The 144179-nt window shown below is 40.6% G+C and overlaps 2 protein-coding genes across 7 annotated transcripts; one reads left to right on the top strand and one right to left on the bottom strand.

Moving 5' to 3' along the window:
• Positions 1-13419: 13419 nt before the first annotated feature.
• Positions 13420-14313, top strand: TSSK6 (testis specific serine kinase 6). The gene has a single exon (XM_030488930.1). The coding sequence runs from the start codon at positions 13480-13482 to the stop codon at positions 14311-14313; it is 834 nt and encodes a 277-aa protein (XP_030344790.1). The 5' UTR covers positions 13420-13479.
• A 15274-nt stretch (positions 14314-29587) lies between these two features.
• On the bottom strand, positions 29588-143939 carry MYO1B (myosin IB). 6 transcript variants are annotated; one of them, XM_030488923.1, is made up of 32 exons: positions 143811-143939; positions 127333-127473; positions 112847-112962; positions 93575-93669; positions 90039-90143; positions 87107-87153; positions 84405-84468; positions 75092-75190; positions 74641-74744; positions 73883-74030; positions 73096-73214; positions 72232-72318; positions 71850-71915; positions 61780-61785; positions 60223-60327; positions 58691-58753; positions 57729-57929; positions 55263-55489; positions 54901-55101; positions 53389-53482; positions 52795-52944; positions 50596-50664; positions 48872-48958; positions 48486-48572; positions 45695-45781; positions 42538-42612; positions 41996-42130; positions 40981-41087; positions 37835-37967; positions 36145-36297; positions 35087-35214; positions 29588-32585 (listed from the first exon to the last, which is right to left on the bottom strand). In XM_030488923.1, the coding sequence occupies exons 2-32, from the start codon at positions 127465-127467 to the stop codon at positions 32462-32464; spliced, it is 3417 nt and encodes a 1138-aa protein (XP_030344783.1). In that variant the 5' UTR covers positions 127468-127473; positions 143811-143939; the 3' UTR covers positions 29588-32461. The 6 variants fall into 6 exon arrangements, with proteins under 6 accessions (XP_030344783.1, XP_030344786.1, XP_030344784.1 ...); XM_030488926.1 differs by lacking the exon at positions 48486-48572; XM_030488924.1 differs by lacking the exon at positions 61780-61785.
• Positions 143940-144179: the final 240 nt, after the last annotated feature.

The raw sequence follows: 144179 nt of genomic DNA, 5'->3' as shown, positions 1-144179 counted from the left end.
CAGGTCTCCTCTGCGCTGTGTTGGCTTTGAGTGCTGAGGAGCTCAAAAGTGCAAAAAATTTTGTATTCTGAGACAGATTAGAGAAAATGCTATATTCCAGTATTAACATCAGCAATGTTGATCTGTTCAGGTAGTAGCTATGCAGTTAAGCAGTGGTTAATTTTGAATTAGGTCTACACCTCATGAAAAACTGACTAACGCACACCAAAAAAACAAGTGTCACTTGAATATTAAAACACAAAGCAGAGGATACGAGCCCTCTTCAGTACATGCTTTGCCAGTGCCCTTTGCCAGTGTGCAATGAATGCACACCAAGGGCGGTGTTTTCTCTCTGCTGGGGCTGGATCCATCACCTGCGGCTCACACTGTTGATCCCATCCCAGCAGCTAGTCCTGGAGGTGTGCAGTGCTGCTCCACCACCAGCCTGACCACACCTTTTGGGAAGCTCTTAGTCACTAGTGGTGTCTACTTACTCACTGTCCCTCAGGGGCTTTCGCAGCTGGTGTCAGACCAACTTCCCATATAGATATGGCACACGGGAAAGGAATCTGGCTGTATCAGTGGTCTAATTGTGTCATTGCTGCTGTGCAACGTACGTGGGAAGCCATTTGAGGATCTGGTCAATGACCAAGATCTGAAGTGTCTCTGGGCTGCTACTGCTGTATACCCCTTGTGACCAACCCACCCATCTTGGCACCCGCCCGCATCTGCTAGGTGCAAACTGGATGAAAGACACTGGAGACACACAAGGGTCATTTTGACAGAGGCTTGTTTTAGGCCTTACTGCTTCCTTTTGCTGCCACCATTTCTAGTTCGATGCACCAAAAATGGGCTGTTGAAGAAAATAAACATACCACAGCCAGGGAGGATATGGATCTGGGAAGACACAGGAGCAAGCAGGTTATGCATTTGATTGCAGTGGAATAGAGACATTAGAGAGAGTGATAGGAAAAGAGGAAACAGCCTCAAGCTGCACCAGGGGAGGGTTAGACTGGAGATCAGGAACAATTCCTTCACTGAGAGGGTGGCCAGGCAACAGAACAGGCTGCCCAGGGTAGTGGTGGAGTCACTGTCCCTGGAAGTGTTAAAAAATCACATAGATGAAGCCCTTAGTGACATGGTTTAGTGGTGGACTTAGCAGTTCTGGGGGAATGGTTGGACTTAATGATCTTAAAGGTCTTTTCCAACCTAGATGATTCTGTGAGGCCCTGGAAATATTCCTGCACACAAGCCTGCTCCTCCAAGAATACAAGTCAATATTTGCAGAAAATTCCCCTGCTCTACATGTCACAAACACACCATGCTGGTCCTTTTCATGGAGCTTTTCCACCACTTTCCCAAATGCCCTTTAGCCTATTGTAGGGTGCAGTCTGAGGCTTATGAGCTATGTGGCTGGTGAGGCAGTTGAAGCTCTTTTCGCTCTTGGGTCTTCATGCCCTAGTGACCAGCGTGACTAGGCAACCACAGAGTGATTCAAATCCCAGGTGGATGGAGAAAGAGTCACAAGGGTCATTAAGACTGCTGCCTCCAGATCACTCTGGGGCCTGGACACCCATGCTGGGCTCAGCCCCATACCATGAAGATCACATACCGTGTTGGATCATCACAGTCATGACCTATATATGGCCCTTAAACTGTGCCAGGATTGTTGCTAGTGTTCCCACATAGGGCAGAAGGACCCTAGAGACTCTTTCATGTCTGCATCCTATAGCAAAAACCTATCTGGGAAGTGATGAGAAAGTTTTTATCAGTTGTTTCCGTGACTGCACATAAGGCCTGCCCAGCACTGTGGTTGTTTTTGCTCTAGAGCTCACAAAGGCTCTAAGGCTATTTTTTCCCTTGGGAATGAAAATAAATCACTCAAATCAGCTGCTTTTCTTGAGATGCAACAAATCAAACTACAGTGGAAACGTTATCACTGGTAACAGATTTAGCCTGCAGGACCGTGTGCTCATTTAAATTTTAACATTTAGAAGAGTCTCCTGTGGCACCACGTAAATAGAAGGTATGGCCAGCACAAGCAGATACAAATTGAGTGAGGTTACATTACTTGGATGTTATTTATTTCTGCATTTGACAGCTACTGAAGAAACCCTGCCTCATTGCTCCTCCATGCCCGCTGTGCAACTCAGGACACTGGAGTGACTCTGAGGGAAGGAAGAGCTTGCAGGAGACATTGCCATCGTAATGATTACACTGATGCCTCTCGCTGTCACACCTACCTGCCATCCAAATACCTGTGAGGAATAAAACATTTACTATCTTGACAAACTGATTCACACTGCTGCCAGAATTAAAGCAGTCCCTAAGAGCCCAGAGATGCCATCATTGCACTCCTGCTGTCATGTCACAGCAACTAAGTACCATGCCACCACTTGCTCACTTCCCCCACCCCACAGTGGGATGGAGAGGAGAATCAGAAAAGGTAACACCTATGGGTCGAGATAAGAATAGTTTAATAATTGAAATGAAGTAAAATATCATAGTAAGGGGACTTGGGGGGAAGACAGGAATAAAACCCCTGAAAGACAAGTGATGCTCATCACCCATTGACTGATGCCCAGCCCAACCCGAGCAGTGATCGGCAGCTCCCAGCCAACTCCCCCCAGTTTATATACTGGGCTTGACATGCTGTGGTGTGGAATACTCCTTTGGCTAGTTTGGGTGAGGTGTCCTGTCTCTGCTCCCTCCTGGTTTCCTGTGCCCCTCCTCATGGCAGAGCATGAGAGACTGAAAAGTCCTTGATCAGGGTAAGTGCTACTGAGCAACAATTGAAACATCAGTGTGTTACCAGCATTGTTCTCAGAGTGAAGCCAAAGCACAGCACTGCACCAGCTACTAGGAAAAAAATTAACCCTGTCCCAGCCGAAACCAGGACACCTGCTTACCATGCTACCATTACAACCTGCTGATGGAGGCTTGATGGGACAGCAAAATGGGTTGAACCCACTGTCTTTGCAAATGCAAAGAAAAAAAAATTCTCTGGAAGCTGTGAATTGGAAGGGGGAACCTGCAAATATTTTCTGTCACACCCCCCCCCAAATAAGCTTTAAATACACCTGCTCAACTGAATAAGTAAAGCAATGGGGGGGGGGGGTGTGTGAAGACATGCAAGAGAGGCCTCTTGTCACCCAAAATTCAAAGCTTGCTCCTGAGGTGGAGCATCTATGTGCCAGAGACTTTGAGTGCTGCGGCAGTGGCTGGAGGGCCACGGCCAGCGCTGTGGGAGGAGATTCTGCTCTCGCTCACCCCAGCCCCACTGCCTGGAACCACTGCCTGTGGGGCAGACCATCAGCTGGGCTTTGCTGACTATATGGTCTTAAAGCTCACAGGCTGGCCAAAACTGAACAGATCTAAGCCGCATCCCTAGCAGAAGTTACCATTCCCCCAGATGCCAAGGCCTTGCCCTGTAAGAATATCACAGCTCCTCATATAACAGGCTTTTCCTCCTCCTCCCTCGTCCACAGAAATGATACTTTCCTAAAATACAGATACTTTCCTAAAACACTCAGCTTTAGTCTTGCCTGGCACAAACCAGCTCAGGCCACGCAATTAAATCTTGCTGAACTTACAATAAGCTGAGAGTGAAATCCAGTAAGTAGCAATCAAACAACTTGCCCCCTAAAACATAGCCACTAAAAAGCAAAATGAAAGCAGCCAATGCCTTTATACAGGCTGAGGACAAGCAAGAACCAAGGAAACAAAGACAACACAGAGGAGATGCTGCTTCCTACCTCATGGAAACTTAGAAAGCAAAGCAGGGAGTTAGAAAGGCCAAGAGTTGTCTTTCAAAAGAAAAAAGCTTCAGCACAAGTAGCAAGGTGTGCTCAGAAATACAGGGATTTCTCCCCCCCTTTCGGAGTAACAAAGAGGCACCTGATCAAGGAAAACAGGAGATCTTTCTTAGCATTTTCCAACAGCACCTCATTGGATAAGTGCTCTTCACATCATGATTTCTTTGCCCACGCTCTGTCTTCCCAACTGATTGTGCTGCCTGGTATAGCTGGGTGACATCCAAGGGCTGCTGCCCTGTAACAGCACCATTATGTTTAGGGAGATAATGACACAAGAGGAGGGAAGGGGAGAAGCAGCAACACAAAAGACTGACTGTCAGAGCCCAGAACAAGTTTTCAGGCCTGGCATTTAGGAACACTCTATTTCTGATGTGAAGTAAACTACATCTAGAAAAAGATATATAAGCCCTCATCATCAATCTTAAGAGGCTGGCTGTTAAGAGAAACCAGATTTTAGGGTCATAGACTCATCTGCCAGATGGCACATCTTTTTCAACTGAATCCTTACCACAGATGGGCTTTTTTTTAAACAATTCAGGTAAAACCCAAACCAAACAAAACTAAACAAAATGCCACCCCACTCCCCATATAAAACAACTAAAACCAACCCCCAAACCCCCACATCCAGTCTTGTATGTGTGCATGCAGGAAAAACCACTACAAATATCAAAGGCTTGTCATTTCATATCTTCCTTAAAGCAGAGGTTCTTTCATAATCCTACAAACATAAGGAATCAGGGCAATTATAAGTCTATATTACAGCAAAACTTTCTGTCAGTTAGTTTGCCTATTTTTGTGAGTCAGAGTGGCTATTGAAACACAGGCAAAACGTTTGGTCTTAACCGATATTCAGAGCATTAACAGCAACAGTAGAGCATCAGGAGCTGTATTAGCTGTGACAGAATTACCATGCCATAGGATCACCCCAGATATTTGCTGGAAGTTACGTTTCTTTCTTTTTAACATTTAACAAAAGACAGCACTGCAAAAGCCAGAAGAGAAGAAAGCAGTCACACTCCCCTCCTCTCCAGGCTGTTCCCGCAGCCAGCAGGGAATTGCCATGTCCTTATTTAATGCTTCAGTCATTCTTCACACTCCTTTGCAGGAGACGCCAGGGCTTTCAGACAGGTCTACCAGCAGGCGCACCGGGACTCAGGCACTCCGTGAAGGAATACAAACACCAGCTAATTAAATCTATTGTTAAAACAATTTGTTTCTTGCTGGGGCCGAGTCATCTGAAAGTGTTTAAACGAGGCAGGATTCATTTCTGAGCACAGACTGCCATCTTCACTCAGGAGCAGCTCACCCTCACTTCTGTGATTTTACATTTAAAGTACAGATCAGCAACAGAGAAATAATAATGAAATAAAAATCCAAGTCCAAAACTCTGAGCTTTGCCTTAAAAAGGGCAGCATTTGGAGGGAAAATCCATGGTTTAGCTATGCAGCATGGACTCCTAGAATAAACAGTGGCAAGCAAGGATATCTGCAGCACATAAATCATAAAGGTTTATTTCCAAAAAACACCTGCCCCCAAGAGGGCACTGTGATATTATATATACTTCATGGCTTGTGAGCACCCACCATCCAAGCAGTGGGGCACAGGCATGCCCACCCCTCCACCGCAGCCCAGGCTGGCAGGCCTGGCCTCCATGCTCTGTGGTGACTGACGGTAAATCAAGGGGAACGCCTGGTTTCTGCTTTCAATGGTTGTATTTCCCTTTCAGTGAAACACACAAGCAGGAAAGCAGCAAAAAGCTCAATTTTCTGGAAAGCAAAGCAACAAATGTAACGCAGGGTCATTGTGTTCTACTTGTGTGAGCAGAGCCATATTCACTGCTACCCAAACCACCCGTCCTTTTGTCTCTGCATGTGATATGCCTCAGCTTGCTTTGGCAGTTTTCTTCTCAGGGTCACAGCTAGTTTCTTGCTTGGTTTCTCAGCAGTTTCTTCAGATGCCACAAAAGCCTGTCCAGTTAGATGGTGGATGGAGCACACAGATGGAGTCTGTTCAGCAAACAGACCTTCAGACCCTGTTAGCCATGTCCAGCCTTGTTCCCAAAGCGCCTGCCTCCCTCCCTCTTTGATATGGGCATACCCACACCAACTATCTGGTCCAAGAGTATCTCCTTCTGCCACTTAGAATTTGTCTTTGCTGTCTTTCAAATCTCAGCCTAAACTTCCTCATCAGTCTTGAGAGCTCTGAAGCTTTTTGGTTTGCATGGCTAGCCTGTTCTCTCCTTTAATTCCCACCCTGCCAGGCTCTAATACAGCACTGCCTCTTCCAGGGCCAACCAGACTTGAGGGGAGAAGCCATCTCAGTGATTAGTTGGACACCTTCAGGAAGTGTTTTAGCACATGACTCTAAGAGCAACTCATTAAATCAGCCTCTGACAAAATCTATGCTATTTAAAGGCATTTAAACATCTGCTCCATAGCTGTAACACCTTGCCATCAACTTTCCAAATCTGTGTACCATAGGCTGTCATACCCTAATTACAGGCCAAGTTCTGCAGCCCTTAATTGACCGCAAATTAATTACAGTAGGTGCTAGACAACTAAATCTCTGTTTGAATACATAATGCTTTGCAATGAGGTTCTCCACAGACAGGTAACTAAATCAGTGTAAGGAAAAAATTTAGGTATTGTTCATTTGGGATAGTTAACCACAAAACTTACCTGATTTTCCAACTTAATTATATTTGGATTTGATAGGCATAACTTGATGCGTTAAGAAAAGCTTTTAATTTCCCAACCTTTCTCTTGGCCCTCATCACCACCCAATTCCACTTCCATTAACCCAAGAGGCACTTGCTGCAGCTTTTGGAATCTCTGCTTTGCTTAAAGCCTCACCTGAAGCCCTCTCCCTCCTGTTTGACAGCCAGCCGTGGGAAAACACCAACTGGCTCTACCTAAGGACAGAGGTAGAAGGCACTCAGATACAGTAAGCAAGTCAACAGCAGTGGAAGGCATTTAATCTTTCAGCTGTGAAAAGATTTGTTGATGCTGAAGCAACAATGAAAGCAGAGAAATGTTCCCTGGTCTCAGGAGATGTGCTGCATGGAGCCCCAGTTCCTGTCCTCACCTTTCTTACTGGCTGCCCAGTGCCAAGGGGGTATCTCAGCAGTCTTGCTGGGCTCCTTCCCTGGCCTCAAGAAGGGGCAGCAAGAGCCAGCCTAGACACTTCTCTCGACCTGGCAGCCCATCAGCACTGCACAGCCCTTCCCTTTGGCTTTCGAGGGCATTTGGAGGACCATCCTGGTAAGAGCACAGGAATCACTAGAAGGCCAAGCCAAGTGTCTGCAGCACAGCCCAAGGAACAAAAAGCTTCCCAGCTTTCAGAAAGGAGGTGGTGAGAAGGAGCCATCTGGGCACAAACAGGGAGATCAACACCTCCAACCAGGAAAAAGTGTGGTGAGCTCCTGAGGCTGAGACCCTCCTCTGCTCCCAGCTCTCCCCACACCATGCCTCCTCCTGCTCAGTGGGTATTCCAGCACCAAACAGGAAAGCTTACTTCCCTACACAGCTCTAACAAGCCAGGCATGACTTTCCACTTACCACAAGGATGGAAGCACAAGACTTCACTCTTCTTCCTCCCTCTTTCCAAAGGAGTTTTGGTGCAAAGCCTCTCAGTGGCAGACCTACCAGGGAAGTCCTCCTGCTCCTGAAGCAGCCAGCCTGCCAAAGCCTGTTTAGCCCCTTTTGTCTCTTACTCCACTCTAGTTTATTGCCTTCAGGTTTGAGATTCTTGGCAGGTGTAGCCTAGCAATGCCAGCTGCAAAGTCGTGTTTGCACATCAGCCCATTAGCCCTTTCCATCCTTCATCTCCTTTGGCACCTACCAAAGCACTCACAAGCTGCTCCAAGAAGTGGTGGTATGGCCCGTTGCCATATATCCATTCCCTCTGATGGCTCACAAGCCCATTTTATGTCCCTCACATGGTTTAAGTTCTCATTTACATGAAGAGACATTTCTGGCACACGCGGCATGCCAGTCTCAGGTTTTTTTAATGGAGTCTGAACAACCTTGGTTAATCAAATGGGCATCCACGGAGTTTTCTCTTTGGTGTTCCTCTCATCCTGCTGAATTTCTAGGAGACTTCTTACTGGTCCCACAACCAGCTTCACTAGTTTACTCTGTTTGAACAAGAGGCTGAAGGCAAGATCTGATGACGAGCAGCTGTGGGGATCACAGCTGCTTCTGAATACCAGGAATGTGAGGTCCCAGATCTCCTTATCTGCCAAAGGGATGAAAAACCCAACATAGCCAGAGTATTTTAAACAGACACCAATCCTTAAAACATGGGAGGGAGGAAGAAGGAAAAGCAGCACATTACCAAGCACAGCTTTCTGACTACCTGTGATTTTGGTTTTCTCCGTTGCCAAAGCTGGTGTTGCTGCCAGTAAGGAGCCACAAGACCATGGCCAAATTTAGGCTGCAGTTGTACGCACGCATGCAGAGCTTTCATCAAACATTCAGAGACAAGGCTTTGCAATTAGTTTTGTACCTTTGGCTTTCCAGTTCCTTTTAACACCAGTGCCTAAAATAACCTCACAAACAGCTTGATTTTGCAGGAAAGGATCTAGGGCAATGACAGCAATTCAGCCTCTGAGGCAGCTTGGATTCAGTATGCTTTTCATGGGATCTGCCCCAGTTTTCCAACTGCACAGATATCACACAGGCCAGCGACCAATTACCTTTGAATAGCTCACTGAACAGTAAGTGAGCTTGGCAAGTAAGGGGCAAATAACATCACCAGAAAAATTAGAGTACTTGCCAATAGTGTCATTTCCTTTACTAGCTATGCCCTATCTAATGAGTGGCTGTGCCTCCTCACCTTGGCTTGTTGGCTTTGGTACTTGTACCAAGACAGTGTAGCATGGCTCCATGGGACTACAGAAGAATGATGCTCTGCAACATTTTTACCAGCTTTCAGTACCTGCAGCATCCAGATGGATGGAAAAGAGTGCTACAAGCAGTGGGTTCCTTTTCAGGACAGTGCTCTCAGTTTCATTTCAATCATTTCAGTATGATCGAGAGTAAGCCACATAGGATAAAACATGGGAAGCTTTTGTTTAAAGAGGTTTCTTTACCCGTTGCTGGCAAGATCTTGGTGACTTCAGTATCTGCTAGGAAAAAATGTGGTTACCCTTTGTGCTATCTACAATGAGGTAGTCAAGCAAAAATAGTAACATTAGTTATTTCTACTTCTTGTGCAGCTCTTTGCCCCTTCCCACATTCACAGGGTGCTAAGCAACAAGGTCTGGCCATAGGCTGGCCACAAAGTGGGCCACCAAGGAGTTACTTGGCTGCTCTTGAAAGTTACAACTCCTGGGCAAAATATTTCTGCTTGTTTGGAAATAGGGGTATTTAAAGAAATCTCAAGAGCTCTGTGCCAGTACAGAGGTCGTTCCACACATTGTAACTTACAGCTTCATGGCATAAGGTATAAACCCATAGTTTCTTTTGGCTTTTAGGACGTCTGCGTTAAAAGAAGTTATATTTTGGCATGCTTGTGCCAGTAGGACCCACATTACGCCCGACAGTGAGTGAAATCCCTGCCCAGAGGTGTCAATCTGCCGTCAGATCAATGACAGGCACTCTGAGCCTGTGTGGCTGCTCTGCCCCTTCTGCCCCAACACCAACAGGACTCCCTGCAACCCTGCCACCATGGATCAGGTCACAGCATGGGGCACTTCGAAGGGATCACAGGGGGAGGGAGACGTTTCTGAAGCGTGCATGCTCTAGTGGCCTTCTTGTTAGCTCGGTTGTTTGCCTTGCTGCATAACAGCTGGTGTCTCAGACCAGTAATTACACTGATGTAGTACTGCTTCTTGTTGAGGTTTGGCAAGAGGGCAGCCACTCAAAAGGCACCACACGGGCATGTTTGATGAACCCTGGTATTCAGAGAGCAGATTGGTGATTTCCCAGCTATCAACTGACAGGATCTTTTTGCAAGAGAAGTGAAAAAAAAATATATCTATGGGATGACACAGAAAAAAATATAAATCCTACTTCGTTACACCTCCTGGCTTGTTTGGTCTTCTCTGGTCGAAGGCAGCTGTGTACAGTACACAAGGTTGGAGACCTTCATATGCGTTAACTTCTCAGCAAGGTTGAGTTACCCCCAGGGAACACCATGCTGTATAATTGTAATGCACCCAAGACTCAGGCAAGGTTAACTCAGAGCTCCTCCTGGTTTTGGTGTGAAGTGATGCCCAGCACAGCTTGGTCTTTGGTGAGCAGTCCAGCCCTGGGCGATGCAGGACTCACCTTGGATGAACTTACCCAGAGAGGTACATTAGCTTATGCTAAATTTGGAACAGGCGAGTTGCTTCTGGGGCACCTGGTAGCTCTCTGGTGTCCCTGCATTGCACAGCAGCATGAATGGTCCTTCAGGAGTTGATCAACCCTTTGGCAGAGGAACTATCTGCTTGTCAGGCTTGTGCACAGCCACGCTGCCAGAGTCGGAAAACATCCCCATAATGAAAACCCTGGTAGTGAGCTCCAGTAATTTATACCTCTGCAGACCAGCTCCTCGGGCTCATGTACCAGATGTAACAGACTAGTAATTGCTGCGTGATTTCTAATTGCTGTCGTTTATAAGAGCAATGGAACAAGTCAGATCTACAAACACAGCTTTGATGCAAAAAAGGTACCAGAAAGCTCAGAAGCTCAGCATCAATTTATATGTTGGTACTGAGTACCCTATATTGGGTATATTGGTGTGACCTAAATATTTATATCACAAGTACATGAGGTGGAGGGATTGAAAGCAAAAGAGATTCTTCTGTGCATATTTATACCAAAAAATGTTGAGCCAGCAGCTAACGAGGCAAAAAGTCTGTTTCTCTGAGATTTAAGCACAGCGTAAAAAGCTGAGCTGAGACACTTCTCGTCCTCCTCTGCCTGACAATGTCCTGCCAAGCTGAAACCTTTCATTCACGCTCTTGCTCTTTGTCTCTGGAGCCTTTTGCAGCAATCCCAGGCCATGCTGTGAGCAGCAGGTCAGGAGCATGCAGATGTGCAGTAATGATCCCTGCAAAGCCAGCTCGCAGAGGTTTAGCCTGGAGCGTACAGGAGGGGGAGTGTTTGCTGCGATGTTTTCATAGCCAGCAAAAACCACTGTTTTCACCAGGGTTTTCTTCCTTTCTTCAGCTATAGCTGAACCCAGGACAATATCTTATTCGAGGCACTGCTCAAGCCCTTCAGCCCCCAGGATGCTCCTGCAGCATCGAACTGCAGAGTGATGTTTCTGGGCTTGGAGGAGGGCTTACTGAGTCTGAAACTGCCCTCTTCAGCCAGGCTTGCTGAATACCTCCCAAAAGCTGCAAGCTCCCTCAAGCAGATGGGCTTACCAGCCACGTGGGACTCCACAGCATTACTCCTTACCATCGCAGCATGGTTCGTAGCCACCAGTTCAGTTTTTCCACTGCAGATCGATCAACACCTCTTCTGGTTATGTTATTACTGGGGCTTTGAAGAGGTTTCCCTTAAATGAGGATTTGGGAACATGTCTATAACGTGAACTCCTATTCCTGTTTTAAAAGATGAGCTGAGCATCAGCCAAGCCCCTTACAGATAGCTACATGCACATCTTTTGGTCCATCAGAGCTTGCAACAGTGGCATTTTCCAGAGGTGCTCTGGTAGTAAGTGGGGAAGGAACTCCTGGTCTAAGCATTTTCCCTTGTAAAAGTGCCCACATTGGCTCAGTTATGTTTAGCCATCTTAGAGTTCCCAGCTACCGTGAAAAGTCCAGCTCAGACCTCTGCTGAAGTCACTGTGGTTATGACTCACAGACTAAACAGAAGTGCCAGGAAATCATGTGTATGCAGCAAAATGGCTTTCTGCATCTGGCCTACTGATTGCTAGGTGGGAGCTGTTTAAGTAACAGCAGTTTCTGATCAGGAACTTATGGAACTGGCTTCTGATCTGCTTCAGAAGTAAGAAATCCGGGGGCATTTATTTGATGTCCCATACAGAAAGGGAGCATTGGCTGCACCTCTGCATGTGTGTGGGATTCCTTGCACTCAATCTCCATACAGACATCAGCCCCTTGCCATCAAACAGGGCCTCCTCTTTCTTTAGAGGACATTCCTCAGTGGCCAGCACAGAATCACAGAATGGCTTGGGTTGGAAGGGACCTTTAAAAGTCATCTAGTTCCAACCCCCCTGCCATGGACAGGGACATCTTTGACTAGACCAGGTTGCTCAGAGCCCCGTCCAACCTGGCTTTGAATGTGTCCAGTCAGGGTAGCCCCTGCACAGGAGCAAACCTTCCACCATGCAACATACATGCCACTTGCCTGGCCTTTTGACAACATGCCTGACGGTACATGCCGGATGATACATGCCTGGCAAGTGCGCTTCCGCAGCACATTGAATTCCCGCACTTCCAACTGGCCTGTAGAAATAGCATCTGAAGTGGGAAAATGGTTTAGTTTTGACCCACAACTTCTCCAGCAGATAAAACTCGACATGATGATTACATTACTTGCCCTTAGGAGTCAGGGCAAAGCTCCCCCCACAGCACATATAGTTTTGAATTAATTTAATTTCCTCAAGTGACTTCAGAACACTGACAAGATGGACTCACAAGAAAGATTTTCTTCTCTCTTCATTTGAGTCTTATTCCTCTTCAGAAGCAATTTGCAGAAAGAAACATATATTCAAAAATCAAAAATAGCATTTGGGTTGGTATTTTGGAAGATGGTTGTTTTGCGGTCCTGGGCTCTTTTGTACAGCTGTAAAGGGAATGTGGGCTCCACAGAGAGGACAGGATCCTCGAGCAGCTTAAAAAACCCATCACAAACCAGGAACAACTGTTTGTGAGAGCCAAGGATGTAGCACTTGGAGGAAGGAGCTGATGCTACCCTAGGACGCAACATTCAATAGGCAGGACGCTTTGCTCTGGAGTGGATGTGGGACCCAGCCCAGCTCCTGCCTCCATGCTTAATTTGACTGTCACTTTTATGGAAACTGAATAAAAGCATTTAAAATCTAAATTGCAGAAGCTCTCCAAAGGACCTCTGGTCTCATTTCTTTGTAAATATCCAAAATATCATTTTGATAAAAGTAGAGGGAGAGTAATTACAAGTTTAAGAAACTGAAAAGCTGTTTCTTCTGAAAGATGCATTTAAAGTTCCCCATACACATCATCCTAAATCAGAAAACCTACCTAGCAGAATATCTCCCTGCACCAACATAATGAAAAAGGAACTATTTACAACCAAGGTGGTATGCAGTCAGGGACAGTAGAAATCACTCCTTTGTACCACTTTGTGCAGTTTGATTTTAATACAACTAATACCGTGCAGAAATCTGGTATAGGTACCCAAATGGACTCTTCATCTCTCATCATCCAAAAAGCCCTATTTTGAAGAGGTGGAAAAGGTAAAAGCTCTAAAATATCACCTGTGGGAGTTCTCCCCTGGCATGTGCATGGGCCTGCCTGGGACACCCCTGAGCTGAGGGCACACACCAGACACCTTTTTGGCCTCACAAAGGCACTGCCATAGAACACTCCACCCCATCACAATACCCAGGTGCGCCCCGGAGCCCACAGGAGCACCCACCGGACCATGGAGGAGAGTGAAGGTCATCAGCTGCCACACACCATACATTAAAGCTTTCAAATCCCGGAGCAAAACACCAGCTTCGATTAAGACCATCAAGATCACACATCATGCCAAAAACCGATGCAGGAGAGAAGGTACTTCATGACCTGGGCTATAGCCTGGGTCACACAATAGGGGAAGGCAGCTTCTCCAAGGTGAAAGCGGCCACCTCCAACAAACACAAGGGCCCCTTAGCCATCAAGGTGGTGGACCGGCAACGAGCACCCCACACCTTTGTGTACAAGTTTCTGCCCCGGGAGCTCAATATCCTGCGCAAGATCCGGCACCCCAACATCGTGCACGTCTTGGAGCTCATCGAGGTCTGCAATGGGAAGCTCTACATAGTGATGGAGGCTGCAGCCACTGACCTGTTGAAGCTGGTGCAGCAGCTGGGGAAGCTGCCCTGCGTCCCCAGGGCCCGGGACATCTTTGCACAGGTTGTGGGTGCTGTGCGCTACCTGCATGATCGCAACTTGGTGCACCGGGACCTGAAATGTGAGAATGTGCTGCTCACTGCTGATGGCCACCGGGCCAAACTCAGTGACTTTGGTTTCAGCAAGGAGACCAGCAGCTATCCAGACCTGAGTACCACGTTCTGTGGGTCAGCAGCCTACAGTTCTCCGGAGGTGCTGATGGGCATCCCCTACGACGCCAAGAAGCACGACGTGTGGAGCCTGGGGGTGATGCTCTACGTGATGGTGACTGGCTGCATGCCCTTTGACAATACCCATGTCCGCAAAATACCCCAGCAGCAGAAGAAAGGAGTGCTGTACCCGGAGGGGCTGCCCCCACTGCCAGAGCCCTGCCTAGCCCTCATCACCCAACTGCTCCAGTACAACCCAGCATGCCGGCCCGGTGTGGGGCAGGTGGCCAAGAATAGCTGGTTGAAGGGGGACATCTGAATGGGGAAGCTCTCCCCAGAGATTGGGGGAGAGCAGTAACATGTTGGTGCAATCAGTTCTGTGGTAGAAAAGCTTTCTGTGGTTTATTGATCATTTCGAGCCCTGGGGTGCCACTATGTGGAGCTGGTTGAACTTCCAGCACCTCCAAGACCATGTACTCCCAGAAGGTGGTCAGATCCTTCCACAGAGGAGAGCCTGCTGTGGGTTGGCTTTCAAGATACAATGACCATGCTGAGCTAGCAGTACAAGCAAAGTGTGGGGCTGCTTACACCAGCCTGATCGGAGGGGGACCTGCACCCCCTGCCAGGTAGGTCGGGACTGCCCCATGGAGCCAGATGGCCAGGGCAGGGTGGTGAGGTGCGATGTGCAGCATCACAGTCCTTTATGCTGCCTGCTCCCTAGTACATGTAATGAGCGCTGAAACTCCCATGCAGCTCCCCCTCTCTGCTGCTCCCCACCCTCTACTGTGGTATGCACAGCGCCCTGCCCTGCACTGCAGGAGGAAAGCTGTTCTCACACGGGCCTTGGCTTGTCCTCAACCTTGTTTGCCACCAGACTGTATTTGGGCTGGTGCAAGGGGTGAAGTAGTGGTCCTGCAAATCACTACTGCAGAGAAAATCTTACGGGTTTTGTATGCCAGTGATATTTGTAGCCCAAATTCACAGCGGGGTCTTTGCAGGCAACTGGACAGCATTACTGAGCCAAAAGTTTTGGTGTGGGTTTGAGATCTGCTGCGTCTTTCAGATACTGATTCTTACCAACATTTAAAATCTCTGCTAAAAGATATCTGATGAGAAAGAAATGCTGCTGGCCACGGAGAACCTGAAATGGGAAACAGATAAAGATATAAAGGAGAACTGCTTTGCTAACAGCTGCTGTCCAGCTTCAACATAGAAATTACCAATGACCACAAATGCAACCCCCAAAATCTACTACAGATCCCTACTGGCAAGTCCCATTTTCAAAGGGTTAATTAAAGGTAGGAGCTGGCATCTGACATGAGACATTTCAAACCCCATTTAAACAATCTCTGATCTAGCTTCCACTGCAGCTGAAGTCAGGAGAGCTCCCGCTGGGTGGTCCATCAGCCTCCACCGTGTTGCTGGTGCCACGTGAGGAAACACAAGGCAGCCCTGGCAGCAGCTCTCGCGGCCGGGCTCGGTCTTACAGGAACACACCAGTGCACATGGAAACACCTTTGGCAAAGCAAACATTCTGGGTCTATTAAAAGCAGCAGTTTAAGTAGAACAAGATGTGGCAGCAGAGCCAGCCCCAGGCTTTCCAGCACGCAGGCTACAGTGAATTTTGCCACCTCCAGAATGAGGATTTATTTTGTTCTCCTCCTTGCAGCTGCACAATAGAACTTCATAGCGGCAGCGAAGTCCAAAGTAGATGGAGTAAGGGATAGGAAGAGTGTCTTGGAGCCCATCTGTGGCTGGAGAAACAGGCTTGGGAAGGATCAGGAGGATTCTAGGGATGGAAAAGTAGGAGAGAGTCCATAAGGGTGCAGGAAGTGAGGAGGCGGATTTCAGGGCAGTGAGATTTTCAGCAAGGCTCCACTCTCCTTTTCCTACTCGCCTTCCAACCACCCTGTCAGCCTCATCCCAAAGCCACCACCTTCCTTTGGGAGAACTCCCTGATCCATACCCCAGGATTTCCAGGTAGCTTCTCACCTCCATGCCATGCCTCACTCCAGCCCTTGCATACCTCCAAGTACCTCCCCACAGCCTGGGAAGCAGAAACCTGATGCCAGTCCTGGTGCTACTGTATAACCTCTCCTTTTGCTTTCCTTTGGTTTTCTGTTGTTAGAGGCAAAGCTAATGTAAAATGAGTTGCTCTAAACCCCAGATCCTATTAATCTCCCCTCAGCGCCATGTTCTCCTAAACAATTGGATCAGTTGAGAGGACATGAGTAGGGATAGATGACTAATGTTTTGCGAGGATGTACCCCCTTAAGTGGCTTGGGAAGGCAGCTGGGGTTCAAGTAGGAAGTGATTTGAATGAGCCACAGGAGGCTCGTAAGGCTGCCCTGCAGCCCTTGCCTTCTCCACGCAGATGGTAATCTCACAGGGCCCAGCACTAATGACCCCAGAGCAGTCCCCAGACTGTGAAAATAGCCCATTACAAATCTAATTATGCAGATTAAAAATTAAAATCACAATTAAAGACTCTGAACCAATTCTTATCTAATTTGCACCAATGGGAAATCAGTGTTGCAGGAGAGCAGAACCAGAGCGGGTGAGAGCAGGCTGGCGAGGAGGCTCCTCGGCCATGTCTCAGCAGTGGGGCTGGGGCACACTCTGCGTCCTTCCCCTCCTCTCTCTGCACTGTAGGGACTCCCGAGGTCGCTGCATGTGCTAAGCCAGCCGCTTCCCTGGGCTCAGAAGGGTGGAAATGCTTCTTAACCTTCCTGGAGATGCGCAGTCAATGGATGTGCCCCTTCCTTGCTGCTGGCAGGTGAGCCCTGCTATCCCAGCCATGAATCATGGCGCATTGCATTTATGGGAGAGCCCTTGATCTTTGAATGAGCACCCATGGGAGGCATAAACAGGCACACTGGGTTATCAATACCCCGATCAGTCCCACCAGCATCATTCTGCAATGTGACTCTGTCCTCCTTGGGCTCTTTGTAACGTACTGGTGTGATATGATCTGGAAATGAAGGGTCCTAATACCAACACTGGAAAAATAACATTCAGTGGGGGAGCTGATCACCATGAATGATACACAATAAATTATATTTATGTTTATATTTATATTTATATTTATATTTATATTTATATTTATATTTATATTTATATTTTATCCTTCCTCAAGGATAAGAAAGGGAACATTCAGAGACTGTACAAGTCAGCTCTGTGGTATGCCACCATCTAGCTCCTGTTAGCTTACTACATGGTCTGAGCGTTACCCTGTCCACAGCCCTGTCGTGGGCTGTTGTCATGCCTTATGTCACCCAACAGGCTCACTGAAAAGCCTTCCAGATTTTTTAAATCAGCTAGAGGGACTCTCAAAAGGATACTCATCAGAATATAGTGTTCAGTATTTTCTCAGGATATTTTCTAAGCATCTTGAAGCAATTTGATTTATTTAATCTGAGAAGAGCGTTAAAAATATCAAAGACATCTCCCAGACTCCAAGTATAGCTTTCCTCCCACTGCTCTTTTGTCCAAATTCAGCATTATCTCGCCTGAAATACAGTGTTTATCTCAGGCAAATTAAAGGAAGGGACATACTTCATTGCACGGTGACATTAAAGCTCTCTCTTCATCTGAGCGAAATTTGCTTTCAAGATTTTAGGTCACAGCTGATGTGCCTGATAAGCTTTAGGACTCAGCTATTTGGAAGTCTACATGTTACAAAACTGGAGATAAGGATATTCATGAATTGTGGGAGAACACTCCTGGGTAATCAAACGCCTCATGTATCCCTGCACTAACTCTCAAACCAGCGCTCTCAGGGCTGTACATTCCTGCCTACAGCTAAGCTGGGCTGCCCAGTCTTCAGCTAATGACCTGCTTCAATTACCCTTGGCCAAGCCAGCGCGGGCAGGTTGGGTGAGACACACACCCAGGTGACCTGCCTCACTGGGAAGGCAAAGCTTTCAACAGGCAATTTAGCAAATAAACATACCTCGCTCTGCTTGAATGCATTAACCTTTCCATAATTGCAGTCTCCAGTGCTCGCAGCCTTTTATCCAGCCACCTACCATTCTCCTCTCTCCTTTCAGACCCCACATTATGGGTCTCCGTGCTCTCGAGTGCATCTCAGTCCTTCTTCAGTCTTCAGAGAGTCCTCCTCGTCTCTTTTCATAGTCCATCGCTCTGCGGATCTCTACACTTACTTGTCTGTTGGAAGAGATAGGGAGGGAGAAAGGGGGGAACATTTTTCTGTCTTGAGCCATTTGCTTATATTAAGCATAATTAAGCTAATGAGAGGTTCTCACCAAAGGACAGCATCCAAAGGCTCTTTGTGCACATCATTTTCCTTGTAGACAAGAGGGCTTCTATGAAGAATATTTTCATTTTCACAGCACCCAGCACACATTAATCCTCACACTAGCACCAAGCAGTAAACATTGTTCTCCCCCTATTATAGTGAACAGACTGAGTGGCTTATGTCCAGCCGAGAGGTTTTCATTTTACATTACAGTTCCAAACTTCCCTAGCCTCCAGTCTTCTGGTCAGATCATGACTATCTTGAAGTGATAATAAATTCAACAATATCTGATGGCCTGGAAAGACACATGAATTCCCTCTCCCAAAACTGCTTCCAAATCAATCTGATTTTAATGCATAAATGAATGAAAGGAAATTCGCTACAAAAGCAGATGGCTGAAGATCCTTTTCCATGCTCTGAATAAGGGATCACAATTTCTTCACTGCATTTAACACTACATTTTGGTTATTACTGACTTCTCTTATAGGTGACAACAACATAAGCACCAAAAAAGACAGAGCACAGGGGTATGCATTGTTGTTAGGTGTTTCTCTTTGAAGAGCTGCACAAGGGTAGTTAAGGTGTCTGTTCTCCTTCCTGCCTTCTCACGTTATTATCAGCCACAGCGGCAACCAACAGATTCCTTGAAAGACATACATGGTGTTATTTTTTTCTCTCAGCTGACAGATGTTCATTATATTCAGGTAACACCTAAATGTCACAGGAACCCTATTGGGAAAGGTCCTGTGTAGAGATGTTGTTATTGATTGTCTCTGCCTCAGATATCTCACCTCTTAAATGAGAGGCACCTTGGCCACAGGAGAGGACCTTCTCCTGGACCATGCCATCAGTAGATGGCCTCACAAAAACCAGGCAGTAGGACACCATGGAGATCTGGTTTGCCTCATGGCTTACTAGCAGCAGAGAAGCATTCCTGGACAGCACAGCTCACAGTCTGCTTTACAATACAAGTGATTCCAGCAAAAAAAAAAAAAAAATAGAGAACTAATTAAATGCCTCTCAGCAAACCAATTTAACACCAATAATGAGACAAGGTCAACAGCAGCATCATCGGAGTCCACATGGTAGCTGACAGGTTCACAGATCACCTCGCACTCTCATAGGAGTGTGTTTACAAAGGGGCTGGATCCCACCAGATGCTGAGAGCTCTCAAGTCCTACTAAATGGTTTTAAAGTAAATAGTAGCTGAGGGAACTGAGCACGTCCAGACAAGCCCTTCAGAAATCCCTGACTGCTCCTTCTCCATATGGTTACTTTGCTTATTCTCCATGTACTGTATTGACCCACTGGAAGTGTAACTGGCAACATCATTTTTTTCATAATGCTCTGCACAGCACAGTCATATCAGTGTGTTCTCCAGAGAGGGACAAATGTGCCATTTTCATTAAAACCTTCATTAAAAATACAGCAGGAGCATTTACTGCAGCTGACTTGGCTTTAGCTTTAACTCAGACACTGGCATCCCTAGCCTGAAGGTGGGTAGGCTGTTGGAGTTCCACCACAAGCACAAGGTAGGGCTCGGTGGGGGGAGGCAAAAGAGAGTTTGCAAAGAGGAGAGGCAAGGTTTGTGCTGCTCCTGGCAGAGCACAGCAACCAACCAACCTCACCCAGGGGACACCAACCAACCAGACAACATTTGCATTAATTACAAGCAAAACACCCCAAAATACGCATTATTGTCTCAAATATAATGATAATCCTTAGCTCCTCATTTGCATGTTCATTAGCTTGTTAATAGGATGCCTATTATGGAAGACCCAAAATATGCCATCATGTACCCAGTCATTTACTGTAACAATAGCTTCCTCTCTTTCTATTTAACATGTTTCTCCCCTGCCCAGAAAATGGTTCAAGCCGAGCCATGCAGGGCAAACTATAATTGATGAATAAATCCTGAGGAAAGCAATTTTGCTTTTTGTGCATTATACAGCTAATTATCTTTTCCAATACTGAGAACTGTGTTTACTTACTCGGGATGGATCCAGGGAATTGCTGGAGGAAGGACCCATGGGAGAGTTGGACCTACTAGCAACCTTCAAATAAATACACATAGCCTTCAAATAAATACACACATTCTTATAAATAGGAGGAGAAATATCAAAAGCAAGTCCTCACCAAAAACAGGGCTTCAAACCACCACGTCAGAGTAGAAGGAAACTACTACTTGCGAAGGAAGCACCCATCACACAGAGGGGTTGTCCAGACACAGCAGAGGACCGAGCTCTGAAGCCCAAGAGGGGAGGATGGGAAATGATGTGCAGAGGGATGCAGTGCAGCAGCAGGCAGAACAGCGGTGGTGGCACTGGTGGGAGCTAGGGACAAGGAGGACTTTCTGATTCAGCAGCATGGTTAACTATGAAGATGTGAATGAGAGACATTACCAGGGCAGAAAAATACCCAGGGCATTCCATGAGGAAATTCACGGTGGTGACTGTAGCTTTTCCTGCTGCCACCACGTATTTCATTCCATCTTCATGGCAGAAAAAGAAACTTCAGTTTTCTATCTTTTGTTAGACTATTTCGGGCAGTGTCTGGCAGGAAGACATTCATGGAGACAACTGTGCTGGTGGTTTTGGGATGGAGCATCAGTCTGTCAGCAGATTAAATCTATTACAAATGCTATTCTCAAGACATCATGCAGGATTTGAACTTCAGACCAACAGCTCAGCACAAACTTAATTTCATTATGAAACTGGAGTCTTTTTTGCGTTTTGTCTATAACACTTGTAAAACATCTGTGTTTTCCATTGTACCCTGCTCCATTTCGTTGGTTTTACTCTACCCCTACATTTGCTGCGTGCCTCAGATATTTACATGGGAAAGGAGCAGCTGCATCTCAAATGCTTTGCTAGCAAAACTCCACAGCCACACAGCGCTCAGAGGGGACACCAAAATGGGCATCAGCTGATGACCTGCCTGAGAGCAGCAGAGCAACAGAGGTCTTGGTAAGGGGGTTGGTGGGTCTGTGAAATTTCCCATGGAGCAAGAAGCATCAGAGGAGACTTTGGCATGTAGGACCAAGACTTTAACCGAGTGCGTACATTAAAGTGCTGACTGGCTCAATTATTAACTCTGCTGAAAGTTTAAATATTGCTGGTCTCCAGAATGAATGGTCGGATAAAACAAATCGTTATACTGAGTTATGGTTGAAATCATCACCCACAAAAATGATCATCACAGTGCATTGCTAAGGTTGAGCTCATGTTTCCGAGATCTTCCCCTAGATTTATTGGCAGGAAAATTTGAAGTAAGTGTACATGCCTGCAGAGCTGCAGTTCATGCCAGAACAGGGCAGAATCTATAGCTAATTCCAGTGCCAGAAATCTATAGCTATTTCTGGTATCAGAGCAATAAAAACAATAGCACAGAGAACGGTAGTTTTTGCAATTGTGACATTTTTTTCTAGACAGGCTCAGGTCACTTCTATGCTTTCAGTGCCTGTCAAATGAGACGGGCTGTTGCCAGCTAGCAGAGCACATGCAATCTCACTCTGGGCACACCAAATGTTTCCATAGCTTGTCATTGCCCATGGCTTTCACCACTTCTGCCACCAGGTTTGCAATTCATTACTGCAGCATAAGCAGACTAGCAAATCTCCTCTCACCATCAAAAAACACGCTTCCACTCATTAAACTATGAAGTTCTCATGAGGAACCTGACCTCACTGAGCACTGTCCAGAGGACAACACACAGAGTACCAAACCCTCGTGTGGAGGTTGCCCATATACTAGGGAAGATCAGTGCTGCGCCTTGTAGTGCCGCAAGCAGGCAACCTTGGGAAGAAATCAGTGGTGGCATAGGCTGGGCATGGTTAGGAGAGGACTGCTGCAGTTGAGGATGGTCTATTGCATCATGGTGTTATTGCTGTGTGACTTGTGAGCTAGCTTTCCCCACAGTTTGAAACAAAACATTCTACAAAGACAAGCTCATAAAACCCAGCAACACTGGGGAACAAACTATGGGGTTTAAGGAGCACAGGAGACCGTTTTTGGTCAGTTCAGTGGTCAGTTCAGCTGATGCAGGGATTGGGGAGGATGGAAACGTGGCTGCTTGGAGCTGGTAGGAGGAGGAAGGGTCATAAAAAAAAATGCCGAGAGACCCATGGAAGGCTGAAGAACATACACACAAAAAAAGAACACGTTGTGTCCAAAGAAAGTTCAACAATTTTCCCAGCTCATTGGATTGTGGGAACTTTGCTTTTCCAGGGAATAACTATGCTATTTTCAGCATTTTTATTATTCAATTTGTCACGAGCCGTCTCAGGAGACTATCAACAATCGGTTTCAAGCAGCATCTGACCACAAACACTTCTCCACATGTGATTTAGAACATCTGGAGCGAAGGAGTCGGCTTTCAAAGCATGCCAGCACTGCGCTGCCTCCCCACATTTCTTCTCCTTCCTTCTGTCTTCACGTCCATTGTCAGACTGTGCATAGAAAGTGGGATTGAGGAGCTGAGACTGGAGGACCTGTGAATAGGTCGTCACTCTGTATTTGCTGTAAGCACATGGGGAGAGCAGCCACGGCCTGCTTTGAAGAGGAGCATGGTCAGGGATTGCTGGTGGCACATTCCCCGCATCGCTGAGCTGCAGTGATTGATACGTCATGTCCCCTGAGGATGGGAGATGTGATTCGGGGCCTGGAGGCAAGCCAGTGTGAGGACTCGTGCCAAAGCGTGCACGCTGCATGTTGCATCCACACACCCAAAAAGGAGGCACATGCTTTGCTCCCTACCAGCCGTAGGCATGAGCTCTGTATTGGATGAGCACCTTTTCACTGGAGCTATCTGGCCAGGTAAACTGTAAATTCACAAAGCAGTTCTTCAGCAAGCCCAAGGAGGGAATGGGAGCATATGAAAAAGGAATCCAGGCAAGTAGCAGAGGAAATGACATTATGATCCCAGCTGGAAGCTCTGTAATGATCTGCTTGATGTCTGCGCAGAGACCTGCATGAGAACGAGGAGAGGCTCTGGCCCCTGCAGAGCCGATGAGAATTTTATCATCAGCTAGAGGGGGGTGAAGGTTTCACACAGTCATTAATTTTGTGTTCATCTTTAATTTCTGTGAATGATCCACACGGATGCGGTGCAGTCATGCAGTAGTCTGCACTCACACCATCTTCTGCATTGCATGTCTGGCTTCCAAAAGCTGTGCTCTTTAGGACGTATGCTGTGGTGCTGCCAAGTGCTCCCCAACCAAGTCCTCGTTTGTAACAACAAAGTCAGTGCCAGGCGAATAGAGAAAATCTGGAACTGCACTTTGTAAAGAGCTGGTGACATTGCAGCAGGATTTGTATCTACCTTGTTCTCCTTTACATGTTTTCAAAGAACAGTTAGAAAAATTCGGGGACATTCGTCTGTGTTAAGGTAGAAAACCTGGGATTTTGGCACACAGTGTCTTTTAAGAGAGCTCATGAGGTTCTCAAAACCCGTTATGACCACCGAAAGCACAACTGCTATCCCAGCACATGGTTTTGCACCACACTTGAGCTAGAGTCACAGCTCCCCATGTCCTCTCTTCCCGTCCAGCCACATGGGACTGCACAGGGACCTGCATCCCCCCAGTGATTGACTTCTTGCCCTTGTTGCCTATGGCCCTGGCTCATGGCAGGGTCAGGGTAGCATGGCCAGAGCAGGAAGGACTCCCTGGTCCCCATACGCTGCTGTGGTGGCAGGAAACGCACTGGTTTGGCTCATGCTGGAACGTGAAACTAGGCATTTCTAGGAAAGAAAGGGCTGTAAGTACAGGTTCATTTGTTGTTGCTCAGATCCATTTTGGTTTGTTGGTTTTTTTTCAATACTGAGAACTGTTTTCAACTCCATTAGTTAGGGATGGGGCAGCCACAGCTTCTCTGGGCAACCTGTGCCAGTGCCTCACCAGCCCCCCAGTAAAGAATTTCTTCCTAAAATCTAAGCTAAATCTCCCCTTTTTCAGCTTAAAGCCATTCCCCCTTGTCCTGTCACTACATGCTCTGATAAAAGTCCCTCTCCAGATTTCTTTGTGGTACCTTTAGGTAACTTTAGGTACCACTAACCTACTATTTAGGTATCACTAACGAACTCCTAATGTCTTGTATGTCAAGCACCTTTTCTGGATGCCTCTTCCCCATACCCTGCTTGCCCTTCAGAAAAGATTTCCTGCTCCCCCTTACATCCCAGCAGTCTCTAGAAATTCCTTCACAAACGTGACCGAGCCCTGGCACAGATGAAAAGAGACGTCTCAGCACAAGGACATGCTGGGGTAACGTGAGAGAAGGGAACATCTGGCAGTGCAAAACTGAGCATGAGGAGAAAGCCACACCAAGGGAATCCTCTGAATAACACCATGGACCAGGATTAGCTCAGTAACACAAAAATAGATCAAATCTGCACCAGGCTTTGCTCCACCCTGACTGGAAGAAGACACAGCATAGCATCCCCACCCACAGCATCCCAGGGCCTGGCAGCTGGAGAAGACACTCTTCTCGTTTTGGAAAGAGTTTCCTCACCCCCTTTGTAGAGAAGAGCCTGAAAATGGGACTGAAACTTGAAGCATGGGTCTGGCTCACAGCCATCCTTCCTTTTCCAGTTTGTTCTTCTGTTTGTTTGCTGGTTTTACCCCAAGAAATCCTACCTCAGCCTCAACAGAAGGGAGAGAACCACCCAGGTAGGATCGAAACCCACATCCCGGGTCCATGCAGTGCTTGGGAGCGAAGCACGTGTGGGACATCATGTGCTGTCAATAGAGCAGCACTTTCTACATAGAGCATTCAAATAGAGGGTGGTCAGGAGGAACATCTCTGTGCCAGTAATGGGATGACTGTGAGCTAGAAAAAAACTTACATTTATGTTGCAATGAGTTTGCTGTTGGTTTAAAATAAACACCTTTTTCCTATATCAGAAATAGCTGATTTTGTTGGTTTTTTTTTTTGCGTTATCCCCAGAACGGCTCATGAAAACTCAGGAACCTGCCATCACAAGGCCACGATCCCCATATAATATTAAACATGGGATGCAATCAACATTTAGGATCTCCCACTGCAAGCTCATCCACAACTTTTGGACTTCAACATTCACTTTTTAATCATAATCAGTAGCTTAGAGTGATTTTGATCAGACAGCATTGCTTTGAACACCTGCAATTGAAGCCTTCATGGTTAAACTTGTGTCAAGTTCCCTTCTCCATACCTATAGCAGCATACAGTCAAGTAAAGCACATGTAAGTGTATTCACAGCTATTTAATGCTCCTTTACATCTGAATATAAATGAATTCCCTCCTTTTGGCACCACAGTTTGAAACTACCTGTTTCATATTCTGATGGATTCCTTTTTTCAAGCCACAAGAAGCGTGCACAGCAACCTTGAAGGCTGTGTGCTGTGGATCAAGCCAGCAGGGACTTCATCACAACATCACTTCAGGTGGATTTCTATTCTAACAGGAAGAGACAGAGCACATAGCAACAGCAGCTTTTCATGTTCCAGGCTTCAGTTTTGCTTTTTGTCAGAGTTTTGGGAAACACTGGTGATACTGATACAGCTAGCAAGTTAACTTGAAAGGGAACAAAGCATCTTTCATTAAAAACAGCTCTTGGTTAGAAGGGAAATAAAACATTTCCTGTATGTTCAGCTGAAACCAAAGTGCCAAGACGCAGTGGTAGATAATGGAAGAAAAAAACCCTAGAATACATTGCTGCTTTACCCTGGAGATGTACACCTCCCTTTATCACTGCAGAGAATGTCAGAGGAAGGAGGGAATCGGAATGTAATGAGAGCCAGAGTGGGAAATGGCACCCAGCATCTCTGAGACCACCCAGCATCAGGACAGTGGTGCGGAAAAGATGCATAACGTCCAGATGGGACATTGCCAAACCAGTAAAAATTACCATTCTTTGTGGCAAAAAGCATCATCTCCCACTTTCAGAGAACAGCCTACAAGGCATCTGATGTTTCAGAGGGTGAAGGAGAGCCTGGGCAGTAAAGTCCCATGGGCCTGGGCAGGGACTTGAACAGAAGGACTCCATGCAGATCCCCAGCAGTTTGCCATGTTTCCAGGGAAGAAGATTCCCTGGCCAGAGGAATATTTAGTTTCTATATTTTCTCTAATAACTAAAGACCATAAACAGTAGAATGTTATACAGCAAAGAGATCCTTACCTTGGGGTAAGTGCAGCTTTGGAAATCAGTTGAATTATAAAGAAGAGATATTCAGATTCTTTATATTTTCTTTTCATTCATGTATAAAGCCTTTTGTGCTTCCTACTTCAAAATGTTGCCTGGCCAGTTCATCATCAGATGTGCATGTCTTAGAAGTTTAGGATGAAGGAGAGAAGGAATCTGTCTCTAAAAATCTTTTAGTACTCAATTTCAGCAATTGATCGTAATCAAAGTTAACTGCAATGGCCTCAAACTGTCCTAACTCTCATTTTAAGTTAAAGCCTGAATATCCAACTCATCCGTGTGCACAAGGCAACAGGAGCAGAACTGGTTCTAGCTGGTGACTGTGATACTCCTCTTGCAACCGCAATCCTTTAAATAGCACTAGTTTACTGTAGACAAATACAGCCAGACATGAAGTAGTGATGTGTTTCTTGAAAACCAACACATTCACAGGAGCACTTTTTTTCTCTTTGCATTCCAGCTAATATTTTGAGACTGGCCAATGCAAATCTGCCCCAACCTATATAAATACATTTTTATAAAAATTATTAACAGCAACTATGAATTCACCACAATCCTCCACCCTCGATAGTCCTCCTCTTTCTTCAAAAGTGTGGAAGAACAGAAAGAATCAGTGCTGCTGAATGAGCAGTGCTGTCAGTTTTATCTGACAGATGGGAGCAGTCGGTGGATAAGGAATTGGCTGGATGGTCACACTTGAAGAGATGTGGTCAACGGCTCGATGTCCAAGTGGAGACCAGTGATGAGTGCTGTTCCTCAAGGGCCGGTGTTGGGACTGATCCTGTTCAACATCTTTGTCAACAACATGGACAGTGGGATTGAGCACCCTCAACAAGTTTGCTGATGACACCAATCTGAGCTATGCAATCGGCACACTGGACATAAAAGATGCCATCCAGAGGGACCTTGACAGGCTGGACAGGTGGGCCAGCGCAAACCCCATATTCAACAAGGCCAAGTGCAAGGTCCTGCACCTGGGTTGGGGCAATCCCAAGCATGAATACAGGCTGGGCCGAGAATGGATTGAGAGCAGCCCTGAGGAGAAGGACTTAGGGTGTTGGATGAGCCGGCAGTGTGCGCTTGCAGCCCAGAAAGCCATCTGTGTCCTGCAGTGTCACCAGCAGGTCAAGGGAGGTGATTCTCCCCCTCTGCTCTGCTCTCCTAAGATCCCACCTGGAGTACTGCGTTCAGCTCTGGGGCCTCCAACAGAACATGGAGCTGTTGAAGCAAGTCCAGAAGAGGCCATGGAAATGATCAGAGGGCTGGAGCACCTCCTTCATGGAGACAGGCTGAGAGAGTTGGGGTTGTTCAGCCTGGAAAAGAGAAAGCTCCGAGGAGACCTTAGAGCAGCTTCTAGTGCCTGAAGGAGACCTACAAAAAAGCTGGAAAGGGGCTTTTTCAATGGACAGGACAAGGGGGAATGGCTTTATACTGAAAGCGAGTAGATGTAGATTAGGTATTAGGAAGAAGTTCTTCCTTGTGAGAGTGGTGAGGCGCTGGCACAGGGTGCCCAGAGAAGCTGTGGCTGCCCCATCCCTGGCAGTGTTCAAGGCCAGGTTGGACACAGAGGCTTGGAGCAACCTGCTCTAGTGGAAGGTGTCCCTGCCTGTGGCAGGGGTTTGGAACTGGATGAGATTTAAGGTCCCTTCCAACCCAAACCATTCTCTGATTCTATGTGTTTCCTGCAAGAAAAAACATGTCTTTTCTGTGTAGTATGTATTTACTGCATGCTTAAAGCAGTGACCACTCGTACCTGTGATGTTTCAGCAGCAGCAAGTGCTGTTCTGCCAACAAACTCTGGTAATTATTTTTTTTTTAATACACTAAACCTCCCTTTACCTACACCTTTTGGAGGAAGCACTCCTGTTAGCCATAAAATGGAAAGTCTCACTGTACCTGGGAGTGACATGCAAATACTGTTCTTTTGGAGGGAAGATGCTCCTGCCTGAATAAAGTCTCCTGAAACTACTTAACAGATCACACAATTTCAGAGAGACAGGTCTGTAATGCAAATCAGCAAATATCGTGCTGGAAGGCCTACAAGATCATGCTACATGCCAACAACCTTTAGTTACGTTTAACTGGAAGGTCATGGGACACTGACATAACATGTAATTATTTTAAACCACATTATTAAAAGCAGTTTCCAGAGAATTTTGATCACTCTGAGGGGTTTTACAAACATTGGTAAAGATTTGTCCCTTCCACTCACAGTAGGGTGTGTCTGTGTAAGCTACAAAACACTCCAGTAAGGATGGAAGCTCGATAGGAGGAAAACCAGACCTCATCTGTTAGTGATGCCAGAGATTACATAAAATTCATGCTTCTCTGTAGTGTTATAAATTGGCAGCAGCATCATAAAATACTTACAGTTCTGTCTTTGAAATGTGTGTTTGTTGGTAAGTTCTAATGTCCAAAGAAGCAGAGGTGCGTGTATCTCCCTCCTCTACGCTACACCCACACTACAGTGCAACCTTAAAACAACCATGACCATTTTCTATAGAATATGAAAAATATGTTGTTCTTCAAGATTAAGGCTCTAAAAGCTTAAGAATTAACAGTGAAACGTACACCAACTGGGGAAAATATTTCATGTCAAAATTTTGCATTAATTCTTCGTTTTTCTTCCCCAGAACTGTTTAGGAAAAGGCTCTCATTTTGGCAATGAAAACAAACCTGGATTAAAACTGAAAATGCTTTTTCTGATTTTACATTTTAGTTTCTTTCGTCCATAATTTGTACGATGAACAAAAATATACATAATTCAGGGCAAAACTGCTACACACAAAAAAGGAGAAAGAGATCATGAAACAAAATGTGGAATATGATAGGTTTGGGGCTCAAAGCTATTTTTCAAAAATCAGGTTAATCTGGTTTTTAATACGGTTCTTAGAGAATCAGTCCAAATCCTGATATTAGAAAAGTTGAGTTTGCAGAATTTTCAGAGAAAACTGTTGAGGAAAAGACTTGCACTGAAGATTTGCACTGAAAAAGGCTACAGTGATTCACTGAGGAAGACATTCCTCTTAAGGAATCACATACAAAAGAGAAACTTCTCTCTCCAAGTCACACACCAGTGTCGTGCATCGTTAACCTAAAACCCAGTCACCTGCTCTTTTCAGATTTGATGTCAGTAAGGAAGATACAGATATAGAGAATGTATAGGTCTAGAACAGAATTTTATTTGATTCTAGAAAGATTCATGCAACAAATCTCATTTTCTTTAATGATCCTTGCCAAGCTTTCAGATGACAAAATTCACAAGTAAAAGGACGTGTAAGGTTAGCACCATAGTAGGAATAGCCTGCTCTTTACAAGATTATTTGATAGACAGTTATAAAAGAAAACAGAGGAAAAGAAACCTACGTGACCTTGCATTTTCATTTTCAACATCCTAGATACTTCAATCTAAACATCAAGATACCATGACTCTCCTAGCATATCTAAATAATTCATGTCCAGCAAAACTTGCTCTGTACATTGAGAAATATTTAAGTGTCAAATAGTAACTATCACAAAGTGCTGGCTAATATGCAAGCTAAAAATTGTAAAGGTCCAGAAAAAGAAATGAAAGAAGAGAAACCAAAGTGAGGAATTTATCCCTCTCCCAGTCTTTCGTGGATGTGGCTATCATGACTTGCTACAAAGATCAAAAAATGGAAGGGATGTGTACTGGGTCTGGCTTGGATGGGTTAAATATCCTAACATCATCCTGAAATACCCTAATTTAATGGGCCACATATCCAGATGTACTTGCTCTAAGCTCTCCCATTTCCTACCTGCAAGCAACTACAGGATTACATCAGACTTCAAATGTTTTTCCTTACTATTGTATTAATTTTCAAAATTTGCTCCTTGTGGTCCTTACTGCAAGGTTTTCAAGATAGCAAACAGTTTTACAAACCCTCCGATGTTTACAAAGCACAGATTCTAACACAAGATTCAGGAGTTTCAAATGCCATGTTATTATGTGCTGGCTTCTTAAGGCAATGGAGTAATTCCTTTGAAGTATCCTAATTTTGCATTACAAATCGATAGTAAGATTTCCTTCATAAACATCTCTAATACATGTAAAATTATTTAAATTTTATTAAACTATTAACCCAACTCAGTTAGTAAAAGAAGGGTTCAAACCATGATCATAAGGAAGAGGCAACTTGTTGTTATAGTTTGGGAGATGTATCTTTTGCTTACTCCCACCTTTGAAGGTCATGTACATGGGCTTTTAACAGCAACATTAAAGCAACCAGTTAAAAACAAGTATTTTGTATCCAAATAATAGAAAAATATGTACTTTAATCCCAAAGCAAATCATGGTATAAGCCAACCCAGCTGTTTTTCTCAGCCCAATAACTGTTAGCACTACAACATCTACTGCAATAAATGCCATTTTAACGCAGCCACACAATGTTAATGCTGAACTACCCAGAGGAGCCTTCACAGCCAGGAGCACTACATCACTTTACCACCAGGAGAGTAATGAGACTCTGAACTTTTCTTTATCTTTCCTTTATTTATGCTTGGACTTCCAGCACTGCACATCAGATACTCAGGGTCTTAATCTGTCCTATATCAGACTGCAAAACTACAATGCTTTCTCAACTGTCCTTGCATCAACAAATCAAACAGTCACATCCAACAAACCCTTCACTTGAGTAGTTACTTCTATCTAAAAATGCATCTCTCCTCTTAAGGATTTCAGCTAATGCTTCTGGCTTATAAAAGATTAAGTGCAATCAGTTACACTGAAAGTTTATAATGCAGCTCTTGATTGTATTTTCTGTGCACACATTTACATCAGGCACACAAGTTATATAAAATAGTTTGGAGTACAAAAATATGGTTATAACATAGGAGTACCAAACAGCACAGAATTAGAACCGTTTTATTACCACAACACCAATTTATATACAGTCCCCAAATTAAGGATTTTTTAATTCTGAGTATTCTTCCCAAATTGACAACTGTAGTGTACACTCTAAAAAACTGCAAATTAACAACACAAATCTAGTTTAACCCTTACACTGTTTATGCAGCCTGCACCAATCCTCTTGCACACAAAAATGTATTATAAATAATTTTTCACAAAATGTCACGTATGTTTTATTGCACATTGTACATGCCAATATCTAAAAACCTTTCGCTTGATAACTAACTGTTTAAATACCTAGCATTTACTTGTGGTATGAATACTATTGCATTTTTCAGGCTCTAATCATAACTGATAATTTAAAAGAAAAAAAGCAGAACAGAAAATATGCCTCGAACTGTATAGCCTTTGTGAAAGAAGCAAGCTTTTTTAATTTTACTGATTTCTACTGTATAAAGTCATTAAAAATATCTGACCCGATTAAAATTCCTGTTTCAAAATTTTGAATTTTTTATGATAAAATTATGCATACAACTTCTTGTATAATCATATATTCCTTCAGTTTTGCAGAATTAGATGTTTCTGTGCTGTACTGACTAAAAGGTCTAGTTACATAGGTCCTAGTGTTAACTACAGGAGTTAGTGTGTCAGTCTCCATTCTGCTGGTCTCCCCAGCAGTGACAAGCAAGGAGCCCATCACACCACCACAACAGGAACTAGATGATCTTAAGGTCCTTTCCAACCCTAACCATTCTATGCTTCTATGACACTGGGCACAAATGGCCACCAAGCATCAAGGCCATGTATAGTTCCTGTTAAGCAGATGTCTAGACTAAGGAATACGAGTAATTTAGCATTAATATGTAGGTTTATGGTATGCCGCAGTAAAATATGACCTCTAAACAAAGAGAATGATTTGTGTATGACAGGTATGTGCCAGCTGGTAAAAATGCCTCACTGGGTAAAAATCTGCATTTTGAGGGTTAAGACTCTGGCATGAACAAAAAGATTAAAAGGTTGACTGATCGAATGTTTTGCCAAGGGCTTCCTTAAGCTATTAGCCATCAACAGCTCCAGAAAGGGATAAAACCAGTAAATCCAAACAACTAAAATTGCACTATTACAAAGAAACAAGTCCGTGAAAGGGAGAGCCACCAGCAGCAGTTAAGGGACAGCCACTTCAAGAAGCCGATTGTTTTTTCGCTTGCAAGTTGGGATGTTGCCGTTTTTCTGGCTGCCTTGTATGAACTTCACACACACTTTGTCTTGTCTGAACTGGACCAGGAACCTAGGAGAGGGAATAAGATATGTTTTAGTTAAAGGTGGATAAAACCACATAAGGAGTAGAAGTCTTTTCCTGTTGGTTCGGAGCATCGCTCCAAAGATGTCATTTTCAGGTCTGTATTAATAAATGAAAGTTGGAGAATAAAAAAAAAAAAGCCATAGGTTATGGAATGGCTTGAGCCTCCTTCAAGTAGTATACCTTAGTTACTGCCTTTTGCCTGTAACTGTGGACCTTTTACAACAGTTGGTATTCCTTCAGAAAGAAGGCAGTTTACAACAGAATTTCTAACGTACGAGAAATGCAGCAAAGGCTATTTCCAACTGCTTCACCGTCACCCAAAGGGACTTTTCTGTTTTCACAAAAAGAAGCTAAATGCTTCTATAGCAGCATTGGGAGCACTCTTCTTCTCCTTTGTGCTTAATTTAGTACATATCTGGTATTTTAGCAGCTCTCGTATTTCTAATCTACAGCCTCCTGCTCAGCAACTGGGAAAATACACTTCCCTCCCAGCAATGTCCAAATTTAGGTATTTCCTACAGTCTAGGTTAAATTAATTTGGATTTGACTCTTCACTTTTTTTACTGGAAGAGAAATTTCATTGAATGTGGAGAATGGCTTAAAAAATTGTTTTAAAACCCCCATGAGGCCCCTGTGAAGCCTCAAACCACTCACTGATCTGGATAGCAAGATTAAAAGCAGTGAACGGGGCAGCACTGCCTCTCAGCTCACATGCAGCGGTTGCTGACCTAAAAAGTCCTTTGTAACACAGCAGATTTTCCCTTTCAGCATCCTTTAAAAGTCCTCCAGCAGAGGCCAAAAACTTCAAAGAATTTGTTCTGCAGCCGGAAACCACAAATCAAGCTGACAGCAGACCTCAGGGGAGGAAGTGGCCTCTGCTGTGCCGAGCTGCCCTTCGGTCCTGCTTTCCTGCTACACAGCCCGGACACTCAAAGATTAACTTGTTCGTCACTCCCAGCCATGCAAGCATCCAGAAAACATAAGTAGGTCTCATAGCCAGCATCTCTTGTCACCAGGGCTGACATTGTTCCAGTATTATATATATATATAAATGGTATGTTTATATACTAGACATACCCTAATGAACAGCATTTTTGGTTCTATCAGCTCTCTTCCCAAAACTAGTGTAGATTAGTCAAGATAAGGCCACGTTTTCTCCTCAGTCTCTAGCTGTGCTTGTATCTAAACTTCAGCAGGGAGAAGAGAGTACTGCCTCACCATTAACAGAGATGGAACTGCTAACAAAATTATTTAGTCTGGATAAACTCAACAGCAACACACACTTGAATGTTTTTAATCTGCAAGACAAGAGACAAAACCACATCCCAAAATGCAAGACACTCAGAAAGCAGACTGTTTTCCAGACCTAAGGCAGTCAGTCAGTCTAGACTAGCACAATGCATGCTTAAACTTTCTTTTAGTAGTTTATGCCTTTGTAGCCTTCATTAAACTAGAAACTTCCTGGAGATGGCCATGCTCTTGTAGAGGCTAAAAACACACACCCTTGAGCAAATTAAATCACATCTGGTGACAGAACAAAGGAAAATGGCAGATGTCATTTTCAAGGAAAGAGCAAAATTAGCCTTTATATAAAACCTCAACTCTGAACAGATACAAACTGTACTTGCCATCGTGACTCTAGAATATAAGCAGTGCAGTGCAGCCACAGAAAAGGCTCAGTTTTTTCCCACAGAAATTTTATTTCACTATTGTTAAAGGGTTCCAAATTTTCTTTTTTATTCATAATGAATAAAGCCACCAAATCAACACCGCTGAAACCAGGGGACACTTCACACAACAAACTGAGAACATAACAATAGTGGACTAAGTGAGGGACTCTTACTCAGCGGGCTTTAGGAGTTTACACACACACAAGCATTTTTATTCCATAGCTATAAACACTGCAAGTGCAGTCCTTATTAAGGCCAGAATACGAAACTGCACCAAGCAGAAAGAAATATTGAGATGCAAACTTTTTATCAAACAAAGCTTTTTAACAACCCAAAACCCCAAAACAACAATAGGTGGTTCTAACACCATCAGCAGGAATTTTAAGAATACATTTTTCAACTTCACAGAAGGTAAGGCAGAGCTTTATAGAGCTACATTACTAGCACCATCATTATGTGTATTTGAGGAGAAGCTTTTCATTCTGTTTATATTGTTTTCACTAGAACTTGGCACCTAATGTCCATTCTAATCAATGAACACCTCATAGGAATATGTGAACTTTTCAGTCACACAAAACACTTCTCTCAAATGTAATTCTGCTTCATAGCCCTATTCAAAACTACCTTAAGAAAAGCACGTTTTCTCTAAGGACTTTAAAGGAAACGAGTACACACTGAAAATTGGATCCTTATTTACAAGTATTCTGTCAAGAGAAAAGAACTATAAGTTATATGACAGCGTTTTGTTTTTCTAACATTAGATACTTGACTTTTTAACGTGTTGCAAATGCACTTTTAAGAAAACAAGAAACATACTCATCAGATATCTCGATGTTGAGCTTCTGTTTGGTTTGGCTGAGAGTAGTGCGGTAAAGTTTGGTGGCCATTTCAATAAGGTGATCACTGCTTAGCAGGAAATCTCCTTTACCAGCTGCTTCTGAACCCTGAAACAGAAAGGGAAGTAGTTAGAACTACCAAAACCTAGAATATGGAAAATATTAAAGGCCAGCCAAGCAGGAGGTTTTACAAGGACTTTTCTCTCCCCAGTGCAACGAAGCAACAGTCTCGTCTTGTAAATTAAAAAGAGATGCAGTGCAGTGTATAGGATCAAAATGCAATTTACTCTCAAATAAACCACAAACCTGGTTTAGAAAGTTAAAAAACCCTTCTGACCATAAAGGATGGTCACCTTCATTTGTCCTACAAAACCGTAGCGTTTCTGTATCCCTCTTCTGCTTACACCCCAGCAAGCTCACAATATTTTCAGAAAGGAACAGAAACCAACTACCAACACCAGTATTAGGATGAAGGCAGTCAGTATGAAAAGACATTACATATGATGTTCTTCAAATCCATTTAAGCTACAATACAAATGCCAGCTTAATGATTTTAGCAGAGCAATGCTGACAGTGCAGTGAAGCAAATATAGCACTGAATTAAGTTCTTTAGAACTTAGTAACTGAATTAGCTGTGCCATAACATGGATTTCTTGGCATCCCATAAAGAAGAGAGAGATATTCTGCCAGTGTGTCAGGAAGAATTATATGAGCAGCTAAAAAGGAAAACACTGCCACAAAGTTTCTGAACCAGATTAAAGGCCTGTATTACCAATGGAAAACTCCAATCCTGAAGAGGCTACAGTGAAATATGAAGTCTGATTTTCACAAGTAAATGATTGTTCCTAATGTAGTAACTGTTCTCATTCGGCTTCGGTAGTTTTAAATCAAAGTTTCTGCAGATATGCCGAAGTTCAATAAACTTCTCAGCCTACAGGCTAATCACTAAAATTTAATGACACAAGGTAATCAATAAACATTTTTTACATCACTGCATGCAAAACAGTCATATGATTTTATTATAAAGTTGTAATCAACCTCCTTGAGGTGCACTGCAAAGAAGCCATCATTTTGGGAGCTCATGGACACTTTGGTAACATCTCCCAGTGGAACCTCTGACTTGATATTCCCAGATTTTTGATCCGCAAGAAGAACGTTATTTTTGGTTAATAAGAAAATTCTGGATGTAGCCTGTGAAAATACAAAAATACAAACCATTACCTACACAGAGAGAGAACTAGTCTTTATTGAGCAGCTACTAAGACTACAAGCAGTTCACAGAGTTAATAAGCTTGGCCCACGTTTGTAAATATGAACATCTGATGTTCAGTAAAAGCTGCAAATCAGTTAAAATCAGGTCAAATTTATTTATGCATCTAATAATAGATTGAGAAGCTTAGCTCATTTTGGCACCTATGCTCAGGTATAAACAGTTCCTTTAATTTCTAGCTTATAGTTATAGAATCCAGAAACTGAAACTCAGAAACCATGTAAATACGTAGAAAAAAGGATAACCTAATTTCTTATGCTCTGTCAATCCCCAGGAAAGCCAATTGTACCTTTTCAGTGATAGGTAATTCACGACTAAGCCTCACTATTTACTGTTATTCACCAAAACTCTGTTGCAGAACACAAATGATGTAGGTATTTTCAATGCTATGTTCTCCTCCCTTTGTCTATTGGAATTATTCTTTAGGAGGATAAATATTCATATTTTCAAACAATAAATATTTGTAAAGCATGAATGTGTATTCTTAAATTTATCTTAGAAAGTATAAGAAAGAGAAAAGAGAACACGGCTTTTTCTCCTGTAAAATTTTAAATAATAAAATCTTAATTACTTTTACTAAGAAGTAGTTGTCTTAAGCACATAGAACCATAGCTCATTACTATTGTTATTATTTTTTAATCTTGAATGCCGTAGCCTATGCAAGTACAGGAAAGATACTGTCTTCACTTAATTAGTTTCTTCTAAACCAGAAAATTAACTTGGCATCAACAACAGACAACCTAATTTCACTCCTACAAAAGCATATGACATCTACATCTGAGAAATTGAGATCTACTACTTCTAATATTTAGACAGATATGGGGAAAACAATTACATTTACTAAGGGAGGATAATACTTCCAGTTTTAATAAGTATAATTTAAATGCAAACCAAGTTCTTTGTTGGCAGAATAAAACAGTACCCAGCATACTTAACAGCTTTATTCAAATGATACAAGAAACTTGCCTCTTTATTCCAAAAAGCTTTAGTTATCAATCAGAAGACAGGCAAAGCTAGCAGAGTATGCCACTCTCAACTTTAAAACCTAATAAAATGTGATAACCAGGAGCTTGAATGACAGCGTGAACTTTGAAAAGTTAAATTTTCTAAATATTTGAACAATATTCTCTAAATATTTATTTTCTTCAATTGGTAAATAGAAGATCTAGGTTTGTGAATCGGTGCAGTCTGTTACCAGTTGAGAAGATGCTCTTTTTGTTTGGAAAAGTCACTGAAAACTACAAACCCAAACAAGATTTTAGTAATATTTATATAAACATAAACCAGGTGTTTAAAATCACCAACTTACATAAATCCAACATTTCCAGTCTTGCCCTTAGAAAGAGGCATTTAAAAAATACCCTCCGGCTATTACGTGACCGAAACAAAGTCTCCCTCTTCGTTTATTTACAACAAAAATTAGCTACTGTTCTGCATAAAGCAATTCAATTTTATTACCTTCCCATTAGCTCTATTGATCTTATTCACAACTTCTGCAATGATGATCTTTTCATCCACAGCATCTTTAAGTTTTTTGTACTTGGGGTTCTTGCTGATTTCCAAGTAAGCCCCTTGGAACGGCTGCCCAACACTGCCCAACAAAAAAAGATGAGGGAAACATGAGTTAAATATGAATCTCATGGAAAAAGCAAACCTCATTAAACCCTCATGTTCTGCTTCAGGCTTCATGGGGCCAGGAGACACACCAAATACCATTTTCCATGACTCTATACTGTCAGAAGCTCACTTAAACTTTAATACACTCTCTGCCAGGAGAAGTAATTTGCTGCATCATTTTTAGCAAAAGAATACTCTGAACAACCCAGAAACCTCTACTCACGATTTCTACCTGTTTTAAATGACAGCAATGCAAAATAATTTGCTATTGTCTAGCAGAATAATTAGAACAATACATAACTGAATGCAAACAGGGCTTTTAACATGCTGTTTGTTTTTGCAGCATAATTGTCCTCCATCCTGCTGAGAAGCTGAGAACTGCAGTGCCCTGCTCAGCCCCAAGACTCTCCAATTCAGTACCACTGTTCACTCAGTGAGGTGGTGGTGGCATTAATCTGTGCCGTGCAGCCATCCTACATCAGCTGAAAATAACCTGAGAATTGCTACAGAGTAGTGTGGATATAGCTCCCAGCACATTATCCCAGGGGACAGGAGAAAGGAGGAGGGGTAAGAAATGGTATGTGTATTGGACACAGAATCTTGCATATATTTACAGCACAGCGATAGTGAATGAAGAGAAATTTATCACCAGAGACAGTAATAGGATTTTTTTTTCCTTTGCTTTGGAAACATTTTCCAATTAAATGGGCCAGATTGCTATGTGTATAAGACACAAGTACATCCTTGCATATGCAATCAATTTTGATTTAAAATCACCCAATAACTTTCTCTGTGAAAGCAGGAAATAGTAGGACTGACGCCTCTGCTCTTTCACAGTACTTCAGAGTGACAGACAAGAACTTGCCTTCAAGATCTGTTTGTTAAACGTGTACCAGCTATTCGTCAAGACTTGCTGTGCCTGCAGTTCACCCCACCTTTATCTGCCTCAGGGTTATTCAGTAAGAGCTTTGCTATCAGTTAAGAATTGTTGAATACAGTTGCTGCTCGCTTTGTTTGGAAGTCACTTTAACTAATCACTTTGATTAAATTACAATCAAAGCACTAAATGCAAAGTGCTTTGATTGTAATTTAATCAAAATTACCCCAGATTGTCATTTAATCAAAAAAATCCATGACTGGAGCCCAAAAGGAACCAATATATTACGTGGAATAGCACTACCTTTGTAATTGCATCTCTGGCTCACAGCGAGATGGGAGAGAAAAGAAAGGGTATTGGTATTTTAGTACTCATAAAAAGTCCCCTTCTGTTCTTAAATAATTATATTATATACAAAAATTATCCCCATCCTATGAATCATTATCATACTAACTACTACAGTAATTTCCTCCACCCTTAGGCTGATAAAAAACCTCAACAAGAGCTAATCAGCTCTGAATACAAGGCAAAAAGAGATGGAAATGTTTCCAAATTAGTGCAGGGTGGGGAAAGCATTCTAACTTTCTACCATGTAGGAGCTTTAGGGTTTTTTTGGTTTTATTAATTAGCATTATGAAACCATAGCCACCAAAACAGTAGATTCCCTGTGGATTTTTTCCCTAATCAAACTATGACGACTTACAAGCTAAAACTGAAATGAATCAACAGTTACTATCATATATACCACTTAAGAATGTCTTGGATAAGAGGATCTCAGATATATCTTCTACTGTATAATGTTTCATTGTTCAGTCTTGGTGTAAAAGGTATCAAACCAGGGATATAAATAAAATTCCTTCCTTCCCAAGGAGCTCTACACTGATCAGACATACACTGACTCACAGCAAAAAACCCTTGCTCCTAGAAGAGTCCAAAGGCAGCATCTTTCTCTCTTCCCAGCAGCATAAAAAGATATCCCAAAGGAAATAAGGAGCAAACCACAAGCTAACATATACAGCCATTAAATAAGCTAGCTACTGAAAGAAAGAAAAAGAAACATACACTGAACCCATAAGAGGAAAAAAGGAAGTACCTCAATAAAAAAAATTACACAAACCAAAACCAATAAAATACACACACCCAACCAAGCAGAGCTTGTCCATGCATGGAACTACTCTCATCAACGCCTGCAAATTCCTGATCCTCTACTGAATCTTGCTTCTTACTCTACAGTGCCTTGTTCCTGCTCAGACTATGGCTTCTGGAAGAAAACTCTCCTGAGATGGACAAGACCTTTGTTTAAGAAAAACACAATTCCTAAGCTCATATATTTGTCAGTTTTATTGCATGCAAAAAAAGTACATTCCTTATGTAAAATCAGATACTACTGCACTTTCTTGAGTAATGTTAGCTCTGCAGACAGCATTGACAAGAATTTATCAGTTTTCAAGAACTCAGTAATCTGAGAAACCAAAAAACTTATTTGCAAAGATTTCACATTTTTTAAGAGCCCCCCAATAAAATAAAATTTAAAAAAAATTTCTAAAATGGAAATGAACTTCTAAGCACTTTATTTTTGTAAGTATCCCTTCAAAAAGATATACACCAATGATCTAACTCTTAAATTACCTAGTCTGCACATTAGAGCATTATAGTGAACGTACTCAGTTTGAACACAAGAGAGTTCCCTGGCACGCCTCATCTGGGAGTGACATGGTCACTTACAGCCTTCCAATTCACTCTACATTTATTGGCTGCAGGAATCAGCATGATGGAAACTAGGGGAAAGGGTGAGATTTATTCCCTTCTGCAAGTCCTCCAAACTTTTACAATGTGAAGAGGTCATGGAGGGTTAGAACAACAGAACATCATGGCTTCTGGACAGAAGTGCTCAGTATCACAGGATTAGTAGGCTGCAACAACATCTGTGTTAGAAGCAAACTGAGGTCAATTTTGCAGGATTGTAAAGTAAAATGATGGAGGCATATCGTCAAACAAAGAAAATGCACTTTCCTGCTTAAGATAAAAAGCAAAACCTTGCTTGGTTTCCTAAATCTATGTAAGGATATTGACTTTATTGTACACTGGAAGCAGCAGAATAAGTCATTACCTGGCTGGATATAAAGCCTTCTTGTCCTTGAAAAGTTCACTTGCTTCCAGTTTTTCTTCATATATTAGCTTCTGCTGATCTGTGAACTGGCCTCTGTACTTTTTACACTAGAAAACACAATATATTAAACAAACCAAAAAATCATCCTTCCCAATCTGATCTGAAGCAGCAGCACCACAGACTCATGTTTGCTTATTGCTCAAGATGCACATTCCTTGTATAGTTCTGAAGTGACTCAGCTCCATTCTACATGCCACTGTAGCACCATAACATGCAACAGAGGTGTTTTTCTCCTCACCCATTTTAGATAGTTCTGAATTACACCAAAAGCAGTATCCAAACCATTTAAATTTAAGCATGTTGCATTTGAGCACAAGCTTAATATATCGGATACCAGTCACTGGGAGACTGTGCTAAAAAGGTTCACAGAAACATATATATATAGTTCTACCATTGTGGAAGTTTATGTAAGAGAGAAAGAACAAAACACAGCTGAGAGGATGAATTTTGCAGGCTCAGGAAGAAAAACTGTTCCTTGACAATTCACAGAAAACACAGCCCATAGGACCAGTAAAACGAATCCTCAGCACTTCTACAGATTCCCGCTGTTCTCTCTATCCAACGATCCAAACCGAATCTCAGCTAACCACAGTTCATAACTAAAAAATTCCACCCGGTACTTCCAGTGCTGGTCTAAGAGTTAGTCCCAGTCCTGGCCATGGTCACAAGTATTATAAGCTACCAATTAACAGGCAACAGGCATACTGTTTTACTATTAAGTTCAAAGCTGATGCCAGGAAGCAATCCTCTTTCCCTAGCCCCAGAAAGGAGTAGGCAGGACACTTATACCCCTTGCAGGCCGAAGATAATGATCAAAAACCATACTTCTTCCAAAGAAATAAAATCATCCTGGCTGGAATGGGAAGAAATACATCCTAAAAATAGGCCCTTCATAAACAAAACTACTGAAAATGGCGATGAAGTTCTGTATAGACTGAACCAGGATGTGTCCTACCCTCCACAAATGGAAAATCCTCTTTAGTTCCTTGTGAGTTGAATCCAAGAAAAGGTAAGGTCTTGCTGGCCAGTTCTTATCTATTGGTGATAAAGAAGGCATCTTATTCTTCATTTCCAGGAAGTATTTTTGCATCTGCGATAAAATTAAAGCAAGATGCTTTATTAATGTTCAAATACCAGCGTCACTGAAATAAGCAAGGAAAAGCAGATGCTCTGTGATTAAAAGCACAGCTACCAAACTGCAAGTCTCAGCTTTCATAAACCTGGATATGGATTTAAAAAGCCAGGTATACTGAGAACTGCAGATTTAGATACCACAGAAGTGTGGCAAATGCTTAGTTAGTACCATTTCTGCACCTTCAAAACACTATCACTATCCTTTCCTTGCAACATCAGAATATTTGTCAGTTTTCCATATGCTTAGCTTAGACATTTCCTTACAAAGGCTATCAATGCCGTAACACAGCTGTTACTTTTGCTAGCAAACAAAACTTTAAAACATAGAAAATGTAATGTGCTTTGTAGGGATATAATACATACAAGTCTCTGAAGGGTAAATTCATAGATTTTTCTTCCAGCATTGGCTCTGAAGAATTTCCTGTACTCTCTACGGACCTGAAAAATTAAACAAATCCTCAAACTGAATAAAACAAATGAATTTGTTTGCACAGGTACTGTTCTATAAAGCTCTATGGCAGAAAATACTAAAAAGGCATACAAACATGCAAAGAATTCCCTGAAATAGGAACAATAACTGGGTACACTTAAAATATATGAACCAGACTGTGGACCAAGTGGTCAGAAAGTCACCTCGGCTGAGTACAGTCATTTGCAAATTTAACAGAGAATTTGAAAGGCTTTCCTCTGCAAAGACAACCTATTAAAATGTTGTTGAATTCACAGCATGAATCATTTTCATAGGCTTTTGCATAAAGCTGAACTGGAAAAGGTGAGGTATCATCAGTTATACATATTTTATTGTGTCTGAAGTGACAGTGAACTGATGTTAATTGCATAGTTGACTGATGAAATATTTCTGATTTTTTTCCTTTGAGATTCTTAATACACAGAGTTTTCTATACTAAAAAAGGGTGGGTTTTTTTCCAGAGCAGACTGATGCATGAAAAAACTCTTTTTGCACGAGTAGTCTTCATGCCAAAAGGACAATAAGATTTTGGTGCCAGGTAAGAGCAAAGAATCAACACAAATGTTGCTTGATATCATCAAGATTGATATTTACTACTAAAATTTATTTAGAACAAGGAATCACTGAGAACCATTTTGCAAATGACACTCATTTTTAATACATGCTGGTAAATCCAAGTTTTGGAACACTTGTTTTGCCCTTCATATTTCTAAGAATGCTATTTAGCAGAGTTTCCATATTCCTCCCTGCAGAAAATGCAATCTGAGCACAACTGGTTTGCAGTTTTATGTGGAGCCCAGACTCACATCAAGTTAGCTGAAACATCCCCCAGCTTTTTCCAAACTTTGGCACAGCAGCAACACACCTGTTACAAGTTTAGAGCAAAAACCAAGGAAAACATCGTGGCTTTACTTCATTTACCCCAGAACAAATTTAGCGGTTTTAGCTACTCACCGTGTGTTGCTGAGTTCACTGTAACCAGAAAATAAAGGAAAACCCATAGAGGAAAAACCCCATATCAACTTGTAAGAAAAAGTTAGCTTGGCTTACCCTGGCACACCTTCTGACCCATACTGAGTGTCATGCATTTTAAGGTAAGCCAGCATTTTGAAAGCAAGAATCTGTCACCGTTCTGGGATTAAACACACCCCCCCCCCCGCCCCGATAAATGGCTTTTGTTTAATTACACATTAAGATGCACCAACACGACTGGCATCATTCAGCTGTCATCATTCTATGCAAATACAGCACATAATTTTTTCCTCCTCACTTTATAAGAAAAAATTATGAAAGTTCTTATTCACTGATTTTCTGTAAGGTTTAGTGCTCTATAATTAGTGTACATCCTTTACTACTTATTCAGGGATGGAAATTAACACACTTAAAGCCACTCCAACCACAATCATCCCAAATCTCACCGTGTTCTCATAGTGTCTCTTTAATGATGTTGCTTTATATTATTCTTCGTGAGCTGCAAAGTGTGCAAATTAATTTGGAACAAAGGGACTAATCTACACCCACATGTCCTATTGGCGCTGCAGGGAAGCTGCAAAGCAAGCGCTGAAAAATGCAAGCCGTTCCAGAAAAGCCTAAATCTGGAAAGTACCACAAGTGCTATTAAAATACACTTATCATACCATTAAAAAAAAAGCCCTCAAGAATTAATAAGAAATAAGAATCTTATTTGCCATCAAATAAGAACTGTGGCAACAATGATATATTGTAACTACAGACTATGTTCTCATTCAGAAAAATCTGCGTTTTTAGGTGAGATGGTAATGATGCTTACACTACTAAAAAATACATTGAAAAACCACACCACAGACAGACAAAAGCATATTTCTGCTGTAATGTGCCTTAAAGGTTTTGGATTCATCAGTTTTCATTTAAAAGCCGCTGTTTGATATGAAACAGCCTCTGAATTCTCAGCAGGGACATATTCTTGTTTTAGAATCATAAAACCAGACCCGCTTTGGCAGAAGTACCTACAGTGTGATTCTGATCTGCAGAATGACTTCTTAAAATGGCTCCTTTGTATTTCCAGCTCTGGCTTCCATGTATGTATTGTAATGGATGTTTTTATATACATAATATACATACATATAATTACATGTTTCGTAACTATTTTTCCCATTCCAGCATTGTTAGAATTAGTATGACAGTATGAGAGCTGGACTTTTTGTTATCAAATAAATTATTCCCTTTAATATTTCTAAAGTCTACAATATCACTAATTAGCAAAAGTGACACCCAGCCAAGCAAAACTGATTTAGATTTCCACAGTTCTTCAGGATTGCATCTGTCAAACTATGTTTGAAAACTGTATTATGTAAATCATCTGGGCGCAGACCTGAAACATCTCAAGATGCCATTTTCATAGTCTATTTACAGACCAGAACTATACTTTTCCAGATTACAAACATGTTTTCTTTTGCCAACCAGTCCTTGGAAGCAAGGGATAAAAAACAAAAGACTCTTGTACGTCTCAGTTTTTCTGGGAATTCATGGCTGCCACAAGCCATAGGTAACTGCATGCAATGCCATGCTCTAAAAAGGTTGATGGAAGCAACAGGACATTATCAATTGCTTTACACCATGCCCTTGACACTGGGGTCAGGGGTCTAACATGAGAAGCAGTGAGAGTCAGACAGCTCCACCCTGCTTCCCATTCAAACAAGCAGAGGTCACCATAAGAAAATACATCCTTGTAATCTTTCCGCATAGGATCTTTGCCAACGTAGGTCAGGTTTATAAGTCAACAACCGTGACAGAGTCCCTTTAATCTGCCATTTGTCTTTCACTTGAAAGCTGAAATTCCTCATTCTAAATGAAATTCTTGATTCTAAAACCCCGATGCCTAAATACTGCTGTAAATGAGGCATTTTCAGCTTTTGAATTTTTGGTGAAGTCCATGACAAAATTAAACAATGCAATTCTGTGTAAAAACCATCCCTACGAGTGAGCCCACATAACTGCTTGTTTATTAAGTGTTAGTAAGGTGCCACGCTTTATTGAGTTCAAGTTGACAGATGGGAGTGTTTGAGAAAGTACCTTCAGTCCAAGCCAGTAAGCCCAAATGACTGCAACAGCATGCTTACGCCTAGCCTCCTCCTTCAAGCGTTTCAATTCCCTTCGAGCCTAAAAGGTTTAGATAGTGAACAAAAGAGACAGCCCGATGCAGATAGCACAACCACCAGGAAAAAGCTTCTCCCAAATAGAACAGCCAACTTACAATCAAGATATGGAAAGATGGAAGAACAGCATTTAACCTTTAAAACCCAATGTGTCAGTGTGAATCGGCGTGAAGCCACACAGGAGGTCAAAAAAGCCTACACGGCTGCTTAAGTGGCATGTATAGATAAGAATTTTGTCAGCCGCATTATTTGCTATCAGTGTTTCCATCTTCTCTTCTGTGCACACCTCACAATCAGCGGTAAGTATCTCTAACTTGATTCTAATGGAGACCTTTGCCTGCAGTTGTATGATCAAAATGATGTGTAGAAGAATCAGGGTTCACTAAAATCTCCCTATCTGGTAACTTCGACTGGCAAGCGCCTGGGCAGAAAAGAATCAACTCGGAAACTATGTATGTAATGATGAATTACCAGCGCTCTATTGCAGGCTTTTATTCTGGAGGTTATTTTTTATTTTGATCTCTATGTACTAAAATCTCCGGTCTGATAAATTATGTCTGTCTCTATGGAACGAAAGGGTAAACCCCCCCCAAACCTAGTGCCTTCCGCATGTACAAAGAGATAGGCACCTACCTACAACTTTATCTATCATTCCCATTTTAGGAAAGCAGTTTGCAAAGTATTCTAAACACAAAGGCATGTGTGGACAACTTAATGGAATCTCACATTTTAGGAGACACCAGTACACTTGTTATTCAGCTATCTGATGATAAAAGTCAAGTAAAACAAAGCGTTCCAGTATTAGAGGATCAGTCAGAGCAGCTCTAGCCATGTATTTGCACTTGTCAAGTTCTATGTTGTCAGACAGACTTGTGCAACAGCAGTTCCAGCCTGTGCCAGTTACATTTCTCTGATGTAGCTAGGAAGGTTAATTGGCATTAGGTGTAGGCCAAAGAATATCATATCAAAGAATATGTTTTCACTCATCTGCTTGGAAAAAAAACTCCTACTATACGGTACTGTAAAAACAAGGACTCTGCAAAGCTAAGTGTTTGTCTGTCTCGTGAAAAGGAAGGAAACTGAGTGCTTGAGGTCCACAGCTTTTTTGCCTTTTTCTTTTTTGGTAAAGAAAACAGTCTCTGATGAAAACTTTCAGAAACTGTTGTTTTAAATATTGCCTTGGGAAAAGAGGAAACATCACACCAAGCACAAGTTTTATCTCTTATCAGACACAGTAATTATTTTTCCAATCTTAATTCAATGTAATTATTTAAGGAATATTTAAGGAATAAGGAAGCAATTTTTCATTAAATTCCTGTGAGCCAATTGGTAAAAATAGCTACTAAAACATCTTTAAAATTATCCAGATCTTCTAAATATTTAAATGAGAAGCTCTAATACAGTTAACGCTATTGCATCCACTTCCTGGATGTGCCCTTTTTAATGCTAAAGAAAACCTTAAACCCATAAAAAAAAAACCCACTTCTGCAGCACTGAGCAAATGTTTTTTGGTGAAAGCAACTCTGATTAAAAGTAAAATCAATTATCAATATACCGCATTTAAACAAACATAGTGGAAACTGTGTGTGTGTCCAATTACATAGCTACCTAATTACCAAGCTAGAACTGAAAAGTTTCAAAGGCTTTCTGATATGAGGGAAATTCCGTACATGTTTGTTTGGATTCCCAGGGCTGCCATTTCATTAGAAATCGAATAGATTTATATCAAAATAGCAAAGGTCAAACTCAGCATTATATTCCCAATGTAACTGAAGCACATTTCTCCATCTTGATGGCAAGGTGTTCTGACAACACACCACCACCACCACCCCTCCAACCTAAATAATATCTGGAAAATGTTTTAAACTTCATGTATTTACTGATTATAGTTTTAAACTAAATTGTGAATTTATTAATTGAAACCATTAAATTTTTGACCGCAAGTGAACAGCATTTCAAATGTTCACATAACCCACAACTGCAGGCTGGGGATTAGCAAGAATCTTTCAGTGGGACTTTGCTTCTGAAAACAAACAGCTGATGCTGGAATTCCTGGGATTTTTCTAGGGCTGTAAGTTTAGAATTGCAAACTAACATAATTTTCTGCTAAAAGATCAGGTCATAAAACCGTGCTTTACTTGTACTGACTGAAATTTTCTCACTGGTTCAAATCACAACCAGAGAATCAATTAAACCAATTAATAACTAAAATTTGGTAGAACTTGATAGCATTGGTTTGAACTTGTAAATGAAGTCTGCCCAGGGTGCAGAATATAGAAGCTGGTGAAAATCTCAATTGGATCACTAATACAGTGTCACTGAAAGCACTTGTTAAGGGCAGGGGGAACACACCAAAAAACACAACCTTCTCCCCCCTCCCCCAAATCATGCTTTGCATATTTACATGTAGTTAAATGCATTTCCTAATTTGAGAATACCCTAATCTTGTCATTTTTCATCTAGTCTAATGGCTTGTTAGTGCAAATCACTACTTGGTTGCCATGCAAAGAATTTCCTACTCTACGAAAAACTGATATACAGGATGTTGTCAGGTTTATGAAGTGTGGCGTGGATGGAAATGGAAGGAATCAATGATCATGCTCTTTTCATGTCAACTGTATTAGTCATTAATTCTCACTATCTACTACTGATTAAATGTTGATATTGTTGGGTAATGGAGGGGGGCATGTGATATGTGCATGAAGTACCTTATATCCAAGCCAGTAAGCCCAAATAACAGCAATAGCATGTTTATTTCTAGCCTCCTCCTTCAGTCGTCTCAGTTCCCTTCGCGCCTGTGATGCATTTGAAAATGGGATATAGAAAAGCTTAGGAAAGAAAAGGTTACTGCAAGTTCCCAATGGTGCAAGAAAGAGAGAAAGAAACCAGTCACTAAAACCAGCAAATATTAAAGCATGTCCCAGCTTCCCAGATTGCACCAGCTAGAACATGTTAGGAGCAAAGAGAAGCAAAAGTAAAAAAATCAGCAGTTTAAGCCACTGAAAATATTCCCAGATAACTTTACCCTGAAGAGCCTTCTTCATTCTATCTATCTAGAGACAATTAAATGCACCATTTGTTGCCATTTTCTTACCTGGGTACCATGCCAGTAAGCAGCAATTACTGTGGCAGCCTCATTACAACGCTTCTGATGCTTAAGCTCCCGGAGAAGTTTCCGAGCCTGTAAACAATTGAAAACATTATTTTATTAAAAAAAAAAAAACGATTTTGAACTAAGGCACTACAACCTATAAATCTAAGCAAAGTCAAAAACCAACACCTCCAAATGTCCAAGCAAATAAATTCATAAATGCTACGCAGCCTAACATTCACTGTTCCAGAGAGGATTCTGTTCGCAAGGGAGAGTCTGGGAGCGGCAGTTCAGGGGACCTTAACTCAACGTTTAGATTTCTCCCAGATTTGCTGCATCACCTGAGATATCTGTATGTCTGGCTGCACAGTGGCAACAATGCTTTTCCTCCACACAGTAGATGTCTTACCCATTTAGACTGCAATAAAGAATAAATCACAAGTAAATTGCCTGGCTTTAGGTCACACTAAAGGCTGCTGCCATACCAGGCTTTTCTCCATGGCAGTGCTACTGCAGAAGAGCGTGTTCTCCAATAGCAAACAGAAAACCGTAACTCGAGATGATGCTTTTACCCAGTTTTCTTCAAATAACACTCATGGGAAAAGACAGTAGGTCAATAGTTAGACTGAAAGGATATTTTTAACATTCAAACAAAATAATAAAGACAAAGTAAAAATCAAGAAAAATAGTAAAATCAAATTATGCTAGCTTATTGCTGGCAAAATTTAAAACCTTCTGGGCAGGAAAGGGCTGTTTACACCTAAGCTAGTAACTGCAGCCCCTTCCTTCCCTGTCTGACAGGAAGGGAGCTGACTTCAGAATTAAAGGCAGTTCTCTCTTCCCTAGAAGAGAAAGCCAGACTTAGTGGGGTGGAGAATGGTTAATAAGGAAACAGAGGAGCCCAGGGACATTTTTTCTGAAGCTGGACAGCAGTAGTTGCTTTGAGCACTGTGGCTGCTTTCATGTGAGCTGTTAACCTCATTTTTACCTCTTATTACAGCATCACTCCGTAAGTCTTTAATATGGCTGAGGGATTATACCTTCACAAAATACAAACTTCTCAGAGAAGAAGCAAAGTTGTAGCAAATTGAGGCAGAGGACAAGAAAACAGCAATAAAGTACTTGCTCAACACAAGCTGAGTACAGTACTTTCACCCTCCATGTACACACACAGAACTGAAGACTTAACCCAAGTAACGTACTGCTCAGGTGACCCGAGTTCTTTATTTTAAGCCTGCTTTTATTTTGTTCATTCTTTGAGAATCCTGTTAACTGTAAAATAACCTCCAACCACAACTTATTTCTACCAAACCAGTCCAATGCTATAGTTTTTGCATGCCCAGTGGCAGAGTCCCAGACCATTCCACTCTGGAGCTGCTGGAGTGCCTGGTTAGTATGTAGATTCACTCATTCACACTCCAGCCCATGTAAAGAGTGCACCTCCCTCCAAATCATCTGGCAGAAGATGCCCCAAGGATAACAAGAGTAGTTTGGTATTGTCCCAGCCTTCCACTTGCACTGTTTACAGGGATTTATAGCCCAGGTTGCATGCAGATCTCCCAGAGTCACCATTTCTATGGCAAACATGAGTATTTAACAACAGTTATGGCACAGCCACAGCTCAATGGATAGAAGACATGAAAGTCAGGAGGCTCAGTGCATTTGGAATGGGTTTTCTGACCTGCTCCTTACCTCACCATGCAGACACAGTAACAGAGAACTCTCACCTTCCATCCTCTGATGTAAGATTGTACTATAATAGCCGAACTCTTTATCTTCTGATACTTTTTTTGTTGCTGTATTGGAAATAAATGTGTGATGCTTAGAATAGAATATTGCAATTGTAAAACATTGTATAATAAAACTTTCATTACTAACACTTGATAGTACGATTAAGGATACAAGCACTAAATGTAAAAAGTGAACAATTTTTGACCAAGCAGATTAGAGCGTAGATTCTGTGTTCAACTCGAGGGGAAACAAAGCACATCAACAATGCTGCATGGACAATGCCACTCTGTTTACAGAAACACTAAGTTCGTGGTCAGCAGCACAAAAGTGACATGGATTAACTACTAACAGTAACAGCTTTATTTGTCTTTCCCACCAACAGAGTTGCACATAAACCACCACAAATACTCAGGTTTGTTGGCTAAGCTTTTTACCATTTTTTCATAGACCTGCGCTGTTCCTATCACCCACAGTCCGTTTATAATACCAAATGCCAACGATAACTTAGGAACTGGAAAAAAGAAAACCCATGGATTCCTGAATGACATGCTGGAATATTACCCAAGTATGCCAGTTTGAACAATAAATTTCCTGGACAGCTGAGTGTTTTCCTTCTAAAAAGCTCAGATCTCCAGTAGTCCAGTGGTTAGTGTAATACTAGGTGAACAACAATTGACAGACTTTGCAACAAGGCTTTTAGCGTGACACTCAGCTCACTCAATTACAGTGAACAGCTTTGCGAGAATCCCCTCTAGGCCACATTCATGCCATGACTGATGTGTCATGCCTTGCAATGGAACAGACAGGCAAGTGTCTGCAGATCCTTCAGTGAAGCCCCCAGCACAAGGAGTTGTCAAAAAGCTTTGTTCATGCAAGGGATTCCTTATGAATCACAGTGCATAACAGTCATGTTGGGTTAGGAGAATGGTGCCCTACATCTGCCTGAAGAGGCTGAGGAAATATCACTATTGTCACCTGTAAGTAATTCTGAGGGTCTTGCTATGACTTCATCCTGCATTCAAAGACAACTGCTGCCATGTTTCACCAGTGAACCAATAAAGGTCTACAGTTAAGAAATCAACAGCAGTGTGAACTTGGTCACACTTTTTTTTGCATTTCTTTATATCAAAATTTGTACCAATCTAGCTGTGGTAACTCCACTTTTAGTTCATTAAGACTGTATGAGACCATAATGAAGCCATATGGGCACAATGGAATTCTGTAACGATGATGTTTGTAGAAATAGTGCATACAGTCACAGAAGTTCAGAAAAAAACCACCATTTATTCATACTTTTTCCAAATTATCTATACTTCTCTCTAATTATCCAAGATAACTGAACCAAACACTAATGTCTTTCAAGGTGATAAACAGAAGTGCTTGTCAAATGAAAAACAGCGATTGTCAATTCTGCAACTTGCAGTTTAAGATGCTGTCTTTCCATATCATATATTTTATCAAGCTTTCTGATATGCACACAATACAAAATACAGCTGAGATGCTCAAGAATTGTTTTGAAACTTAAAAACAATAAAACTTTTTATATCATGTAAGACAATCTTATTTACTAACTGACAAAAAGTCATTAAAGAGTCATATAACAACACTGTTCAGTTCCCCAGTGTTCTGTACAACAGATTCTGTACAAACAGATTTGAAACTGGTTTAGAACTGAATCAATAACAATACTGAACTACAAGGCTTATGAGCTATAATTAAAATAAGTCCCTGGGATCCTCCCAAGCAGCATTCTTGAGCCTCAAATGCAAAGGTTCCAAATAAGGCAAAAATACAAAAAGCCTTAGGAATGACTGAATTCCACAGAATTGCACATGTATATTACTGAACATTTTTTACCCATTAACCATATGTTTTGAAAGCACCATAAGTGCCACCATTTTAGCTGAATGAGACAGGCTTTTCCCAGCTGGGCCACAAAATCCTGCTCTCCTGAAGCTAAAGGAGCTCTGGTGAGTTTTTTAATTACTTAAGCACAAGCACAATGTAAACACTTAATATTGGCTTATAGAAACTAAATTGTCTTTATTACTGGTACTTAAATATTAACATAAAATTGAATTCTTTCAACACTTCCCCATATATATGATATGAAATATCCTATCAAGGTTATAAAAAAAAAAAAATGTATTAAACAATGAAAAGAACCCCCCCATTTAGTAAGGATAGGATCTTACTGCGTATCTCCTGTACCAGGAAGCAATCACAATCTGGCTTTTCTTCATTAACAAGAAGCGTGTACGGCACTTCCAACCTCTATAAATCTTCTCAATTAGAGTAGCCAAGTCCTCCAACCGCTGCTTTCTCAGATCTTCTAGCTTGAAGAGCTGGGTGTGAGGTTTTTTTTAGGGGTTTTTTTGACATTGGAAGAAAAACAGCAGGGGAGAAGAGACCAGAGAAAAACCCATAAGCACAGTTATTCTAAGAGAAATCTCTCCTTTATTCAAGTCCCCCTTCAGACATCTTTTGGTTTATTCATCTCCAGAGCTATAGGCAGATACATTTGATATCTCTCTTGATATCTGACACAAAGTTTGTGTCAGATACACTGTCACAAGTCAGCACACAAAAGTAACATTAAATTCAGGCTGACAACTATTGTAGAGTCTTGATTCACTCCAATTTTAATGGGTCTAACATTAAAAAGTTCCTTTTTTAACGCTAAATTCCACAGCACCATATCTCAAAGCACTGTGTCTAGAAAAATCTGTTTGTAACAGGCTACCCTCATGAAAGATGGCTTGATTTTGCAGAAGACATTTTTCACTTACTGTTCTTGGGTTGCGGATGAATATCTTTGATCTACCAAAGGAAAATTCTTCTTCAGGGATTTCCAATTCATTAAACAGTACCTCTACTCCAGCCCTAATAAGAAGCAAATGAGCTTAACAAACATGACCTCCAGCTCTAAAACTTCTTAGTTTACATATTCACAGAATAATTTAGGGAAAGTATATGAAAGTATATTTTAAATTCTCAAATTGTGCTTGACATAAGAAGATTGAAAACCTAACTCATTTTCTCACTGGTTACTTAGCTAAAGGCAAGAATAATCACTGTAAAGATTCAAAATAATTTGATAAAAAAAAAAGCAATTTTATAACAGCATCAGAAATGGCCTATTTTTTCCTCTTATATCTATAATAATTTTATTTAAAAAATAAAGGAAAAAGGGAGGCATCTCATACTAACATCAAAATGTGAAATAAAGACTGACGAATTTGACAAATGCTCGTGTTCCACACTCTACCAACTCATTTTTCTAACAGAATAGGTTGCCCAGAGAAGCTGTGGCTGCTCCACCCCTGGCAGTGTTCAAGGCCAGTTTGAACGGGGCTTGGAGCAACCTGGTCCAGTGGAAGGTGTCCCTGCCCATAGCAGGGGGTTGGAACTGGATGAGCTCTAAGGTCCCTTCCAACCCAAACGATTCCATGATTCTATGAACTGCACTGATCTTAGGGACAATTGTAACAATGCCATGGTTATCAATACTGCACTTCCACCATTATCTTGATAACATAAAGATTTAAATTATAGCTAAAGGTATGAATCTATTATGAAAAAAATTTAAATCATGCTATTGGTTGCCACATGTAAAAAGAACTGAGAAGCCATTTGCCTACCTAAGACATTATCTGTAAAAACACACATGAACACTATGCAATTTAAAATTATATATTTAATACAATTTATTTACAAAAGGTATTATCTCATAGTTGTTCACCAATCATTATGTAATATCATTCTTGAAAGGACAGAGGAAGATTGAGTGCCTGTCTTCAAAGAAATGAGTGTTCCTAGACTTTCTAAATTGGTTATTAAAGTGTCCTTCTGATCATTCCAGACCTTCTAGTCATTTTGATTCCACTCCTGACTCTCATCTCTCTTCCCCCCCTAGCCCCCTACTCTCTTTCAGGCCCAAACGAGTAAGGCTGCAACATATTCTAAAACCAACACGCTCTCCTTGTTCATATGCAAAATCCTTTCCATTAGTAGAGCAGTTCATCACTAAAATCATCTCCCTTTGCCAAGGAACCGTAATTTTTAGCCTAATGAAAAGTTAAATGAAAGTTTCCCAGTGAGTGAACTCATCCAAAGTCTGGAACAAGATGCTAAAGAACAACATACAAGGTAAAACAGTTGAGCCATATTGGCCTACTTTTTAATCTACTTTAAAAATACTGAAAGTTCATTAAATTAAAGAAAAAAATAATCAGAACACATGGAAGATAGTAATTTCAATCACTAGAAGAAGACAGGTAAGAATACTGATGTTTTCCTACCTGGCTGGCCCTCTCCAGTGGGGCCATGTCTGCTTACACAGCATTTTGTACCTCTCCAGGCAAGGCTCGTATGCCTGTCTGAATGCATAACCTGCCCTTCTGACCCGGACATTCTCCAGAAGACCGAGGTAGCGGATCTGGTGGCACACCAGAGCATCATTGAAAATGTGTGCAGCCTTTTTGTCATTGGGTTTGATGCATCTGGAAAGGAAACGAACACTTGTTTGTAGCACTGTACTTGTCAACAACTATTATACAAGCTTAAACCATGTATTTCAATAGTTTATCCTCAGATATCAAGATATTTTTTGTTAACTTTGCCAAACATAAATTCACCAGAGCTTTGCCACAGGGTAATTTACCTGATATAGTTCGGATTTTTTGTCTGAAGATTCTTCATCAGGGTAGCCACCGAAGCTTTGAACTGTGAACCTGCTGTTGGTGGTCTCTTTAGATTGATCTTAGCAGGGTTACCTTCTGGGAACAATGCTTTGATAAGAGAGTGACTGGCCTTCCACATGGCCTGGGAGAGGTCACGGTACAGAAGATCATTATTTTTGTCAACAAATCCTTCCACCTGGTACATAACCTGAACAATACAGGAGAGTCTCATCAGAGCATGTTCTGTACTATAACACAGGCCGCTTCAAAACTGACCCAAGAAATCAATTTCTCCTTCTTTCTCACTATCCAAAAGACATTTCAGCTTTCACTTTAAATCTGACATTTGGAAGACTTTTTGTTGGATAAAATAGCTGTGAACATGCTATCTGAGAAAGATGCATTTTCCTCGCACTGCTAACAGGTCCTTGTGCTGATCAATTAATTCTGGTTTCTGAAATGGGAAAAAACTTTCTTCCGTGACAACTCTGATACACCACCATTTGCCAATACTCCAAACCAATCTTTTTTTGGCTGACAAAAGGTTTTCTCTCTTTCTTTTGAATCACATCAGCAAAAATACCCTTTCCCTTCAAAGTACTAATGCTTACACTATTCACCTAACTAAAACAAGATACGAAATATCTGAGGGAATTTCAAGCAGATCCCAGATTGCTACTGTTCTTTTTAATTTTTGAGGGTAGGGAATTTAGTTTGATTAATTGTGACAAGACATCCAGCTCATCACACATATTCTTCAGCTTCATGATTTCTCAGTTCTGTGCAGATACGTACTATGTACACAGAATATTGAATAAAACTGATATAGACACAGCCATATTTTACACACCAGCAAGTGACTGGGAACACAGGCAGCATTTTTGAGTACATGTTTCTGTTTCTGTCAGGTGTGGTAAACACCACTACTGCAAGAACTGTTCATGTGAACTTGCTTGTATTTCATAAAAGGAGAAGTCAAACTTTTGTTGTCCGGTGACTAGATCAAAATGTTCTCAGCTGAGGATGGAAAAACAACATTCCTCCCAAAATAGGAGGAATTCACTGACTGCTCTGCTGGGTAAGTGAATGCCAGTAACAATCGAAGACCTCCACTGCCTGCTAAGACACAATCTGTTTGCAGTCCTTCTCAAAGTACTGGGGTATTTTTAATTTGCTTTGAATTTTGACAACCAAAGAAATATCTAAAAGTATTAATCCCTGATCCATTACCTGCAATTATAAAATCTTCTTGGCAAATATAGAAAGTAAAGTTCAGAAATGGCTGCCTCAGAGGCTAAAAAGATGATATTTCCAAGACTATTTTGAATGAGAAAATTACTGAGCTATTCAAAATGATGAGATTGAGAAAATGTTAAAAGCTAGGGAATTATTAAACAGCTCTGGAAAAAAAAAAAACACTTTCCAAATATTCTTCACTGTGTGAAATTAACAGTTCAGGAGATTCAAACAAGAAGTATAGTTTCAACCCCTACATTTACCTTTTTTTTTTAATAAAATATCTTCTTTTTACAAATTTAATTATTTTTATTTAAATTAACAAAAAGTCATATTGAATTACACAGCAAAAACTGTAAGACTTGTATTTATTCATGCTGCTTATGTTGTAAAAAGCAAATACATTTTGCTCTGTATAGCTTTCTCTTCCATCTGTTTAAACATGCAGACTGTCAAAATAAACTCAGTTTCTTCAAATGTTCAAACCCTTCACTTTCTCATCAACATGACTAAGGACTTCAGCTAGTTCAGCAACAAAGACCATGTTTTCCAAAGTATCTTGTCTTCAAACGTGTGTGAATTTTTGTCATTCTAGACAATGTTTTATTTCCAGAGACCTAGTAACACAAGTAGTTCACCACCAAACATGTGGGACATCTTTCTCCTTTGATGGAGAACTGCCCTTGATTTCAGCTACAGCGGCATGACTTTTTACAGGGGCATACAGTGACAGGACAATGGGGAATGGCTTTAAACTGACAGAGGGGAGATTTAGACTAGATATGAGGAAGAAGTTCTTCCCTGTGAGGGCAGTGAGACACTGGCACAGGTTGCCCAGAGAAGCTGTGGCTGCCCCACCCCTGGCAGTGTTCAAGGCCAGGTTGGACACAGGGGCTTGGAGCAACCTGTTCTAGTGGAAGGTGTCCCTGCCCATGGCAGGGGGTTGGAACTGGATGAGCTTTAAGGTCCTTTCCACCCCAAACCATTCTATGATTCTATGATCTCTGAAAACCTTCCAGCCCAAATCACAAAATTTAGGCTTAAGACAGAAAAGATTAAGGCAGATCTAGATTTTTTTGATCAACTATTGACTCCAGCAATTATCCTCCATTTCTGTAACACCATTTAATGGAGAAAGAGCCTCCCCATTGTACCAAAGCTAGGCGTGCACCACGCGTCATACACCACATACTCCCTGCTTCGCCAGGTACCTTGCCAGCGTAATGTTGGATCCTGAAGCAGCTGTGAGGCAAGGAGGTGTCATTGAGGAACCGGGAGCACTTGCTCATCCTGCTCTCAAAATGCTGGTGAGTGGCACAGACTTGGTTCAGCTTTTCTAAGAAGGTATCATCGGTAACAGTTCCTGGTCTCAGGCATTCTTCATCTAGCATGGCCAGGATTCCAGTTTGGTTCTGAGGTTTCAAGACAAGAGCTTTAGTGTTTGTTTCCATCACTGTGTAAAAAGGAGACTGTTCTCTTCTGCTTAACTTCTGCTACCCGGAAAATGTTCTTCAAGACATCTCAAAGTTTGGCTCTTTTCCCTATCCCCATTTCCAACAGGTTTTTAGTATGTGCAGTTTTGAAAGACTGCTTCTGAGATCTGAAGCAGTCTTGAGCTTCATGTTGGAATTTTGCATAACTTACTCAGATTCTAACTTAACCAGAAGTAGTCAGTTTATGGGTAAAACCATCCTACACTTCATGTTAATGGTTAAAAACCTGTTCTTTTCCAATTGTCAAGGAATTTTATCTTTCTTGCCTTGCTAAGTCCATAGGAAGTCCTCTCATTAGATACAAGTACTTTCTGTACCTAAAGCACTCAGTAACAAGTCATTGAGTTTTCTAGTTTCCATATAAAAAGAAATGTTGTTTACAATGCAGCACGTGATATCTGCTATTGAAAACAGCACTAAATGTAAACATTTAAGAGTTGTTTGGGTTTGGTTTCTTTTTTTTGTGTAGGTGCTGCTGAACATTTCTAACAAAGTAACATATGGCCTTATAAAAAAAAGATATTAGTAAAATAAACTTTTACCATACAAAATGCAATGACTAATACAATGAGTGACTAGGTTTACAAAATCAAAGTGCATGAGGATGCATACAGACTTTACAGCTAAATTCAATCTATGCACTGAAAAATTATTGAGGGAGATTCTTGAATATAACTTACATTTTCTATTAGGTCACAAATTATAGCATTGTTGAAATACTCAATATGAGTCCATTCAATCCCCTATAAGAAAAAAGAATAATGCATGAACAGGAAAACAACTGAGGGAGCTTTTCCTCCAGGCAATTTAAATCATATTCCAGTTAACTAAGATATTATTTTTAATTCTATATATTTACCAACATTTTATTTGTTAAGAAAGAAATGCAATCATCTACTACTAACACTATCTGTGCAAAATGACTGTCCTTGAGTGGCTGCCAAGTCCTCTCTCCATTCCTTTCCCCCACCCGTGTCAGCTTCCCATGCACTCCCATGGCGCCCTGCCAGGCTCCTCCCGCATCCGCCTGCCCAGCAGCGCTCTGCCCATGATCCCACTGGATATAAGGGAATAAGGAAGTAAACCCACTCCTCTGCAAGCATCCAAGATCAAAATTTCTAAGTTCTTAGTGGTTTGGTTTCTTCCTTTCTTTTTTTCTTTTTAATTAATGGGAGGAAGAGAGAGAGCTAAATTTAGATGAGACCACCTGAAAAATCCAGAGTCTGGCTGTTGTTCAGATATTCCTAATTTTTTCGAATATCAGCAATAAAATTTCCAGTGCATCAGAAGATAACACTGGTGGGGCAAAGGACTGGAAAAAGAAAATATTAATTCTATTCTCAATTTGCATTCTGCAGTACATCTTACAGTTTAGTTTTTTCTGGGAATTTTAAATATCATTCAAGAACCAAATGGCAGTAATGATGTTTCAAGATTTTCACCACTGAATGGAAGAAAGAAGACAGACATGCCCAAACTTCCTATCATCCTCAGGATTATGAGGCAGGAACATTTTTTATTTTTTGAAAAAATTAATACAGCAAAATGGTGTATTCCAGTTTGAGTAGTGTATGCCAGTTTGCACAGCTGTGAGCTGGTATCTTGTCTGAGCTCTGTGTATCATGGGCAGTACTGCTAAAACCTATTAAAACTTTGATGTGTACTCACAGAGTAACATCAAACACCAGAGTCTGGGCTCCAAAGCACATCATAAATTTACCCATAACGCTCACAGATCTCCCTTCAGAACTTAACTGAAGGAAAACTAGAACCAAAAATGTATTTGTAGTTTCTTTCATAGTGTGTGCTATGGTTTTTCCCACCCAAGTCCCTTTTGAAACAGGATTAGCTGTGGCCACTGTTGGGGTGTATCCCAGACACTACTGCATAATCTAAAACACAGGCTGTAGGGTAGTGACACTAATACAGAAAGTGGTATTAGTCTTCTAATAAATTAGCCCTTGCTCAGGACTGCCAGTCATTGCCAATGAATGAAAGTTAGGTCTGGTTTTTACCTGGAGAACTCATAATGTGAAACAAAACCAAACCCAACTTTTTTTGCTTAATCTAACTACCACACAGTCCTACGCAAACATGCTCCATGCCAAAAAATGAATGTTCCCTGAGAAGAGGTTCCAGCATGCATGCCTGTGTATCTTCACACGGACAACAGGAAAAGGAGGGGATAAGGAAAGATCCATTCAAGTATTACCTCTCGAATGTATTCCTCCTGCTCTTCTTTTAGGGTAAGTTCAATGAAGATCTGCTGCAACTTCTCATTACAGTAGTTGATAATGAATTGCTCAAAGCTGTTGTCCTGTCAGATAAAACATGTTTGCGTTTGCTGTTGTATAAACACCCTGGAACTCAGCTGGAGTAAGTTACTGCAAGTCAACAAGCTGCTTTATTAATTAATCCTTCCAGCTTTGTGATGTGATGGTTGGAGCAATATTTTATTGAGATTAGTTTGGAAATTTTAGACCAAATCCTTCCCTGAGGCCTTCTCCATTGGGAGGGACAAAACCTCTGTAGGCTATATTCATGATGCCTCTATAACGATTTTTTTGGGACAGGTCATAAGAGCGCCTGTGGTGTCAGGGAATAAACAACAGAAGTTTTGCCTGCATTAATCTGTCCCCATATGTAAAATGTAGTCTCCTGCGGGTTCTGATAAATAAAACTATGACAGTAGCATTAGCTCTTTTCCAACTCAGTAGCCAATATTTCACTACAGATCCACAGCCCAAGCCGCTATTCTGGTTGCAGCTGAGCCTGGGTTAAGAGATTACTGGCTCCAGAGGGCAACCCACCTCCTTCCTGCCAACAAACTGCTCATGTAATTTCCCCCTGAAATGATGAGAATTAAAAGAACTTTATCGGCCAAAAATCCTCTAAAAGGCTAATTCAGATTAAACGGGGTTAGGGAGCAAGCATGCGTGTGACTCTTTGCAGAAACCAAATACCACTGGTAAAGCCCTCGCACACTTAAGTCATCTGAAGTTTTACTGCTGACATCACCAGGGCCAGGATTGCAGTGTAAAAGCTGTAGTTTACCACTTCATCTCCACTATCTTAAATGGTGCAGTTTGGAGGCCAGGTGCCCATTCTGCAGACCAGTTTAAAATGCCCCTTTCAAAGAAATAGGGAACAGCAGCTTCACTGGTCTTTCCCAGTGCTTGAGTCAGTCACTAGTATTATAAGAATTCCATACATGTATATGCAGAAGTAACTGCAACCAAGAGTATATCTGGATATCAGCTGCTGGCCTTCTCTTCTTGGTTTTGGAGTTGTGGGGTTTCCTCTCCCCTGCCACTCCTTTCCATGTATCCTTTCTTAATTACTAGTCATGAAGAACATTTTCATTATTTAGGAAGCCTGAAAATTTGCGGAATAGACCACTAAGCCTTTATACATTATCAGATAAGTCTGCTATACAATATCTGTGAAGATCAAGTTATGATGATAGAATTTTTATGATTAAGGGCAACTGCAATCATTTCAATGTTTAAATTAAGGATATGGTTGCTAAATGAGATTAAGAACACGCAAGCAGATTAGAAAATATTGAGGTAGCACAGATTACTTTTATCATTTCAGTTTTAGGTAAAGCAAAATCATAGCTGATCACCAAACTTTCTCAGCCACATCAAACTGCCCCTCACACCAACTGCAATTATCAATCAGAGACTGCAAAACTTGCATAGCTCTAGATAAGAAAGTTAAAATTTGGCATGCAGCAAAATCAGCACTGCAAACAAGTCATACTTACTGCATTCTGTTGCAAAAAAAAATTACATAAACTGCAGTCAGTACTTATAGTTCCATAACAACACAGAATATTTCTATTAGCATTTATTTAGTGTACCAAGTAGATCAGTCTTTTTATCAGACTCATCACTGTACATCACTGGAAGTGTGAAGTACCACAAAAAGTTATGTATTACTTCTTTGTAGATGAGTGTTTCCTTAGGTACCACCCAAAGATTACCAAATAAACCAAGGGACTGAGGCACATCAGAGTGTAACACAGAACAGTATTCTTGCATTGTCAGCTCTTTAAACCACCATGTATTTTCTTTTGTCTCAAAAAAGCCATATACACATATAACCTTTTGTAGACAAAGGGTGAGGAGAACAGGGAAGGAAAGAGTGAAGGAAGAATGAGTAAAAGTTTGTTTGACACATTCAGATAAGGCCATCACTTTAGATATATTGAGTTTGAAGAAAGAGGACCCCAACTGACACATCACCTTGACAAAGAGGAAGGGTAAAACACACGCTGTATCCTCCTGCCAGGCACATGCCACCCAACACAGAAAGATTGTTTCTCCAAAAGAACATGTTGTTTTGATTACAAGCATTGCAGGACTTTTCACTCACATATTATACACAGTATTCATCTTTCTAAAAGAGGATGGAAACTGAACTGCAAATCCAGCTAAACCATGTAACTAAAAGGTCATTAAGAATATATTGAAGTAATTGCTAGATGCTTTCCTGATTTGCTATGTATCTGTGATATTTATGGTTTGCCAAAGAAAGGCAAACCAAAATCCACAGACTTCTTCACAGATCGCTCACTTTAAGCTATGAAATTCTGTTCGATATTGCCAAGCCACTGAAAATTGCCATTCCAGGAAAAGAGTGATTGAAGAGCAGTAGCAATTTTGTTCTTTATGTACGATACAGAGCAAAAGGCTAACAGCTAATTTACAGCAAAGAAAATGAGGGAAAATGTTTGGAATTACAGAAATTCTCAAAACACTTAACTTTGAACACACCAGAAGATATTCAGTAAATTAAATACACTTTAGAAAGAGGCATTTCCTTTTACAGGTTTTAAGAAACACTGTACAAAAGAACAATTAGAGTGTTTATCTCAGGGCAAATCTGAGTAAGGCAACAGAGACTGTGAATTTATTCTCTCTTACTGTATATCTATAATTTTTAATTATGTGAGGGCTTCATAAAGCATAGGCCAATTCTCACAAATGAATTATCCCCCAGTTTTTTAATGAAGGCTCCTTGAAATTAATATGACAGAACTAGAAGGGATCTAAAGGACTTCTGACATTGTTTTTTAGAAGGCAATAGAGAATGATTATTATCAGTGATAACACATCACTAAACCCATTCAGGAGAAATGAACTGGTAGGATCCAGCCACCAGAGACCGTGCTTGTTCCTTATGCTGACCATTTGCATTAAGCAACGGAAAGAGTTCTGACCAACACAGAACGACCCAAAATTTCAGGAAGAGTTAATAAACTCAAATATTCTTAGTAAATTTTAGGGGAAAAAAAAAAAAGTATTTAAGAACAGCATTTCCCAAAGTGTCAGCTTCTTTTCCAGGCTGTAATTCTGCTACTTTAATGTTGAGAGCACCACTTCAATCTATGCATTTTGATAGCAGCATTTCAAACTATCCCTTTGAAATCACTGTGGAATACAAAATGTATCCTTTGGGGAAGAAAATCACCACTCAGCCTCTTCAATTAAATTAAAAGTGCTGGGAAACATAATGTCACCTGAAACAAGCTTAAAGTCATGTCAAATTTATAGCTACAGAGCAACCAGCCACCCTCAGCTTATCCCTTCAATCTTTTATTAGGTGCAACGATACATTTAGACAAGTAGAAAAATTCACTGACAAAAATCAAAGCCTACTTCACCACGTTTTTCACTTCACAAATAATGGTGTCTTGCTCGTACAGCTTTATTCTTTATCAACCTTCAAACTGCCAGGCATCAGGGTGGCATTTCATGAATAGCAAGTTTGTGAGCTCTAAAAAGTTCTGCTCCAGGTAAAAATATAGTGCTCATATACACAAGCAGATCACAATGTTATACTTGCTCAGGTTGTTAAGAGTTAACCATGAAAAATGAAAAGTTCTTCTATTGAACCACTGCTCTTATATAAATCACATACATATGCTTGCAAGTCTAAGGAATATATTTTTTTGTTCCTTAATATTTTACCTAATTTCTTCTTTGGAAGTTTCCAGTCATGCATATCATGGAATCATCTGAAAAAACATATATAGATGTTCCTGACCTTAAAAATTGTTATACCAGCAAAATACCAAATAAAAATGCCTCCATATGTTGATGATGAATGTAATTTCTTGAATTAGATACAGAACACTAAATAGCTAATCCAGGGTATTTTTGTATGAAAACCAGCTACCTCCTATCCTTCCCTCCACATAGAGAATTCAAATTCACTCATGAGTACTCAGATACCAGTGATTTTCAGAGACACTGAGGCAACTCAGATACCTACTTCAAACTGAAAACTGGGTTCTTTTCCATACTAGTAGGTAGGAATAAATTCTTCTCTTTCCCCTTGTCTAATAAACCCCTAGTTTAAGTGTTCTATTTTCTTGTGTTTTCTCCACTGTTTTCCCCAAATCAAGCATATGGTGTTGTCCAAATCAGTTGTATCATTGCCATCACACCTATACAAGGTGTTTCTCAATATTTCCTCTTCCTTCTTCATCTTTCATCACAGCAGTTCTTGTTGATAGCAAATTCAAAAATCTACATATTGCTCAGTCTATGACCACCGACAAAAAGGTGTTGGGCAACACCTTTTCAAATACCTTATATGAACACACGCGACTGAAAAATAGATGAGAAGCATTTAAAGTAAAAGCACGATTTAAAACAAAATCTAAACATTTCAAGTTATGAGACTGTGGAATGAACAGAACCAATGTCATTAAAATGAACTTTCTGGTCAATATGGAGGGGAGAAGACATACAGAGACTGATGCTTTTGCTCTAACAAATGTAGCCTCAGAAAGTAACTTATTTCAGCATCAATGCAGCTCCAGGACTCAGAAGTCTCTGACCTTCTCCTAACACAGGCAGGTGATCCCAGGTAGTTCCATCAGGCCCCTAGACTACTACTGAGAGTAGTAGAGAAAAAGCCAGATGGCAAAAGTAATGATGGTAAAAGACCAACATACTCACTTCACTGAGATGAATGGTGGAATGAATGGTGAAACCAACCAGCAAATTTAATTTCTATCCAACTGTGGTGTCTGGGGATAGGGATTTTTATGTATGACCACAGAAGCACATGAGTTTATGAGATGAAACTAAGAAATACAAATGCTAGAAAAAGAAAAATCAGCAAGATGGGGAAAGTGCAATTAAAGAAAATGAAAAAAGACACATTTTTATCTTAGAAAAAACAAGCTACATGTTTCCCATGTACTCAGTTCTAACAATTTCTTCTAGTTTTTGCAAAGTCAGTGAAGATATGTTAACAATATTCATCCCTTGTGTTTCTGTTTACATATGTAAACATTTGAGTAATCAAACGTAACTGAAATATATCTCATGTGAAAGAGAATAATGTCTGTGCTTTTGTGTAAATCCCTCTGTAGGCAAAGAACCAGAGAAGCATATAATTTAACTATAAATATTCCACATACATGTAATCAAACTATGTTTCAGTGTGTCTAAAGGAAGCAAGAAAGATATATGCTGAAGCTTCAGGGCTTATTCATTTTCCATACTTGCATAGCACAACCAGCTTCAGTTCTTATTGATGATACTGGCACTGGTAGAGAACCAGGCACTCTGAAATCCCTCGTGCCCTCAGCTGTGGTGTCCAGACATGCAGGTTTAAAACCAAATTTGGAGTTAAAAGGGCAAGCAACTACAGCGAATCCAGTGCACGCAATGCATGTGTGATCCACGGGGAAACCCCGGTACAATCATTCCAACAAACTCAACCTGATAGATTACAGTCCTGGAACAACAGAAATTACAAGTAGGCAAAAACCTACTATATAATCATACCCATTCCTCTACTAAGACAGAGCAGCTGCTATAGAGCAAAACATTATCCTCACAACCTGAAGCAGAGCATTTGTGTGTATTGCTCCAGCATTTCAAACATTTCCTCTGTTAAAAACAGCCAGCCAATGGGATTTACTTCATAAACCTGTGTTTTGTGAAATAATCCTCTCTAAATACTTAAATCATAATGTGATTCATTAAATGGTGATTAACTTCCTCTGCTTCTAAGCATTCTAGCACTTAAGAAATTACTGCTTTAACTGTATTTTAAAATCTCCACAGCACATAGGAGTCCAACCAAGGGTCCCTCTCTGTAAAACTCCCCTCCTTCATAACACTTGCCAGCAGATGTAGTTGATCAATTATAGATGAAAAATACAGTTCTCTCTTATACTACCTGGGCCTTGCCCTGTGCGATCAGATTGATTAGAGGGCCAGGTACATATATTTTAGCACTACCCCCCTTGCCAGTATATGATATGCTGATGGGCATCAGAAAAGGGTTGAACAATTTCAAAAAGTAAATCTGTTGTAAGGTGAAGTGACTAGAAAAACAGGCTGGAAATTATGGTCTGGATATTAATGCAACCAGCAAAACAACAGATACCCATGGCTGAGCTAGAGTCAAAGTCAAGACATGAAGAAAAGGTCCCCAGAGCCTAAAAGAATGAAAAAAACCCAAAAGCGCCAATTTTCTCCATATGTTCTTTTTTGCCTGTAATAAGTCATCTTTCTAGCAAATAACTAGAACCATCTCCATTAAAATCATCCTTGAAGTGTGGGAGGGGGAAGTCTCTGGGCCAGTAGCAATCTCTTGGAGCTCAGCATGCTCTGCAGCTGTAATTTCTTTCATGTAATGAACAGGATAGAAAAAAGCAAAGCAACTATTCAGCAACTGGACCAAGCTGTTGTATAGGTTTATGGTAAAAGTGGAAATACCTCCCCAATTTTTTCATGCCTTAAACATCTAAGAAAGTCATTTTCAGTGTTTACCTCCTCCTTATTTGGTTACCTTCGTCTGAAAACAGGTAATTACCACAACTATGAACATGTTAATATAATGAAACTTCATTCTTCATATTTCTAATGGATTCCCCCAATAAAGATATTGGCATTTTATCAATGTACAGATGACAGTTTATGTAGTACATGCAATATTACCAAGCTTCTTTCCATCACCACAAGGGACTTCTACACACAAGAAACAAGCTAATTGCTGTAAATATGTATAAACACTATCAAAGTGCATCACGGACTGTGAGGAACGGACCTGGTTTTACTGCTGATTTTTACTGCTCTTTTTTTGGTGGTATTTTTATTTTCTGCTGGAGTTTATGCAGCATATGAATGCTGCCATGTCTTTGCCTGTTCTTGTGTACATGGAGCAAAAGGAGTTGGTCGGATGCTGTCCTCAGAGACAAGGTATTGACATCACCTCAGGTCAACCCTCAGCAGATGTCTGAGGGCCAAATGGAAACAGACGCTCTCTTTCTGAAGCTTTATTTTTGCAGGCCTATGCCCAGCACATCCCTGCTTCTCCTCAGGCTAAAACATGTGGAACAAACTGCTCCGCCAAGGGACTGAGCAAAAAGCATTCAAAAGCATTCACACTCTCGAATTGTCTTCTCAGGGCCCGCCAAATTTCAAGAATAAACCTTGTTTAGCAGCCTCAACTTTCATAAAACTGCACTCCAAATCATTAGCTGCATCATATGGACCAGCTACATAGTGACACCTGAAATCTCAGAATAAAACCTTTAAGCCAACTAGCACAGACACATTTTTATCTCTGAAAGCTAGGAAGGATGAAATATTCACACTTTCTGTATGGCATTCATTTTTATACACCCTATCCCTCATCTACATAGTAAATGTACACAACAGAAAATTAGATGTCCAAACTGAACAGGATCTCTCCTCCTCATTGTTGAAACCTACCAGGCCCTCAGTCATCTGCCTTCCTCAGCCTTCTTTCTTTTGCATAAACCCCACCCCTTCCACATATTGCAGAGATGTGGAAACCACTTCTGCCCAAAAATATAGAAACAAACATGGAATAAAGCAGGAGCAGTCCTAAATCTACCCCAGGAAGTCTACAATCCAGCTGGTTCTGAAATTCTCAGTGCCACCACCAACCATCGTCCCTGCCCAACTCAAATCACAGTCTAGACTGCAGACTGACTACGTATGCAGCTACTCAAAAATGTGGATAAGCATACGTGGAGCAGTTAGTGTTAGGCTTCAATCTATTGCTCAAGCTCTAGCAATGTTACACAACCAACCCAGCCCTGTAGCCTACATTTTCACACTAATCCTGGTCCTTAAATCCTTGGCCATAGACAACTCACACAGAGACACTCAGAATTTCAGCATTTTGTTTTCAAAACACATACAGATTACCACAAAGGGCATGGCAGGATTCAAAAATAAACACAGCTTTACAGCACCTATTTTGTGGGTTGTTCAGCCAAGCTTGCTGTTGACATCTGCCAAACTCACAGAGGCTGAGGATTATCAATAGATTTAAATTCCCTAATCGGAATTTTTGGACAGCCACGTCCTTAAATCTGCTTTCTTGGATAGCTTTTGGGTTTGTCCTTGATAAAATACTAGCAGAAACCAAATCCCAAAGAGTATATGCCAGCATTATTAATACTTCAGTAACTTTCCATTGTTAAGTTTCAAGAAACCTCCAGTTACTTTGTAAATTAACTTAATCTTAAATTACAGAAAAATGTAGGAATTACAGTGGGCAGCAAATAAACTTTCAAAAATAGATAAAAAAAAATCTCATTTATATAAGCTTGAATTTGCATATAATAGAAAAAGAATGCTATTGTCATCAGAAGGTGAAGTGTTGGATCTTTCAGAATGGGAAATCTAGATTTCTTTACTCTTCTTACAGGAGGAATTGTACAATGTGCTAAGGAATCATCCTGAACAGGGATAACGCCCAAGAAATACTGTCTTCCCTGTCTATTAGCAATCAAAAAAAACCCCTCAAAAATCTGTAGCAAACTAATGTTTTTGCAATGGAAGCAGACTATAATATATTACAATAACTTTCAAGTGAGAATCTCAGGACAAAACAGGTAAATTAGAATATCATCAGTTTATTCTTTCAGCGATCCTGATGGGCAAGTGTAACACTAAAGGAAAAATAAAATAAAATAAAATGCACCCTTCAGTAAACACATATCTTGCTACTTACTTCAGTGGTACTAAGCTTCACGTGTAAATATTTTGCATGTATATAAAGAACTCCTACTACCCCTTTTGTAGTGTGTAGCAGGAGTTCAGTCTCCAAGGTACAAGAACACTTTAGGTCAAGGCACATGCACTAATGATAAACCTGTCTGCTTCTTGAGTATAAACATGATTAAAGCAGGCTTTTTTACCTTCAGCATATCAAATAGCTTACAAGTTTTAAATGCACAAGTTCACAGATGAAGTCTTTCCAATACATTTTTGCCAAAAAACATTCTTTGTAGAGATGATGTTAGTTCTAACCTTCAAGAACAGACATGAAAGTCAATATCTGACTTAAGAATTAGGTTCAGAAGGGAACTACACATTTTTAGTCAAAAGTGTTAAATAATTTAGTTAGATGGATATAATTACTGCCATTGGCTACACCTCAGCTAATATTTCAGATGTTTAGCCATTGTGTTTACAAATGTACCACACAGTAAACCACTCCAATTTCCATTATACTTTTTATGCTGTAAATCTTTAGGCATCGTTGAATTTTCCTTCAGTTACGGTATTATACAGTGTTAAAATTTGCTTCATTTATTCTTTTAATATAATTAACTTTTAATAATATATTTTTTGTGAAGTGGTTACTTAAATTCTCAACAATAATTGGCTTTTGTAAACATTTTCTGAAGATCTTTAATAGTTTTTGTGAGATTCAATCATTTGTTACAAAACTTGACATAAAAATATGTGGCAGGCATCCTCTTGCTTGACCTTACTCCATGACATTCATTCAAGCAACCACAAGACCAGTTACACTTTGCCTATACAATGTTTATCACAGAATTATTTTACTCAATTTTAGGATTATGACATAATATCATTTTTTGTTCCAACTACAGCTGCATAGAAAATTAATCTTGTTTTGCCTCGAAATAATGTCTTTGCTTTTGATTTAATTGAAAATAAGTCAGCGGTTTCTGATTATAAAATTAACCTGTCTGGAAACAGAGATGACTACGTGAGAGGTAACGGAAACACAGCTGATTCGGGACTTGCTAATGGACTATTTGTCTATCATTCACCCTTCGAATTACAGTACTGCTATGTAGTCCCACTACCACTACCTGTAAGAGTGACCTCTAGAAACCTAAACCAATCAAGCTTCTTTTTCAAACATGTTTAAATTAAAATATGGCATAGTATATAATATGGTATAGTATGCTTCTGGCATACTACCTGACTTCCATTTTCAATGTTCAGAAATAATATCATTATTTCTGTGATGCTGAACCAAGCTACTTGGCTAGTGCTCTTACCTCATGAAAACATCTTGTATGAATATACTAATGAATTTGATCCTCGAATCACAAGGCAAAACTTTCCCACCTTTCCCAGCAGAACCAACATGCAAGATTTAAAGGAGTGAATAGCAACTACCTGTACGATTTCATAGCTTTTGAGTTTGCATGAATTGGGAAAGCTACATTTTAATTCAGTATGAAAGTGAAGAGAGCCTTGTTCTTTCATTTTTCTCCTGCAAAACTACATCTCCCGTACTCCACTACTTACTTGTGACCTTCTAAGATGTTGAACTCCTATAAAAAAAAGAAAATTACATACAAGAAACAACCTTGTCTCTAGAACACCATCCCACAAACACAATTACTCATCTGGCTTGTGCGCTAGTGCAAGCTTCTGTCTCCCACCCCAGCCTACATGTTTATCCTTAGTCAAACGTAAAAGAGCAAGCTAGTGAAAACAAGAGTCCTGCCTGAAGATGCCAGCAGTACTAGACCAGTGTCCAGCTTTCTAAAGGTATGTCAAGGACCAGTCCCAGAGATCTGGCACCGAGATCTCCATTCAGCCACCTGACCACTTGCAATATATTTGCGTAAATACCTTCTTATGTTTAATGCAAACAACACAACCTAGCTTAGTAAACCCTTGAAGCAAGTATCAGCTTTGTTCTTCCTCTTCATGGAAGTATTTTGATTTGCACATACTTTGATGTTATGCTTCTGAAATAAAACTTACACCACCCTCCCATGTACAATTACTCTTTTCCTGGATTATTCCCATCTTCTACATAGTTTAAATATACTCCCTGGATTTTCAGAGGGATGTAGCAGAGTGGGTGAGGATTCCATGTTTTCTACTGATTTTTCTCTCTTCAGTTGAGTTTCTAGTTTAAACACTATAAAGATTCCAACCAAGATCCATAAATCTCTTAAGAAGCCTTGTCAGAATAAGATTTATGAAAACACCCTCTCCCTAGTGTTCCCTAACCTAATTAAAAACTCCTCGTTGATTTTGTTTCAAAATACCACCAGTCTAAAAATACTATCATAAACAAATAGCAGTGAGCCACAGATCGTTAGCTAGGAATCGGTACAGAATACTTAATGAAGGGAATCAAGATGAAAAGGAATATAATTCCATCTTTGATTTTGACAGGAAAAAAAATGTATCATCTTTGCTTTTTTTAAAGTGTACAAAGCTTGTTCAAAGACATCCACAAAATGCCTCAAGGCAGAAATGACACTGCAGTTCCTCTTATGCTCAGAATGTATATCACTGTATTTAGTTTACCCATCATAAGGATTTATTTACCTATGGTGTAAAAACACAAGTTTGGCTTTCATAAATTTTTGTTTCAATTACCAGACATGCTAAGACATCTCTCTTTGGCTTACTTTTCTAGTGTGGGGTTTTTTTGTCAGGAATGACACACTTGATTTGAAATTACATGCATTCTGATTCATGAACTATGCTATTAAACTTTAATAACAGCTCTCACGTTAAATGTTTACTAATATAAAGGTCTTACCTCAAAAATTTCAAAGCCATAGATGTCCAGCACCCCCATTACCTTCTTTCTCACTTTTGTTTGTGCCTTGAAAAAATAATAATTAAACATTGAGTCATCTGTACATTTCACACTTGGGAGTCAAGAAAACTGATGTATCTCGTAAGAAGGCTGTCAAATTCTGTAAACTAAAATGTTATGTAGTTTCCCAAAATACATTTAGCATGAATTATTTTATAAGCTTTAAAACAGAGCAGACAGCAATTTGTTGAGCTGTGATGCAGTTATTCACCTGTACCATGTCTAACAGCGTAAACCAGGAAAAATGAAATTGGCAAATACAATTCTACTGACCACTTTAAAGGGTTTCTATTGATTTTTTACAGGCACAAAACAATGATACCTTAATGCTCTCATTGATTCTGGTAACAAGCCAAGAGAACAGTCGACTGTATAGATTCTTAGCCAGAGCATCACGGGCGTAGTAAGCCTAAACAGAAGAAACAAGAAAAATGTTATAAATGCTGGGCTAATCTCAACGTTTTTGCTACTGACATATCTTAAAGGTGCTATGAACAGAGTGGGAATGGCTCAAGCAGCAGTGCCTCTGCCCAAACAGGCACTGGAGCCATACCAGGGGTGCCAGGATACTTTGGCAGAGTTGGTAGCTTGCTGATGCACCCCTCTGCCTTCCTGGCCATGAGCTGGCTGGAATAGCAGCCACAATCACGGCACTTCGGCTCCCTTTCTGCTCACCCGGACATCCTCTAAAGACTCACATCCCCCATCCTAATCCTAAGCAAAGGGACTTGAGCAGCTGCAGTTAGGGAAACGACATTCCTGCTAGCCTGAGCTGATGAGACACAGGTGGCAATCACACAACATTACAGAAAGATAAGTCCGCACTGGCAGCAGCAGTTTTTCAGCAACCCCGGGGCATACAACTCACATGAAATTACACCAGTTGCTCTAAATGAAAACAGCCTGCCGCAGTACTTTCAACATGCCTTTGTGCAGAACTGTTTCATCTTTTCATTCTCTGCAACCTTTTCCTATCCCTCATCTTTTTGAGGTTACTCACAAACAAAACATCCAGTACATTTGAACACTTACAAACTGCTGAAGAAAAAATACACTTATGCTGGTTATATGTTCTATTCAGTACAGCCTATTAGTTGTAGTTTTTATTTGGGCAGTTATGGTTTAGTCATGTAGAATAAACTGCCATTTTAAAAATTTCTTTCCTTTAATCAGGTGTTCTTTTTACCTGAGCCACATTCAGTGTTGTTGAAACTTTCTCTTGCTTGGCTTCAACCGTCCGGAAGCTGAAAGCTCTTTCCAATACAGACTGGTCTATACCTGTCAACTCGCAGATTTCCTTGAGTTCTAGCATGAAAAAGCAGAGTGTAAATATAATGAATCCTTTTGTATCATTGCTTTTACTTCCACAAAACTATTAGCTTTTAAGTAGTTCAGTATTTTCCCAAATCAGGTTTTCTTCAACAGAAGCATCCCCCCTTCACACTTTCTCCCAGCTACTTAAAAATATGCACATAGTGAGGAAACAGAGTTATTAGTTTTGAAAGCACTTTCTATCTGGTTATTTTTGTGAAGGTAAATACCTGATTTTCTGTCAGTAACTGCTTTTCATGATGAAAAAACTTCCAAATGAAAATAAATGAACTTTCAAAAGGTATCAACTGCAAAAAACATGCCCAAATGAATCTGACATTACAGGCAGAGATGCCCTACTACAAAAACCAAAAAGCCTCCACTGCAGAATAACCAAGCCCTTACAGAAATGCTTAGCACCATTTAACATTTCACAAGAAAGTGTTAATAAAGTGGAAAAAAAAGAAAATAATCATTTGTGGACTTTCAAACAGAACAACTGACACTGCACAGAATTCAACCCATACTTGCCTGCGAGTAAGTTCTGGAAACAATCTAATTTAATTCATCCGTAAGGATATTGTATGTCTACAGAAATCACAAAATTAGTAATGACTTCAGACAAATTAGTGGTCTTCCTGCCATCACTAATCTCATCTTACCATTTTTATCTTTGATTTTACTCTCATCTAGTCCATTCACACGAGATTCAGGCTTAAATTCAATATTTCCCAATTTCAGAACGGCTGCCACCACTTCAAAAACAGACTGTGTTTCATGATCCATAAAGCCAACAATCTGCATTGCATTCTGTAAAGGGGACAGATAAAACTATGAGATAAAAGAACCTACATATATATATAAAAGATAGGTTGAATAACAATGAATATGAATGTCAATCCAGTCCTTTTCTAGGATTCCTTCAGTTTGCGTGTTTCTAAAATGCAGTACTTTCACTGGGTAATCGGGTCCTGTATTATTCTTATCCTCGCGTACAATCAAGCAAAAAGCACCATGGTAAATCATCTTGAGAACCATCCCAGCCTGCTTTTCTTTCAACTTGGTCAGCATCACTGGGTTCACGAAGCTCAATCACTGCCATGATAAGCAGCTACACAATATAACCTTTTCCATGGTCTCATCAAGGGGTCTGGGCTGCTTTTTTATTCTCCTTCCCTTTTTTTTTTTGCCTTTTTCGTATTTCCACTTGAACATTCCAGAAACTTGGTTCTTTGTATTTTCTAGTTGTACTTAAGCTTCCCTGTACAAACATGCTATACTCTTGCACCAAGGGTGCTAGCACTCAGAGAAGATGGCCCTCTCAGCCCAGCCCAGTACAAATGGCCAGACCTAGGGCATAAAACCTCTGCATTCATGTTGAGCCCTTTGGGATTTACACCCAACCCCTGTTTCTTCTTACCCTAACTGTTCTGAAGTTTGCAGCATCATCCACTCCATTCACTTTGGCAGAATCAAGGCCCAAGTAGTTGTATCTGCTGAAGTCCCGCTCCAGTTTAAGTTTGCCTAATAAATCAAATAAAAATATCATTAGTAACAGCATGCTTGTTAGTAGCTCTTTTATCCCTGAACCAGTATTGTCAAGAGCTGTTGTTACTAGTAGGTTTAAGTTTTCTTCAAGGATCTTTATTACGAGCCTTCTGAATAAGAATAGGCTTTCTTCTTTGTTTATAATACATTGCAAAGCCATTTCTGACTCAGATATCTGGCTAATACCAAACCATATATTTACTTTGGTATTACTATTGCTGCTACCACCATATCACATTTCCCACAAAAGATGATGGGTATGGAACAGCACATTAAGTATGAAGAAAACCCGTATCTGAAAATGGCACAGAGGCAACACTTACAGAGGAAGTCTTCCGATGCACCAGACAGTATCTGATAGAAAATGTGGAAGTTTCTTTCACCTCTTGGCTGCTTAACAACACGAGACTTCTCCAGCAGATCTAAACAAGCAAACAAAATCTTACATGTCAGGGAAAGATTGCTGGCGCAAAATTCTTTAATATGGACATAATCCCCCATTGTTTTCTACTTCATTGCTTTATATCATCATCAGCAAATTAGAAGGTGATAAATGGTAGGCACAAACCTTATCACAATGTATCACATTAGTACATATTTCTCAAATAAGTCATTTGAGCAAGCCGTAAACCCAATACACTTATAAAAGATGCAGTCTGTGAGCTGCAAAGAAAACTCATGTCAGGGAGGCAAAGTGCTCAAAAGATGTCAACCAATTTACAGTACCACCACTAAATTTAGATTTGGTGAGAATGATTATATGGGCAAAGGTTTGAAAAGAACTGAAATGTCAACAGGCTAAGCACAGGGAAGATGGGAAAACGAAAGAGGGAAGCCAAATAAAGAATTTAAACTGAGTGATCACGTAGCACTTTGTGATCCTCAGGTGCATCAGACTATGAAATAACTCCCAATGGGACTGACAGAAGCTCCATCATAAGACACTTAAAGTCAAATGGAAAAGCAGCACTTTGAAAAGCATCATTGCACTCACTGAATAATCTGACAAGATCGCTTCGACCACCACCATGAGTGATGGGCACATTTCTAGACCTTACCAATAAGGGCAGGAATCTAGGCAGACAGCAGAAGCAGACTGACTTGTAGCACACTGCAAACACTTCAGACTCTCCATCATATTTACCATGGAGGTGACACTACAAAGCTGGTGACCACAGCCCGTGCTGCATGGAAAGGCTGTGGTTCCCAGCACACCAGGAGAGGCGTGCGATAAGAGAACCCTGGACAGGTATCAGTGTCACTCACTGGTTTTTCCTTCTTTTCTCACTGGCAAACAAGGGCTCCATACCATTTTTCCAGATAGCAAACCCACAGTTCCCAGTACACAGTTTCTCTTAAGCTACATATATATTCAGCGACACGAAGACCAAGACATTCAGTGCCTCATTCCAAGTACACAACAAAGGAGTTTCCCTATGTACCTACCACCACACACCCACTATAGCTCTCTGACTGTGGTTAAGTTCTCTCTAGGCTACATTCATGCAAGAAGAAAGTTCCAAAAGGGAAATCATCACAGCTTGGCTGTCAATCTACAGAAGAGCTGCCACAAAGTTGAGACATTCAACAAAGGTAAAACACCGGGAACACCAATTCATTTAAGGACATGTGGTAGGACAAGGGGTAATGGGTTCAAACTTAAACAGGGGAAGTTTAGATTAGATATAAGGAAGAAGTTCTTTACAGTGAGGGTGGTGAAGCACTGGAATGGGTTGCCCAGGGAGGTTGTGGATGCTCCATCCCTGGCGGTGTTCAAGGCCAGGTTGGACAGAGCCTTGGACCACGTGGTTTAGGGCAAGGTGTCCCTGCCCGTGGCAGGGGGGTTGGAACTAGATGATCTTAAGGTCCTTTCCAACCCTTACGATTCTATGATGCTATGATTCTATGTGGGGTTGCTGAACATTTCCCCTGCCTGGCTACTACAACATCCAATGAAACTGAGCCTGTTTAGTCTTAGCAATCTGGCAAGGTAGAGGCAGTGCTCAGTGGAGCCCCCTTTGTGCCGCAACCCCCCTCTATCCCTGCCACAGGGAGCCGCAACCCCTGGGCTCCACTGGCTTTCTGGCACACCAGGGCTTAGCCCAAGGGGAGTGCCTGCTCTGGGGTTCACTTCATGAGCAGAGCAGTGCAATAGAGTCCATCCATATTTTCTCTATCTATAAGCAGCATGTTGTGCCTGTGTTGTCCATTGTAATTACCTAAGGTTACAGCCCTTCTTGTGGAATAGGAACCAAAGGCCGAACTTCAACACACAAAATTATCTAATTAGGAGGCCCCCCTCCAAATAAACAAAACAGATTCAAAAATTAATTTCTGCTTTAATAATTAACCAGTGACAAAAATGACAGAATTCAGACAGTGTTATTAATGTTCTGGTTGGCTTATTGTAGGGCAAGTTTCAAATATTTTACAGACCAGCTGAACTATGTTATTCCATAAACATGCAATTGTCTGAGAGCAGAAGTGTAACCAGCACCGTGGGTGATAGTGAGTAAGGCTCCCAGTGGCCAGAGCATCTGACTGTATGAAGCATCTAATGTGCTGTGTGACCACATCAGAACTTCAGCCTTGTTTAAACGGACATTTGTATTTTTATAACTCAATAACCCTACAGTCTCTTTCCTTCCAAAGGTGGCCCTGTTTCAGCACCTGGAAGTTTTGCGCATCCTGGTGGCAAAGCACACCCAAGATATACCCAAAAAAGTGGCTGTCACATATTGCCAGCAGCTCATCTTTACATTAGGATGGGGCAGGTTACAGATTTCCACTTCTGCTTTTTCCATTTCATTGACATCTTTTCTTTCCTTTTTTTTTCTTAAACACACATGACTAACATCTGATGGTTGATGCCATGTTGGAAAAGCACAGACCAGAAGCTGTAGTTCTCACCAGCAGCCTGGTGTGCAGCCACTCCACCTCTAACTTCACCTGCGTTTGGTGCTCTCCTTGAGCTGTGGTTCAAACTCAGAGTCATCCTAGTTAGTTAACCTAACCAGTTAGTTCTAACTATTCTATTCTATTCTAACTTAACTATTGGATACCTAATCCTCTCTAGTTTTTAATGCATAACTGAAAGGGAGAGGCTGGTCCACCATCCATCCAAGTGTTAATACTTGGGCTGAGAAAGGGAAGGCAAGGGGCCAGGCAGTTCAGAGTCACTCTGGCTATGAAAGTTCTCCAGTGAAGTGTTGGAATGGATTGCAGCCAAATTTAATCTCAAAGAAATAAACAACTTCAGCTCCCGCAGTGGCTACACACACTTCAGGAAATGGCTCTATTTCCAAAGTATATTGAAAGCAGTGTGGCTTGGCTTATTTGGGTTTAAAAATATTCTACATATAAATTTACTCCAACGCTGTCATAAAAGCTCAGCCACATATCGTAAGCCTTCTTCTAATTACATGCATGCCTTCAGCAGATTTAACAAACAGTTTCTTGAACATATGCCAAATTAGCTATGTTAGAAGGATAACTGTCTTGGATTTTTCACCGCAGTTCATCTTATTTATATACTTAAGAAGCAATAAGGTTAACTAATTAACAGTGAGCTTCCCAATGCCCCAATATTCCATATTCTGTCAGCTTTTGTAACTGAGGAAAAAAGCTCCAGAAAGCAGTTACTGACAGACAATCAGGTATTTACCTTAACAACGCAGCTGTTACCAATTCTTTCTAAAGCTATATTCATTCTTTTTCCCCCCCTTTTCTTTCTGTTCCCATGCAGATTGAAATCAGACTGCTAGAAAAGACCCAGACCATCTGCCCTGCTCTTCAGAAAACTCTTCCCTTTGTTTGCCCTGATTAGCATTTTAATATATCAACCAAATATACCTTCCTTAAAGCAACTACTGCACAACCTGTAGCTTTTCTGTTAACTCTCACATGGTTACAAATTCTGCGGATTAAGCATCCAAGAGAGAAGATTTCTGCACACATCCACTTGGTAATTCTGTTTACAGTGGCATGTGCGGACAGATGGTGCTTACCTATATGAAAACCCATACAAGCAAAAAACCCAAATCTCTATACATGCTACATTTTGTTATATAGTCTATATAAATTATGTATAATGACTATACGGATTTATCTAGAGAGAACATACAGAACGACATATGGTGTATTTATGGATTCCTTCCGCATTATCTAACAATGCTTTTGCCTGAATGGAAACATTTAGCATGTTGCTTGTATCAAAGCAACTGTAAAAATTAAATTCCTTTGGAAAGGTCCACCTGGGAAACACTTCTTATACCATATTGTTTGAATATCCATTCATTCAAGTGACTCAAAATCCACCTACATTCCTCAGGTCCTGAAGATTATTTGTTATTCCTAGATAATACTGGTTTAAATGCAAGAGATCTGTGTGAGCATCCTGCTAAACCATTTGACTGAAGTCAGCATGAAAGAAATTATAAAAAAAGAAATTACACTGAATACTTGATGCTGAATACTTCTGCAAACTCTGATGCACAAATCTACCTGATTTCTTTTTGGTTACTTGACCATTGCAGAAAAATTTAGGATATTTGTATTTCTCTAAATATACTAGAAATTGAATCAACATTCAAGAAAAGAGTAAGTAAACACTAAACCAAGAAAAACCAACAGTACCTTGGTACATTCTGAATAATCCAGGAAAAGTTTATTTTAGTCTCTTCAGCTTTCCATGACCAAGGACCTTTACAGCTATTCAACCAAAGTTACATAAAATTTTGCTAAATTATCTTTTCTGTTTTCCTACCTTGGTTCTTTAGCTGTCACCAAAAAAAGCCATTGATGAAAAAGAAAATCCAGTAGTGGTTAATCAGGAGTTTTTTCCCATTATTCCCACCAAGTTTATACTAATGTTTGCTTGAATGAAATCATCCGTAATTGTATCAAACAAAAACTACCATTTGGGCAGTATGTGCAGTGAAAATACGATGACTGCACAGTTTTAGGAGTGTTAAATCATGATTACTCAAGTGGTAAGTGGCGTTTAAAAATGAGCTAATCAAAATGTTTACTATTGTTTGTTTTTTTAAACACTTCTTAATTTAGGCAAGGCAATTGCCTAAACACTGGCAACTGTGCTAACAGGGACACCAAGGGAGACGTTGGAACAAGCTAAGATTAAACAAAAATCAACAAGAACGAGTATCTCTTTTCACTATGTCTAACTGTAAAATTTGTGTAATATTTCCCTAAGCAAAGGAGCTTACTAACAGCAATCACACAACTAAAATCAAAAGCCGAAGTTGTTGATTTCTCAGTAAGTGGGTAATTACTTTTGTCTTTTAAACGAACAAACAAACTGTAAAGAAGAATAACCTGTAAAGGTATCACTATCGCTTTGCTAACTTTAAAAAGTTGCTGCTTTAAATAAACATCATAGGTTTCTTTCATGTTGTTGTCGAAAGAGATGGCAAAACAGAGGCCTTTCTTAATCACTTGTTATTTGGACTTTAGGTACACTGAGCTGGTTAAAAATGGCTTTTTCGAAAGCAGGTATTACATATACTGAACTTCACCTGCACCACTGTTGTCTTCTAGTTAATCATTAAATCACTGAAGGGCTTAGGCAGATTAGAAAAGATCACCTAATGCTAAAAGGTAGGTATCTTTCAGCAGGAAATTCCAGGTGAAATGTGACAATTTAAGACTTAGAAATATTCTGGGAAAGATGTTGTAAAATCCTTACTTTTAAAGAGGTCTGAACTAAAAGTATGACTGTACTATGCAAAACCATTTCGACCATAAAATTTAGTGTACACAAAACAGTCACAAAACTAACAAACCAAGTGTACACACAAACATTGCTTTGAGTACAAAACAGATGCAGCATCTGTAGACAGAGTCATATTTTAGAGCTGTACAAGATATTGCACCTATTACTTCAAAACCAAACATGCCCATTTTTACATAAAATACGTATTATTCTATAATTACAGGTGGAAAAGAAACTACTATTCTCCTTTCTCCTGCTCTCATCCCCACTAACAGAGTAGTTACAATAAATGGAAAACTAAGACTAGCATTGATAGTTTCTGTCATGTATTTCCACAATATTACACTCAGGTGAAAGAAAGTTAATTACTCAACTCTCCAAGTGCCTTTCCTCACAAGTGCTTTGGGGGACAAAAAACCCTCTGAGCACATAAACACTGACAAGACTGTTCATTGCAACAGCAGCAACCATGAACATCCCACAGGAGGACAGAAAGAGCAGATACACTCATAATTCACTAAGAGAAAATATAAATGCAATTAACCTGGTGGGCAATGCATTTTAAAGCAGCAGCATACCTTTCAGTGGAACCAGTGTTTGTTACAAAACAGTAATGGGATGTCTACAACCACAGGTGACAATACAGCAAGGGTTCAGTGTTCAGAAATGCCCACAGGAGTAATTTAGCCTCCTAATCCCCCCCAGAAAACAGGTCAGCCCATGAATAGATGGACTAGTTGTTAGCTAACACCAGGACTATGCACCTCACCTTACATGGATTCCTGCATCTCCCACCCATGAGGAAAACAAGTTGGGACCTTCACATAAAAGTAACAAAAAGGGAGGACTTGAACAAGTCGGGCTTACTACACACCTCAGCTTACTGAGCCTTCTTCACCCTCCTGCTCACCCCTACCCCTCACGTTCTTCAGACAGAGGGTCAAATAAACACAACACATACTACCCGAAATCATTTTTCTTTTGTAGTCTAAGGAAAAAAAATTCCTGACTGAAGGAGTATATTTAGAGTTTCCAAAAATCACGCTCATCTCTAATTTTCCACTCTGTTTCTTTTCATGACTGCACATATATCAATATGTCAAATGTCTTGGAAATCAGTGCAGTCGGAAGCTCTGAGCAGCCATGTAATATACATGTAATGAGTCTATGTGCATTTTACACTGTTAAAACATAAAATTATCTTCAGTTTGGGAACATGCCACTTGTGACTTAATAGGTGTCACAAACCCCTTCCATTACAAATCCCTTTCATTTTATTATTCCCATTCTAATTTTACTCAAAGTATTTATTCTTCCATTTATGGCACATTAAAAATTTCAGATTTCTTTGCTCCCACTAAAGCAAATGGATATTTCCATTCACTGCAAACCGGACAGGACAGACACAGTATGCATTGTCATGATAATTTTCCCCTCTAGCTCCATTCCATGAAAGGTTCACTTGTAGGTTAACCGCTGTCATTAAGAAGTAAAAGGTCATTGGAGGGCATCAGAAGAATGGCCCAAGGGAAGGTCACAATAGCATCAGCCCTACATGAAAGGTCATGGACAAACTGACTAGCCTCTCACAGAGCTTCACAGCATTTCAGAGTAGGACAGACCAGACCATTTCTAACAAGACCTTTTAGCCTAATGGGTCTCTGCTTATCTTTACCAGTCTGATAAAATTTATAGCTTACCTTCATTACCTTTCCTGCCACAAAAATAAACTAGATGTCCATGGTGTCTGCCTCCAGCCACTCACAATATGAAATACAGCTTGGTGACATAGGCTGTGATCCAAAATGCCTACTAACTTCTTTGATGTTTGGAAATCAAGCTCCTCAGATACAACTATTAAAGTTTAATCAAAATATCATGATATCATTTTCACATCATATTAACACAATACCAATGGATGGTCAGAAATCAAAGAATATTTATGAAAAATCTAATCATACTTCCCTTTTAAGGACAGGAAACTTCAGCACTACTTCCCACTTGATGAATTAAGAAGACAAATCCTAAATTTGACTAAAACCAGAGTAAATTGTAAGTGGTGTAAAAGAATGTAAAGCTCCAGTGTCGCCAGAATGGTGATATCTCACAACAGGAACATTTCTGTTGCAATGCAATGCTGCAGATGTGTGGAAAAGATCAGAGGCAGGACAATAAAATTGCTTTAAAACTGTGCAGAATTTAAACTCTTTTTTTTAAAGAGAAGGATGGACTATCAAATTTTGTGAACATTAAATGAGGTATTTCACAGTTCAACAAGTAACGTCTTTTCCACAACAGGGCTTACACATAAGGTCTTTATATTTAAATTTAATCTTCTTGCTATGAGATATTTATTAAATGTGAGAAGACAAGGAGGATGCCTAAAATAGGCAGCTTTTAGGAAGATCTAAAAATATGTCTGCCCTTGATTACATTTGTCATCACACCATTATAATTACATGCAATGTTGTAATTACAACATGCAAAGATTTATAAGGCAGATAAACTATAGACTAACTATTTGGATTGCTTTTTGATATGACACAATATTTTAATTAGATGAATCAGCACAGTACTTTCAAACTGCTGAATGTCCACTCTACAAAAGAGGGTTTTTTCCTATGTATCTCTTTTGAACGTGAAATAAAAAGGAACAAACAACACAGCTAGCCTGCTACAACCTTTTGTTCACATTTAATTATTGATGAATACATTGAGTCTGTTTTGCCTCTGATTTCACTGCCAAACGTCAAAGCTAATAGATAGCTGTAAACACTTCAAGAGTGACTGCTTTGAGTTTCCAGATCTACTCTGTCACAAAAATCATGCTCTTTCAGTTCCAAAAGGTGACCTGGTCCAGAAAAAATGTTTGCCCTATGAAAAAAACCAAGCCCTATATTTATGTGTAAAATTTTTCACACTGTTTTAAAATGTTGGTATTGCATGTGGAGCATTCAGTTCACCTTGGATGATTCTCATTATTTCACAAACAGTAAAATGCCAAGAGAGTCAGAAAGTCAGCCTTAGAAACAGCGATGAATTTGGCCGAGTGGGAAGAGAGGTCAAGGTTAGGTCAGTGACACCTAGTATAGTCACTCACTGCCCTCATCCATCCCTTTTTAAAAAATAAGAAAAGCAAACAAACATGGATTTATATAGCACAGAAGAGCAATTTCTTTGAAAAGCTGCATTTAAACTCTCAAAAGGAAATAAAGCCAAAGCATCCTGGACTGGCACTCAGTTCCCAGCCTCTTTCTCCCCAACAGAGAGCTGGTTAAAATTCCTAAATTGCTATAGATTTTATAGCAGCATTCTCATGTCAAGTAACAACCTCCAAGGCCACCTTTGACTCCCTAAACTCAACAGCCATTTGTCCTCTCTCATGATAAGCCTTCTCCTACTCTGTGAGGTATGTTAAAACTAGTAGAGAACGCTTTGATTTCAAATAAACATACCCACCTCCTGCTGACCCCTAGCATACTTCGTATCACTTTAAACATTACAAAACAGCATATCTCAGACTTCATCTACCACAAATACATGACACATCAAATAAAGTCACACAACTGACCCCAGGGATTCAAGTATAAAAAGACCCTCAGACACCATTATCCATCTGCTATCTGCTTCAGAGACAGTATACGAACCCACGCACATTACTCAGTACATTTTTAACAATACATTAAAGTTCATTATTCATGCTTTCTTCTTCAAGTCTGTTTTCACTCACTAGAAGGTACCCTATTCAGCACCAAAACAATAAAATTAAACGGCAGAATTTATCACGTAATGGAGAAAGATTCGATTAGACAAATGCAGCTCATCTTTTCAATAATTTAACCATCTTCCTTTTTGAACAAAATGTTTTAAGCTGTTAATATGCTGATGCCAAGAGTAATACTCACAGTTGCTTATAACTCCTCCAAGTGGGTCACCCTTGAAATCAAACTCAATATCCATGTATTTTCCCTGTGAAAGCAACATAATTTAAGACTGCAAGTTCTGATTAAAAAAAACTGCTCAAGACATTTTTTAAGAAGTTAGCTGGTCATTTTTACAGGCTAAAAGAGGAATCTGGCAACCTCCTGCACACTCTGTCAGATTCTGAAGCACACAAAATGATTCAAAGCTTCTAAGACAATTGCATTATCACAGCCAGAGGTTTTCATGAGAATAGATTTAATCAGGTTTGTAATTCAACCCAGTAATTTGCTCAGTTTCTAAAGTTCTATGAAGAAAATGCACGTTATACAAAATTTCTCCAGAACGCCAAGAACACCAGACAATATTTGTGGCCATGTAGGTATTACCATGCTTATTAACAGAAGAATGCAGGAAGAAATTATCTTCCACACAGACTTATTTTCTCAGCGTAAAATGTTTTCAGAGCGTGAATCAAGGCCATTGAAGGATAGCCGCACAGTTTGGCATGAAGGACTGGCTGGCAACAATTACTGTTAGTTAATCGTGGGGTGTCTGTCCCTAAGCGTGTGCCTGCCTTGTAAAAGTGATGGATTCTTCCCACTGAACTCTTTCCCTCGTAACTCAGGAGACCAGAGGCAACAATTAGCAGACTGTCACCAGAAAAGCAATTTCATTTCTGGCTGTACTGGCACAGTGTGTTTTCTTGACTTCTGTTTGACTTTTCCACATCACAGAAGATCGCTCTGGTCTTTGCATCGTGTTAAGGTATATGACAAGTGTTTAATGTACGTTTAACAGTGACAAAATGGACAGACCCATACTGTGTAGAAGAGGCAAAAGCAGTGCAGCTTACATTGGCACGGAAGTTTAGAAAGATAAAAACTGCTGGTAGTAATTCAACCAAATTCCACAAACCATGCATAGAAATGATCTCACCACCCTCTGGTGCTTACTTAACAGAGGACAAAACCAACCTATTGAAAAGAGAAGCCTTATGTTTATACTTGCTTATTCACTTCATTTAGGAAGAGCTTTCTTTTTTAATTTCTCTTTGAATTTTAATTACAGAACATAAAACCAAGCACTTTACAATGACTCTCTCAATGATATTTTCTAATTTACTGGGTATTTTGTCAAGATTGGCTTGACTCTACTTAAACTCTATTCTTCTCCTTGCTGGCAGCTGAGGCAGGCTAGACAGGACAGTACTTGTACTTTCTTGTTTGAAGTTAACTCTGAGCTGATTCATATTTCTGAGATAAGAATTAAATAAGATAATTATATTTTAATTTCCCAAGGACTGGGCCAGCTGGATGTTTCCAAAAGTATTTTTAGCTTTGTATTTATAAGCAAGGACTTGAAAGGCAGAATAGTAGTGGGTTGCACTTTGTCCTGGAAAGACTTCTGTTTGCAAACGGCACCTCTCCTCCCCTTCACTGTCTCCTCCTCCTTTCCATAGTACGCATTCTCTCACAGTTGCAATTTTTCTACCCTTTCTATCCCCAAAAATTCTCTACAGTGCCTCAGATTTTGTCTCTGACCTTGCAATGAAGACCCTCTGCTCTGTTCACAAAAGAAGGGGCAATGACAGCTGCAGAAGGAGCATTCATAGCCACGTGGAGCAACATCATCAACCCTTGAGAATCAGAAGGGAAGGAAAGAGACATCTCCCATGTGGAAAAAAGCCACTTTCCAGTGTCACAATATCCCAGGCTTTTATCCATTTGTTTTTAACTCACCACGCAGCATTTTCCCAGTGTGTTAATTTGTCTTCTGTTGTCTACTTTACACAGCTCACAATATTACTCTTCTGCACACAAGTGAGCAAATCACAAAGTTGCATTCAGTCTTTTGATTTTAGCGGGAGAAACTATGATGAGTACTCACACTTCTGAATCTCCCCACTCTAGTTTCAACATTTGGCCAATTGTCAATTCTTATAATTCCACATTCAGTTCCATGCTAAGAAAAGCCTGAATCCAACTAGCTCATTATAAAGAATATAAGCAAAAAAGTAACATTACAATTCTTAAAACTAAAGTTGTAAGCACAGTTTGAAACATCACAGAAAGAAAATGAGAACCTAAAGTAGCAATTTTAACAAAAAATGTATACATATGGATGTGTAAGGAGATCACACAAAGATCAATTTGCTAAGCAGACCAGTTGCTAGGGACATGCCACTGACATTAAAGCCACCAGTGCCAGAAAACTAAAGAATCCAGCTGTGCTGTAATTATGTTTTCATCCGGTCACAGACTGTCACATCCTAATTTATTTATTTTTTTCTTTCTTCTTTTTTTAGCCTCAACATTGATTCTGAGTAGAACTTTATGCCCACATCAGAAACCAACAGGATTTCTGACAAGGAGGTGAAACATGTTTTAAAAAGAGAGGTGGCTGCTAATAATGCACTACTGACACATTGCGGAAGGAGAACATGTTTGAATATACAAAATGAAATATTGATTGCTGCTGAAGGTGTTTGTAAAAGTGATGGATTTTTCCAAGTTCTCCAAATGCCATGGCCCTCAGACAACTGTGAGAAACTTCTCTCTTCAAATTCTTCATTCCCTCCTTACAGGTGCCTTGATGTCTGATACAAGGTAAGACAGAAACAGCCAATAACGTAACATGCTCCCCCTAAAAGGAATTCAGATTCAGCCCTGAAGAAAATACTTACAAATCTAGAGGAGTTGTCATTCCTCACAGTTTTGGCATTTCCAAAAGCTGGAGAAAGAGAAGAACAAATATGACAACAACATCAGTACAAAATATTTAAATGCAAAAATATCTATGACTGTTTATAGATTTAAAGGAATCACAGATTTCTGGGTATCAGTCACTGGGGATACATGGAGTGTGACAGATGAGAAAACACCTATGGAAGTCCAAGGAAGTTTTGTCTCAACACTTCCTTTGTTTAAAGAAATTAAAGGAAAACATACAAGGGGAAATAGTTTCAAGACAAAACTGCACCTCGGTTGAGCACGTATCCTTGGGGTTTGAATCAAACTGAAAATGTTATTACCCACATAACTTAAACTATAATATTTCTTCGTCTTCAACTCAGAGGAAAAAATGAATCTTAGTTCTAACTGAAGATGGTAAAAGATTGAGGCCAGAACTGAGGAAATTACAGAATGACACTTGAAAATCGTTTGCACGGGACAGTTCAATCAATCAATGGTTTGAAACTGATTTATGCTATTCCAACACATTTATCCTAGCTTAAGCTGAACATTAATCAGCTGAAATAATCTGATTTACGAGGAAAGTTTAACACAGTCTCTTCAGCTTGACCTAAACTAGCTTTCTGAATAGTTTGGTTTTAATTACTTTAGCTCAAGTTTTCTGACAATGCAAAGTCTCAGAGGAAGGGCTTCCCAGGGCTCCCTACATTCAGGTGGGCAGCCATCAACTGTGAACATAGGCAGGACAAGAACTCAGACTGGAGGGCACTTCAAGCTCTAACATCACACATTCTCAAAGCATGTTGAGTCGAACAGGAGTGTCCCCTACATTATTAAGCTTAGTGCTCCTACTCCAACAGGAGACTTTATTTATCCCAGTATTTATTTAGCATATATATTTTCAAAGATCAAGTCAAGTCAATGTTTTTGGACAGAAATAAATACATGCTTTTAGGATTCAACAAACTTGTATGAGTAGACTTATTCTTGATCAAAGAACTGAAGCCACAAGGAAAAGTTTGTTGCTCCTGAAGGCCCAGGATAAGTGAAAGAATTGTTTTTAAAATCTTTATGCCCTGCAATAAATCATATTTTCAACAACCAAATCTCTGAGCTGCATTTTCTTAAACACAGTGATGAACAGTAGCATCATTTATAACTGCACAGAATCAAGCACAAATGTTCCATTATAAAGCATGAGACACATTCCTCAGTTTTCCCTTAAGTTCATTGTTTCTAAAAGTTAATTTACAGTAGCAACTGTAGTCATATAAAAAAAATCCCATAAGATAAATTATGCATATGTAACATTAATGTCTTGTTCTTGCACTGCAGCTCAACTGAAACAGATCTACATAACCAAAGAAAAATAAATCTAACCACAAATGCTTCATTTCTGTCTAAAGCGTATATGAGCAGCCAGGCTTGCTCAGCAGCCTCGTGGAATAATCCAGCATCCTACCTTCCAAAAAGTTAAATAGTCAGTTACCAGAGCAGCAAGTAGAACAAATAATACCTTAAAATGATAAGGCAGTCTTCTGTAAGCTTAGTCTATTCCTCTTGCATGAAAACAAATATTCACAAAACAACAAGAAATACAGTATATTTAGCAGTCCCTAAGGAACAATCTAGCTTCGGCAAAAAACCCCTCCATACTTCCCATACTATTTCTATCTACATCTCAAATCTGCCTTCCAGAACAGTGATAAAAGCAACACCACTTTTCTCTGTGAACTCAAAACAATGGAAGATTGCAATCCCCTCATTCAGCTTTATGTGGAACATATCTCATCATCAAAGAAAGGCCCATCCAGCATTTTTATTATTCTTACATTTTAACATTTCATCCTTCCTTTACAAGTCTTTGCTTACAATGTTTGTATTGTCAGTGACTCCATGTCAATTACAGTCAATGACCACATTTTACCCATCCAGTTCACCACTGCTCTCAGCCTACTTTTGCATTCCCTTCCTTTTTTTTGATTTCCCTGGCCATGTTCTCACTTTTGGAGTGCTTGCTCCCTATAAACTTCAAATTATGGTATAGATAGCTAGGCATTAAATAGAATAGTGACACTCGACAGCCTTACAAACATTGCATATCATCTGGCCATAATGCAGAATTATTGTACAGCAGTCATGAGAATTTGTCTCAGCGCTACAATAGCTTGGAGAGCTGTGCATGGACTGAGCCAGAAATAAACACAATAGACCTCAATAAGTCAATGCTAACCAAGGCACTTCTGAAGGCAACTACTAGACAGTGGGACAAAACTGCAATCTTTGAGGGACACATATCCTATCTCTCGCAAAAATTAAAATCCTGTTTCTGGCAGCCAATGACTTTAAATTAAAATGACTAAGAAAAGAAAAAGTCTTTCATTGGAGAGCAGGAAAGGAAGACAGGCCAACGAAGTCACCAGACCCAGGGAACAATAAGTCTCAGGGAACAAAAAGCGTGTGTATGGATTGGCTTTTTTTTTCTTAAGGTCTATTTCTTCACCCTTTTTTTTTTCCTAAAGAAAAATAATGCTTTACAGAGCTTGTTTATTTACTAGAGACTATAATAATAATATAATTTGGAAGGAAATGAATCAGAGCAACTGAAGTCTTTTGATACAGCCAAGCATCATCAAGGCAGGGTTAAGAAAGGGTATGCCCTTGGAGAGCAGCAGGAGGAGTCTGGGAAATATGACCTAACTTCCTAAGCTCTCCCATCATAAGAGAATTGGTTTTCTTCTCAACCAAACCTTCCCATAACTGAACAAAATCTTGTAGCTGTGTTCACAGAAAGTATTTCCTATGGTTTTGGACACCAAATAACAATGAAACAACAACCAACGCAGTTTTCCAAAGCAGCTCAGCAAGAATGCTAATACACACAGAGGCAATACACTCGTACATGCTCCATAAGATTCTTACCTTCAAGAACTGGATTTGACTGCAAAAGTTGTTCTTTTACTTGATTAACCTCTGCCCCTTTTCCACACACAGCAGCTACATATGACATGACAAGTTTGCTCGCCTCTGTGGGGGGAGAGCAAAATAAAACAGTTGTAAGAATTGTTGAATAGGCCATAAAATGATTTGCAGACTTGATCTCCATCACATTTTCACCATGCCAGACAGGAACTGTAAGCACATTTCATCTTGGTTTTCTTCTACATTGTTGTACCATCTGGAAATGAAAAAGGAACACATCCTGCTAGGAGACCTACACCATTACATCAGTAGCCCTACTGTAAATACCTAGAGCCTTCTCAAGCTAAAGAAGCCACCAGTAGATATGGCACATTACCTGCTGCTTTTTCATTTCGCTTCTGTAAGAGGCATTTAGTAAGGAAAGATCATTATCCCTAGCTGACACATTGGAAATCAGTGAGTCATAGAATGGTTTCAGTTGGAAGGGACCTAAAAGCTCATCCAGTTCCAATCCCCTGCCACAAGCAGGGACACCTTCCACCAGAACAGGTTGCTCCAAGCCCCGTCCAGCCTGGCCTTGAACACTGCCAGGGATGGGGCAGCCACAGCTTCTCTGGGCACCCTGTGCCAGCGCCTCAGTACCCTCGCAGTAAAGAACTTCTTCCTAATATCTAATCTAAATCTACCCTCTTTCAGTCTAAAGCCATTCCGCTTGTCCTGTCACTACATGCCCTTATAAAAAGTCCCTCTCCAGACTTCTTGTAGGCCCTAAGGACTCCCCGGAGCCTTCTCTTCTCCAGGCTGAACAACCCCAAGTCTTTCAGTCTGTCTTCACAGGAGAGGTGTTTTAATCTAGCCTGAAGAAAATAGGCCTAAGCAGTTTCTAGTTACAAAGTTTAATCAGTTTATATCAGTAGATAAACATAACACAAGTGTAAACATACAACACTATACACAATGTAATTACAACTCAAAGTACACTGCAAGTAACTAACTGCACCATCACATAACATTATGCAGTCTGTTTCAAAGTATAACAAATAGAGAAAGTGAAGCATTCATTTAAACAATGAAACTAATTTGAAGGTATACACTTTCTGGAACAATTTTTGGACTTTCAAAGCTGGGTTCGTATGGGTATCCATCACCCATATACAGCTAGAAATAAATATTAAATAATACATCCAACCCTTACGGTTTTCCTCATCATGACAGAGAGCAGCTGAGAATAGATTCTGTTTATAAACAGTCTGTGATGTTTAGTATGATGCAAGAGAGTGAAATTTGAGGCAATCTCAAGAAGATATACAATGTAATTACCAACAGCTGGAGTCCCAACCAACTCAAGGCAGTGGTCATAAAAAACACCCATTACTTGTTCTTCAGAGATCTGTTACAAATTTAAGGGTTTCATTTCAGGAAAGAACTGACAAACAAGAAGTTACGCCTTGGATTTTGATTCTTTCCTTTTTAATGAAATTTGTTTGCCAGTATTAAATTACTATCCCATATTGTGGAGGAAACAGCAAACCTGCAACACAGGGAGCAAGCAGGGAACAAGAACTATAGGGGGTGCCCACAAGGCCTCCCATCTCCTGTAACTGTGCCTCAAATCCAGCTCTCATTTTTAAGAATCCATTTCCTTCAGAAATGGATTTGGAAGTACCAAATTATTTAAAGTATTTCCTAAAACAGACAGCATCTTTAAGTAGAGCTACTCAACCACTGAGAGAAGCACACACTGAAGCAGCAAATAAGCTATTCTAAAGTAACATGGATTAGGACAACACAGTGACTTCAAGATAGACTTTGAACATCACTGAGAGAAAATAATGGCCCTGTCTTTCACTGGGATCTCTGTTTGGTCCGATAAAGACATCAGGAAGGGAATCATCACCTTGAGATACAAAAACATTTAAAGACACCACTCATTCTGGTAATGTGCCATGTTTTCTTGCACAACATTACTATCAATTAGCAATATAAACATGTAGCAAAACCAGAACAAAATTGGAAATAAATAAAAATAATAAAAAAACCAACTGATGACAGTTCAGTTTCAATTCTTCCAGCCTAAATATACCAAATGTTCTGCCTTCTAAAAATCTAAACCAGAGTTAAATAGAATCTGTACTAACAAGTTTGTTTCCTCAGCTCCAGGAACTTCCTCTCCGCCCCTCTAACTGCCTTTTTTATTTCAATGAAAACCTGACTTTTCAGCTAATAGCCCCATTTCAGCCACAGTTGTTACATCAAATGTTAGAGAGAGAATAGCACACGTTCTGAGTTGACGATTGACTTGAATTTCAAATCCTGTATTATTCTGTACTTACCTTTCTAAAGAAGGAATAATTCATATTACGTCCCATATGGCTATGAAAATTACAGACGTCACAATCTCTATACAAATCTAAATCTACCAGAATGTTCTCTACAAGTAGAGGAGTTCAGAAACTCACAACAATACCAGTACTGAACTCCTTTCTAAAGTCTGAACTCCTAAAGAGAATCTCTAACAATCATATTAATAGGAACTTGATTATTTTAATATACACTTTTACCGAACACACATGTTTTTTCATGTTATTGAACTGAAAAAGATTATATTACAAGATTATATTTCAAGCCTTCTCAATTGGATGTTACTAATCAAAGACAAAGCCTATGCTTTACATTTTCACAAAAGGCTTAGAAAGCAACTTCTTGTTATGCACTTTAAGTCTTGCTAAGTATAAGCATAAAAAGCTTCACATTTTCTCAGATTCAAAGGAAAAAATCTCTTAAATTACATGAAACAGATGTACGTATTCACACCTGCTGTCTCTTTTGCAAGTCACCTCAGCTTTAAACTGTTATTTCAGAAAATAACTGGCTTCTTTCTTTTTTAAGGTCTACCTAAAATGTTCTGCAGTTATGCAACCCTTACTTGATTTCTACCATTCCATTTTAAAAATCATCAGTCATTTTCAAGGCAATTTCAGCTTTGCCTGAGAAACACAGTGTTCTGGTTCATAAGCCAATCTCAGAATTGAAGCTGAGCACAGCATGCAAAAGACTGATGAAATTTCCAAAGTAATCAGCTACTATTATTTATTTTCCTTGGATAAATAGCATAATCCAGTTTAAATGCCTGTATTTACTAAAAGATATGCAAAAGTATCAAAGGATTGTCTTCCAGTCTAGAAGGCCACAAGCATTCAGTTTTCTCCATCTTCATGTTTCCCTCAGGGAGAGCCTGAAAGTTTTCTGGCCTTTGCAATACTCTGTCACAAACCAGCATTACTTTTGTATGACTCTGCACGCAGATGAAGATACGGTACTAACATGCAATAGGATGGCATCATGGTGACTATGTGAAAAACACTAGTTTATCTTAAGTTCACATCTACACCAACAAGCCTGACAGCATTCATTTTCTGCAATTACCAGACACAAAAAGATACAGAGATCTCTCAACTCTTGCAGACTCTAGCATCAATTTGCAAGACTCTGAACAACTCTCAGTGTTTCTTAACAAGATCAAAACTGCTTATTACCTGTTTTCCCAGCTCCACTCTCTCCTGTAATAAGGATGCACTGATCTTTGTCCTGGTCCCTTAAGGATCTGTATGCTTCATCTGACAGAGCAAAGCTGCAAAGAAATAGTCAATTGAGAATTAACCACCAACAATAACTACACTCTGTCCTTCACATCCAAGGGGGCGGGGGGAGGAAAAGAACAACAAAACAAAACTAAAATCAACACAAACAAAACCTCAAGTGCCAATGTTCTATAAGTGGTGAAACATTCACTTTTCAGAATATAAAGATCCACAGAAGCAAAATGGATACTTTTCTCAGTGGCTTAATTAGACTTTCTCCAGGAACAAGGAAGCATAATCTAAAGTTTCTCTAAAGATAGCAAGCTCAAAATAAATTCACAAAATTTCAGGGAGATTTTGACCAAAATGCCATATTCTTCATTGAACAAAATGTCAATGCATCAACAGAACGTGTTCTGGCTGGAGACATTTACAAAGAAGGAAACGGGAGAATCTGAGGACTAACAATAGCATAAGATGTAATTTCTACTCTGGAAAGTATGAAGAAATCTCAGAACCTTATAAAATATTGAGCATTTTAAGCATTTGAGTATTGCTGGACTTTTGCATAAATGTGGAGAAGTGTTTCCCAGTAATTGTATTCTTAACTCAGTGAAGGTGATATCATGTAGTGAAATTAAAGAATATAGTAAGAATCAACAGCTTTCCCGCGCCAAAAATGTCTCTTCATGGAGCTCTCAAGATCATGACCCTGAAACTATTGGGCTATAGTGTGAATCCAGATGTGCTTTGTTGCTATGCAGCAATATATATTTTGGAGAAATGCAGATGTGTTACTTATATTTAGTTTTCTTTAGTAATAATTTTGAGACAGAGAAGGAGTAATACTGATTTTGTTTGAACTGCATTCCATATTCAGTTCAGTTCTGGAAACTGAGCATTAGAGCCCCTTGGAAAAACTCAAACAAGTAGCATACGAAAGAGGACATAAAATCCAATGAAAAAGACACACTTGCATTATACAATTTAAAGAAAAAAATCTGGTAGCCAAACACAGTATATTTTTACATGAAGTAAACATCCATTCCACAGACCAAGAGCTCTGTTAGATTACTCCACCTGGTAAAATATTTAGTGTTTGTATGTACTTGAAATTGAATAGTGTTTATTCCATGGAATAAATAAACCATGTATAAAAAACAGGAACAAACTCTCAGGTCAACATGAAATGCATAATCATTGCAGGTTCAATGCACCTTTTAGACACTTGATCTTCATTCTATGACAGTTCAGGAGCTTTGCATTCAGCTGATAAGTACAGACAGATCAAATATTTGTTTTGAATAATCTAACCATACAGTGCTTTCACAGGCAACCACAATTCCTTTAAAGATAAGCAAGCTCTCTGTCATGAAACTCATTGGAGGTACCATGGACAACACAATGCAAGCAGTGAGAGCCACACAGAGCCTTTTCTAGAGGCTCCTATTGCCACGACTTGAAAGCTTCAAATATTAAACTTACATATACTTAAGCTAGTTCATACTTATTGTTACCGCTGTCCCTTAGCTCAGGTAGTTCTTCCTGGCTTTGCTCCCCAAAAAAGTTTATGGAGAGCATGTCGTATTGTCCACAGTTTATCATCATGTGCATGTGCAACACCGTTTACACTTCCTCATCCCTCATCAGTATTAGACTCATCTCATATTTGCTTATTTGAGTTTTTTGTTTTTATGGTTGCACCATGTTATCAGCTCAGCAATCCTGCAAGAGACCAGCAAACCAAGCGAGTAGCACTCTGAAAAGGTTGAAAAACAGGTAAATGTTTTTATGGCTCTTTTGTTACTAAATAATCACACCTTCCCCTCCCTCTCTAGCTCTTGCCAATGATGCTTCTGTCATTCATTCCTCCCTCTTTGAGTCCCCCTCCTGTTCTCTCCTGCAGCCTGTCTAGTGACACGACCAACCCAGAGGTCCATCTCTCTCACTGCTTTTCTCACCCACTAACATTGTCTGAAGCACTAAATTACTATTCTTCTCTCTGCGCAGATGGTTGGGCCATCCATTCAACAACCATGATCATTAACTCCTTTTGATACATATACCATTGAACCCAAATTAAGACTCAAACTTAATACTGCTATGGTGATTGAAGCACTGGAACTCAGTAGCTCAACTGGAGGTGAAAATGTTTTTTCGAGAAAGTAACAGGCTGTAATGTTTTTAGCATTACAACAAAGTCAATTTGTGATGCCGCCAAGATGCTGAAGAACTAGCAAAAAAATAATAATATTCTACTGCTGCTGAGAGACCATGACACAATTTCTGGCATCCACATTACTGTCCAGAATCCAAACTACAGTAGCAGTAACACTTTACCAGATTCTCTTACAGGACATATTTAGGAAATTAGTTAATATTTGTTGAACGCTGCTGCAGATAGATTTGTAAATTCAAGAGTACAATGCGTGGCACTCAGAAAAGCTTGTTCCAGCACACATTATGTTTTTGTTTTCCAAGGGAAAAAAAAAGGGAGTAGGATGAAGAGGAAAGAAATTAATCTGCACAGAGCATTCATGGGCCTCGTGAGACAACGTTAATACTAATGCTGTGGTTTCCATGGGTTTGACTGAGGGAACTGTCTTTCAGTAGGAAGGTGAGATGCTGAGATGCTTTTCAAATGTACAGACTGGATGGCTCATTCTGTGCCTGCTGTCCTTCAAACAATCTCAGTCATCAACTAGTATTTCACTGTTGAAATAACTTTCTTGGCAGTAGTCTCGCACTGGAAAACAAAGTCAGCATCAAGCACAGAGAAAGTATTCTCTCTGCTGATATAGTAAGTTATGAGTTAATCAGCTTAGTAACCATTCATCTTTTCTAATACGCTGAATTTTAGTTTCCCAACAGCCCCTGACAAAATATATTTTACTGCTCGATGTATTTATTAACTCTGCCTGCACTGCATAGTTAAAAACACAAAATCATGGTTTTTCTTCTCCTTCCACAACAAAACTGAGAGTTTAATACTGCAACAGGACGGAGGAGAGAATGGGATTTCATCCAGTTCTGGTTTTATCTAATCTAGTCAGGAGATGCTTGGCATACATTAGCTTTTCCTCTGATCTACACAATCCAGCAAAGCCTAATACTTCACAAGTATACCAACTATTATCTACTCCAGACAAAAGAAAGTAATTTCAAAAGAAGTTTTGCATATGCACTTATCAAAAGTTCCCTAATAGAAGTGCTCTGAAACCTATCCCTGACATTTCAACGACTGCTGCAACAATTCCATTGGAGGAGGCATAACCAAGAGTGTATTCAAATAACTAAGATTTCTTTGTTTCTCTGGCATTGCATAAACAGCATCAGACACATTCATGTCAAAGTCTGAACAAAGATTTGTATCTCAAAGAAAAAGACAGATCTCTTCATTTGTTATGTTGACTTTCATGGTACACCATTACACCTCACAGTCCTTCCTAGCTATTATTGCTTTCTATCTTTGCAATGAGGAAAAAAAAGCAATAACAAACAAAACAAACACCCAAGCTTTGAGTCTTCTGATTCAAACTCTACTTGATCCAGAAATATAATTTCATGCTATTCTCTATTTGTTGCAAACATATAAAATAATTTCATTTTAGGTCATTTCAGTTTAACACATTTTAATGATCCATAGACCACAAAGAATCCTTCTATTCTTTTCCTTTTAGCAACATTAAGAGAAATGGCTTTGTAAAGTCAACGTTTGCAACTATAGGTTTAAACCACATACCACTCTTTGAGCTACCTCACAATTACAGAACCTAAGTAAAAGTTTAGAATAGTTTCTAGTTTAAAAAGCAGTTATAAACCATGTGTTTTGAATTATCTGGTGAGTGTGTCAGCAGTGTCATTTACCATACCTTATAATAAGCTCTCCTTTGATTTTTAGGTTTCCATGAAAGAAGATGACATTCTCCTACCACAACACACAGAAATATTTACTGGAGTTCTCTTTTAGCTAAGGCTTAAGTATAGTAGCAATCTGAAATTCAAGCACCACCCACACCTAGCTCAGGAAGAAGGCTCTGCTTTTTTATAGCACGGCTTTTTCAGCCACATAGCTCCAGATGGCCAGATCTGTCACAAAGTCCTAAACCAAAAAGTCTAACAAAGGAAAACACCAAACAGGCCTCTGGCAATTTTCAGCAGCACAACAGCATCTCTGTGCTCTAACAAAACACCAGGGTCAGGAAGAGAAAGGAGCAAGGTTCCCACTCATTCACCCCAAAATGAGCATCAACTGCTAGCTCTTCAGTTGAATACTTGAGATTGCACCCACAATTATACAAGAGGTAAAAACCTTTCTCTTATTGTCATAAATCCAGCTCACATGAACAGCTCTTCTACCATGTTTTTCTTTTCAACCAGAATCACAAGGATCAGTATTTGCCAGCTATTGGTACTTCTTTCCACTATAATTTTCATTCTTCCTCTCATTTCCCCTAGCATTGTCAATTAACAGTAATTAGTTAACACTATTTTAAACTCCCCCTGATTGCTTCTCTTATGCACTGAGTCAATTCCCTCATCCCATCTTCACTGGCTCTTGCTTTGATTCCGAGAGTCTCAGTCCCCATTTTAAAACACCTATTGCTTAATCTCAGCTTGCCACTGCCAACTTATTTGCCACTTTCAAAAGCAATTAAGAAAAGCTCTCTTCTTGACAGTTCCAGTTCCTCAGGAAGCAGAGCCTTGGTACCACTTCATTTCTGCTCAACTGTGTCTGAAGACAATGGCAGGATACTAGAAGTCGGTGGTTATCAAAGACTATATACCATGCTAGACTAAAAAGAACAGCAGTAAAATGCAAACTGTACATATATTTTTAATGTAAATTTTACATAAAATGTAATTCATATTAATTATTTAAAGTTTAATTAAGAGCATCATTTATGTTCTCTTCCTGAATGCATAGAAGTGCTCGGTAACACACTAACAAATGACTTCCTCCTCTCACAACATGCAGTGGGAAAACATCACGATCAGAGTTTGTTTGGTTACAAAAACTTCTAATAACCTGAGCTAGGAACAATGGAAGCTCATTTTATAAACTGCTTTGAGGCTTCTACATTGTAAATCATCACTATTTGCTATATATGTTCCTCCATGCCCATTGAAGCTCAGTGGAAAATTCACCATTCAGGAAAAACAACCGTAAGAGATTATTTATAGTATTAGCTCATAGTGCAAAATCATTTAATCTAATTGCCCTGAGGACAAAAAGTGTACTCCCATTTTCCATAATTACAAACTGTCTCATGTTCAGCACTTTGACACACTTGAAAAGAAAAGGTTGATTAGCCTGCCATTGGAGTGAATAAAGTAACAGCTAAATTGATGGAGCATCGGCTAGGATAGACCTTCACAGGCAAGCAGCTGCTCTTTGAAAAATGCCAATCAAGAAGAAAATAAAACAAGTTTAAACACCAGGATAAAGAGGTGTGCTAAGACAGATGGAAAGCCTTTTCTTCTATTCATATTCTCCGATTTTATCCTCCTGGTGAGCAGAGAAATCTGTTTTATCAACAATACTATGTGGCTAATACACACAGCAGAAGGGCACCTCCTGTGTACGCTTCCCCACTTTGTTATTCACGTTAGCAACTGTGACGTTATTAGATGCAGAATAAAGCCCAAAGCAGCGTTAATCAGAGCATTTGATTTGTAAGAAGCAGATGGAATTTATGGAAGGAAAGAAAGAGAGGGGAAGGGAGGGGGAAGAGGACAAACAAAGCCACTCTTGATTTTCAGAAGTAAACCACTTTGAAACACAGGCTAATATTAAGCCAGAGAGATTTATTTTCTGTTCCAATAGCCTAGGAATATAATATACCCTCCAATTCTTACATACACATGGCAGGTTTAGCAGAAGAGTTGATTCCAGCCAATATTCTGAGGTCTGGACAAGAAGAAAATGTTCTTTCTGAAAATCTTGTCTTTCTTAGGATGAAGCAGATTTCAGATGCATCCAATGGACTTCGCCTCAAAAATGTCCCTACAGAGAGGTCCAGCCAATGCTTCTTCCTCAAATACCGTGTCTGCAAAACCTCACAACTCACCATAGCCTGGTCTATTCCCAATCCTTTTTCCTCTCTCAGGATGCCACACATTTCCCCTCCAAACAAGTGGGAATCCAGTTTTGATCACCTCCTTTTTACTGACAATCAAAAAAAATGTAGTTTTGTGAAAGCCATCACTGGTCTTTCCCCAGCACTGTACACAAAAGCCAAAAACGCAGCCTATGATTTTCTATTTCAACAACATCTAAGGCATTTCTTTTGAGCTGCACATTAGTATAATGGAAAACAAGAACGGTCTTTTGCCAGAAGCCTATAACCCAGCTGTGGCATTATTTTCCTTCAACCAGTGCAAAACAGGATCTCTGAAGCTTTCTAATCTGGACAACAAAATAAATTCTCTCTCTAAATTTTAGCAAACACTATCAATCCCAGTAAGCATGTCCACATCACATTCAACAGCTCAGTCCTGTAAGCTGGCAGTGAAATATATCCAGCAGACTGTCAGGAGAGTGACCTGGGCATGAGTCCAAGTTTGGGTCCTCCAAAAGTAATGTACTGTGGTGGCAGCGAGCAGGCAGAGTTTTGGTTCTGCACATAACCAAGCCAACAGGTCTGTCTCCTGTCCTGGTAACACGTTAACCACGGAAAGCCCACTAGGGCATACCAAATTGAACTAACAAGGCCCAGTGCCAGCTGTACACACCATAAACATCTGTAGACAAACAACAGGTATACCTCGTGACTTCATTTGCCTGAAGGAGGGAATTTAAATATTTAACTCTTGTTTAGAACAGGTTCCTGTTGTCAGCTGAAGTGAACATACACATAAACCAAGGCAGCTGAGGAGCAGTAGCAAGTATCTCCATGTCATGAGCTTTTCAGAAGAGCAGCTTGGCTTGGATTCACCCTTGACTAGTCCCATTCCTTGAAGTTACACCAGCCAGCTGGATGCCATGTAACCATCAGCTCCTCACCCATACTAATACTCAGACCATGGGTTTAACATGAACGAGTAACTCCCATCTCAAGACACAGCATTAAGCAGATGAGTCTGGAACCAAAACAACCCCTCACCCCACATACTGGGCTGTGTTACTCAAAGCACCAACCAGATCCTACACAATCACACAGGAGGACACAGCTGGGCCTCTTACAGACCTACAGCAAATCAGTCTGTAATGTGCACTGTAATAATTGTAAGTTGCTTGGGAGGGAAAAGGTATTTCTGTTTATGAAAATAATAATTTTACTGGCCTATGATATCCTTGAAGGGAAGCGCAGGAAGTGTTTTCTACTGCTTTATTGAAAACCACATTTAATTAGATATGGTTTATTTCCTAAGATAATCAGCACTTGCACGCTTGATTTAATGACTGCCTAAACCAGCCAACTCCTTACATTCAGTGGTTTTACTGCAGAAGTATATGCTGAGCCTTTTTGGTAGCCATTTCTGCATCAGAAACTCCAGACTTTTCCATCGGCTGCCAGCCTGACAGCACTACACAAGCCTTCAGCCTCCTGCGAAGGGAGCAGTTTGATGGAACACCAGAAAACGCCAGTGGCGAGAGATTTTTCCATGGGCCTCCACAAGCTTTACAGTCCCTGAGGTTGGGCTTGTGAAAAGTTAGGATTTATTCCACTAACAAGCGCATTCCCCAGTTCAAACAGAGTAGCAAAGGGTCAGACAGCTGAATGGGACATGAAGGAAAGAGAGGTGCAAACTGATTTGCCGTGCTTAGCTTCTAGCAGAGTTTAACTAGAGGGCACAAAATGCTTTAAACTCCCAGTTCACTATTTCATCTGCATACTAGCAGATTTGAATTGCACTTCTGAGCTCCTGCATATAAGTGGAAATGAAGAGTTGGTTGGACAGGGAGGAAAAGGGAGAACAGGGGAAAACAGTCATTCCCCTTTTGTGCTGAAATAACCAGACTCTTAATACTGTACGGAAAATTGAATTAGTTTCTGTACCTAATACGGAATATGTCTGAAACATATGTCTGGTCAAACACATGTGCTCAGCTTTGACTAAATTTTACATAAAAGAAATCTTTTTCTGTAGAACAAGATATGCTTTGAGCATGCTGCTGCACTACATGAATAGTCCACTAAACTCCCCCAATAAAACTGTAATTCAGCTTGACTTAGGTGACTGAGCATAATACACATTCCATCAATATAAAACACTCAGAAACAATTATTCCTCATTCTTAAAACACAGACTGTGGGTAAACACAAGTCCTTATAATTATCCATAGCTATTTCAGAAAAAAAAAACCCTAGCTCAAAGTAGAGGTTAAGTGAAGTATGTAGAAGAAAAGACTCTACAGCCTTATTAAAGGAACAATGATCATTATAGCTTGGCTCTTCCTGCAGAGATGGGAATAGACTGATAGTTGGTTTTTTTTCTTTTCTTTTTATATTTATTTTTTAAATAGGATGTATCTTTGGGCCTTATAGTTTGAGCTTGTCCAAACCAGTGGCAGAGCACAGATGCTCCACATAAAAATGTCAGCGACCTCTCAATCTTGCCAATGAAACCACAATAGGTCTGAACTGTTTGTGAGGTTTTCCTGAGGCAGAGGAGAGGGGAGTGCTGCTCTTAGCATTTTATGTGAAAAAATGTCTAGTAAACAGGCAGTGTGCCATGGTGCTTAGCAAAAAGAAACACCTGCTTTTATTTGCAGCCCTAAGAAGCACCACTCTCAAGTCAGAAAGTAGAAATAAGTTATTTCCTCCTGATGCAGTTGGAGCAGAGATATAGCAAGTCAAGTTTTGGCTTCCACAATAAGCATGCATTGCTACCATGTGTTCATGCAGGGACTTCTCTCCCTGCAAATAACTTTATTGCAAAAGTATAAATACTCTCAGACAAGCTTGCTCTACTCTGCTAAGTGGAGTATGAAAACCAAATTTATTCCTTTATTCTAAAGTAATTAAACATGTTCTAGTTCTTCAGGGGAAGAAACATGTTCTAGTTCTTCAGGGGAAGAAAACCACTGAAATGCCCAGTTTCACATACTCACTTAACAGAAAAGGTCACGCTTTCAAAGGTCTCATCTCACAGGACAACAGCATACTGTAGCATGACTAAACTCCAGAATGCTGCACATACCTAAGAGCTACAGCATCTCACATAAAAAGATACATTTTGGAGTGACTTCATAGTTCTGCCTGGTGAGATGAGTAAAGAAATGGCAGCCACGCATTAGTGCAATAGACTGCAATGGAAAGCAACATTTTGCCATCAGAAAAAATGCTGAGCACTCCACCAAATTCATATTGCAATACTGAAGAAACAGGAGTATTATCACATCTTTCTAGCCTTTGTAAGCTGAAGCAAGTTGCTAGTCATCAGATTTGAAATCTAGACTCTATAATATAAAAGCAAGCATGCAGCTGCCCACAAGTTTAGCAGAGACAACAGTGACAATAAAAGTAATCCAGTTATCTGGAAAACATCTGATGGGCAATGTCCACACTATGAAATTACATAGGTATGTTGCTACTTTACTCAGAGGAGTTAAGTAACTCTTAAGTCCTCTTCTTAACACAACTACTTGGTTTGTTAAGTTACATAAGGCTTCTTATATTTTGCCTCCCAGCTCTCTTTTCCAAACAAAACACCTCTCGTGAACCCCTGGACAAAGTAGGCACTAAAGCTTATCTGAGCTTCTGAGAGCTTGTTAGCTCAGGTACAACATCAAGCTAAAGTGTCTATTCAGTCTATGAAAAGGCATTTGCTTAAGTTTGTGTGTGAGATTTGTGGATACATATATTCAAAATTATCTTTCCATGAATGGTAATAGCAAGAAATGAAAAGCCTCTTCAGACCGCTCAAATGCTAAGTTTCCGTTTAGCCCACATGGACTATTTCCAGAGACGATGTATTTCATCTATGTCCTTGGTTGGTCTGCTGGTACTCAAGGAGGACGACAACTGCACACATTTTTTTTTGTCCCATGGATACATCCTCACTAAGAATCATCTTGGAGTAACTATGATCAGTTGCAGTTGGAACTCCACAAGGTTTAGCAACTAAAAATCATTTCTGTAGTGTGTAAAAAGGAAACTGTATACAAGAAAAATGCAGATTTGGACTAATTTACTGAAATGACCACAATTAAACTGCCTTTGTACTTCAGACCTTTGTTTGTAAAGCCCAGTCCCAGCTCTCTTATCTCTTCAAAACATAAGTAAAAGATTATTCAGTATGCTAGACAGTAAATATTAAGACTGTTTATTTCCTGATTCATAACATGAAAAAGTTTATCTTTAATAACCCAAACTACATTAACTATGATGTACCCAGAGTTGAAGAAATCAGAGCTTTTTGCATGAAGTTGCCAATAAGAAGAGGTTGAATGGAAAACGTTCTGCGGCTAAAGGTGGTATAAGAGCTGGAATTTTACTGAAGTTTCTTTAAGCCTTGTTTATGCTGTATCTAAAACCATGACAAAGGCTCCCAGCATAGCAGATGGGCATTTCCTGGTGTGCTATAAACTGCTGAGGGAAAAGAAAAGGAAAAAAAGACAACCATTAAACACAATGAGACACTTCCAATGAAAGGACAACAGATGTTCGTAATTGCAATTTGAAATCCCTGATCTTAAGAGAGTACCATGCTGCCAATTCAGGAAAGGCATAATGAAAATATAAAATGGGATTTCTCTCATTTCTGACAGGGCTTCTACCTGCTCTCACTTTTCAGTCTGCATTTAAGAAGTAAAACACAGCAGTGCCTCCTTTATGAGTACTTCTCATTCTTTTCAGCATGTAAAAAGTCTCAAAATTCTAATGAAAAGAAAAATGAAGCTGTCGGATTCTTTTTTAAAAATAAGGTTACATTTAAAGCTGCATAAAGTGCTCAAAAACGCTTTTATTTCCAAGTCCTACCATAACATCAATTTTCTAATTAGAACTTCATTTCGTTAAGTAACACGAAAAAGGCTAGCCTTCGTTCTAGCCTAGATATACAAATGTAGAGCTGGAAGGAGAACTATTTGAAACGTTGAGAAGAGACAAAGAACAGTTATGTACTGACCATGGAGAGCTGCGTTATAGAACTGAAAAATTACTGCAGGTCCTTTCCTTCATTTAATTAAGTGCCCACTTAATTCATAAAATTCAGTCATCCCGAGTGGATTTCCGAGCCTTCTGTGTATTAGAGGGATTCTACTTCAGGTGAAAATGCAAATTAATTTTTTAAAAAAATCTCAGCACTTTATGTCCTAAAAATATCAATGGCATAATGTGAACAGAGGCCAGAACACTCCAGTTCCAGGAAAATGAGAGAAATGGGATCTGGCAAAAAAGTTACCATTAGTTTAGACTACTGGAGCATTAACACACATCTCCAGCTATCCAAATATATTAAGGCTTTTTTTTCTTTCTTTTTTTAATTATCTTTGCTCTACCAACCCAGCCAAATCTCAAACTTTTTTACACTTACAAATAAACACAGACTATAACAAATACACTCACATGCAAAAAAAAACAAAACCAAAAGAAGAGACATTACCACAGATAACTAAAAACATTTGACTCTCGATCCCCAACATGACTGAAGTCAAATGTGAAAGTATGCTGTGTACAGAGGTATTAGTAAATATTTGAAAACAGTTCTGAAAACAAAGTTATTTTATTGAGGCTCTAAGCCAGCAGTTAATTCATGAAGGATGCCCCAAGATTATTTTCCTTCATACACCATGACGACAACTATAGAGTTACAGAAGCATCTGGAATAGATCCGGAGTTAGGTGTTTCCCCTACAAACTCACCATGTTTTAAAGGTACCCAATTCTTGCATTTTTGCAAGCTTCTTCAAGAAGCTCACTGGACATGTGAGTGTTGGCCAGGACCACACACAGCTCTCCAAATGAGAAACTGATGGAGGAGCAGGCTCCACTGAAGCCAGGTGGGTCTTGCCCAGAAAGGGGGGGCTCTGGCAGCAGGACTGCCAGTACTGCCAACTGGTATGGCTGTGAGACTGACACTGTTTGTGAGCCAGGGGAGCTGGTGCTTTTGAGTAACTTTGTCATGGCAGTGTATGCTGCTGTGGCTTCTGAGGGACCAAGAGATGCTGGAGTGTGAGACCAGAGGCAGAGTCCTTTCTGGAGGATTTGGGAGGACAGCCTTGGCAGTGTTCAAGGCCAGGTTGGACAGAGCCTTGGGCAACATGGTCTAGTGTGAGGCGTCCCTGCCCATGGCAGGGGTGTTGGAACTAGATGATCTTAAGGTCCTTTCCAACTCTAACTATTCTATGATTCTATGACAGATTTGTCTTGATGCTGGCTATATTCCCTGTAATCTATATACACTCCTTCTTAGCTTAGGGAGTGTTTAAATGCCACAATATAAAAATCCACCTGGACTCCATACCACCAGACCGCCTGATGTCTGGGTGAGCCTGGATGCAGGCAGCTCTGGCAGCTCCACCCTACCTGTGCTAAAGCTCTGCAGCTACACACAGCATCATACGTTTTCACACTGGAAATCCCATGTCCTGGACACTTACAAAAGAACCACAGCACCAGTGCCATACACAAAGAATTTAAAGGGCCTTTTCATTTCTTAATTTAGGCAGGACCTAAATTAGAGGTCCAATGGAAAGGCTCATTCCAGTGAACTTTGGAATCCCATCTAAATGTCACTCCAGACCATTTTAAAAATGAAAATAAAGCACAACGTTCATCTATACACTGCTTTTCCAGGCTGTTTATATTTCTCGGGTGTTGCTTGCATTTTTTGAGCCTCCTTACAACTGCACATCCTGCTATAAATCAGTTCCTGTATTATTATCCATTATTATAAAATTTCATGCAATCTGATACCAGCAGCAAACAAGCAACTACTGTTCTTGTCAATAAGACTATATTCACCTCTGAAGCACTGAGGTGAGAGAGGTGGCTGCATTATGTGCTACCCAAACCAACTAAACCGGTCCTGCTCTAACTTCAGGAAAAAGCTAAATTCGTTGTTGTATGTGAAAGAAACCTTGCTTTATACCCTCAGCCTGCAAGTTCACCAATCTCTTCCAAAATGGTCCTCAGAGAATCAAATGGCCATTCCTATATGGCCACATCACAACTGCCTTCCTCAAAACTCTGTTTTCTCAGAAGGACTTCTGAAGTCTCCTACCAAGTATAAAATTAGGGAACTGTGTATCCATGGGTGGCGTGCCAGCAGCCTTCAATAGAAGAGGCTTTTCTCAGGCATGAAGTCCTTGTGATTCCTGAAGGAAGTGTGATGCTTCATCCCCTTTTCATCTATACAGTTGAGGGATTTATATTCATGGATACACCATATCCAGTATTGCCTCTCTATAGAGGTTAAGCAAGTAATAAGTTTGACCCCTTCCAAAATAAGTTTGACCCCTTCCAAAATAAGACTTCAGTATTCTCTGCAGGGGTTTTTTTATTCCTTCTTCTTTCAACTTGTTCCTAGCATGGGTTTAACCATTAGGTCCTGGCAGTCATCCCTAATTGCTATTTATCATTGCTGTCAGCCCTGGATGTTCCTTCCCTGCCCAGGGGTTAATTTTGCCAACTAACCACTGAAGTGATCATTTTCCCTCACCTATAAATCTCTTCTGAAAGAGGTACCCTGCTAAGCCACATGAACAAGTCCAAAGACTGAGTCTCTGGAAGAGTCAGGAATTATTAGAAATAATAATTGCTAATAATTGCTGAAAGAGGAACAAAACCATGAGGGGGATTTAAAAATAAAAATAATAATAATAATCCCAAACAACAAACCAACCCCATAAAAAAAGCCCAAAACAAAACAAAATGAAAACAAATGAAGATAAGGAAAGGACAAACTGAAAAGTAAATGTTAAAAAAAAACGATACTAGAGCAACGAAGGACACTAAACTATGGCACAAGCTGTCATCCTGCCATCCCCTTCTTCAACAAATAAAGATAGCTACTGTGTATGTTAAAACTCTGCTACCTATAAGGAAAAGTTTAGGCAAAACCTATCCTTCACAGCTGGGGCTTTATCATGCCCTTCAGACAAAAATATTTGCTTTAAATCAAGGAGGAAAAAGAGTTACTGTAATCTTGGTGTTTCCAAAGACATGCAATCCTGAAATACCAGCAAAAAAAGCCAGAAGCAAAAATGTAACTTCTATATTCACTGCCTACACCAGCTCAAAACTTGAAAAGGAAACAGCAAATTGTATCTCTTGTCAGAGAAATTGCAGATACCCGCAGGGTGACGATTTGTCCCAATAATTATTAATATGATGATCACTGAAACGGGAGACATTAGAAAGTTCCTCATTCTTGCATTTTAATAGGCATCAGGTTGATATCTTTGTGCTTGTATCCTATGTAAAGGCAAGCTGGTTTTCAGGAGTGACCTGCAAAAGTTTAAGTGTCTGAATTTGAAACCTCTTAATGCAAAACTAATAACAAGTAAATAAAATACACAGCAACATCACCTAAGTGGAATTAAATACATGTCTGATAAGAGCCCTCTTCAGCTATTTGCCTGCTGTCCCAGTTATTCACCATAAATGCTTCAGCATAGCTAAAAAAACCACACTGACTCTGAACTCTTATTTGCTTGTAGCTTGCTGTTAGCAGTACAGTTGCCGCTTTCTATTTTGTCCCACCGCTTAAAATAAACTGTGATTCTTCTGAAGTGAGCAGGTGAAGGCATTTCAGAACATAAAGGGGAGCAAAAAACCACCCTACCTCCCCGAGACAGAAAGCTGACAGGAGCAAGGAGCTGATGCTAAGATAGGAAATGCAAGAAAGCACCTACTCTGCAATCCCTTAAAGCAAATCTGTAACTGGTAGGAAAGTGATAGGGCATGATGGTTACAAATAAATGGTATGATAAGCAATTTATTGCCTATTGTCTTCCCTTCAAAGATGCCCACAGTTGCCTTTGTCACTGGTGGAAGTCAATGTAAATTAGCAAGATAAACAGCATGGTTCTCTCTCATGTCTAGATCACCCACAAGGTAAGCAAAGCACCAATTACATCAACTGAAAGAGTAATTACATCAACTGAAAGAGCAGAACAGAAGTGTAAGGACAGCACAAACCAAGCAGCGAGCTGTTTGAACACTGAAATGTCATACTCTGCCCTGTGAAGTCAGGGACAAGTTTGATCCTGCCTAGCAGATAAAGACAAAGCTAGCAAGATTAACAAAATGTTCTCAAACAACAATTAAAAAGCTTGGTAAACTTCCTATTACAGCTATGAAAATAGCTGCAGACTATGAAAACAAGCATTCCAGGAGACCTAGAGAAGTAACACTTTATTACATGGTGTCACAACAACAGTGGTGTATTTAGAGAGAAATGAACTATTAAAATAAAATCTCTTTGATCAGGTATAACGCTATATATCATTTTATCAGCTATAACAATATCCAGAATCACCTGAGCAGAAACTTTCTCACAGGAATTCAGTTTGGCTGCCCATTTAGTGTATGTCCATGGTCTTATTATAGTTTCCAAAGATCATCACAATAAAAAAAACAAACCAAAACCCAGCCCTGCTCAAACCCTGCAATTAAGAATTAACTGGCGTCACTGAAAGCGTCAGTCACTCTCACAGACGCTCTTGAGGAAACACAGAGCAGACAACTAGGTGTTGACTCCCCTCCTCCTTCAGATTAGAGCTAAGAAAACACATGAATAGATTTTTCATTCTCGTAGGTATATTTCCTTCAATGACGATCTATGAGAAAAAATTCTTAAGGCATGGATTTCCTTCATGTCATTTTACACTTCTCTTTTTCCTTCCATTTTCATTGCTCACCAAGCCTGCTATTTTACCGGGACAGTTGGTATTCTCATGTGTATCCTCCCTATACCAATCCATTACACTGAATCTCTTGCACATACCTCAAGCAGACACAGAAGGTCACAAAACGCTGCTGGTAAATAACCAAAACATGATTTAGATTCCTTGTTTCCCAGGAGCTCTCACGCAGAGCTGGAGCTCTGGGAACATCCCATGGCTGTCTCATCCAGAGACGCTGACGCTTAAAACCTGGGATTCCCAAACCTGAATTCTCTCCTAAATCACAGACCTTAGAGAATATGAGCAATCATGCCAACAGGCGACAGCATGTTTATTTCTGATGGAAGATTTTTGGTACCATAGAGACCTGGTTTCTCTAGGAATCTCAAACCAAACCACTGCTAGAATTTTCCTGCAATAAATTATTTGCATTTTTCTAGCTAGCACTAATAAAATTAGATTGATTATTTGTAGAAAGGAGATGCTGCAATAAAAAACTCACTAGATATGATTTTATTTCTTGGTCATATGCATTAGTTTCCTTATAAACCATCAAGAGTTTTGCTTTGCTCAGGATTACGCAATAGGAATCCAAAAGTCTTTTCCTGAAGCACACTTAAATGGTACAGTGGGCTTACCCGCAATCAATTCTTCTGAAGAAGCCATGGCTCAACGCAGATTTACACATCAAAGAAAAATAAGTATGTACATCTCCACAAATCAATGTTGGGTTTTTACCCCCATGTCACAAGAAATACCACGAACTGCAATTTGTGTCTCAGTAGCTCTTCATTAAAGTTCCTGAGCAGCTAAAAAAACCACCTTGAGGATTGCAAGATCTCTGTGGAAGTGTAGCAACCTCCCCAGATATGCCTGAGCCCTGTTTTTAACTGTAGCCTGCTACTGCCGAATCAGTCAACCCTGGAATTAGCTGCAAGCTCTAAGGCTGGTATGATGCCAGCTCTGTCCCAAGCCCAGTCCTTGGCCTGTACTGACCAGCATGGTAAGCAAGCACCCCACTGGTTAATAGCCCAGGCTTGGCTGCAGCAGGACTATATGGCCACCCTTTAAGCCCACCTCATGGTCTATTAACCAGCGTTCAAGTACCACCTTTATATTCACAGAGTGAACAACTGGACTGGCATGAATCCTTAGGCTACAGCAGAAGGCACTATATATTAAAGGGGATGAAAAGTTGTTTAGGCTTGTCAGAGATGGCATAAGGCAGCCTACATAGCACTTATTTCATACACCTACAATATTTGAAAAGTATCTTCTAAAGATGGTGAAAGCTTACCAATTTTAGTACAAAGTAGTCACTTTGTGCTTGTTTCTGCAGCTCTCATAAGAATCTACAGACAAGCGGGAAGGGAAGCAAAGTCACCATAAAGTAAGATCATTTTATACTTCTACAGTCTGAAAAGAAACCATAAGAAACACTATTTCATAATCCTGTAAGTTTAAAGATGTTTTGTCTACTTAGCAGGTGTCAGAAGACAAAATTTTCATACAGAAGCAATACCAAATAAAGAAAATTTGTGGAGAGATCATATCTGTCCAAGACAAATTAGTCTTACACTTTCAATAACTTGGCACTCTACCCAAACTTGCAAGAAAAATCTACCACACAGTCAAGAAGATCTGACATAAGTTAAAAAGTCAACATATTCTCACTTCCATCTCCTGCTCTTAAAGTGGATTTCTAGTGGGTTTGGACTCCAGAAGTTCTTGCTTTGAGACAGCAGCCTGACCATACAATTATTGTCAACAGTGATGTATAAAGTTTATGAAACATTTTCTACCAAGTTAAGACTCTCAAAATACATACAAGAATGACTGTTGACTATTTCTATTCTGGAAAACCATCTCTCAACAGAAGTGGAAAAATGTGGAGGTCAATATATTATTATGTACTTGATTCAACATGTAACCAAGTACATAGCACTGACTTTCAGAATGTCAAACTAACTCTCAGATTTTCTTTTTAAAATCCTCCCTCATACGACAACAAATTTTATGCAGCTGAACAAAGTTAGCAGAGCAGAAAGTTCTTTTAGCAAGCAACTCTGTTAATTTAGCAAGCAATTGTGCTTGCTGAAAAAGTGTACAGAAAGAAAACCTGAACAGAGCCAGAGTTCAGATCCAAGAGGGCCAAGAACTACTGGAAGCTTATTTGATCTGATGATTTTGCTGTTTGCATTTTAGCCAATGTATCTAGATAAGTTACAGATGAGGTGTGGAGGCAAAAAATTAATCAAAGCAGAATACCTTCCAGAACTCTTTCCACACATAATTTGCTTTTAACCTTAAAAGCTAAGACTGAAGGAAGATGCATAAATTTATGGCCATGTTCAGGCATCTATCCAATCACTATTCACTCAAGTCAATCTCCTAAATATGTGACTGAAAAGGTTGCAACCTCCCAACACACTGGAAACACTTCTCAATCCTAGCGTCATGAAGAGGAGAGAAACAGCTGGCTTTAATCTCATCACTATGACGTCTAATGACATAAAACCATTACTGCAACATACAGACCTTGAAGACCAGGTACCTCATTTTCAGCCATATCACCCATACCCATGATCAAAGTCTTGTCCTGTTATGGGTAGGACTTAACCACGTTCCATTGCACTCAATAATTACAACCAAATAATATGGGTCATGTCTGTTCTTTATAACCACAAGGCCTCTGACTTCTCTGCAATGTGCACCCCTGTAGAGAAGAAGGTGAACGAAAGCCAGAATAAGAACTTAGACCTACTTCCCAGTCTTCTATTCCTAAATTTCGACTTGTAATTTACATCATACGCAAATTGTATTTTACAGTATTATATGTCTGTATATATGCTATATATTTTAGCCTTAAAATTTGCATTATATATTCATGACACTCTGGCTGACCTCTTAGAATGGGCTCATTTCCACCCATCACAGAGACCAAGCTTTTATTTCCCTACAGTTACCATTCAGACACATCCAATATGTTTCTGCATTCATCAGGAGGGTTTTTTCATTTTTGCATTGTGCAGAGAGAAATGAAGAGCTTCAGATATCAAAAATAACACTATGTGACTCAAACATATTTGACACTTAGAGGCCTTCACAAGGCAATCTGGACTTCGCAGGAAACAGATTTCCTTAAAAACAGACCACTTTACAATGAAGTAATAAAGGCTACTGCTAACAATCAGAGGAAAATGTTCTGAAATGCATACACCAGGATCTAAATAGATGAAACAGAAAGAGCAGCTCATCTTGACTTCTCTTTAAAATAAGGATGAACTAATAAAAACTCATTTTGGGGGAGTGGTGGTGTGATTTTTGTTTCGTTTGCTTTAATCAATGCAAGACCTTTAGAGGAGACAGACAGCTGGCACCATCTGTTCCAGGACAGAATGAAAACTAAAACTTCTTCACTGTACTTACATGTGAGGACTGAGTTCATAAAAGTTTCGGTTTCTGTATTCTTCCACTTTCTCGGGAGTATAAATGGGTAGAGATCTGTAGGGGTTTATTGATATCACCACGCTGCCAATGTACGTCTGTTGAAGGAACACAAAAAAGTTATCATGGATTTTTATTTTTAACATACTTTGGCTGCTTATATATTATTCTCCCATTTAATACTCATGCAAAACCAAACAGCCTAATTGTAGCAATGAATAAAATAGGTACCTACGCTCTGAAACACCTTTTAGATCTCTCTCAACAACCACCCAGCAGCTATTCTATATAACAGAAAGCCTCTCGTGAACATTTTTTAAAAGAAAGCCCAATCTTACATATTTCTGTGACTAATTCAGCTGGGGGAGGGAAAGGAAAAAGGACACAGATGTCCCTGAAGAACCAACTCCATCTGCATGGCAAACGTCACACGAGCTTTGATGCAGCCCTCTGGCACTCATACAAAACCATGTAAAGGCAAGGAGAGAGATGGACTGCACTCCCTCACCCAAGGAGGAGCTTCACGCCATCTCTTCAGAGCCCCAGGCACAGAAGACCTTCACAGAGAGGAAACCTGAAGGCTAATAGCCTCTGACAGGTTTCTGTCAAAGAAGACATTTACTGTCAGGATTCAAGTCAGTCAAAGTCCTGCCGTAGTTCCTCAGCAGACGTGAAGCATGATTTTTATTTCCAGACTCTACACATACGTGGAAAGCAGACAGAGTAACGCATTGTTTTACTCTGTTAGGTCCCACTCACTGCTAATCTGAATGAGCACCGATGCCGTACACCATGACTACCTTGTTGGCACATGACACAATTAACCTGCCCTCGTCAAGCCTACTGGGAGGTGCCCTGCAGCTTTCTACACCTTTCCCCAGCTGCAAGGGCTGTGTTTGAATACGCTGGAGTGGTTGAAAAAGCCAAACCCCCATTCCACCCTGCCTACAGGTACTGATCAAAGATTAATTAAACCCCAAGCGTTCGGTATCTGTTTCCACAACCATGAAAGAAATAAATAACAGCTGGTGAAACACAATTTTCCAGTAACCAGGGGCTCCCTGGGAGGTGTAAGGGCTGTACACAAAAGCCAAAGGTTCCAGTTATTTGGATTACATTTGCTAGTAACTACGGAAGTAAAACAACGGGTTTTACACAGATACGTGGTTCTTTGCAGTGACACCTCAGCACCTTGCAATCACTATTTGGATTTCTCCCCACAACTTTTGTCACAGGGCAACTAATATGTAATATGCATTTTGAAAGAGGAACAGAGGCATGAGGAGTCCAACTTACTCACTAACAGGTTCAGCAGAGCTCTGAATTACCTCCAGAGTTGCAGTCACAAATTACTAATATTAATTGCTGCAACCCTTCCCTAACTTTCCTGTCTAAAGCAATTCTCTGCTAAATGCTAACTAAATCTGGTCCTAAGCAGAAAGCTAGGAGGGCAAGACTTCCCATTTTCCATAGCATGCATATGTACAGGCAAGCTGTGAACCCCTGTGGCATTTTCTGTCCCATTTAAAACAGAATTGGACAAACTAGGCTGCAGTGATAAAACAAGTAGCATCAGGCTTCCAGAGACTCTTGTAGTTAATCCTTGTAGTGTTTACTGCCCACAAGATGAAACAGAAGCAGCCTCTGCTGACAATTCATTGTACAATTGCTGCTACGATGAAACACAATACTTCACTAATTGGGCTCAAGACTCACCATTCCTAAACATATGCTTTCCCCTCCTCCTTCAGAACTGGCCAGAAAACTTCTGCAGAACATCTCACCCCATGCATCCGAGCCCAGAAGAGACCAAATACCCTAAAAACAGGCTGGTTTCACTGCAAGAGCCCATGCAGAGCCCTGCGAGGGGGAGCAAGCCTGAAGTTGTCTCCCATCTTGGCAGCCAGGCTACAACTCAAAACAGGACAACTCCAATCTGCCTCGCAATGCCACCCAAGACAAAAGTGCTCCTAAAGGCATTCAGATACTGACTGTTGAGAACAATCCCCAAATAATCCAGATTTTTGCTAATTTCAAACACATGCCACAGCGTATGGTCATGTATATATATTTTCTGCAACTATTGATAAAAAAAATTGTTCTAGTTTTGTGGTCATCCTCCCCCTAAGGAGGAAGATGTTTTCCATCTATGTCTAATGTCTTTGGATGAACAAGAAGGAAATGTGAAAACTGCCCTTCTACAGAATCTACGTTGCTCCACACATGCAGCTTTGGCAATTTGCAAGTCTACAGATTCTTGGTAAAAGTAACAGATAATCAAGAGTAAGAAGCTTTCTAGTCTTCACAAGTGCACGGATACCCCAGTTAGGACTCTTTCCTGATAAAACAGTAATATGTTGACTTGTTTCCTCCTAAATCTTAACAATTTGTGAATTCAGCCTGTCGTAAAATCCATGCTGGAAAGAATCAGCAGAAGAGAGGCAAAGACCAGATCTTTAAGATTGTATTTTGAAACAGGAATTCTTTGAAACTTGAAGACTTGTCCTTTTCATCTATTCTGCCACCATAATAGCATACAATGTAATTGCTATGCTCCTTGAAGTACTACGAGATGCCAAAGTAGAGAAAGATGAGTGAAAGCAGAACTCTTGATTTTTAATTTTGAATACAGGCATTCAAACGAGATTTATTTAGAACCATCTCTTCATGGCTAAGTATTGCTTAGACAACGTATTTTGGGAATTCAAGTCAGCTGTTTATTGTCACACATGAACAAATACAGACCATTTCCTAAAATACCAATATTTCAAAAGGTCAGATGGCTATATAGGAACAAAGACATACTCATGTCCATTTTAAACACTAAGGCAAAGCATGCCAAGAAATCATTGTTTTTTGCTGCAAAGCTGCCTATAAGAACTAATGCATTTCCTCTTCTAAAAATGCCAGTATTTCAAAGCTGATGCCTAACAGCTACTTGCTATTGGTGGTCTGTGAGATTCCACATAGCAGGAATAAACAGATCCGGAAAGTAGCTTTCCCACATAACATCTGCCTTCCCACCAGAACTCTATTATAAACAAACAATATAAATGGCTTAAATCCTTGAGCAAGGGACAAGCACAGAAGCATTCCAGTGATGAAAGAAAAACGCCAAGAGTAGTGGGATACCATACTGCGGCACTCCAGAGACTAAAGAGATCCTTCATTTTCCCTGTTTAAGGAAAAAAAATTAAACCCCAGAGGAATGGCCTCATGATGATGAACGCACAGAATGCAGTCAGGAGATTCATTTCTTTTTTGGCTTTGACATGGTCTCATTATGCAAGTTTGGACAAGATCTGCTGTCTCCTCAAGTTTTGCTAACTAGAGACTCTTGATAATACTCCTTCCTCCAAATTTCTACTTTAATGCAATAACTCACAAAGGAAAATTCTGCCTCCTTGGCATATTTGTCCAGAACCCAAACCAAGAGTACTCTCACTCGTTGTTTATCAGTCCATCTGTCACGTAGTATGGCAACACTGTAATGGGCTAACATTTCATCTGAGCAAAAGAGCATTGAAATGTCTATCAGGTCAAATGTCAGCACATTCTGCATTCTCCACCAAAACAACACATACAACTCATTCCTGTTCAGCAAAGGGTTTAACACCCCAAGCAGGAAGAAAATTCCAAATCACAATTCAACTGGAAAAGATGATAATATCTGTTACACATCACCTCTAAGTACTGTTGGAGATGCAATGACCAGGACACTTTGACGCCTGATTTTCTCCCCATAGGACTAAAAGCCAACGTAACCGCTTGGGGCAAGATACTGCTGCTACTTCAAGCTTGTATGTGCCTTGCAAAACCGCCTGTGCCTTTCTAATCTAAGCAGTTTCCAGACTATCTAAAGAGGAAGGCTGAACTAGCAAGACGATAGGAGACTCCCATTGCTTGGGAGAAACCTATAGGCAGCAAGTAGCCTGTTCCCAGATAAGCGTTGGGGAAAGCTATTGCTAGAAACTGGCAAACTGCCTAAAACCTCTGTGGACCTTTTCAGCTGAGAGATTGCAAAACCCTTACAGAGAGTGCAGGGAAAGGTCCGCAAACACCTCTGCAGCCAGGACACACAAGCACTGTAGTAAAATCTGATACACAGGGAAGAGGCAACACAGGCCAACTCAAGAAGGCGAGCTTTTACAACACCACTAAGTAGAGCTTATGGGAGAATATTTCACACCCTGGGATACAGCATATTAATAAAGCTATTTCTCCTCCTGGTAAAGTTCTTGCAATACCCCAAGGACCCAGAAGAGAGACGACTGCAGCTGCAGAAGCCAGGGAACATTATAGACAGCAGTTTGAAGCTGCAGCATAGGAGTTATTGTACAGCCTGCTCCATATCTTTAAAAGCTCCTCTGGATTTGTGGCAAAAGCAACCTTTTTCAGAGTTTAAAATCATCAAGCACCTACACAGATTTGCTGCAAACCTGGAAGTGTACTCTACATCACTTTTGTCAGCTCTGTTAAAAACAAACCCACTGCTGCTTACCCATGGCAGATAGTAACAGGCCAGAAAAATTGCTACTGCACACAAGTCACTCCAGCTGTAAAACGCCCAACTGCTAATGTATCCTGCAAGTGTGCTCAATTCCCAGGGGCCAAAAAGGTTGCCCTATTTTATTTTTTTTTAAACACTGGAGAACAGAAATAGAAAACAAAGAATTCTAGTAAAGTAAGATTGCTAGTGTGGATGCTGATTCTTCCATTCATGCAGACCAATTTTAATACTCCAGATATGCATAAGGCACATTTCCTTAGTATTGATAATGCTCAAATGTATTGGGTTCCTATGACTTTGAAGAGTTTCACATCATGCCACTAAAACAATTCACTGAAATGAGAGACATTAAAGTAAGATCAAAGAGAAGCGTGACTAGATTTTATTGGAACAAATCCAGAACCACGGCTTGGGCAGCACTGTTTTCTTTGCTGGGGGGAGCTGTGTTTGGGTTTTGTTGGTTTTTCTAATGTGACATATGCAAAATTATATTTCTAATATAATACTCATTTTCATTTGTACTTGCTTGAAGTACTGTGGTTCTGGATCCTGCCAGCTCATAAGAGGAAGCCTGTACTTACATGTTCCCAGTTCTCTGAACTGTCTCAAACTCAAACAGAAGCAGGCAGATTTAACATTGCAAAGTTACTCTGTCATGAAATCTCTCATTTTAATAAACAGTAGCAACTAGATCAGTACCCTATTAAAATATCATCTATTATTTGAACGATCATGCTGCATGCTTAAATTCGTTTTTCACTGTGGTTGGCCACAATAAAATAGCTAAATGCACCCTGCTTCTGGTCCTTTGTGGTTTTTTTCAGGTTGGCAACACTCGTGAAGTTGCAAGATGCTACGTTTAAGAAGAATAAGGAAAAGAGTAACACCAAGACTAAAAGCAAAACCACCTTAGACCATTACTGTTTCTGAGGCTTTGATTTACTGTATTACTGTGTATCGCAATGTAGGTGTTTGGTGGAGTGGGATGGGCTGGGTACTTGAAACAGACAAACTAGGATTTCATCCTGTAATACTCCATGGTTTGCCTGCACTGATTCATGACAGCACATACAAAATAGACTCTACCTGTGATCCAAAGCCATGCAGCTGCACTTTGCCTTGAGCCAATGCTGGGCTTCAGTGAGCTGGAAGCATAAGTAGAGCCTCTGCGTACCATTGGCAAGCAACTATGCAGGTACAACACAAGCCCAGGATCCCAAAGAGCAATGATCAAGTGGAAACAACAGGAACTAACAAAGTTTCCTCGAACAGGAGCTTCTGTGTGGATTTTCCCACATCCAGTAACGGTTCACAGCAGCATCAGACAGCATCATACAGCACTAATTCTTAGTTAGCAAAAGAAACTTCCATGCTTTGTCTCCTCTCATTCGTATTTTCCAGCAAATACAGCATCTCTACAAAGTTCCTGATCAGCTCTAAAGAGGCCACAGTAATCAGAGAGTTGCTACAGACAAGAAAGCCATTTCCACCCCCCTCCCTGGAAGTGAGGCCAATGCTATTTCTCCAAAAGCTAGTCTGCAGTAAACTGAAAATACAAACCAGACTCTCATAAGCAGTCTTTCTCTCTCCATATGTGTATATATATACACATATATATGGAGCAACCTCTCCTTCTCCTTGATGCTATTTTTCACTCTAGTTTGGATGGAGTCCTTTCTAATCATGTGAAGAAATATAATACTGGATGTCTAAACAAACATAGCCTGTTCCTCATGATGACTAAAACTCTCTGGCTCAAGACCACCCTCCCGGACTTACCATTTTAGCCCCAGAAATAAAGTGGTCAAAGTCTATATGTTGTAATAAAAATAACCCAAATCCTGGTAAGCTATTGTATGTGCTTAACGCAGTTATTAATCATGATAGACAGCCTTGTAAAACCTGTACAAGACTGTAAAGACTGTAAAGAAAACTACATAGAAGAGCACTGGATGAGTTCCTGAAACTGGGAAGGGAAGAAAAGAAAAAGAAATCAAGGAAAAGAAGAAACAGAGGCAACAGTATCCACAGATCAAGCAAAACCATCTTACTGCTAGAGGGGACAAAATTCAGCATTAGTATGTCTCACAAGTACACTGACAGCTCATAAAAAGACACAAAAAATAAAGCTCAAACAGGTAACACAAAGGCAGAAGTGTGTATCTATATCCCAAAGCAAACAATCATGACACGGGCAACCTATGTTCTGCTAAATTATTCTTCAACATGGGCTTGATCCTGCAAGTCCCTGTGCAAACAGCAGTAGTCTGTCTGAACAAGCTACAGGTAACTCGTGCCAGCCAGGATCAAGCCCTTAATCACACTGTAACCTGCTTTAGATCCAAGCCCTGAAGTAAGGGCAGATCATTTCCCAGAGAGACACCCACATGGCAAGTTGAAACGAGTACTTAAAGGGGATGCATGTGCACAGTTTATGAGGTTTCTCTTCCGAGTTTCTTGAGGGCACAGAAATCTCTCCGCAGCTCAGTGAATATTGCTGCTAACCTCAAGATCATGATGACAGACTCTAATGTTGTTATTGAAGAAGCGGATTAATCATCTCAGCCATCCGCTCCTCTGACTACATTGGGATGTTTTTATACAAATAGAATTCCTACACAGAATGAAATTGTAGAGAAAACCTGTAAAGTAAGTGATGAGGAAGTCAACCCAAAGCAGACATTTAAAGATAGCATTTAAATACTCCAGAACGTCAGTACTTGCTCACTTCTCTTGAAGCCTTGTTATCGTAAGCAAACAGTAGCTGGAGACTGGATAGCACCTGTGCCAAGAACTCATTGGTGAAAACATTAGCAAGAGCACTCATGCAGAAATATTTCACTATTCTGCATGAATAAAATGGGGGTGGGAGGTGTGCGAAAAGAGGCTTCTGCCATCCTGCAGCCAAGACTAACCTATATTCTTCAGGGTGAAAACGATGTTTTTACAGCATTTGGACACTTTTGCTTCTATTTCTGTTATTTGCTAATCTTTCACTAATCTTCCTTTACTGTTTTTATTTCATGTAACGTACACTGAAACGACCAGTAAATGCCAAAAATGTCATCATCACCTTAGTGAAGATTTCTTCACACCATTTTGCAGCAGAGCCAACGCCATAACAGTCCCTGGGGCCCTACAGGAGGCATTTCCTACATCACCTCCTCTCTTTTTTCAAAGTGTCACATCAGAGGCAAAAAACAAAGAGAGTGTCAGAAGGAGAAGATCCTGACATGGAGCCCACAATATGCATACAATTTTCTACAATGCTTATAATGTTTTCTTCCTCCTTTCTACAGGCACTGCACACAGCCCTACAAACAACTGTCTTAAATGCTATGCTCAGAATCGTGGGAGCCATACAAAAAGGAAAAGAAACAAAGCGCTGCCTTGAGATAAGTAACTCTCCTCCCACGAGGCACTTCAAGGTGCACAGCAACCAACCTGCTGGCTGTGAAAATCTTTACTCCTGACTCCGAGCAAGTTAAAAAGTTTGTTTTACCAGAGCTGGCCAGAGGAGCAACAGGATTTCTATCTAGATAACAAGCAAAGCAAAATTTACAGGGAGGCAGAATACTAATTCTCAGCCCACAGGCTATCCCGGGAAAAGATGTGCCTTGGGCACACAAGCCCTTCTTCACATCTGAAGGAGAAGCAGCAGGCTTCAAGGTCCTAGCCTGTGGCAGCTGCAACAATATTATTACTACAACTCAGTAGCTTCCCTCAAAGAGAGAAAATGTTGAGGCACTGATGGGAAAATTGCTCAGACCAACACAGACATCCCCCAAGGGAGGATGAGAAGAAGATCGGAGGAAGCGCAGGTCCTCTGGGCTCCCATCACAGGCGGACGGATGGCTGCTCTTAAACCATCCTGCCTCAAAGAAATGACTCAGACACCTGCAACTCACGTCAAGCTCCCAAAGGAAGACCAGCAGTCCAGGCTGGACGCACTGGATATCACTGGATAAACACAAGTGAATACACTGAAGCACAAGAGAGCAGGGCTGGGTCTGGCAGGCATACAGACTCTCCTGCAGAGGCACAGACCTGATACCAACAGGCATGCATGCAGCTAGGACATACCCGAAACTGCAGGGGACAACAGCCCTCTTCAAAATCCAACAAAGGACTCCAACTGGCCTCAAAAACAACATTCTACAGACCAACATGATCATGCTGACATCAGAAAGTAAAAAAGTTGAGAATAAAATTGAACTTCAACAATCACTTCCTTATATTACAGCAGCTTTTTCCAGCAAGCTCCATTCGCATCCTCCCAATATCACAAAACTCTGTTCTTCGCAAAAGCAATGAAGTTATATGGAGGGATAGTCACACAAAGCCGACGCAAACCAAGGCAATTGGTTTCGTTCACCGTAATTCTGTCCCCACCCTCTTCTTCCAAATGCAGCATCTGGAATACCAGGTGCGAGTGTGAACAAAGCCACTATGCTTGACAGCAATTCAGTGAGCTCCTAAATACTGTAAGGGTAGCTGAAAAAGGGGTGAATCAATAATACAGACAGACATAGTGGAATAAAGTCAAGGCAGAAACAAAAAGGCTACTCCTCTAAAATATTAAAACAGCAAAGATCAACAGGAAGCAGCTCAGTCTGTGAAACAAGCACATCACAACAGCCACACCACCAGAAAGCAGCTGCAAGGATGCTACCTCAAACAGATAACACTGAGTTATCACACTGGAATGCCAAATATTTCATGTCTTGGTGATAAAACAACATGTGTTCAGTACCATAAAACTGTTCCTGCCCAAAGCAGCCCACAAACTCCACGCACAAATTAAATGCTGACATCAGAGAAAGATTCTGTTTTGTTGTAAGAACAAAAAAAGCAAACAAACATTTTGTTGTAAGGAACAAAATGTTGACCTCTGCAAATTTGGGAAGACTTCAAGAAACAACATAACTTCAGGGAAAAAATGTGCAGGGCAGCAGAATAAAGCTGTATCTGGCCTTTAAAGGCTGACTCCCATGAGCCTACGCAGCTCTGCTCCCCTCCAGACTCCTCACACCTCCCTTGCTGCTTCCTCACGCCTCACAAAGCAACAAACCCGACACCAAAATGAGTTTCAGACTGATACATACACTACAATTTATCCCAAAACTCTACCATTCATGAGTCACTGTAAATACACATATAGACAGATGCCCCCCCCCTCATTTGTCAGCACCCCAAAATACAAACTAGAAATAGTTGCTGAGCTGGATTGGTTCAGCATATTTCAGCCAACTTAGAAAAAAAAAAATAACTAGAAAATAAGAAGTTCAAGGACGGAGTTCAACAGAACAAGTCAAAATTCATCAGTCACACACAAACTGAATTTTATGAATGTATTTGAAGTTTTCCAAGCGGTCCATGGGTCACACATTTTAACCACACAAACTGCTCCCTGGAACCTTCAAATAATCAGCATTGTGGTTTCTTCCTACTTGCTAACTGCACTGCCCATGTAAAAATGAGCCGCATTTGGCTTTGTAAAGTTACAGAAAAGCTCTCACGCTTTTGTAAGTGATATTTTCAGAACTTTTGTGAAAAAGCAATGCAGATTTCATCAATGAAAAGTTTAAGAGTTGCAAAAAGAACAAAATAAACAATCACAGCTTTCTAATGAGATTTTTCTTGGTCAGACATACCCCACACATTTCCAGACATGACTAAACTCCAAGATTCCCATTTCCAATTAACACATGTGTGTTACCCAATGAGCCCTTCCCCCCAAAGCCACTCAGCACGAGATTACTGCAGAATCTGATGGTCTTTAGTAGAATATTTGGCCTAGCTCCAGCTCCACCAGCCTTCATGCTTATTTTTATAGGCACAGCCTCCAGCTTTGCGCTCTGGTATGCAACCCAACACCCAAGTCCATTAAACTTTCCATCAAATATACATAAAATTGAACAACAGGTAACCAAGCTGTAGTCTGTCCTCTAACTGTTAGGAGTGCACTTATTGCCCTGTTTGCACCATGGCATGAAACTTTGCTGTTTTTCTTGAAGGTCTTATAGGGACCATACCCAGGATGATACAAGAGCGCTGTTGGGGGATCCAGGTCTCAATGCTCTCATGAAAAGGAGCTCCTACAGAGAAGATCTGCAATTTCAAAGGGGTAAACAGACCTGGCACTGGGATCTCCAACATCAAACAGTCAGCATCAAGCATAACTACTGTTAAAGAGACTGGAGAAGACAAAAATTGTATTCTCTTCCAGTTGTAATCTTTGGCTTCAGGGAGAGATTTGGCACTGCTCACTGATGGCTCGATCTGACTCTCACATCTCATTGAATGGTTTGGGTTGGAAGGGACCTTCAAAGGTCATTTAGTACAACCCCCTGCAATGGGCAGGGACATCTTCAACTAGATCAAGTTGCCTAGAGCTCCATCCAGCCTGACCTTGAATGTTTCCAGGGATGGGGCATCCACCACCTTTCTGGGCAACCTGTGCCAGTATCGTACCATCCTCATGTAAAAAACTTCTTTCTTATATCTAGTCTAAATCTGCCCTCTTTTACTTCAAAACCATTACCCCTTGTCCTATCCTGACAGGCCCTGTTAAAAAGTTTGTTCCCTTCTTTCTTATAAGCCCCGTTTGTTGGTTTACCCATGAAGACAGGCTAACACAATTATGCAATGTCTGGCCAACTTTACAGCATTTTCAAAGCTGTCCATATAACAGAAATCATTCCTCACAACAAACCCTTTTGAAGGTTATAACTGCAACTCCATTTTAAAACTAACATATGTAGCACAGATATAGCTGGCAGTCTACAGGAAACTGCTTAGAAACTGATGTTGAGTAAGCCCTGGTTTACTGCTGTAGAAACATTTCAACCCATTCATATGGCTTCAGTTTGACACAGTTTTTTAAACTTTGACACAACTTTTGGTAATGCCTACAATGGAGCATTGACATAAGAGCTGAACTTAACCCAACAACTGAGCCATAAAAGGACAAACCCATTCCTACTGCCCTCAGAAAGGATCCTGAGAGGTCAGCTTGTGTATGTAGCTCGTTAGACCTGAAGAAATCTGCAGTCTTTTTTACGCACCAACAGTAGCGCTTTAATAGTCCAATTTGGTTTCCCCGGGATAGCATGCAAACTATGGATTTTACACGGTAAAATAAACATTACTTCCAGATGGAACAAAGGCTTCATTGTGCTCATCTGAGTCTAGAAACAGAAAGTGTAGTTTTCATGGGTGAAGTCTGGGGAGAAGAGAGTGGGTTGCAATAAGGAGAAGAGTTTGCAGTTGAAAACTAACGTGGTTGTTACCATCAGCACCATTCCAACTGTTACTTTTAAAAAAAGTTTTCTAAAATACACAAGAGTAGCATGAAATTTGCAGGGCAGCAGAACTCAACTGGTAGGAAAAGGAGATAATATTCCTCAAGTGATTTAGTAAATAAAACCATGCAGTGTCAGTAACATACTTGGTAGCAGCATGCGGCACAGACAGAAACATCTATTCTTTCCACCCCTGATGTAGTGAATGTTTTAATGCTTGCAAAGATCTGCAATATTTTGCCTTCATAGTGTGGATTCACAAACAGTACTTGAAAGACCTTAAAAAAACCCCAAACAAACTACTCATGTGATCAAAAAACCCTGGAGATAAAAAGGCTAAATGATGGTGCAACAAACAGAATGATTCAGGAAAGAAAGAAAGAACAGAAAAAGAAACTAACCAAAAAATACACCACCAAGAAACTCCTTTGGTTCTGGCAACAGTTCACACCTCTCAAGAGAGCACATTTAAGTAGTAGGCTTTCCCACCTGCAAGGCAAAGGATCCTACATTGCAAGAGAAGTGTGACACCTTGTATCACCTGCCAAAGCACATAATGCAGCTAATTACATTGCATGTCAGTGCCAGGACCAGCTGAATCAGAACCTGGGGGGGAATAACATGCTTCACTGTCACAGTCTCAAAGAATTGTGTGTTTGAAAATGGTTGTCAGCCTAGCACTTAATAACAGATAAAAATAAAACAGATTAGCCATTTGTCATTCAAACTGATTTCTTTCAAGAAAAAGCTATCCAGTCTAAATTAAGTAGAAACATGTAATTAAATATTTTGCAACCCATAGTACTTCACAGTGGAAAAAAAAAAAAACACCATGAGAAATCATTCCCATATGACTTACAGCAATATTTTTAAGAGACTGTGTAGTCTAGTGTAACCTCACAGAATAGGTTTGTACCCTTAATGCTTTAAGCAGAACTTTCAAATATGACCCAAAGAGTGGGCAAGGTAGAGATTGTCTTCTTCAATCTCTAGGCAAATATTTCCCTTTCCTTTTCTTCTCCTTCATATTTTCTTGAACTGAAGTGAAATGAGACGATTCAGTAACACTCACTTTTACTGTAGGTATCAGGAATATAGTTAATCCTAAAACTGATGTGAAACACTTTAATCATACAAGGCACTGACTAAAAAAACCCTCTGAATCCCAGAACAGGCTGCCACTGCAGCTGTAGATGATGGAGGACTTGCCAAAAGCAAGATGAAAGAGCAGCAAAGAGGAGCCTGGTATCTACCTGCCTGTATGAAAATTTAAGGGTTATCAAGAGGAACCAGACTACATTTTCAAGCCACAAGGAAAATCTAAGACACAAATTTTTGGAAATGTAACTCTCAAAGGTATCAGTAAGGTGGTTTTTTAACCATTGTGGAAGAAATCTTTTTACAAATAGAGATCGGTTTGGCTTCTTCTCCAACAAGGCTTTAATGGATACTGAGAGTCCTTGTCTTGTTTTAAATTGTCAGCCCAAACTTAAGGAGCAAATAGTTGGAGGTGATACAATAGCAGATATGTGCAATGCCGTATTACCAAGCTAATGCCTACAGAAAAGGGAACAGGCACAGCTGACTAGGGGAATTACTCCAGCAGAAAGATGCAGCAAACCGTGAATAGCAGAGGTACAAACGCACGAACTATAACTAAGGGACGGAAGTAGTAAACAAAAATAACACTAGTCCTCCCATACTAGATGGTGGAAAACGAAAGGTATAATGAAACCACGAAGGTTCAAATGCTTAGCAAGAAGCAGAAATATATATAGACACGCTGAAAATTAAAAGGGGGGGAGGGCTAAGTTATAATTAAGTACAGACCACATCTGTTTGATTGTAGTAAGCTGCAGACAATCACTTGCAGATTGTAGCTATGCTTTGCCTTAACTATTTCAGCTTTACTCTTAAAAGACTTATCTTTCACCAGCAGTCTTGGAAAGTCTCTACACATCATTAAGTTCTCACAGCCTCAGCAGTACAACAGATACAGTACTGTGCACATTTTAACAAAAATGGAACAAAGATGAAGCAGGAAATTAAAGGCTTCACTGGAATTAGTTTTTCTCTTCATTCCCTGCCTGTGTTTCAACTGTCAGTTCACAACATCTCTCTACTTATCATCACTTCTAGATTAATATGCCTGAAGATTTGGATTAGTTCCATATATATCCAAGATCATTGTTTCTACTTTAAAGTCCAACCATTCTAATAAACACATTTCTTTTGCAAATCTAAGATAGCAGGCAACTTTTAAGCTAGCCTGAGCATATTCCAAGCATGTATTGTTTCAACATCAACCTGCTCTCACATCCTGGAAGTGCCTTCCCTGTAAGTGAATTATTTGTAACTGCAATGTCCCCTGACAAGAGGACTATCAAAGTTATTGTCATCATCAGTTCTGGAACTATTTTTTAGGAAAATCAGAGGTGCACCATGTTGTGCAAGAAAAAGTATCCCAAATGGAAAAGATCAAATGCAAACAATGCAATACAGGAAAGACTGCAGCAAAAGAAAGGTTAAAAATGTTCCTAATATAATAGATGATGTTCAGGCATTCAGTCTATGTGTTTCCTTATAAATAAACACATATTTTAATAATTACAACACAGCTCCTTGTAGGATGCTATTTGTTAACATATACTCACATATACTTCATTGTGGTCAAAGCGCTTTTTCAGATTATTGATGAATGAATCTTCATTAAGTGGCTCTAAAAGCACCATATCTCCCACTCCTATCATGTCATCCAAAAGTGACGTCTTGACCTCCATTTTGGCCATTTTCTCCTGCAAAGAAAGAAACAAGAAGACAAAGAGCAAAGTTAACTCAAAATTATTCTAATTATCCACAGGCATTATCCAGTAACACTATTTAAGGAATACAAATGAAAAACCCATTGAATGACACTGCTTTGAAATGATTTTTCCAAGAAACATTCTCAAAGTCGTTCCATCAACCCAGGTAGTCCAGACAATTCCAAAACTTTAACTTCTAAGTGTCAACAATGCCTTCTGGTCCACTATACATTAAATACAAAACCGCAAGAAATGGGAATGAAGATTCCAGTGGGCACCACATCCAAATTTTTTGGACTATTTCAACAGTGTTCATGAGTACACAAACCTAAGTTTTATTAAGAGCTTCATCAACACCGCCAGTGTATCAAATTAGGGTTTAAATGTCTCAATGCCCTAATCTGAATGTCTTTCTCACCCTTATTTGCTTTTCTCCAACTATATCCACTTGTAAATGGAAACCAAGTGAACCCACTCAGAGACAAAAAACCCACTCTGTTACCTTAATTCACAAACCCTGTACTCTAGGAGTGCCTATATTCCAGTACGGCACCACTCTTTAACTCTTCTTGGTTACACGAGGCCACCAAATTACTTCATTTCAATTAAGTTGTGGATTTATTTTTAATTTTATTGCTTAAGGAAGCATTTTTGTTGGGCAGCAACAGTCCAGCTGACAAGTGGAGACTCTGCATCACTATAACTGGAGTGGCAAAAGGCAGAAGCTGGGCTTAAACAGCGGACCAGGAACAAAGTCACCAAGTCTGATAAAGGAAGTAATTCAGACAAAGAAGTCGAGGTCAGGCCAAAACTCAACACCTATTTGATCCTTACAGGCATTTATCCTCCCGATCCAAACGCTAGTGAAGATTAACCGAGCTCCTCAAAAACTTCAGTCACACAGTTACTGCTTTCAGCTTTCATGACAAGACTGAAAAATGGATGTATTGGCACTGGCGGCCTGCAAACAGGGAACCAGAGATGAGAGAACAACTTTGCTGACAACACAAACCAAGGACCAGCTACTGCACAGCTACAGCTACACAGAACAACAGTAGAACTTTACCAGTCAGCTGTAACCTCACAGCTATGAAATGCTATCAGGCTGTCCTCTCTCCCTCTACCACTGCAGCATTATTTTAATTCTAAATATTTGTTCTTGTTTCTCAAAGACCTTATACAATACCTCCCACAATCAGCCTTAACTTGCCATAGTAGCTATCCATCAGATAACTAATTTAAAACAAGCAAAGCCTTTTATCTCTTGCTTCTGTCCACAACCACCGCATTACTACATGTTATTTCATTTTTTGAGCAGTGAGTGGCATTTGAGGGATATTAGATCAAGACTTAAGTTGTGTTTGATGTTTTTCCAAATTCAACGAAGAGAAACACAGCTCCACAGGCAGCTAATGGAAGTGATACAACAAGACCCCCCCAAACCTGAACCAAGCCTGGGAATTACTAGAAATTCACATGGAAATGCAAAAACAGTGCTGAACTATGGTAACCAACCAAAGCTGAGTCAACTCTGCTAAACAAACAAGAGAGCTTTTATTTTAAACAAAAACACTGGACAAATATTTTTGTAGAGCAAGATACTTTTATTCTTAAAAGTTCACCTCTCTGAATCACCAACAAAATTTTAAACATTCCCAAAATCTTTTCAGAAGTATCTTCAACTTCTGCATCCCATTAAGACACATTCTTTAAACTACTGGTCTTGTTTCAATGACCTAATTACTTCCCATATCTCAACTAATGCTCAAAAAATTTTTGAAGGCTCCTTCTTAAGTATGGAACTTATTAAATATTGGATTTATAGCCAAAAACAAACAAACAAACAAAAAAAAAAGACAACATAAAAATCCTAATATGGGCAATTTCAACCTAAAATTTAAGTTCTAAGTAGCATACCTCATCTACCATTGTGAAATTACATACCGCCTACCACACTTCATGCATCACTGCTTGGGAATTTCAAGACCAAGAGCAGCCAAACCCATCAAGAACATTCACATATTCCAAAACTCAGAGGCACATTTTGCAGAAGAGGTGCAAAAAGACACTATAGCTACTACTAAAAGCTGGATCAGAGAGTTGTATACAAATATCAGTTTACCAATACATTTGAAAAGTTCCATTTTATGGTCAAAGGTTAATTTTCAACTTACTTTTTTTCCACAATAATGTAGTATCATACTATGGTTGAAATCTTTCCATTAACTTGCAAGCTAGAAAATATTAGAAACATAGGTGACAATATACCTAGACAGCTCATTTAACACTGAATTCTCAAAAACATTTGCAGTACCTTAGCCTTTGCAAAATATTCATTGAAGACTGCCTCATGCACTGATGCTCAATTTAAGAGTATTCTGCCATACCAATGTCGTTAGCCCCCACTTTGGCAGAATCCAATCGTAATCCCTGCTCTGGTTTACCTAACAGCAATGGGAAATCTAGCAAGCTTTTGGGATAATTTGATGGTCTATCTGAGGTAACGTGGGAAAAAAAGCACTGTTAAGAAAAGCCAACAATGTGTAAACATATATTAAGCAACTAGATGTAATTTAATCAATAACTGAATTTCGTATAAGTATTATTAAATGAATATATACAGCACTTTCAAAATAGCAAATACCAATTTTAAAAGTAGCTGTTAAAAAAAACCCTCAAAAATCAGCAGTACACAGAAAAAAAATAAAAATCAAACCCTTCCTACATTGCAAGACTAAACTTCAGTCAAGATTTTTAGCAATATGTCACTAAGCTCAGAAACTGAATCCAAATCCATGTCCAAGTATTTGTATTTGCCATATATTCAAAGATGCCTTGCAGCTGGAAATCCTTTCCCACCAGTGCTGGTGACAGCGTGATCGCCACAGTTTGGAGAGCAAGACATACAATAAGTGCTTTCTACCTATGCTTGTATCCATGCACCTTTAAAAAGATGAATGTTTCTCAAGAATCATTTCAAGAACCCAAAGTATGAGAGGAATGGGACCAAAACATGCTCCAGTGCCTGAGAGATCAGTAACGACTGAAACCACAGCTGTGCTGTTGAGAGAGCAAACACTGGCAAACAGGAAATTAGGTTTGAGGAAAAAACCAGAACGGGCTGTGTCCTTTAAAACAAGGACACCTTTAGTCATTTTCAAACCAAGATTGCTGAACGGAAGAAGGTGGATGGAGGTACTTCTGTGAGGCTCCATTTGAACTGTGCCGTAATTCCAAACTGGAAAGTCAATAAAAAAATAACCTCAAAATATAAGTGGTACTCCCTCAATTTACCTAATACCTTTCTTTTGTGACTGCAACACCTCATTCTATTAACATCAAGGAAAACAAGTGTTGTATAAAGATTGCAGCTGCAAATTATTAATATAGCAACAAATTAGCTTAGCAAAAATCCCAAAATTCTTGTAACGCTTGCAGTCTGCAAGTCATATTCTTCCTCAAACATTCCCTGATCTCTCCCACACCCACTTAAGCCTTCTCTCAGATTTACCCTTCTTAACTCTAAAGCAAACATCGGCAGCATTTCAGAACATCTCCCTGCTCTCCATTTGCCAAATCTGTTCTTCCTCACTTTGGTCTCCTATCTAGGCATTAATTCAACGGAGTGAGAAAACTTTCAACACATTTCCATTCTCAGAAAAATGAAAACACATTATTCAGCAATCCTTCACAGCTTGATCTGTTTTATGTTGGACAACATGCTCGGGAGGAGCACGCGAAGTCTGTAAAATGCTTTTATCCACACACTCCCACGCTACACATAGCATTTTGAAACACAGACAATTCCATCTACTACTTGCAAGGCCTGGGGCTGCCATCCACGTAGGTCAGTTAAACCTAAAACCTTCTTGTCCCTCTTAGCCACAAGGATGGCAAATTAACAATTCCACTATTCCACAGCCAGAGCAGTCTTACCATCGGCCAACCTGAAACAAGAGCTAATGAAAACTATAAATAGAAGATGATACAGAGAATAGACAAAACCCCAAAAGCCTTGTACAATTAAGTTCACATATTCTCTAAGGGAGAAATGAAGTAATACCCCATTATTGGCATACAGCATGTTAGAGAATTGTCCAAGGTTTTCCACATCAGCCTCATACAGTAAAACAGCAACAACTGTCAGCAGCTTCCTATAAATGTGCACATTTGCATTCGCTGGACTGGAATTACCACTTACTGCAGAGGTAGCTCATTTTTCTTCTGTGGTACCGTAGCAAAAGTACAATCTCCCTACCATCAAAATTGACACAACAGACGTACCCGATACAGGCTTTGAGCTCTGACTATTAAAAAAAACCCACAAAAAAGGCCTTTTGTTTCACTACCACCAACTCATTGTAGAAAATAACCACCTTTCTCTTTGCTAAGAGTTAACATGGACAACCTGCACCATCAGTAAATCAATAGTGGAGTTCAAACCGATTCCATGTTCTAGGTCTGATGCCGAGCCCCTGTCAGGCTGTAATTATGCTTGCCCACTCGCTCCCTTTTTTCTCTGTCAGGGAGCAATCAGCCCACACAGAGCGAGGACACTGTCAGGCCACTGCTGCAAAAAGCAGCTAGGAGGGCCTGTCATTACCTGAACCAAACAAAAGCAAAAGGGACCACAGCTGTCCTGCACTACTTATGACAAGCCTAAGTACCAATTTAACAAGAAGCAGGGTTTAGATTCATGCTCTTCTGCTGCCTAGCAAACTCCACATATCACTGGCCTCTGAGTGATGCACAGAAGGTGCCAGTTCATCGGAAACGCCTTTGTGCAGCTGAACTATTACAGTGCCCTTTTCACACACAGCTAGATTTCCTGACATTAGCATATATGAAAAAACATTGATATCATCCAAAGGAAATCGTTGGTTTCCCTCCAGACCCCCTAACATTTTAGTCTTTGGATGCTACAGGGGAGCGGTGTACCCAGCATTTCCTATCTGCTGCCTGCTAGGAACACCTGCACCCTCCTGCCCAGCTCACAGATGTTGTTGCTCTGTCACCATCCATGTGCTGAAGAAACAAGCACCATAAAATAGCACGGTGTTACAGCTCATGATTTCTTCCTGCAAGAATGTGACTTGAGAAACCTGAGAGATAGGCTGCAGGAAGGAATGTTAATAGATACTGCAACAGCTTAAAGAACTAACATGATTCCTCTGACTCTCCATCTTTCGCTTTGGTTAGGCCAATGTCTGAATATCTTCTGAATTTCTTTTCCTCCCACAGTCCTACTGAACAAACCAGTGTTTTTCAAACTGAAAAGGTTTATAATTTGGGGCTTTGAATTAGCTAATGTTTCTCACATCTTACCTACCAAGCAATCAGTATTATTTGAAAGCCTTGTGTAACTTCTCTTTATTTTCTGTAGGCACTGAACATTATGCATGTGCACCAGATTCCTTGAGTACTTCACAACAGCTTCAGTGAATTTCAAACGAAAATGTGGCTTTACGGGCTATATTTATTTAGGACTTCAGGAATGTTTGCATTCAGCATCAGCTAAATGGGAACGGCCCTTTAGCAACATCAGATTAGGACAGGGTTGCGCACCAGCGATTGCCATTTAGACGACAGAAGATTTGTCCAGCAGAATTCCATAGGAGAAGCAAATGCTCCGCTGGCTCCTGCTGCCCAACGCCTAGCATTTAGCTGAAGATTGGGTAATTTTCAAGAAACAAACAGTCCACTTACTTAAAGCACAGCTCAGCAAACAGCTGCAACCACATGAAGCAATGTCATCTTTTAGTAGTTCAACAACAGAGGCTTAGCTGCAGTTTAGAATAACTGATAGCGTAGTAGTTAGATTTCACTAGGACGTGGACAAACTGTTCTCTGGGACATTATCTCCTACTGACATAAACAGTGGCTGAAATTTTCTTCATTGACAAGACTCAGGTCCTTTATAAACGCAGAGGGGAGAGCTGTGCTTGTTGTTGCTGGCGTTCTTTGGGGTTTATTAAGGAGGCGAGTATTTTTGGGTTGATTAGGGGGTTTTTGTTGGGAGTTTTGGCTGAGTTTTTTATTTTTACATCAACTTGGTTACAATCTACATTAAGCAGTAATCAGTCATCACTAACCCCCAAAAAGTGAGAGAGATGCCTCTTCTGTGCTTCTGTTCATATCCTTCACAACACGACTATACTATGCACCACTCATATCACATAAAAGGTGCCCGGTACCTCACTGCAAAGCCAAAATAACCTGAGCCATGCATGCAGGAGATAGATACAGCTTTACCCCCCTTCTCTTCCCTAATAGAAGACTAATTGATGAGCATGGGCGAATGACTGAGGGGTTGTGTTTGCATTTCTCTAAGGCTATTTTCTGCTACTTTTGCATACTAGTTGGATTAACATTAGCATGGATATTACCTGCTGTAAGACACCGTGGGGTATATCTATTCTACTATTTCTGCTTCATAATCACAGCAGTACAGGTTTTCAAATTACTTCTAATAATTATTTTGCAACCACAACAGAATAACTGCCACCAGTAATTGTGCTCAGGGGTCGATCTATTTCCTAAGTCAACCTGCAGCCTTGCTTTACCACATCTGGGTCAGTCATACCGTCACGCTAGGTTTGCAGAAAAACATTTGCGTCCTTCACCATTGCTAAGGCACCCTTCTTTAGTACCTGCTAACATACAGTCTTAAAATAAATCAAAAGACATTTGGTAATCCATATTTAACCTGCAAAAATTCCTTCACATTTTTGATTCTGTTGACTGGCTTCGAAGATTATAAAGGTGGAGAAGCCTTTTCTGCTGAAGCCTGATCAGGTTTTTTCCTGGTTTAAAAAATACTTCTGTTTAATAGGGAGAACACCTTGGGCAGCCTCAATGCATCTGGCAATAGGTCTTCACTAACAAGGCTGTCTGCAATCCAAAATTTTGGTTAAATTCCCACTGACTTCAGCAGAAACAGGACCCATGGTGGTTTCTTACTTTTAGGCTTTTCTTAGTCATTGCCTAACCACAGAGCTTTATAACCATTCCAGAAGCCCATTTACAGAAAAGGATGAATCATTCAGCAATAAGGGGGGGGGGTCTCTTTTTGGCACATACCTTGCTAGGATACTCTAGAATCTTTTTCAAAACGAGGAGCAACATGTGACTGAAAAACCAGAAGTTGTCAAAGGTCCTGCCTTCTTCCCCTAAACCAAAGACTAGATTTCAGACTGAGAGTGTTCTTCAGACAACATGATTTTTTGGCAGTACAGAACATGAACACAAGGAAAACGCCCTCATTCTTTCAAAAAACCAAAAAAACACAACAAAACCCCACAAAAATTAGCTTTTACTACTGGATATCCTAACTGCATTAAGCAGGGGGTGCCCTTTTAAATTCATTACCTTCACCTTTCAAGCTGCCGCTTAAGTTTTCTGCCAACTTTGGGGGATCCAGCCCAATCCAAAGGTTGTTTGCACAGCTCTTGCAGCACAGAGGCACAAAAACCAAGGTAGCGCTTATTTATTTTGGGGGATTTTCTTTGTTTGTTATATGTCACACACCAGTAGCTTGCTACCACACCAGAGCTTGCGTTCAAAAGAGCCCCCAGTAGCAGATCCTCACAAAACACCACTTAAAACCAGCCAGCCCTCACAAAGTCAAAACAATTTTTTCACCTGAGGTTTCACTCCTTTTGGGAGCCATCCAGCAATCAGCTGTAAGCTAGATCTTTCATTTATACTTTTACTATAACCGGATTTTTACCTTCCCTTCCACACAAGCACATGGGCAGAGAGCAACCCTCACTTTCCTTCAGACAGCACATAAACCACATATGCCTGACACAGGCAAAAGAAGCCTGCTTGTAGCAGGGCAACTGGAGCAAACATCAATTTATATCGCATCAGTAAGGTGGGTATGAAGAGATGTCTTGATACTACAGGGTTAAAATACTAGAGTAAATGCTAATCTTCTCCTCAAATACTTGTGTGCGTTGCCTGTTAAGCAGTCAGTGATAAGCCTTGAAGATATGCAGAATATGAAAGAACAGAAGAGGTAACACCACAGCTTCACTCAGCTGTCAACAGCAGAAGGAAAAACAGCCACAGAATGTCCCCATAGCAGTCACTGAACCAGACTTAAAACCAAACACAAAGCTAATCAGGAGCTTCAGGAAATCCAAATCCCAGAAGAGGCTTTGGTGCCCCTGTCTACCCACCATCAAGCCACCCATGATAACTGAGCATACCTGTGATTCCTAGAGCAGCTGGCATCGTCATCACACTCATGGAGTTACCCACAGTGCAAGGTCCAAGTTTCCATGCACCCATATTCTCTTCCAAGCAGTAAAAGTCTGCGTGAAGCTAAAATTTACATGGCTGAAAGCACTGTGCATTTCCCTTCCCTTTCCTTTTCCATTTAAAACAGAAGGAAAAGAAGTCACCTGAACACCACCCCTGAGTGGTGCCTGTTGCAATTTCCCTCTCCTGGAAATCTCACTGATGGGCTCCCTGTAATATTTGTAAATACTTCTGGAATGTTTATAGCCTAGTGTTTCATAAAAATAAGACAAATCATGCTGGCTGTACACATCTTGGTCTACATATCTATGCTCTCATACATGCCTAATGCTGAATTTCATTCAAAGGGCAGCAGAGTAAAGACAACAGATTATCTAATTTTCCACATGTAAAAGCAGGCAGGAGAGGAGATCTGAGCATAAGCATCCCATCAGAGACATGGGTTGCAAGGAAAGCAAATCTGTTATTAAGTACCACAGAGCCATTGCAGAAGAACAGCTCCGCAAAATTCCCTAGCCGCATAAAAGCTTCAAATGGAAATTATTGCTTCTTTGCAAATCAATCTGTCACAAGAGAAAAACCTGCGGGAAGTCAGACTCAATTAGTTCCATTTCTCCCTGGACTAGCTGCCAGGGTAACACAACAGTGCAAGGTTTCACCCTACTATTTGCCATCACTGTCTATTCTGCACATTAATTTCTCTTCAGCAGAACATTGCCATTTGGGGGGAGGTGGGGGTGGAGAGAGAGGGGATAAAAAAATTGGATGGAAGTGTTGCAGGAAGAGGAAGCAATATTTGCCCAAACCCAAGCTAAAAAAGCATCTATTTAAGGGCAGAGGAGGCTTAGATAAATTACATGTTCTGTTTAGGCATGCTTGCTTCTCTCAAGTATTGAGCTATATCCATAGTTTTGTCATTTTCATTCTCAAGACCAGTTTTCAGCAGGACAGCTGAAATCACAGGATAAAAGTCATCAATTTTTAATTTAAGGTATCTCCAGCTATTTTTGTGTATCTCTTATCAAGAGATATCTCAGACAACGGGAGCAGTTCAAGAAGCTGCATTTCAACACACTCCTGTCCAGATGTCCATGAAGTTAGAAGCCAGCAGTCAGTGTTTTTATTAACACCTAGCATGATAAACAAAGGCATTTCCAAATGAAATGGTAACACTTCACAGATTTAGGGAGGGATACCTTCCTAAAACATCAGTAGAAAGCACCTCCCTCCAACAGAAGGAAAAAAGCCCATCTCACAGCAGAAAAACTCCACATACCCTCACAGGTATTGAGTTTTTCCTCACTTTGTTTCAGTGAAAACTATCACATGGCAGTTTTAAGAAGCAAAAAGATCTATTCACATGAGATACAGGCAAGTTTTCCCTGTGTCAGAAATCTGTTACAAGGTACGAGGAGCTCCAGCTCTACCCTTGCTTGCCAGAAGATTTTCTCCTGGAGTGAACTTTGTTTTAACACAGCCTTGCACTCTTTGATCACCGAAGGTAATCTCCAGAGTCCTTTTAACTCCCGCAGCCTCACAGTGTGTGAACTGAACAATGGCAATAGTAGCTGTATCTGTTCTGCATGTCCGAGACCAGAGCCAAAACCACTGTATCATGCAAGCACGACTACTATACTGCACTACTCCAGAGTGAGATTTCTCAGCCTTCTAATGTTTCACAAGAAATAGTTCCTAAAGTGTATCCTAAATTTATTCATGGTCAGCTAATATCCACTTCTTGTTGCTTGTGCTAATGCTATTGAGGTTTTGGTTTGGTTTTAAATTTAAATGTTTTCTCCCTCACAGGAAAATATTTTGAGAGGATCATCTTATAGGGCTCATTCTGAATTAAGCATAGCCAGTACTGCTCCTTTTCCTCTTGGCAGCTTCCCTATCCCCTTGGCCATGCCAATAGCCCATTCCTGCTCCCACTCCTATGTGAGTCCAGCTTTGCTGAGCAGGGTTAACCAAGGCTGTCCAGAGGTATCATGGTAGAGATATTTCCTCACCATAACCAGGAATATTCCTTCACAAAGAGAGCAATTAATTTTCATTTTCACCCCCTTCCCTACTCTTTTTCCTTCTCCAAAGTTTCACCTCTCACCTGAGCTTACCCTGCTTGACTGAGCTCAACTGCTCCATCAGTCACAGACCTACTCTCACATGTAAAAACTAGGAAGGCTTTTCAGACACTCAAGTAACCAACTGGTTACTGGTTTAGCTGCAGGTTTAACTTGTTTAGCTTGTAGGTTTAACTACTCCCCAAAATAATCTGCCTTTCAACCCTTCCATCTTCCTTCTCACCTCTCTCCAAGCCTCTCTTGATGAAAAGGTAGAGCTGCAGCAAGTTAGACATCCCAGATACTCCTCCTTTCACATCAGGTAAGCACGAGCTCTGCTAGAAAAAGCTTTTTTCTCCACCCTCAAACACGAAGCTCTAGCAAAGCTATTTGGTGGACAGCTAACTGGTCCCCAGAGTCCCAGAAGAAATAACACCTCTTCATCTCTCGCGCAGGGTCACCAGCGCCTCTCTGTTAAACTGCTTATTTGCTTCCGCAGAGGAACAATGGATTTATACCAACTTCACTCTTTTCAACAACTCTCCTAAAAGCAGAACTAATTTCTCATTATAGTGCCATCCAAAGAGTCCTTATGCAATAAGGACTTTGAGGATACCTCTTTGATCTAAAAGGACACCCTTAACTGTCCTACAAATTGTTTTAACACAAAGGCATTAGAATACAGAGAGTAAGTGCAACTTCCTTTGCTTGTGATTTCCCAAGACACAGAATTCAACACTTCCTCCTCGTTTCACTTCTGAGGTGCAGATTTTCAAAGATCAGTGGAAAAGACTAAAGCACAGTATCAGGACATTACATATGCTCCATTGTTCATAAAAACTGGTTACCTTAAGGCCAAGTCTTTACAAAGAAAGATACCCAAACACCAGAATGCTCTTGCAGACATGAGGAAGAATGGACTCCATAAAGAAAACACATATGAAAGAGTAGAAACATTTCAGGATGTGACTGCTCTCTACCTCTTTCCATTGTAGCAAATCCTGCAGTTTAATTATTCTTAGTCTTCATTCAAAGTACCCCCAGTAGCGCTTTAGAGCACATAAACTATGAAAATCATGGAAAATTACAGAAAAAAATAAGCAGAAAGTGAAAATCTAGAGAACTCGCACACCGAGCATATTTGTGGGCCCAGGAAACTTGTACCAATGCTGACCAGGCTGCGGTCATAAACTTTTAAAAACTGCTTTCTGCTGACAGTAGGGAAAAATGAGTCTCTTCTTGCTGCCTGTATTTAGAAAAAAAAAAAAAGAAATCTATATTCTGATAGTAGAGCACCCACCAACCCTTCTGTTACTCAGCATCTATTCCTCATGATTATATCTCCTCTTTTTCCTCTTCCTATATGCTTTTTCTTTCCTCCTGGTATCTTTCCTTTTCATCATCCTCTTGCCCAACAGCATAAGGATTTCTGCTAATATAAGACTCTTGTAAGGACTTCTGCCTCTACAAGACAGGGAGAACAAGGCAAAGTTTATTGGTACATGCACACCAAAGCAATTCTGAGACAGCACGGCACAATGTCGAGGACAAGGCAATTACCTAAACCCCAAGATACACCTTCCCCTGCAAAGGAGAAAATCTTTGCGACAGTAAATGTTTCTCACTCCTTGGGACTCTGGATATTTGGATTCCTTATCTTATGCCTTCAGCTTGTTTGCTGAAATGTTAAATCTGGCTGCTCAGGCTAGAGGCCACCTCTTGATTGCTTTCATCCCAAAAGCTGGAGCATTAGTGTGTGTTACTTGTGTGTGCATAGGTTTTCCACTGGAAAGGATGCTGCTCTTGCCTCTGAGGTCCATTACTCCTGCTGCATCTCTTCAGAGAAGGATTCACCAACCAGTTTGCATCTGAAAAGGGTGCTTGATAATTCTTCATCTCTGAAACTATAGTTTGAAACTTCAGTCTTTCCTACTTCAACACTTTCATTGCCACAGTGACTTCACTAGCAGACTTAAAATAGAACAAGAAATGGACACAAGTTTACTTGCTGATACCAAATGGGAAATTTCCCAGTAACAAGGAGTTGGGAGAGACAAAAAGATTGCAGTTTTCTCTAAAAGCTATGCCACTTGCCCTTCTCATGGAAAAAACAATTTGGATGGTTCTAGGATTGCAGCTAGATGATACATTTGTCTGAAATCTGCAAGCAACTCCAAACACTCTACAGTTACTTCAAAGAAAGGTAAAAAAAAAAAAGCAAGATAAACTGTTTGGTTTCACAACAAGTTTCTTCAAAGAAAGAGCAAAGGATCAAAAATGGCAGAAATCACTGGAAATGGCCACACATAAAAGCTGTGCTCCAGAAGAGCCTGTCACAGGCCAGGCTGGTCCCTGAGAATCAAACCACACATTTCACAGTTACCTGCCTCCCAGATACAGGGTAGGATTGCAACAAGCATGATACACCAGTGGTTTCTGGAGGATGAGAGGCAGGTCTGAGAGGTAAGTAAAGAACTAGAGGTCACTCAGAGAAAAAAACAGCTTGGCAGGAGACCAAAGGCAAAAATGATGAGGAAGTGTAGAAATGAGCTAACGTCCCTACTGAGGTATGGAAGCTGGAAACTCCAGACAGGGCCATAGAAAGTCTCTTATTTGCTCAGTGAGCAGAGGTACTTCTCCTATTCAAAGGGAAAACACCTACGCTTCTTTGATATATTTTAAATATGTGAAAGTACCTGGGCAAGTGTTGAGAACCTCACCTTCCCCTTCCCTCACCATTCTCCTCCAAGATGGGGCTTAAGTCCAACAGCATAAAAAAACCAGAGATCCTGGACTCCACTCTTTGTTCAGACACCAAAATGTGGACTCATACAAACCAAATGATCAAAGCTTTCACAATCCACAAGCAAACTGGGGCACAGCTGTAAAGGGTGTGTGTTTTGAGACTAATGCTCACACATACTAGGAAAGTGTCATAAAAAGACCCTTGTTGCAGTTTCACTATCCTTCTTATAGCTACGTCACAGCATCTGACAAAGAGTTGCAGCGCCTTCCATCAGCGCAAAAGAAAAATCTTTGCTTTTCCCTTTTTTTTCCCCCAAGGAACTGCAAAACAAAAGAAGATTAATGTTGTTCTTTACTGCTTCTTTATGACAAAGCATGCCTTGATGTTAGTTTATACATCAGAAACTGAGCTACGATTTCCTCCTTTTTGGAGGATATGAATGGGGAGGTTACATAAGGGTGTAACAGGAGCTGTTACTTCCTTTCCCAGTTGAAGAAAAAAGCTGTGGATCAGGTTACAGACTCAAGGGCTGACCATCACCACTGCAGCCTGCCTGCATTTTGTGCCAGTATTCCCCCAACAAACAGGAGAAGCCACTTAGAAGGCTCTGAGAATTTAAAAGACTAAGTACATAGCTATTAGGGAAGGAAAAAAAAAAAAAAAAGCCTTTCTTTTTGTCTTTCATCAAACTCAGGAAATTCCCCAAGCTTGACGCACACCATCACTCAAGTCACCATTTTCCATTTCAGTTTGTTCTTCATTAGCACAGTAAAAAGGATGAATGAAATGTAAGGTAAGATTTATAGGATGGTAAGGTAAGATTTATAGGATGGTCTGACACGTTAGCTGCACTTAAATACACTTAGCAGGCTGACAGAGCACTTAACTTTGGCGGGTATGTTAGTGCTTGTCCCAGCTCTGACCACATAGGGCAAGCGAAAAGAGGAAACGCAGTGTCCAGATTGGCCTACACAAGCACTAAGCTGTTCTCCAAATGATCCCACTTGTGTTTTCTTCACCTTCCTCTCCGATTCCCAAGCCACTGCTCGTACTGCTGCCGAAGGAAGATGAGATCAGACTCCAACACGAGGAATTTCTGTTCCCACAAAGCTCAGAGAAACCAGATGATCTCAGAGGATCATGTGAAGCAAGTCCATGACACTTCCATGAGGCAGAGTATCTCCAGTACATTGCCAGCAGTTTCTTAAGAGCGCACAGTGGGAAAAATTAATGGCTTTGCTTATTTTCCAATTTCTCTCTCCCACTTCCTCCTCTCATTTGCCAGACTTTTATTTTCCCTTCCCCCAGAAGCACTGGGAGGCTTGCAATGTAAATTTGCCCTTCTAAAGGGAATCACATCGAGTCTTGCACAACCTTTGAAAGGGCCAACACACAGAGCTAAACTAAACTACTGTCCCCTGGCATTGTTTCCTCACAGAGATCCTCCCCACAGACACAATTTAATAGGTCTCTTACAAAAAAGGAAAGAAAAAAAGGCAAGTTTCTGTGATCTAAGATGTTTTTGGGAGTTCTTTTATCTTCACTCAGTTTGTAGTGCCCACATGAAGCTTTTAAGACGTCCATAAAATACGCCACCTACCACCACATAGGTGTTTTCAGAAGCATCTTCTTTCCTAAGGACAGGAGGGAACTTGTGGTAACCTAACACACCAGTAAGTGCTACACAATGGTAAACGCCAACATGAGTGGTGACCACTCTATGTTATTCTGGGAACAACGGGTATGCTCCAACCATTACAGCTTCACACAGAATCAAGCCAGAGGCAGTGTGTTGCATTCAGCACTAAATTAGAGACACTCTTAAACTCAGGCCTGGGACAACTGGAAATAAAAACATATGAAAAGAAGAACGTCATTACCTTTAATACATTTAAAAGCGGCCAAGCACTGAACTCTACTTTAACAGATGGGTTGGACTATTTCTGTTCCCTAATACTGCACGCTTTTGGGGAAAGCCCTCTTTTTGACACAGGGTTTGACAAAGTGATGATTCATCCAGGATGGGCAGCTTGCTGCCAGCCTTAATTCACAATTAACAATAGGACAGCCGGATATGGGAAACTCATGATTCAACACAAAAATTGCAAAGTCAGCCTTTTTTCCTGACCTTTACACATTTTCCAGTGCTAATTTCTGATCGGGATATATTTTAATTAGTTTCTCCAACATACATTTTAAGAGTAGTTAGCCTTTATTTCATTAACGTTATGTTTGTCCTTTAGGATGGCGGTCCAGCTTAAATACATAGCAATTGATGTAATCACATCATCTGAAATTGCAAAGGTTTAAATTACTCGAAAAAGCAAACAGCATGTGTGTGCACGGAGGTACGAGCACACAGGTACCATGGGCGAGAGAAGCGCACGCTGCACCTATGCAGTTTGTAACAGTACCGCCAGCCCCGCTGCCTGCGGCCCTGCCGGGATGGCCATTGTGTTGCATGGGGAGTCTGGCCGCTCCGAGGAACAAAGGGATGCCCTTCCCAAAACACAGCGGCAGCAGATGTCCTGCACCGAATCCCGGCAGCCTCAGCCTCCATAGGCGCACACAGACGGTCTTAGTTAGGAGGCTATAGCAAGCGTCCCCTCAGGGAAGCTCTTTGGGACAACGACCCTGCCCTGCAAAGCCCTTCCTCAAGTCTCTCCTCCCAGAGTTACCCGACGGCAGAATTCGACATCCTGCTCCGAGTTACAGCATTCTTCCCACGGTCCTCCCCTCTCCTCATACCCGAGCCCGCTCTTTTGAATTAAGCAAAGCCGCGCACACACGGTAATTATTTCAGACAAGAAGAAACAGATGCCACGGTCCCTTTCTTCCCAGAAAAAGCGCGCACGCACACACACATCCTTATTTTAAAGAGTAAGATCCGGACCATCTCTGCTTGCGTGCACACCAGCATTCATGCCTACAATAAGCCGCCTAAAGCCCACAGCCATCCAGCAGATGCTGAGGGAACCCCCAGCGCCCGTACATCGTCCCAAAGCCGCAGTTCTACCCCGGGAAGGGACGCCCAGGACGCGTTCCCGTGCTCGGCACCCGCACCCCGGCACCACCGCTCCCTAATCGCAAAGGACCCGGTGCTGAACCCCCCTTGCCCCAAGACCTCTGCAGCACCGACCCCAACCCACTCCGCGGGTCCCGTCCCGCTCCGGAGCCCCGTAGCCCGCCGGCCCCGCAAGACAAAGGGGTGGAGGTCCGGCGGTGCGGGCAGGGAGTGTGTGCCGGGGGAGCCGTACCTGTGCCGCCCAAGGGCGCTGCCCGCCGTGCCGCGGCAGCTGCCTCCCGCCCCGAGCCGCCGGCGGACGCTGCCCTGCCGAGGCGGCGCGGAGCGGGGCGCAGCCCCGGCCCCTCCCCGCCCGCGCCCGGCAGGGGCGGAGGCGCCACCGCCCGCCCCGGCCCCGGCCCCGCAGCGCCGCCCGGCGGGCACCGCTCCCCGCGCCGGGGGCTGCCCGGGCGCCCCTCGGTAGAGCCCGGACCCGCAGCCCTGCCCAGTGTCGGGGCCGGTCCACCTCCAGGCACAGTCCTCCCGTCCCGTGAGCTGTGAGGGATGCTTGCACCCCTCCACCTGCGGCATACCCCGGTGTTAATTTTGCCCCCGTGCACTT

The sequence above is a fragment of the Strigops habroptila genome, chromosome 5, assembly GCF_004027225.2.
Source record: "Strigops habroptila isolate Jane chromosome 5, bStrHab1.2.pri, whole genome shotgun sequence".
Taxonomy (NCBI): Eukaryota; Metazoa; Chordata; class Aves; order Psittaciformes; family Psittacidae; genus Strigops; species Strigops habroptila.
This window is presented reverse-complemented; position numbering and strand designations above follow the sequence as displayed.

Coding starts and splice junctions, on each gene's coding strand:
- MYO1B (XM_030488923.1), bottom strand. CDS start 127,467: ATGGCCAAAATGGAGGTCAAGACGTCACTTTTGGATGACATGATAGGA. Junction 52,945..53,388: donor TCATCCGCAACCCAAGAACA/GTAAGTGAAAAA, acceptor CCTCACACCCAG/CTCTTCAAGCTAGAAGATCT. Junction 48,573..48,871: donor CTTACTGGCATGGTACCCAG/GTAAGAAAATGG, acceptor AATGCATCACAG/GCGCGAAGGGAACTGAGACG.
- TSSK6 (XM_030488930.1), top strand. CDS start 13,480: ATGCCAAAAACCGATGCAGGAGAGAAGGTACTTCATGACCTGGGCTAT.